Raw genomic sequence first — 144,179 nt, 5'->3', positions numbered from 1 at the left:
CCAGCTTTCGCAGCCCCGAACCGCGTACACTCGTCCACTGCAACGAGGAATGCTTGCGTCTTTTTGACCCCCTCGCCCTTCTTTTTCAGTTCAGAGAAATCGCGGTGTAGTATGTCGAAGGGCACATTCGAGTATTCTGGAGTGACCATTTTGTTTGCATGCGGTCTGAACTTGGCCTTGTAAAGTTGGCCGTTGTGGCACGTCTTTATGTAGTTAGCGACATCTGTCTTCATGCCTTTCCAAGTGAATCTTTGCGTTAGCTTTCTTTTTGTTTTAGTGAATCCATCATGGCTTCCCGACTCCGGACTGTGGTGGTAGAGTCGCAGTATGGTCGGTATCGCTATTTCGGGTACTTCTAGCTTTCCGTGTTGCATCTTCAGGTCTTGCGTTCCTTCCCACAATTTGCTCCCATTTAGTTCTTTAATGGCTAACTTCTCTTGTTACATGAAGTCTAGACAGAGCATCTGCGTACTAGTGCTTTTGCCCTGGGCGATGCGCCACCTCGAAAGTGTACTGTTGAATTTCACTCACCCATCTTGCCACTCTACCTTTTGGCTGAGTGAGTTGCAATAGGTGAGTCATATTATCTGTAAACAATTTGAAGCTTCTTCCTTCCAGATAACTTTTAAAATACTTGAGCGCCATAACTACAGCCAATGCTTCCTTTTCCGTCGTAGCATAGTTTGTTTGGGCCTGGGTAAACGTGTAAGAAAAATATGCTATCACTTGCAGCTGTTTCGCAACAGGCTTGTTCACATGTCTTTGATAAAGAACGGCTGCTGTACCATAATGAGAGGCATCAGTGTACAGTTCAAATGGCAGGTTAACGTCTGGGAGCGTCAGGGCAGTGTCTGAAGAAATAATTTCAGCAAGTTCTGCGTAACACCGCTCACAGTCTTCAGACCACACAAATGGTGCCTCTTTTTGGGTAAGGGCAGTCAGACATTTTGTCTTCATTGAATAATCCTTTATTAAGGCCCGGTACTGCCCGGCAAGCCCTAAAAATACTCGAAGGGAGTGCAGGTCAAAGGGCTTGTGAGACTCTTCATACGCTGAACACGGTCTTCTTTGGAACTTTTTGTCTTCCCATCAAATACTCTGCCAAGAAAAACAACCCTCTGGCAGGAGAATTCACTCTTTCTGACGTTGATCTTAAGGTATGCCCTGCTCAATGCACCTAGAAACATTGATAGATGACTAATGTGGTCATCTCTTGTTCTTGAATAGACGAGTATGTCATCGACATACACACTGCAAAACTTGCCAATAAATTCTTTGAGCACAGAGTTCACCATTTTCTGGAACCAGGTGCCTGAGTTTTTCCACACAAATGGCAGCCGGTTATATTCGTAGATGTCGAAAGGTGTAATAAACGCCGTGAACATCTTGGTTTCCTCCTTTAGAGGTACTTGCCAATACCTTTTTACATAGGTCTACCCTGGAAAACCATTGACACCCGCCAGTCTCGTCAATTATTTCGTCGATTCGTGGGAATGGGAACAAGTCTGTTTGCCGGTTGATAAGCTGGTAATCAGTGCACAAGCGATCGGATCCGTCGTCTTTTGGCACTATGGCAATGGGTGAGGCAAACGGAGAGGTCGAAGGTCTGATGATACCAGAATCCAACATTCCTTGTAGCTCCTGTTTAAGCCATACTTTTTTTTCGTGGCTTAACCCATAGGCTTTCTTCCTCGCAACACTTTTGTCTTTAAGATCGAAAGCCACTTCGACTGCAGTCGTTGCGGGGGGATAGGTGCCGACACCCAAAAGTTCAGGAAATTTCAAGGAAACCTCGTCGGAGCTTGTAACTTTCCTATCTTGCGCATGAATAAGGTTGAAATGCTCGGTGGTAATAATGTCTTTCCACAGAATATTTATCTTGAAAAGTTTCATGTCAGGCCGGCATAAAAGGAAATCGAACTCCACTCCTGACATGACAAGGCTCCTCACGGTGAGCTCTAGATCTCTGAATTTCGCTTTTGCATCCGTTCATTTTTCTAGCTCTCGACAGTTGCCGTCATAGCCTTGAACTTTGACAGCTCTTCCGGCAAAGATTTCGTCTTTGTCAACTCTTTTCTCATTAATCAGACTGACCAAGGCACCAGTATGAATGACCGCGAGCATCGCGATATTATTTACGAATCAAACAAAATGTTTGATTTCACAAGAAATATTGTGTCCAGTGTTTCAGACGTCCTGACATTCTTGGATTTTCCGAGTATCTTCCCAGCGGAGTCCCCATGACTAGGGTTGTGACAACCCCTCTTGGCAGAATAATCTTCTGTTCTGTTCTGTGTCCATTCCCTTTTTGATTTGTGTTGCACGTCACAAGGCCAGGACTCGAGCGACACATACTTTAAGCAGCAGAGAAGCTCCTCGAAAGTGGACGGTGCTTTAACCTGGACTTGTCTCTAGCAATCTTTTGTCATCCCCTGTATCCTTAGTGGCACGACAGAGGAACCTGGAAGGGTGGGATCCGCCAATCGCAGTAGGCGCCTCATCTTAAAGTAATAGTCCAGCAAATTGCCGTCTCTCTGCTTGTACAAAATTACTTGGTCCCACAAGTGGACTGTGTTCATTTCAAATGCCCGAATAAAACTGTTTTTCCACGTGTCCCATGATTCTTTCATATCTTCTGTGATGCGCAGATCATACCACTTTTTAGCGTTTCCACATAGGTATGGGCACATGTGAAGTATCCGATCGGAGTCACTTAACCAGTGGTTCTGCTCGCACGTGTACTGGAAAAAATGCAGCCAGAAAACGGCACCATCCGTGCTACCATCAAACATTTGCGGCTTCACTGTCGCTCGACGTATTGCACCAGCGATAAGTATATTCAAAATTGCTTGCTGTTGTTCCATTTGCTGCATTTGCGTTTGCGTTAATTGTGTCATCTCACTTAATATGTCTTGCAGAGGCGGCTGTACGTTCCTATCCGTATCGCCTTGTGCGTCCCACTTATTTGCGATTTGTTTCCTCATGGGTTCAAGCTCTGCGAGTTCCAGGTCAATTTCCGCGTTACCTCTTTCGGTGACGTCGCTGATCGGGGCCTTGGCTTTGTTGGTGGTGGTTTCGAGTAGGCCAGGTGTAGTCAGTTCTTCCGGTGCCACAACGAAGTTCTCACCTTCTAAAGCATAGCCCGTGACGAAGGGGCGGCCGTCCCGTCCAGGCGCGGATCCAGGGGGGATGTCCGGATGTCCTGACCCCCCCCCCCCCCCTCAGATTTCTGCATCGCCCCCTCGTTGACAGGGGGATGGCCCTGTCACAAAAAAATATGGCCACCAGCATTCTTCAAAAGTATTTTTCACGAGTACCAGTGGCACCAGCCATGTAGAAGTAAAGCTAGCTCGCTCACAAGCTTAGTTGTATTCCGTAGGAGTGTGGTGTCGCGAAGCTGCCGTAGTTATTTTTTCTCATGAACACCTTGGACCTCCTGGCGCCTGCCGTGCCTTACTCGTTTCGTCGGTGGCGTCGAATGAACAAGGGAATGTCCCTTTTGCCAAGCACGCCAAGGTCCGCTCGAGCGCCTTCGCGCCTGATTAACTTAGTTTCCCCTTGGGGTGTCAATGGTTGCCTCATTGGCTGTCATCGGTTCCGCGACCAACCCGCTTAATGAAAGAGATCTCTCGTTGAAGTGTTCATATACAGTATAAATAATAACAACTAACAGCTAAACTAAGAACTACGCATAGGCATCTTTTCTTTAACTGTAGCACTCATTGTGATCACAGTTACACGTCGACAATATCCAGTAGGAGCACAGTGCCGTTCGTACGCTACAAGTTTTTTATTGTAACTTCGCAGTTTTATTGTACATTAAGCATCCGTTTATCTGAGTGGGCGTTCTCGCGGAGCGGGGCGAAGCCTCGAGCCGCGGCTGCGAAGTGGGGGAGCGTGACGTCAGCGGAAAACGCCAGTGCGCGGGCCTAGGTTGGCGTCGCGTGGTTAGAGAAACGGGAGCAGATGCGCGCCTTGTGTAAAAGGATGACGTCGCGTGGGAAACAAAACATGAAGACGCTGGCTCGTGCTCTCGCCTACTACGCCACGTCGTTATTCTTGTAGGTGGCGTCGTGAGTCTTCATACGCGGTGATTCGCATATCGTAAACAACCAGCGTAGTGGTTGCTGCGTTGGAGCGGAGTGTTACGCCCGTTATTCAAGAACGTTCCTCTAGTCAACACACCACCACGACTCAAGAGAGAAGATGGCACCGCCATCCCTCCACAGAAGTGGTCACTGAGCTTCATGATCATTCACGGGAATTCTTGAGAATTCTCGCGTCTTTATCAGTCGAGAAGCGGCGCTGTGCTCAACAAGGTAGAGTGGAGTAAGAGCTTCGAGTCGAGGGCTGTTTGAGAATACGGGAGTTAGTGCTCCAAAGCAAATGAAGGTGTCTCAGCCGAACACAAAGGATCACCTTAAGTAAATCAATGTGTCCCAACAGAACTCCAAAGACGGACCCGTGCTTACGCATTTATAACGAATCTGCAAAAGATCATCCCAAATTTTATTTTAAGAAACAATACAGGCTAGATATACCGGGTGTTCAAAATTAAGCTTTATGGCTTTCTTAAAATTATGCACTGGGAGGCACATGCAGACCACCTGCGCAAATCAGTTATGTGGCCAGGCGGACACAAAGTGAGATGATAATTATCGCTGTCAGCAGCCCAAAATTGAATAATTAACTTTTTATTGACTGCTGTAAGTGTGTATGTTTGTATTCAAAAGTTAGAGGCAGTCGTGTTTCTACACAGTTTCACTTGGAAGAATTCTTCTAGCGTGTCTGTGCTCCGAGATATCCAACTCCAAATTTTAATTGTTGTTCGCATGATTACGCATGCAAGAGAGTGAGGATCGGCGCAAAGCTCCTCCCTGATGTGACGCGGCTGTTGCGTGCGGCGTTTAGGCAATGGCAAAGATAATAACTGTCCACATTCCGCTCACGGTTGGCGAAATAAAAAAAAAATCTAAGAACCCGTAACCGCTGTCGTAACACGCTACCACGCAGCCTGTAAAAATGGCGGCAGCTGCCATGCCGAGATAATGGCGCGAGCGGAGAAGCCGGAGAAGTACGCGTGCGTAATGGTGACTAGACAACCGGGCATGGTCCTTGTCTGGGCTACGCAAATAAAGTGACTGCTTAATTTCAAGTATTGTAAGTTCTATTGAAATCAAGAGCAACAACTGCACCATCAACAGCAGAAACCTTTTTAGCTATGCTAACGAATATTTCATGCTGCCGCTTTAAGTTTGGTGTTGTCATGCACAAATCTCATGACAACATTTCACCCATCAAGATGTCAATGCCCTAAAAATGTCCAAAATGCCTTCTTTCCACAGCAACGCAAAGCATAAACCGCTCTCGCGTCGACTCGATTATTCTGCGCAGTACGACAATTGAAATTTGAAGTCGGATATCTCGGAGCACGGACACGCTGGAATAATTCTTCCGACTGATACTGTGTAGAAACACGACTGCCTCTAAGTTTTCAATACAAACATACCCACTTACAGCAGTCAACCAAAAATAATTGTTCAATTTTAATTAATTGGGCTGCTCACAGCTAATAATTATCATCTCACTTTGTGCCCCCTTAGCCACATAACTTATTTGCACAGGTGGTCTTCGCGTGCCTCCCAGTGCCTAATTTTAATAAAACCATAAAGCTTAGTTTTGAACACCTTGTATTATCAGGCGCAGCCGCCAAGCACATGGTTGTATTGGGTAACGTCCTTTTCCTATAAGCTCGGAGAAACCGATACCTGGCTTCGCTACAGGTCTTCTTCCTCTTTCTGGAGTTTTACGTCCCAAAACCAATACTGATTATGAGGCACGCCGTAGTGGAAGGCTCCGGATTAATTTTGACCACCTGGGGTTCTTTAACGTGCACTACAACGCAAGAACACGGGCGTTTTTGCATTTCGCCTCCATCGAAATGCGGCCGCCGCGGCCGGGATTTGATCCCGCGATCGCGTGCTCAACGCCTGAGCTGACTGAGCCACCACGGAGGGCTACAGGTGTTGCTCTAGCCGTATAAAACGCGGGTTTATCGTGAGCAAAAACGGTAAATTTCGGTAAATAAGGAAGGCTACTATCATCATCATTGACAGAAGCTGACCCCCCCCTCAGAAAAAACCTGGATCCGCCCCTGGTCCCGTCTTGCGAGGTAGAATGTCACCCACATCTGGTTGCTGTTGTCGGCTGCGCCAAATATAACTTTCCAACACACGGTAAAAGCATTCAAGACTTTAATTATAGTAGTCAGCTGCAATTACGGTCCTCCGTGCCTTTACTCTCTTCTGCTTCTTCATCTTCGTCCTCATCGCTTTCTCTTCATCTAGGATCACTACAATACATACATACATGCATACATACATACATACATACAAACATACATACATACATACATACATACATACATACATACATACATACATACATACATACATACATACATACATACATACATACGTACGTACGTACGTACGTACATATATACATACATACACACACACATACATACATACATACATACATACATACATACATACATACATACATACATACATACATACATACATACGTACGTACGTACGTACGTACATATATACATACATACATACGTACGTACATACATACATACATACATACATACATACATACATACATACATACATACATACATACATACATACATACGTACGTACGTACGTACGTACGTACGTACGTACATATATACATACATACATACGTACGTACGTACATACATGCATACATACATACGTACATACATACATACATACGTACGTACGTACGTACATATATACATACATACATACACATACATACATACATACATACATACGTACGTACATACATACATACATACATACATACATACATACATACATACATACATACATACATACATACATACATACGTACATACGTACATACATACATACATACATACATACATACATACATACATACATACATACATACATACATACATACATACATACATACATACATACATACATACATACATACATACGCACATGCATGCATGTAAAGGCAGTGGTGCTTGCACAATAAACAAGCCGTATGAGCAAATCATGCCACTCATGAAATGTACATCTTGGTTATGAAAAGCGATCGGGGAGGACGCTTGCTGCATCACTTTTCTGCTTATTATTTATGTTTAGAAATCAGAACCAAATAAAACGGGAACTATCCAATGCCTACCATGTGCACAAAAGTTTTGCATCGTGCGTTAGACAAACGTCTAACGCCTAGTAGAACGAAGAAGTAAAATTCCTTAAAAGCATAATTTGATGATGCGCTTAGCATTTATTAGACGCACAAATTGCGTTTGCAAGCGCGCTTACATCACGTATAGTAATATGTATAGTGGTGAGACAGTGCCCGTGTTGTCTTAGTGCATTTTTTTTCTGTTGCGCTGTTTCATTTCGACGATATCTCAGACACCTTGAGCAAGCAAAAAAATGATTCTGGGATCAGTACCAACATCAGCATTGTGAGGAATCAGTGGGCCGTATAAACTGTCCAGCTTGCGTCTGCAGGCATGTGTAAGACGTTAGTCTACGTATATTACAAATCACTTGGTGCTTACAACTCCGATGCCTGCCACCAAAGCCGCTTAATATCCCGTGCCCTAGCCGCCTTTTCTCAAAATAATCATGAAAATGACGCAAGAATGATCTAATGCCGCGTGTACGCTTTCCGTAAGGCGAAATCACTAGCACAGACAGCAAAGCAACACGATAAATTCACTAAAGGATATAGAAAAGAGAAACACTTGTGAACAATTCAGAGCCTTTCCCCTACTGTGAAGATGGAAACCAGCGAAGCTGTGACTATGGTAGGTCTGCTGTAGTGAATATTGTGGGCGTTTATTACGCGTGCGTTTTTGCGTCGATTACCGGGCCCTCAATAAGATCACTCGAAAGGACGTATACCCTATGCCTCGCATTGACGACGCCCTTGATTCACTACAAGGTGCAGAATACTTTTCGAGCCTCGATCTGCGTTCTGGCTATTGGCAAATTCCCATGCACGAAGACGATAAAGAAAAAACAGCGTTTGCCACCCCTGATGGACTTTACGAATTCAACGTCATGCCTTTCGGGCTATGCAATGCACCTGCGACTTTTGAACGCATGATTGATACCGTGCTGCGTGGCCTGAAATGGAAAACTTGCCTCTGCTACCTGGATGACATTGTCGTGTTTTCATCCACGTTTCCTCAGCACCTGCAACGCTTAGATGAAGTTCTGACGTGCCTTGGCGACCCTGGTCTTCAGCTCAACACGAAGAAATGCCATTTCGCCAGCAGATCCATTACGGTCCTGGGGCATGTCGTGAGCAAGGAGGGCATACGTCCTGACCCTGACAAGATTGCTGCGGTCCTTCGCTTCCCTCGCCCAGAAAAGCCTAAAGACTTGCGAAGCTTCCTTGGCCTCGCTTCTTATTTCCGTCGCTTTATACGGAACTTTGCCTCCATCGCTGCGCCACTACACAAACTACTTGCTTCCGGTGTACCCTTTCACTGGTCTCAAGATTGTGAAGCAGCCTTTGGCATGTTAAAGGGCGCCCTCACGTCTGAACCTGTGCTTTGCCATTTTGATGAGACTGCACCGACTCTCTTGCACACAGACGCTAGCGGCCACGGCATCGGTGCCATTCTTCTGCAACGCAACAACTCTTCGCACGAGAGAGTCGTTGCATACGCCAGCCGCGTACTCACTGATGCCGAGAAGAACTATACAATAACTGAGCAGGAGTGCCTGGCGATTGTTTGGTCCGTACAGAAGTTTCGTCCCTATTTGCACGGGCGTCATTTTACAATTGTTACGGACCACCACGCATTATGCTGGCTCTCCACTCTCAAGAACTTGACTGGACGGCTGGGTCGCTGGGTTCTCCGCCTGCAAGAATATGACTTTGACATTATTCAAAAGTCAGGCAAAAAACACCAAGATGCTGACGCTCTTTCTCGTTGCCCGCTTCCTGCGCACCCACTTGACACCTCGGCAACTGCGTCGCAAAGCAGCTCTTCGGATGTCACTTCTGCGCCGTTTTCCTCTCTCGCCACCATAGACCGCCTTTCTCCGGACGACGATCAAACATTTGCATTTCGCCAAAGGGCTGACCCATATTGTCGGCGTATGATAGACCACCTCTCTGGCGCTTCTCGCCCACCTAACGCGCGGCTTCGACGCCAACTCGCACAATTCAAGCTGAACAATCACGTGCTGTATCGGCGCATTTACCACCTTGACGGTCAACGCTGGGTGCCCGTTCTACCACGCTCTCTTCGAGCCCATGTCCTCAAAGCATTCCACGATGACATGACTGCTGGCCATCTCGGCTTCCACAAAACCTATGATCGCATTCGAAGCCGTTACTATTGGCCTGGCCTTTCTACTAGTGTGGCGAGATACGTCGGTTCCTGTTCTCCGTGTCAGCGTCGCAAACTCCCAACCTCTGCTCCTGCCGGCGAATTACTGCCTATTCCGTGTCCTGACGCACCATTTGAGGTTGTTGGTATCGACCTTTACGGGCCCCTTCCTGTTACTGCAGCTGGAAATCGGTGGATAGTGACCGCCATCGACCACCTGACGCGCTACGCTGAGACAACATCAGTGATCACTGGCTCAGCTTCGGAGGTTGCCGACTTCGTCCTTCAAGCTATAATTCTGCGCCATGGTGCTCCTCGAGTACTGCTCAGCGACCGTGGAAAGGTCTTTCTCTCGCAACTTTTAAACGAAGTCCTGCGCGCCTCTGGTACCATCCACAAAACAGCGTCGAGTTACCATCCACAGACTAACGGCTTGACAGAGCGATTTCATCGCACGCTTGCCGACATGATCGCCGTATATATTCAGCCTGATCACAAGAATTGGGACAAAATTCTACCTTTCGTCACTTTCGCCTACAACACGGCCGTTCAGCGTACCACCGGCTACTCGCCATTTTACTTAGTTTACGGACGGTCGCCTACTTCCCTTCTAGACGTTTCTTTCTTCGATGCTCCTGTCAATCCATCTGCTTCGTCTAGCGAAGAATTCCTTTCACGACTCGCCCAGTGTCGCCAGCGTGCTCGCGTCAACACGGCGGCCAGGCAACACGACCGGAAGATCATTTATGACACCCTCCATCGCGTTGTGTCCTTCCGACCTGGTGACGAAATACTTCTATTGACGCCCCTTCGCACGCCTGGTTTGTGCGACGAGTTCCAGCCGCGTTTCATCGGGCCCTACATCGTCCTGGAGCAGACATCACCCGTCAATTATCGCGTGACTCCTGTTGTCGCCGCCACAGACCACCGTTGTCGCAGCACCGAGGTCGTTCATGTCTCCCGCATGAAACCGTTCACGCGGCGGTCTTCGTCGCCTTGACTTGCGGCCAGGATGGCCGCTTCCACGTGGGGGGGAAATTAGTGTGGGCGTTTATTACGCACGTCTTCTTCATCTGTATATTATCATCATCATCCTACGTTGCGCGATCCTCATCTTCAGTTATGTGTGATCATCATCATCGGGTGTGTGCTTTTGCTGGTTCGCTGCCGAGTACTCGGGCCGAATAAACGTCGTGCCAACAGAGACGCCATAATATTGCTATAGTGAATTTATTATCATTATTGACTATATGGCGGGTCTTCGGCATGTTCGTCAAAGAGCAAGGACACCGGCTTCTTGTTTTCGCCCGGCGCGATGGCCAAGAAGTGCGTTTGATGCGCCAAGTCCGATCTGGCGCGACGCCGAAGAGATCTCTCCCGCTCCTGCTCTCGGCGGCTCATACCCACATATCCAACGCGGGTATGAGCCACACGTGATTTCTTCCTTACCTTCCTTCGTTCTTTCTTTCTCTCCTTCTTTCTCTGTCTTTATTTCTTTCGTTCCTTCCTTCCTTCCTTCTTTACTTCTTTCTTTGTTTCTTTATTGACCCCGGCTCATACCCGGATATGCAATGTGGGTATGCGCCACACGTGATTTTATTATCGTTAATCGTGACGTAACTGACGAGCGTGGGATGTTATTGATGTGATGAACTGTCAGTCATGTTAGTCACACATTCTACAATTCCATGCCAATTTTGGTATATACCAAGTGAACGAGACGTCACAAAACGAGACGCCATAAAATTGTTGCCTACTTCCGGTGTACACGGACGCGATCTCCTGGAACCTAGCCCTTTACAGCTTCGCTGTAATATTAGCGTGTAAAGTGTAACTTGCAAAAGAAAAGGTATGTAGCAGCAGCAGCATCAGCGTCGCATCAGAATTACGTAGACGCTCGTGTCTACACGAGGCAGGTGCGACTGGCACCTGCCTCGTGTAGGTGCGACTGGCACGGGCTGGCGTTCCGAGACAGAGAGAGTATGTGGTTGTGAAGAGGAAAAAAGGCAAATAAAAAACTTCTGGTAGATCCCATGCCCTGTGGGAAACAATGTTATGCGAAGCCGTGTGCGGGGAGCCTACCAAATGAACGAAATGACCATGAGAGCACAAATACGTAGACCTAGATGACACGCATATCATGGCATTCATGTCATGACCTATAATTTATGTTCACCATACACTCTTATCATACCATGCCAATTTTGCTGCATACCATGTTAACGAAACCACCATTAGAGCACAAAGAAGTATGCGGCTGTTTCATGACCTGCTTGACACACATGTCATGATATTCACGTCATGACTTATAATTTATGTTCATCATACACTCTTGTCATACTATGTAAATTTTGGTACATACCAAGTTAACGAAACGACCATGAGCACACCAAGACGTAGGCAGATAGATAGATAGATAGATAGATAGATAGATAGATAGATAGATAGATAGATAGATAGATAGATAGATAGATAGATAGATAGATAGATAGATAGATAGATAGATAGATAGATAGATAGATAGATAGATAGATAGATAGATAGATAGTGGCAAATGTTCGCCAAGAAATGCTTCGCATTTTTAAAAAATGTCACAGTTTTGCCCTAAGGGCGAAGCAATGAATGCGCTAGCAACACAGCAATGTCATACGAAGTAAGGTGAGCGGCTTTGGTAGCAATAGAAATTGTAGTAAACATGAGCTTATTAAGTAAGCAGGTATGCTGCGGCGTAAGTAGACCGACATGAAGAGAGACTCGATGACCACGAGAAGGCGCGTGTGAAACGGTGGTGTTGATGAGAAGCGCTTCCCGTGGGCAGCGCGTGCGAAGGGACACACCTGTAGCGCTGCACTGCCGATCCGGGCAGCATTGCATGTGTAGCGTGCGTTGGAAAATGTGGCCCGCCTATTACTAATTGAATGAACAAGCTTGGTGTGAGCGCGCACAAACAAACATGAATAGATCACACTGAATGACTGCAGACAACGACCGTCAAAACTCTGGCAGCAAGCGGATACGCCGCAGCGGCGAAGGTACGTGCGGTACGTGCGGTCTATCGCTTCAACGGAAACTGAGCGGCGAATGCACGCGGCGCATAAAGGTCAGAGCCGTGTGGAGATAAGAGACGGTGCGAGCGAGCGACGAGCGCGGTTGTTGGCAGAGTGGAAGTGCGCCCCCCCCCCCCCCCGGTCCCTCCGGCGCTGGCTTCCCGCTTCCTTGCTTGCGCGTGGGAGATTGAGTGCGTTCGCTCCGTGAGAGCGCGCTTCCCCGCACGCTTCCGCTCGGGCATACGGCGCGCGGTGAAGTTTTTATCTATACGGAACCTCACGGCGACGGCGACGCCGACGGCAGAAATCCGGTCGAAGTGTCCATATAATTGCTATCGCAATAAAATTACACCATCTGCGCGTAGAGGAACCCTGAGTAGTATGCGAAGCCACCATGGACTCGACTCAAGGTAGTTTTATCAGCTGTATAAACTTGGACATGCAGCAGCACCAGGAACGCGCAGAACTCTTGTCGATGCCGTCGGCATTTTGCCCGCGTTCGCACCGATCGCGCGCGGCGTTGGTGACTGTTGCCGGTGCTTCTGGGGCGCCTACAGTCGCGCCTCTAACCTAAGCTGCTTCGCATTATCGCGCGCAGAGCCGCAGGTGTTGCCATTCGTTGCGCAATCCGGAGAGGAGAGGAGCGTCGGAGAGCAGAGGAGGAATGCCGAGAGGAGAGGAGGGGGAGGAGGATGCGCATGCGCAGTAGGGGTGTGGTCGCACGGCGCACGGATGGATGCATGGATGGAGGGAGGGAGTGACAGCGCCGAGCATAAGATGCTTCGCATCTAAAAAATGCTACACTAAGAGATCGATGTGTCGTTTTGTTCTCTCTCGGAAGGCCAAGACTTTACCAGTCTACGTGGTCGCTCGTTGCCACAGCTTGGTGACCCGGACCTGATTCTTCCATACGATCCTGTGATAGAGACGACCATGGACCCGACCAACGCTATAAAACGCATGATTCAGGTGTCAAGCTTACAACACGACATCGTTTTATATATGTTTTTCAAAAACCAAGCAATCATAAGGAATCCCTCTTAAGAATCGCCAACTGGTTAGGGATTATGTTGCTTTTCATGATTTATCAAGCAGGCATCTATAAACGTTTGCTAATACATTGTAAGCGATGTACTAGCGATGCAGAAACGTTAGCGTATATACAAGGGCGAGTGCGACTAGTATGCTGCGAATATTGGCCAAATGGCTCCGCCACTAACCACGACACTTACCTCCATTGCCAATACCTAGAGTCTGTTTGGCTCAGCTCCTTGTGGTAACTGCGGAGCGCTATTTCTCTTGTGTTCATTGCCCAAACGTCATAACCTCTGTGAGCAAGCATGAATCCTGCAAGGAGGAGAGAATTTCCTTCTTTTATTCTTTGTGTTCAACTCGGCTCATCAATAAAGTTTTCTCTGTGGTACGCAATGTGATAGTTAAAGCGACCTGAAAAAGCCTATGTGATTTTTGTCATTTTCAATTCTAAACTCAGACTCTAAAAACTTTCTTGGTAGAAGTTTATATAATATTAATAAACATTTTGTGTACATTGGTGAAGTTCTGGGTGCTCGGGTAATACTGTTATTAAATGAAGTACAATACCGATGAGCTAATAAGATTACGATGCACGCCAGCAGCCTTTGAAAAGTCCTAGAACTCTTTTAGTCACTTTTCTAGTCAAATGGGTTATTTCATGCACGCAGAGGGCACATTACGCAAACTCCTCCGTTATTTGTTAACAAGTTCCACTTAAGAAATTTTAGTCTTCCGACTCACTAAACTACTAAGAGATCAATATGCGGATATTTTTTATCCGCCTGGGACGTTGCTTTCCTGATGACAGTGCTTATAATTTAGGGGAGCGCTCTTAAGTTCTTGCTTTGAGATGCTGCTTTAGTTGCAGAAACAAGTTGCTCTTCGACTTCTTTCGCACTTAAAATTATTTCTTTCTACAACTGTAGGGAATTCATGTGGAGATTAGTGGTTCGAACAATTTTGATGCTGCGAGAAAAAGTAAAAAGAAATTTACGTTAGTGAACGTCTGCTTTTGACACTTGTACAGCTTGACCGCATACGCAACCACAATTCTCATAACCAAAAAACAAATAAAAAACACAGAAATGCGCTCTTTTTGTGAGAGAGCTAGCGTCGTTGGTATTGATAATACTGAGATTCAGCGCCTCAAACAGCTGCTAGCGAGAGCGATTCTGAAACGATGCAAGTTACAAAGGAGCCGTTCGTTGGACTCCAGCTTTCGCTGTGTACATACCTGCACTTTGTGATGGGTAGTTTATAAACCACGTCGCAGAATCGCAAAACATGCCCGGGACAAGCAGGACCGGGTTACCAACGGTGTTATCATTGGCTATGATTGACGATTTGTTCTCTCGCACTCGATCGACCTCGAGCACATATCCATCTTCTGTCGTAGCGGTACTCGTTTCGCATTGGTATCCCAAATCTGCGACCAACTCGCACTGCGAAAATCGGAGAAGAGAAAATACCGATTGGTACGTGCTTTCCCGTCATTGTGTTCCCTAGTTTCGGGAAGGCTGTGCTTTCTCATGCTAACACTTCAGATGTCAAATTTTACTACCTTTCGCAGTTCTGCAATATACGTTCGTATTGAAGTGAAGCTTTCTTTGCGAAGGTTCACGGACTTTCCTGTACGTGGCTCTTGCGTACTGCTATATGCTCCTGCTGTCTAGCCGAATAGGTGACACTTAAAAACGTCGCAGATTCACCCGAAAGGTGAAGCATCGATTGCGATAGCAAATTAGTATACGAAGTAAGGATATAGTAGCTTTATCAGCCGTATAAACTTGTAAACATTCGCTTACTAACTAAATTAACAAGCATGGTTCACGTGCACCCAGCCAAACATAAAGCTATCTCACTCGGTGACCACGGACACTCGCTGGCGTGAGGAAGAGCGGCAGCAGCTGCGAGCGAATTCACCTTCGTGCTGCCCCTCACTTTAACGCGAACGAAGCGGCGTGAACACAGCGCACACGAATTTATCAGCTCTCACGGGCACCCATATTCTGTACTCATCGCAGATCGCTTTCAACATAGGGCCCACGCGACCATACGCAGCCGTCGCCCATTACTCATTGGTGACTACGTTTACGTTACCTGTCACTCATCATTAAACGTTTTATTCATAATACATGCTATGTAATAGAGCGCAGCTCTTGGGCGCCCATTCCTGCGACGAGCGTCGGCGTAGGCGCAACCGAGCGGACGAGCACAGCGAAAGATGAAGCGGGAGATGCGGGAGCGGCAGATGAAAGACGCGAGCTGCAAACGGCGGAGACCAATGAGAGCGGCCCCTTCAGTGACGTGCTCGCGAGAAACTAGTGTACTGTGGACTAGAGCACTGCACGGGCCGATTTTTGCGGCCCGGGCCCGGCCCGGGCCCGTTTTTACATTGGCTGGCCCGCCCGAGCCCGATCAAAACTTTTATGGCGAGACCCGGGCCCGGCCCGGGCCCGGAAATAATCTACGTTACCCGCCCGGCCCGGCCCGCCACCCCTTTACCTTAAGCCCGTGCCCGGCCCGAGCCCGGCTCGAGCCCGGCTCGAAACCGGGCCGAACCCGGCCCGAGACTGAAAAATACATGTTTTTCAGAGTTGAGAAGCCCGAGAATAACTCGCAGAAAGCCCGAGCCCGGCCCGGGCCCGCGTCAAAAAACCCGAGCCCGGCCCGGGCCCGGGTCAAAAAGCACACGCCGTGCCCGAGCCCGGCCCGAGCCCGTGAAAAAACTGCTCTACCCGGCCCGGCCCAGCCCACGGGCCGGGCCGGGCCCGGGCTTTCGGGTAAGCCCGAGCCCGTGTAGTGCTCTACTGTGGACCCGCCCGACCGCTCGATGCGTACTCGGATCTGGTCTCAGTTTCGTACTATCGTCTGTTCACGTCAGCTCTCGCACCGGCTTGCTTGATTTGATCTTGTTAGCGCTTGTTTCGATTGACAAGGTTTGCGATTGTTTTGTAGTCGGATTGTATGCGCGACGTGAATTGTGCAGTACTGTCTGGAAGCCACGCGGCACAAGCGATTGCACTGGAACCTTGGACGAGTCATGTGTAGATGCCGACGCGCTTGACCGCAGATCCGATTTTCGACGATTTCCGACTCCGCTACATGTCTCTATCAAATCACTTGCCTCAATATATCGCAAAATAAAAAACGTTGGAGCTGCGCTCAAATTTCGCACTGGGGAGTATAGTAATTATCGCTGAATATTTATGGCGGCTTTTCAAAACTTTTTTACAATGTTTGTACATGTCTGTCATAGAATATTATTATTAATAACGTTCATTACCTGTCAGGCAAAGTGTATGAAATTGTCTTGCTCATATCTTCGACGTGTTATTTTTCTAGCAGGGACTCACCTTTCTGGCAACTCGGTTCTCCACCTTGAAGTATTGGTGAGATATTCTTTTCTTGTTTAGTCCTAAACATGCACGGTTTAATGCTGTATTCCAGGGTCACCCAGTCAAGATCAATGTGGCCAAGATCAATGTGGTCAAGATCACGGGGTCCCTAACGCTATTGCGTTAAAATGGTCCCTGTTGATAACTAACTTACTCAAAATACATATCCAAGGGATCAGACGTATAAGGTATTGTTAAGAATGAAGCGATTTTACATAAAATTCGGCACCTGAGTTTTTACTTAAGCAGTTGAAAATTACACGCAACCCTAGCCACAGTCAGCTTCGGTGTAAAATTCGGCAGAACCGATCTCACGATGACCCAGGTTAATATGATTAGCATTGAAGCAATGTAGTGACAAACTGATATTGCTGAAGACACCTTTAATTGCCATCTCTGTAGTATGAAGTAGGATAACAATGTTAATCGCACTGATTCACACCTGTTCCAGGGCGCCAGCAGCAGACCATAGCATGTAAACTTCCGGACGCTGCAAAGAAAGCATCACTGAACGTGGCCTCCAATCCGCCGCCTTATCTTTCCCACTTGCATTGTAGAGTTAAGGTTCAGCATATCTCACTTTGAATCAGCAACGACATCCTTGTATCGGTGTCTATTTACGACAACCCACCTTCCTTGAAATCACTTCAACCATCCTCAACCGGTATGCCCTCGCTCAGCCTGCTACTGCACAGCATTCATAATTCATCAGGTGAACTACAACTGATTGAAATTGTGTTTTCACTGACGGTGTCCACCGCTCCCACCCTTGTGAGAAGCACCACAGCGGTAAATACAGGACCACAAAAAAAAAAAACAGACACAATCGCCGTTATTTTGTTCTTTTTTCAATGCCCGTGCGTTGGTGCGTTGTTGCTAACCATGGAATAAGAAATAGCGCGGTCACACACTTTGCTCCGACCCTGTTCAAATAAAAATTTAGTTCAAAACATCTTCAGCAAGTAATGACGCCAGACCTTCATTCATGTAAAATCCCACAATGAAGGTCTTTGAGGTATTGACAAAGATAAATAGCCTAAATGTAAAAACAGACAAATAAATAGGTATATAAATAAATAAACAAACAAATAAATAAATAAATGTACGAATACATAATCATGTTGCTCTAAAGCATCTACTTTTTGCAACAGCAACTCTAAACACCAATCCCGCGCAAAACATTAGGCAAGATAAGTTGTAAAAATCACCAGCCCTTCCCCTGTCGAGCAAATGGGGGTAAGCGAAGCTTGTCGTTTGTGTATCTGACCTTCGGGGTGATTTTCTTTCTCTCTCTCTCTCTCTCTCTCTCTCTCTCTATTTTTCTCTCTCTGTAGGCCGTTTCACATGGCGCGATTGGGGCGAAAACAATCGTTCTGTCGCGCACGTCGCAGAGCAATTTTCAGCTCGCAGCTTTCACATGCGCCTTTAACCGCGCGATTTCTGTCGCAGCGACGCCCAAGGTTGCTCTCTGCTCGCAAAGTATCCATGCCTGCATCGTTAAATAAGAGAACATGGAAACTAGTCAAATATTACAATTTCATATTATTTTTTGAAAATAGAATAGTACACAATTTTTCAGCCTTTAAAAGCGTTGAGACTTCGCGATCGCTTAGTCCGCAGCTGCGGCGAGTGAAAACGCTGCACAAACCGCATAAGCGTGCGGTGTGGTGGGGTGTTTTGTACACACTAGATTTATTGTTGCGGTAATATATCGCAGCCACAACTCTTCTTCTGGAGGAGTGTTTGCTTCTCCAAATGAAGAAGCTACTATTGAGTGTGCAAGCGCCTGGCACAATTTGTAGCAATGAAGACGTTGCCGACGCGACCATCATGAGGGTACGTGCTGTATGTTGAAGGCGGCGTCAGCTCCCGACCTGGATAGCATACAGCTTCTCCTTTTAAATGAATTGTGCGAGCTAGTGAAAACAAAAGTTGTTCACGAAGCTCCTGAGCCACAGTCGCTGGAGGGTACGCTCTGTTAAAATACCATTGAAACTGGTGCGCGACATTGCTCCGCTGAGCTTCCAACACGCGGTAAAACAGGAAAGCGCCTATTTCGACGGAGCTTGTTGTTACGTTACGTTGCTCCGCCCACATCGCGCCGATCGCTGCGACTCGGCGACGGAAATTCCAACATGTTGGAATCCCGTCGCGGAGAGCCCGCGACGTCGCGGCGGTCGCTGAGCGACGGAATTCGCTGTGTCGCTGTGTGAAAATCGCGCCATGTGAAACGGCCTTGTTTCTTTCTCTCCCTTTCTTTCTCTTTCTCTCTTTCTTTCTCTCTTTTTCTCTCTTTTTTTGTCCCTGGTATGTGCCATTGAGCTTAGACCCTTTCTGCACTATCGCCAGGATCGGCCCACTTTTCAGCGTCACACCACCACCACCGCCGACACTTGTGTGCCTATAAAGCTTCGCTTAAAAAATGCACTCTGATTAGGTGTAGTTGATTCTTGCTATTATGTGTACGCTGAACCTCACGAACAGAAGGCACATCTCTAAGTAGGCTAATATTGATTACACTAAAATGTCTTAGGCCATCGTTCTTACCACATATTCCAACGTGCTCTCACTCATTCGCGTCGAATGTTTGCAGCAAGATGCTCAGTTCTAGGTATAGGCTCCGGCCAGTGACGAGGTGGCGCTGCGGAGCAGCGCCGTTCAGCGTCATCCACGGCGGGCGCCGTGTTACTGGGAAGGCCTCCACGCTAGCCACCCTAGACTATTAGGAGACCGCGCGTGCATGGATGTGCGTTTGGACGCTTCTTGTTTTGCTGCGTGCTATGTCACAAGTCCTGCATTGTGGCTTTAGTCCCGTTGTGGGCCAAAAGAAGTACTTTCGCCCCTTTGCATTGTCCCTTCGATACAAGTTGTGGGAAGCAAGTCATGTGGAGTCTCTCAGCGAGGTGGACGGAATCAACGTGTTCGCCAAGTGCCGTTCCCAACAAGGAAATCAATATTACAGCGTTTCTTTGCGCGTTAGTGAACAACACCAAATACGATTTCTTATATAAGCCAATAATACGGAAGTTATCGTCGCTTGAGCAATGCCAGCATTGTTCTGGAAGGAGTATTAAAATCTTGTGCTTTGCGATGCATGCTCTGTGAGGTGTCAGCTTCTGCAGCCAATTTCTGCCTTCTAATTTCTCCGGCTTGGTGTAATGTGTGTTACTTCGGCATTTGGGCAAGTGACAACACTCGTACCACGTCTTGGAAACTATTCTAGCAGCACAAGCGCACAAATTCGTTGCATCGATGCTTTAAGAGGAAGCTTTGGTTCGGGGGCACCTATCTAAATACATCGGAACGGAGCAACCAAGGCACTGCATTTAGTAAGGTTCGTTACATTTAAAAGAAACATTAATATTAGGTAACATTATGAAGCAGGCTTCTTATTTTTGTCGTCAATTGCTTAAGAACATTAGTTTAATCACAACATTTCAAAACCGAAACTAAAAAATCCACAGCCCTTTTAATCGGCAATGAATAGTAATTTCACAGTTGTGTAAACTATACCTAATATTACATCTAAAAAGGGCAAAATTATGTTTATAATAAATAGCTCCCAAATATACGACTACGTGTGAGCTCTTGTAAACATTGCAACCAATTTGCGTAAGCTATAAATTTATGCATATTTTTTTCGCTTAAGATGATCTAACTTAGGCATTTTACAGCACTGTGATAGTTGTTTATCGCGCAGTTATGGGTTTGTAAACTTCGTTCTATTTTATAGAAGCTTACCATTTTGATCATTTCATAGAAAAAAATCAGGTCCTTAATGAACATTCTGCTTGCTACAGTAACTAGGATTCATTAGTTCACAGTCAATAGTTCCCAGATGACACACACGCAAGCGAAGCAGCAAAAATTCACATGCAACCTACAAAAAGCTACACAGCATTTGCTACGAATAAGGGAGAGAGAGGGAAGAGAGGAAGGAAAGGCAGGGAGGTTAACGAGACTTTGTCCAGTTTGTCCAACCGTCCAGTTTAGGGCTATACTATTTAGTATGCTGTGCAAAAATGCTCCCACCACCATCCGTAGAAGCAAAACATGCAAATTCAGTTGCGCTACCTCAAACAGTTACAACTTAAGCAAAGTATATCGTTTATATGGTACTACTAAAACGCAATACTATATTAATTTTTACTTTACTCTTCGCACAGCAACAATCCAATTTTTTTCGTCATTCTTGCTCCCACGGCCAGCCAGGAAATCGGTACAGTTTTACACCCGGCTGACCTTCGCGGCTGTGGCAATTTTTAACGCAACAGTATCGGCACTTGTTGCTCTCCTTTCGCGGGCACTTTCAATCAACGCATTACAGTTCGTCCATTTGGAGGATGCCATTGTCAACGTTGAGAAAAACCCACCACCACCAGCGATTCCGCGCCTCCGACACCGTCCTCCTGTGCTTTGGCCGTCTCATTGTTACGGAAGCGCTGCGACAGATGGCGCGGCGATCGACGCAAACTTGACTGCGCGGAGCCTATTGACCCTTTTCGCGGCGATCCTGTGGGCGCTGCCATCTTTGATAACGTGGTGACGCGTCCATTGCTTGCCTCAACTGCCTCCGTTGCCTCCTTGTTTACAGTGGAAGTGTGTGACGCCGGCGCAGCTTTGAAAGCCTCTGTTTTCGAAGATACCGTAGACGGTGACTAGGTGGACGACACGAAGCTTTGATCACAGCTTCAGAGAACATGCAAAAGCGCTTTCGGAGTTGATTAAGCTGTGTCCAAACGTAAAGTCCCTATATTTTTAGGGACTTTATCCAAACGGCGCAAGCAGCGTATATGGTGCTTGTTTTAAAAGCGGGGCTAAATATGTATTCCAAGCTATCCAAGCTTTCCGATTTTGAATTCAGTCAGGATTAGTGTGTTTTGCTCTTTGTTCTTTATTCGTCAAATATTTTGAAGCAGTGGCTTGTCAGTTTCAGACTCAGTGAAGTTCCTGGATGCAGCCACTATCTGATTATTTTCTGCCTAATCGCTGACGGCTGTGCTCAGTTCCGATAGATTTGTTCCTGCTGTGCACGAGGCTTGAAACGTAGCTGTTTTGTACATTGGAATACCTTGTAGCAAATATATATTACAGCTAGTAACTCGCTTACTCTTGTGGACCGTCACGAAACATTCAGCTTCGACCATTCGTACGCCATAGGTGTAGTCCGTCATTTATTGTGCGTATACAGTGCGCATATGTTCAACTGTGCGCCCATTCACTTATTCTTGATACGTTGGCGATAGAGTGGGCGTAAGTTTTCCTGCCATTTGGGACAGATGTGTATAGATAACGTACGCGAAACTTATATGACAGGAAGCGGCGCTACTCCCTTTGTCATTGTTTAACGAGTGGTACTCACTCTTGCCGACGTTCTGGGGATGAAGCCCTTTCTTTGAAGGTTAGCGATACAAGGCTGGCGGATCAGCAAATTTCTGTATCCTCGAGGAATGCCGTACATCACGAAGTGCCGGTAACACGTTCGGACAATTGCAGCAGCGGTCCGCGAACTTGGCCACACAGATTCATTCTATTCCCTAACATGCCAGTCACTATTTTTGCAGCCAACTACTGCACACGTCTTCAATCCACATGATTCAATCTAGCATGATTGGAGCACAGTGTGTTAGGGAAAACTCAGTTGCATTTCCGACATCTGATCGCACAGAAGCAAGGTAGAAGCGGTAATGGTTTCGTATTCGTGCGCGGTCGCTCAGGAGAGGTATGGCGCGCCGCCGTGAGCGCCATCTCGTTTCTCTAAAACAAACTGCTCCGCGAAAAGGGTCAATAGTTTATCCACTTAGGTTTGATTCAGAAAGCGCGAAGGGTATGGTGATGGTCGAAGTATTTTGCGCTGTCCTATTAATTGGATTATCTTATTGACTCTACGCAACACTCAAGGCCTGTGCGCAACATGTCTTTGCCCAGAGAGTGGCATACTTTCTTTTTCTTTTCTTTTTTCTTAGTTAGCTGCTATTCCAGGAAATTCCGTCACGCCGTAGCAGTGTGTTCTTATGTACAGATTTCTCATATCGACTTGCAAGCGCCTACAAATTATAGGCCATGTCACTTTCTGTCATATATTCAAGTACGCGTCATCCTGCGTACTCCTGTTTCTTTTCTCTTTTTTTTCTCTCTCTATCTCGCTTTTGAGTGTACATTGCACGCTCGGCGCTCAAAACTGCATTGTAAACAAGTCGGCTCCGATGCCACATGGGGGTCTTTGTGTGTGCGTGCCTGCGCGCACTCGCATGTGTGTGTGTGTGTGTGTGTGTGTGTGTGTGTGTGTGTGTGTGTGTGTGTGTGTGTGTGTGTGTGTGTGTGTGTGTGTGTGTGTGTGTGTGTGTGTGTGTGTGTGTGTGTGTGTGTGCGCGTGCGTACGCCTGTGTACATGTATGTTTGTATGTGTGCCCATGTGTGTAGGTGCCTGCGTGAGTGCGGGCTTACACTTCTCCACAGAGGAGACTGTCGCGCCGCTCCTAACGGTATCGTATACGATATACAGTCTGCAGCGCGCTTTTCATAATTTTCATGCGATACCTCCTGCTTCAATTATTTGTGATACAATCGCGCGTGGAAGTTTATAGCAGAGGAATACTTTCGTGAACTACACGAGACAATTTGCTTACACATGATCACAACACCATTCAAAAGTGTTTAGTTTATGCCTTACTTCGATAAATGCAAGTTGGTCGTAGGGGGCGCGAGACAATAACATGAATATTGGTGACATCTTCAAATCAGACAAAATTTAAAGAGAAGACTGCAACAGATGATCTTCCCTTTAGCCGGGCTGCATAGAGAACAATGTGAGTAATTAAATGTAAGTGCTAATTTAGGTAATGTTAAAAATAACCAGAGAAATATTGAATTTTGCACCAGTGGAAAAGTTTTCGACCAGTGAGAATAACTATGCTGGCGGAGAAAGCTATTGTTGCCCTTGGTTGTTGGACGGTTGTCTGCGTCCTTTACTCCATAATTACTCAAAAACGTTCGTGGTTTATGTCTGACTACAGGCGCTCCACATACTGGACATACAACGGGGATTATAGCGTTGGTCCGTGAAACATGAGAGCCTGGGAGGTTCTGAAATGAGCTCGATTTAGCTGCTTATACCAGCGAATGCATGACAAATAGAAAATAAGCCAATCAATACTGCGAAAGAAACGTTTTCTTATTGCTAAAACACTTAAGTGCTTGCGGTAAATATATGGAGTGGACGTATATTCAAGGAAACCCTCTGCTCACTACATGGCAGAAGACACCGCGCTGTAAAAAAGTCTGTTCAATAAGCATTCCACTATTATGATACACAATCCATCCAAAGGACCTACTGTCTTCAATGGCTCAAAATCAGGCATTTCAGTAGATTCTGTGCAAAGTTCTTCGCTATTGGCTTTTCCGTCATTTGAAAACGTAAGTTAGGCGCCACCTGAGTAATGATGTCAGAGGTGGTATATGGTCAAACTTCTATCATGAAATGTTTCGTCTAAAGACCTGTTCATAATATATATCCAATGCCAGCAATTTTCTCATGCAATTTCCCATAGTTTAGGAACTCTTCCTCGTAAAGTAAAAATAATCCTTGTCAGAACTGCATATACCCAGGTTATATGTCTAGCTATATCAATAGGAAAAGACGCTTACTGTGGTCATCTTGGCTTGCCTCTCCACATCTGAGGTTGACCGTACTGCGAGTACAGCATCGGTCACGACAACAAAGAGCAAAATTAGTAGCAACGAAGCACGCATAGGACGCCGTTTTGATGCGTCCACGTTGAAAGAGATCAAAGGCGTCAAATGAAACGCGAACTGTGGAGCGCGTGGCCGAAGCATAACTGAAGCCATAGGGCGCGCCGTCCAGTCATTGCCATTGACAGGTGCGCACTTGCGTTTTGGCCGCACTGTGCGATGATGCTTCACCTATACCACGATATTTTCGTTTCCGTTGTGGCTCTTTTAATATTGCGATAGGAATTATGTGGATACTCCTGGCGCATTTGTACCGTCGCCGTCGGCATCGCCATGATGTTCCGTATAAAGTCCAAGGGCGATAATATCGGCTCCGTGCGCCGTATGCTGAAACTGCAAATGAAAGCCTGCGAGGGTGAGCTGACGGTGGCGGCTTACCCTCGCCTTCACCCTATTTCGGCAGCTGCTGCGTATGGCGCGACAGCGCGAGCCTAACCTTGAAAGCGATCTGCGACGGGGACATAGTATAGGTGTGCCGGGACTCATACCTTTGTGTGTGCTGTGTTCTCGCCACTTAGTTCGCGTTGAAGCGAGAGACAGCACGAAGGTCAATTCGCTCGCTGTTGCTGCCGCTCTCCCTCACGCAAGCGTTTTGACAGCGAGTGTCCTCGTTCATCGAGTTAGATGGGTTTATGTTTGCCTGTACGCGCGTGACACCATGCTTGTCAACTTAGTTAATGAGCGAATGTTTGCGGGTCTTTACGGCAGATAAAACTACTGCACTTACTTCGTATAGCTGTCTACCAAATTACTATTGTAATCGACGCTTCGCCTTTCTGGGGAAGCTGCGACTTTTTTGAAAGCGAAACCAGAAAAATGAAAGAAAATGTACAGTTCTGCGAAACCGGATGTGCTATCAGCATCAAAAGAAATGCGAACGACGGTACACGCAGTACAGCTTGCGTTATCGTCATTACTGCACCGTCATATTTTCTCGCTTTCAAATAAAAGAGAACCGTAACAGAAACGAACATATCGCAGTATAGGGAGCTAATGGAGCTCAGCGTAGGGTACGGTGTTGGTGTTACGACGGCCTTTGCAACCCTTCACGCACTAGAGAGCGGATCAATTCTCGTAGACAGTCACTGTTGCTTCCAATGGCGGGGAAAATGTCAGCTGCGGACTTGCCGCTCATACAGTTTCGACCGATGCAGAAGCATCTTTTCAGTTGCTCCTCACGGTTCTGAAACCACGTACGCGCGCCATCCTCCGGCTATAAGTAGACGTGTCTCAGTTTGGTCGCTTCGTCCCAGTCATTCAAGGCGGCCACACGCTCGAAGTCCACCATCCAGTCTTCGATGTCTTCGAGCAATGTGCCATGAAACGCCGTCGAGACCCGTGGGCTCTAAAGTGTGTACCGGATCGACATCGTGCTTCTACCGGTTGGGGCGGTTTGGACGGAAATCTGGTCATACCGGTTGATTTGATGGGAACCGTAGCGTCGACGACTTCCGGGGACAGTCCCCTGATCCTGTGGCTGGCTCGACGCACGGGCGTGTCGACTGGCACTGGATTCGTAAGGCGGATCTTTGGAGGGGTCTGCAACATCCGTGAGGGCGTGTACCCAGCACCTCCACCAGTTTGTCACGAGCCTTCAGAAGTACTCTTAGGTTTTAATAAACCGCAGAGGAGCTGGCTCTTGGAAAACGTGTCCGTCGGGGCTGGCTCTCGAGCAGGGAAGAAACGCGCGGTCTTCTTCATTCTTTTGGGCTCGACCCACTCTTGCCCTTGACAGACTACCTACAGGTGACAATACTGTTACGGAAGGATAGGAGGAAAGAGAAGAAGAAGATCGAGAGACACTGGCTGCTGCGTGTTGTTCCTGGTCAGCCATCTTGACCACGCTAACCCTACGTGTGTATATATTGTAAATACATCCAGTCTATACTCCCAACATCCCCGTAACATATTGGTGGAGGAATAACCCAGGTTCGATCTGGTCACCATGTCGTCGTGTCGGTCTCTCCCAGAAGCTTCTCTCTCGTAGTGGTGATTGGCTGGGGCGCTCAGTTGAACACAGTGGCCTTTGAAAGCGTAGCTTCCTTTGCCGCTTCTCTCCTTTTTCTTTACCATAACGCTTCCGGAACTCTTTCGATATCTTGTTACATTTGTTTATTTGTGTACATGAACGCCTTTCTTATGTGTATATGTGAAAAACTGTTTGTGGAAAATTGTTATTTAGAAAATAATAAATAAATATGCAAAACAATCTCTCAGGCATCATATCGGATCAGGCATCATCCGGTACACTGGGGCAGGGTACAGCGACAATACAGGTGAGTGCTTGGGGCGGCAAACGAACAAACTCGGCACAAGAGAACTGGCTCTGGACTGCGTCAGGAACGTCTGGTCAAGCGCGGAAGTCAAGTTCAACGACACCGGCCGAGCAGTCAATCCGCCTTTTTCACGGCGCTACGGCGCATGCGCCCTGCCCTGGTGGATTAGTCGCGAAACGTTTTGGAAGGGTCGCGCGCGCGGCCGTGCGGCCCCTTCTCGGGGAAACGTGCCCCGAAAAAATAATGCGCTCGCACGCGCGCTACTGCAAGTGCAAACTCGTGCTGTGTACCTCGTTGAAACTTCACTGGTAGCTCGACGTCGGTGCGGTACCGAAAACGTGCGTAGCATAAGACTGCAACTCTACTTTTTAACCGAAAGCGGCGAGGGCTTCGTCTGGACTTCACAGGGAACCACGCAGTTGCCGCCTTGCATTGGTGGCTGTAATAGCAAATTTATCGATAAACCCCTGCGTTACACTTGCACGACACTTAAAAACACGTTACTGACGAAGACTTCTTGCAGCGTTGGTCCTCGCTTGCTGGCAGTGGCAGTGTGTGCCCGACTTCACGTACTCGTTCAAGGCGCGGTCACACTGGGTCGATACGAGACCGACAAGACGCGCACGCCTACGATTGGCTGACCATTCAGCACTGTGTCGCTGAGACCATTTTATCATACCAGGCCTACAAGACGTAACCGACGAGCGTGAGTTGTCGTACTGCGACGGGCTTTTTTGTCGACGGCACCGATAAGATCAGCGTGCCGACCAACATTCGACCGAACCCCGCGCGATCGGCCGTCGAACCGATAACGCGATACCCACAACGGCTTCGTTAATATATATAAATAATCGCGCTCGAAGTGAGTCAAGACATGCCTACAAAGTTCAAATGCACAAGATTCGACCCTCTCAACTCGTGCACATAAGTTTGAGCCAATGTTGACCCTGTTCAGCGAAGGTTAATTAGGCCTGGCGCCGACGAGTTCGCGCACCCGCTACCGGCGGACCGGTACTGAAAAGTAAGCAAGTTATAACGAAGGAAACTGCTTTTATAGTCCAATTCTAGCCTTAGCGATTTGAAATAAACTACCCTTCGCTTCGGTCGCCGCGTACACAATAAGCTACAAGCGGGGACACAGCGCTGTGCCCAACGCCTGTGCCAACAACTGTACGTCCCCGTTCCCGTAGCTGCCGGTCGTATTCGCAACGTAGATGGGTGGGTCTGTACGTGTTGGCATGCTGACACATTTCTTAATTCCTGAGATGTACTCTTTATCTCTGTGTCAAACCCGAAACAAGAGACGGTACATTCGGCACAGCAGCATAAACAGCCGCTTCGCTCAGTTATATACCAACGGTGTCAGCGATGGCATCCGCGTTTTTGCAGGAGAACAACATGGTCTTTAAATGAGCGCTTATGCGAGCACAGTTTGCTCTAATAATGCTTTATGAACCCCGCAAACTAACTATCGCGAAGTTAAGGAAAGCGAGAATCAGTAATAAATTAACAGCCCAATATTTGTAACTGGATCACAGCCGCCATTGTTTAAGTGGCTCAGCCGCTCATACTGACTCGTCTCACGATGGAACAACGCGGCTCATATGAGCAGATATGTGTGTTTTATTCTACGTTTTGACATTCTTTCATATCAGCGCCTTTTCATATATGCACCTTCCCCCATTTTTTGACGCTAACAACGATCTGTGGCTGTAGATGCCGATGTAAACAAGTGCATCGCTTCGCTAAATCCGACGCGGAAGGCTGCGCACTCGAAAACATCTTACTTATGTGAAATGTCTAAAGAGTGTGTAAAAAGAATTTTTAAAAAAGCGAGGTGCAAGTGCAGGAGTTAGCGCCAACAAACTCCAAAGCAGCCGCTACGGCAGAGGGAACTCAGCGTGCCTTTATCGGCCGCACTGTAAACAAAACAGCACACTCAGGCCTGCTCACCCTACATGTATATAGTTGGTGAGTGCTACATGGCTTCCAGGAGCGACATGCTGCCCCCCAGAAGCCATTAATAATTATTCGCGATCCAGGAAACGCACAACCGATGCGCACTTAACACGGGCGCAGGTTCACAAATCAACCGGCGAAAGCCCCAGCACCCTACCAAAACGTTTCCAGCGGCGCGCGGCAGAGGGCAGCACAGGAAAATGAAAAAGGCGGATTACAGCCGAGTGGTCAGTCAAGAAATCGAGTCCAAGGATTACATTATGAGGGCAGTGGCGAAGAACATGAAACAACGCGGAAGTGTGGCGGCCAGCGAAGCTCACGCGTGCGGTGTACATTGCAAGCACGGTCGGAGTTCCGCCGTCAGCGACACGCCCAACGCGGGACTCTGGAGGTGTTACCACTTTGTGTAAGCGTTCACGGAGTTCAGAGCTCATGATACAAATATGTGCACCGGTGTCGATACGGGCAGTAACGTGTAGGCCATCCACTTCTACAGCAAGTTGGTTCTCGTGCGTGGGCAAAGTTCAAAGAGGCTTTGCAGGTCGTGGGCCCAATGCAGCGTCACCTCCGGGAGCTGCATTGCTCAGTTTTCCTGGGAAGAGCGGCCAGAGGGGTGAGGCAATAAATAACGGTGGGGCAGAGGCGACCGCGAACGACGATCGTGCGGAGAAGGTGTACGGCTGGAGCTGCGGATTGGTCCAGGAGCTTCTCGGAGCGGTGAGTTGTTACTAGCGGGAAACCGCAGGGGCCGATTGTCGTCGCGGCGAATGTCAAAAAATGAGTGAGGGGAGGAAGGTTGGCGATACCGATAGTGACGGGAAATATGTCCAACGCCGTGGCAATGAAAACATGTGGACTTATCGTCCTGGGTTCTCCACTGGGCCGGATCACGATAGCGGGGCAACGTTGCTGTATTTCTGTAAGGCGGAAGAACAGAGCTCACCCGAGGGAGAGGCAGGGATGCAACAGGCTGGAGTCCTGCGTTAGCCAGCTCTTTCCTCACGACGGCTTGGATGAAAGAGACTGTCGCTTGGGAATCGTCGGAAAGGCGTGCGAAATAGGAAGGTGGCGACGCGGCCTCAATTTCATGACGTATGATGCGGACAAGGCTATCGGTGGTCGGTTGCTGATTGGGCGGCTGAACGTCGGCGCAGGACGATGTAGCGGCTGTGTTTGGAAGGTGCATGAATTGTTCGGCGATGCGGCGACTCCTCAGTGCTTCGAAACGCCGGCATTCTTTGATAATGTCTTCAACGGTCGAGCAGTCCTTAAAGACCAGCAAGTTGAAAGCACCATCAGCAATGCCTTTCAGGACTTGACTTACTTTGTCCGCCTCGGTACTGTGCCAGGCAGTATACTGAAGTATTTTAATTCAGCTTTTTCAGGCGAGTGGCCGCACTGTGGGAACGTGTCCGCGGACACCTACCACATGGTACGGGCATGCCCCAACAACCCGGCCTACCTCCCCCACCCCCATCTTTCCCGAGAGAGCTGGGAGGCTGCCCTGCTCGGCTGCTCGACCATACAGGGCCAACGTGCCCTAGTGGACCGAGCGCGGGCTGCCGCAAAAGCCACAGGGGTCCCGGAATAGGAACCCCTCCTAGACTTTGTACGGGGCGGGCCCTTCTGGCTCGTCCCAAACTCTCTCTTTGGATATAGTGACAATCATTGTTTTTCACTCACTCACTCGGTAATGGTGGTATCAACTCGGCGGCAAAGGGCGATAACGTCAAGGATGTACGACACGTACGACTCCGTGGGAGATTGGGCGCGAGAGGAGAGAGCTTTCGAAGCAGCACGCTGGCGGCCAATTGGTTTGCCAAATAGGTCACGAAGCTTCTGCTTACATAGATCCCAGCTGGTCAACTCTGTTTCGTGAGGGTCAAACCAGACGCGCGCTATCCCACTGAGGTAGAAACCGACATTGGCGAGTGTCACTGTTGGGTCCCACCGATTGTTCATTGCGACGCGCTCCTAATTCTCAAGGCAGCCATCGACATCGACGTTGTCGGTGCCGCAAAAAGAGCCAGGGTCGCGGGGTTAGATCAAGATCACTGGCTGGGGTGCTGGTGTTGCGGTTGACGTAATATCCCCACCTGTTGACATGGTGGAACTTGCCAGGACACATCCGCTGCGGAGTTCCATCTTGAGTAGTACCCAGCACCTCCACCAAAATGCCACAAGAAACGGCATAAATGAAAATATATTTACAAACTATTTACAGCGAGCTGTATCACTGCCATGATGGCGGAAAGACAATCTTTTCAATTATCGTCTTCTTCACCCCAGTGGACAACGTCGTCTTTGTCCCATTGCGCGCAGTCTCGTGACAATATTACTTTCATACGCCCCAAATATGTGCGTTATAACAGACAGCTGTTCTCTATTTCTCCCTTTCTTAAAAAAATTAACGCAGAAATTCTTGTGGGAGTTGTCTAAGTGTGCGTAAGCATTGTGCCACTATCTCAACTCCACGCAGCCCTGTGTAATTACCAGTGTTATGAAACTTGGTCCGACCAGTATAAATGACAGTGCTGCGACAGCACGAACTGCTGCGAACGGCGGCGCAAGGTGAATTCATGACGCAAGCAAACAACTGCAGCTGGCGGCTCCAGGTGCGCTGATGATGTCCCTATCATTGTAAGCCGTTATCACGCTTTAGCGCCTTTACCCATCGGCAATCAATCTTGATGAACCGTACTGCGACAGCGGCTGCGTATGGCGCGGTCGCGCAAGGGAGGAAAGAGGGGAGGTAGCGCGCCGTTTTCCTCCATCCCGTGGAAGGCCCCGGGTGGGGGAAGGGACGGGGGGGGAGGGGTGCGTTGTACTTCGGCGACGGCTGCGAATGGCGCGGCGACGCGTGCCTTATCTTCAAAGCGATCTAACTGCGACGAGGGAAGAGTGCGGTGAATGCTGATAGCTTCGTGAACGCTGTAGTCTGGCCGCTTACTTCGTGTTGAAGCCAGAGGCAGCAGGAAGGTGAATTCGCTCGCTGCTGCGGGCCCTATCATGAAAGCGATCGTCTTACGTGATGGACGGAAGGAGGGACGGACGGACGCTTTTCCTCGTTGTGTAAGCATAGAAATGCTTACGGATTTCATCATCATCATCAGCAGCAGCCCATATTTATGTCCACTGCAGGACAAAGGCCTCTCCCTGCGATCTCCAATTACCCCTTTCTTGCGCTAGCGTATTCCAACTTGCGCCTGCGAATTTCCTAACCTCATCATCCCACCTGACTTTCTGCCGTCCTCGACGGCGCTTCCCTTCCCTTGGTATCCATTCTGTAACCCTAATGGTCCACCGGTTATCCATCCTACGCATTACATGGCCTGCCCAGCTCCATTTCTTCCGCTTAATGTCAACTAGAATATCGTCTACACCCGTTTGTTCTCTGATCCACACCGCTCTCTTCCTGTCTCTTAACGTTACTCCTAAGATTTTTCGTTCCATTGCTCTTTGTGCGGTCCTTAACTTGTTCTCGAGCTTCTTTGTTAACCTCCAAGTTTCTGCCCCGTATGTTAGCACCGGTAGAATGCAATGATTGTACACTTTTCTTTTCAACGACAGTGGTAAGCTCCCAGTCAGGATTTGGCAATGCCTGCCGTATGCACTCCAACCTAATTTTATTCTTCTGTAAATTTCTTTCTCATGATCAGGGTCCCCTGTGAGTAATTGACCTAGATAAACATATTCCTTTACAGATTCTAGAGGCTGACTGGCGATCCTGAATTCTTGTTCCCTTGCCAGGCTATTGAACATTATCTTTGTCTTCTGCATATTCATCTTCAACCCAATTCTTGCACTTTCTCGATGAAGGTCCTCAATCATTTGTTGTAATTCCTCTCCATTGTTGCTCAATAGGACAATGTCATCTGCAAACCGAAGGTTGCTGAGATATTCGCCATCGATCCTCACTCCTAATCCTTCCCAGTCTAAGAGCTTGAATACTTCTTCTAAGCATGCAGTGAATAGCATTGGGGAGATTGTGTCTCCTTGCCTGACCCCTTTCTTGATAGGTATCTTTCTACTTTTCTTGTGGAGAACCAAGGTAGCTGTGGAATCCTTGTAGATATTTGCCAAGATATTCACGTATGCCTCCTCCACTCCTTGATTACGCAATGCCTCTATGACTGCTGATATCTCTACTGAATCGAATGCCTTGTCATAATCTATGAAAGCCTTATAGAGAGGTTGATTGTACTCCGCAGATTTCTCGATTACCTGATTGATGGCATGGATATGGTCCATCGTAGAATATCCCTTCCTGAAGCCAGCCTGTTCTCTTGGTTGACTGAAGTCAAGTGTTGTCCTGATTCTATTGGAAATTATCTTGGTGAATATTTTATACAATACTGAAAGCAAGCTAATGGGTCTGTAATTGTAAGCTAATGGGTCTGTCTGTAGCTTACGGATTTAGAAAAACATTTTCTCGGCCTGATACCTTACGGGTGTAGTTTTTATAGTGGCACGAGCAGCGAGTGACACTCTTGTTTCTTAAGCAGCGACTTGCGGTCGACCACAAACTTCCGGTTTGTGCGAAATTCAAAAAAAATGTTTCTCAATTCAAAATAAATCATTCAAAATAAAAACTGTACGAAATCGGTAGTTCTACTTAATGTTGATGATAGATATGACATCAGAGCATACGTTTAGTTGCAAATTGAGTTGGTTGAGTGACACGAATGATTAGAAAAAAATCACTAATTACCCTACACTAATGTGCGTGGTGGTTTGGCTCCATGTGCGTGGCGATTTCCCGCCAGTTCCGTTCGCTGGCTCCTCCGAGTTTGGCTTCCCGCCCGTCCCGTTCGCCATGGAAGTAGACGACGAGGACGCTGGGTCAAGTGTTCAGTATACCATCGAGTTTCCTACGACGAGGACGCCGGGCCCATGGTACTGTAGTGTAGTTCACATCGTTTACATCAAGAATTCACCAGCGTTTTCTGTGTCTGTGTCGTACTTCACTTTAATCACACAAAGTTAACACAAGGAAAACACAAGGTTAACCCGAACAATACACCAGGGTTCACCAACGCCGAGGTGCGAATGCCACTAGCAGTAACCTAAGTCAAGGATTAGGGTCGTTTCTAACTTCGAATGTGTTTTCAGTCACCTTAAATTGCTGTAACGCTTTGTTTTTCTTGTTTCTCTGAAACTTCGCGGCTCCCATGTAACAAAGAAAAATATCTGCCGTGGCGTGTGTGTCACAGCGCAGCGCTCGTGATTGAAAGGTCCGAAGTTCGAATCACGTCAAGAGTCTAGGCAAAGGTCCATTTAGAAGCAGGATTCCCCAGCAAAATGTCCTTGGATTTATCTCACCCTATGGACCTTGCTGTAAAGAACCGCTTCCGCTCTTCCCCCGAGCCGCGGTCAATGTACCGAATGATGTTGGGTTGATGAGTACATGTAATCTCTGGGACGAGGTGCCTACTGGTGCCAAGTCCTCCTTCCATCTTACAACGGCACAAATAGCAGTACCGATAGAATCCTAATTGAGAACCCATAGAAAAATCTGTTAGTTTATTAAACAGCTCCCTATACAAGGCTAAAATGCTTGGTATAGGCATGCGGAAATCATGCGACAGCCGCTCCATGACGATTCGCGTGCTCGAAGAGAGCACCGTCGGGTCCCTGAAGCAGAGAGCATCCGTCTTCCCGCAGCTCCCGTTTCATTGACGCAAGAAGCCGCAGCGTCTCGTATTGCACACCTCGTACCTGCTCCTCGACGACCTATCTCGGGGACTCTCTTTTCGTTCCAAGCTTGCGCCGTGGAAGGATGTGCGCAGAGTTTCTTTAACTCTTAAACCGGTAACTCCTAAACTCTCAATTGTTAAACCGGAAAAGAAAAAAAAAAAAGCTCCACTGTCACCACGATGGAAGGTCATCGCGCAGCGCATGCCTCGGAGAGTCAGGTAGGTGAACGTGTTGCTGGAATGAGGTAGAAGCTTGGGCCGGTTAGTGTAGCATCTATAGGTCAGGTTTTTATAGGGCCAGCGCTTAGAAGAAGTGTGTGTGTGAAGAGGCTATATACATGTAGTGTACTTTAATTTCTGCTTCACGTCTAATTAAGCGCTGGCTCAACAAAAATCTGAACTGTGTTGCTGGATTACAATCAACTTTCTCTACCATAGCGCTCCGCGCGTGATGCGCGAACAAGTCGAGAGCAACAGTATTGTTGCACTTCCAGGTTCACATGAGTTTGAAACATTAGCTTAACTTATGGGCTGTAAATTGTACGTCTGGCGCTACACCATGCTTATAAACTGGTTATGGAGTGATTGCACGTCACATTCTCGTGTAACTACGCGTAATAGGTGTTCGGAGTAGTTTTAATGGGAAAACATTATGTGCCCCCTGAGGTGGAAAATCCGGCGTTGGCGTGACCACGATGGTCCAAAAAGCCCGAGTGGCCCAAGTGAGTGAAATGACCCAAGTGGCAGTTGATGACGTCAATTAAGGGAAAGTTAATTAAGGCAGAGTGAATTAAGGTGAAGGCAATTAGGCAGAGTTAATTACGGCAGGTTTAATTAAGATATACTTCATTACGGCACTCGAACGCACGACCATTGGTGGGAGTCGAATCCACGACCTTAGGTGGGAGTCAAACCCACGACATTTGGTGTTAATTAAGGAGAATTTAATTTAGACACAGTTAATTAAGGCACTCTAACCACGACATCTGGTGGGAGTCGAATCGTCGATCTTTGGTGGTCGCAGTGCTTTCGCATTCATCCACGTAGAGATAACTAAGTACCCCCTTGATTTTCCTTTTCTTGTTAGTGCTTTAATTTATGCGGGTGGCACATCGACGAACATGGAATAACGAAGAGAAGTGCTGGGCACTTTGAACCGACCGTTTCCTTAATTGTCAACAAATAAAGCAACGACCATTGAAAAAGATTAAGTCAATTAAGGCACTGACCATTGCCTTAACTGTGAACAAGGAACTGATATGGATTCCGAAACATAAATTTACATTAGTGAGTGGCCAGAAGAATGTGTGCTATGATAACAGGATGCGCGCCCAGACGTTTCACTGCACTGTTACTCTACAAGTCCTGGCGGCGCCTGAAGCTGTATTTCTCCCAAATGCGTTTACGCTATGGTGATACACGTCCATTATATCGTGTTTTATTCTAATTACATTTTTGTTTAGTTCCAACAGATTTTTTTTAATTGCCTGGAGCATATAGCGCCACTCGGCCTGTTCGAAGTATCGCCGACGACGGTGGTGCAGATGCCGTCCAGCGAACAAAAGAGCGCACTCGCGCACAGCGCGCGTAGGTGAAATCAGACCAGGCTGACAGGTAGGCAGGAACGGATTTTTCTAAACACAGAAGCTCCGTGAGGTCACGCTACATGCTTGCATGACCACCAGAGGCGCACTGCACTATACTGACCTTCGCGAACTCAATCACATGTCTGACAGCGCCAACCCTGAACGTGGGCAGCGTTCAGCAGAAGTTGCGCAGGGGACAGACCTAGCCTGAGGTCTAAACCTGTACGTGCCCAAATAATTACTCGATGACAGTTTGTTTCCGCGAACAACATTCCAGTTGAGCAAGCTGGATTTACTCTTTTAAGACGCGGTTAAATCTTTCCACTTGGCCATTGGCTTGCGGGTAGTAATTAGTAATTTCCCCTCTGTTGGAGGGGAAAGTTTCGAAGAACTGAGACTCAAGCTGAGCACTATTGTCCGTGACAATTGCATCTGGAAAACCTTCCCTACTGAAAAGGGCTGACAAAAATGCAATGACAGCTTCGGAGGTGACAACATGAGTAAAGCACACTTCAGGCCACCTAGAGTGGTAATCTGCTAATGTAATGGCTAACTTGCAGTCGTACGGAGCACGTTCAAGTGAACCACCGATGACCATTCCTAGATTTCCCCAAGGTTTATTTAGCCAGGTGACAGGCTGTAGGGGCGCAAAAACTGGTTTGGCAGACTTATCTGCTGCTTGACATACAATACAGCTAAAAACTGCATTTTCAACTCGCTTATCTAGGCCGGGCCACCAGTATCTTTCTCTAAGGCGCTGCTTAGTTCTGACGACGCCAGGATGGCTTTCATGAACCAGCAGGACGGACCGGTTACGTAGTAAAGCGGGAATGCTGACTCGATCTGGAATGCTGACTCGATCGGGTGAAGCAAGCACTTTGCATAATATGCAATTTCCTTGCTTTAGCCAGAGGAATTCCACAGCAAATAAAATGCCTAATAATTATAACAATGACACAAGGCTGCCGACAATGTTTATTCCTTCAGCGTTTTACTCAAAGTAATTTAAGAGTGAATGAATAAATGCAAGCTAGACAGTGATAGAGTGTTATTCTGAATCGGGAAAATTCGACCTCAAACCAGCTCCTCGACAATGTGACCAGAGCGCTGAAGGTACACGTTGGACAGGTGGGGCTGGGGGGGGGGGGGGGGGGGGGGGGTTACAACACCCGAACCCCCCCGTCGGTGCGCCACTGGCGCCAAAGCATGGTTGGCATGCCACTACACAGACAGCCCACAAATGGACGAAGCTGAATGTTTCGTGACGGTCCACAGGGGTAAGCGAGTTACTAGCGCTAACACATCTTTGCTACAAGCGGATTACAAAGTACAGAACAGCTACGTTCCAAGCCTTGTGTGCAGCAAGAGCAAATCTAATGCAACTGAGCACACCCGCGAGCGATTAGGCAGAAAATAATCAGGTAGTGACCGCACCGACGAACTTCACTGAGTCAGAGACGTGATGAGCCGCTGCTTCAAAGTATTTGCCTAATAAAGAACGAAGAGCAAAACACACTGATCCTGATTCAATTCATAAGCGGAAAGTTTGGATAGCTGGGAATTGATTTTTGTCTCGCTTTTAAAACAAACACCATATACGCTGCTCGCGCCATTTAGACAAAGCTTAGCGCTCCCAAAGCGCTTTTACACGTCCTATGAAGCTGTGGCGAAAGCTTCGTGTCGTCCCCCCCCCCCCCCCTTTTTTTTTTTTTCGTTCCCGGTCTCTGTGGTCAAGTGGACACGATGTACTATTCATCGTGCCCCTTTAGCTTTATTTTGTTAACAGTGCATGTGCGTGTACGAAAGCTATTATATTCAATTATTTAGGGCGATCTGATACTATAATAGAATAGCAGTATTTTTTTCTGGCGTCTAAAGGTATAGTACATATTTTTTAACGCAAGAAACAGTTAAATATATCATATCAATGAAAAAATATCATATCAGTACTCCTTTAACACGTCCCGTCATCACCACATTGTCACTATCAGGCACGAGTCTCAAGGAGGCGCCATAAATGCACCGAGGAAAGGGGGAAAATAATGGAATGATAGGCAACAAGGAATTGCCATCGGCGCCGCCTCAGCAGAGAGGAACCGGTAGGCTGATAGGTAATGGGGAAAGCCAACATCACACTGTTTATATCTCCGTCCATATTGTCACGGGGATGAATATTTACAGGATGCACTCACAGGGAGAACGTGTGCCACTGTGAGACTGCAGTCAAGTCTACCATCAGCACTAGCTTAAAAATGGTGCCGGCGTCACTTCATCGCATTCTACACCTATAACGCATTTGCATCCCCGTAATAACATTATAAAACATTATCTACAAATACATTCCTTGAAAGGCGTTCTTATTCCTTCAAGCTTGTTGCTCAGGTATATATAGGCCGTATCGCATCATGCCAAGCGGGAAAAAATCTGTCTTCATGTCTGAACAAAAAAGAAAAAAGAAGAAGTAGTGTGGGTTTTAGGGCTCCTTTAAAACAGTTGGCGCCGACGTATGATTCGCTGTGACATTTATCGGAAGTTCTTGAGTCCCTGGCAAAACTGTGAACCCCAGACGGCTGTTGGGGCGAAAAGTGCATTTGAAAATCGCGCTGCTAATCGCTTTCCGAGGGGAACGCAATTTCAGATCTTTGAGGCTAAAGAATTGTTAACTAAAATTTTGCTTTAAGAAGAAAGATTACAAAAATAAAGACATTTGGCTGGTATTTACAATGCACCTAAATTGCGTCCTTCAGTGAAAATATTTTACAATAACAGAAGGCAATCTCGGATGCGATGCTTTTGATTATCGAACGTCATTGCTGCCATCTTTATAGAATACCTGCTTTGTGGCGCCCCCACAAATGCCACAAAAGGTATTTTTTCTGAGGGCGCCACCAACCGCAGAAAAGTTAGTGCAAGATGGCGCAAGCGGCCGCAGAGCTGTAACTAGAGTTCGTCAAAGGCAACGCCGCTGGAACCGCAAACTAAGCGACGCGGGAACGCGAGTTATATGAGTGACTGAACCTGGGCTCAAATTCGGCCAAGAAGTTTATTCGTGCCAGCTCTGGTATTTGCCGTCCGTGCCGTCAAGCAGCAAGAAAAAAAAAAAAAAAAAAAAAACGATGGACGAGCGAGAGGGTGACAAAAACAAAAACAATAAAGCGAGACCCTCCCTACCCTCAAGGAACGATGAAGAAACAAAAATGTAAATAGAGCGAGCGAGAAGGAGCAAAGGCCGAAGCCCACGGCCGGAGGAGGAGCGTAGCGCGCCGTTTTTCCTGCCGTCCAAGGCGGTGCACGATCTCGCCTCGGGAATGTGGCGGCTATTACCCGCCGTCGCGTTGTCGTCGTGCCTGCAGCGCCTGGCGTGAGACAGGCCAGCCAGCAATGGTTCTGGTGAGTGTTGAATGTGGCATCGTCGCGCGGCAACCTGTTGACACGCGCTGGCCTGAAACCTTTCATCGGCCGTACTGCTCCACTTTGCATCCTCGCGGCTCTGCCTGAAATCGCAGCGATGTTGTCTCCGCGCAGCCGTGATGTTCACGGTCGCTCATGTGTGCGCTTTGCGACTGTATTTTACGAGTGTTTCAACAAACCGCGCGAACACGGGTCTTTTGGCCTCGATCGCTCGCAACGAGCGGCCTTCTCAGTGCCGCGAGCAGTGTTTGGGCAATGCCAAGGATGCATTGGTTTGAGTGATGGCGAATTCCAGCGGGCGGTCCGAGGAATCGAAAACTTGCTCCATTCCACGCACGCGAGTTTCACGTTCGTGCTGCCGAACTAGTTGAAGAAACTTCAGTTGAAGCGGGTGTTGTGCGAGGTTTTGAACTGTTTCGGTGTGGCAGAGAAGCCGATTCAACGCGTCTGTTTCCGTGACCGTAATCTCTGCGCTCCGTCGTAGTAGGCGCACGAAGGCGCGTTTGGAGCAGTGTCAAAGTTGTTATCTGTAGAGCTGGGCCTTCGATCGTCAACGCTTTGATAATGCGCCAAACGAGCGCACGCTGACTTCAACCGACACACGAAGGTGCGCTTACGTTTTCGACTTGCCCCGAGCACGGGACGGAGCCTCAGTTTGAACCAGAGAGTCAAATATAATCATTCACTGATGTTTCGCCGAAACCAGTGGGAAGATAAGCATAGTTAAACGCGCAGCACTGTCACTGTGGGACGTTCAGTTAATAAAAGTTTGCTGGCAATTGTATTGAAAATGCGTTTACAGAATTCGCGGGTGGAACTCGTACTCGCTTATCGTGCCACGCAGGTAAAGAAAAGAGCTCTGTTGTTATCGCATTTACAAGTTAATGATTTGCTTGTAGCTAGTGCACCTCTAAAACTTAATTATAGGAGTTGATGAGAAAACATAATTAATTGTTGCAGCAGTGGGCACACCTGTCATCTGCTCGCAGTCTGATCCAGTTTCAATATTGTCTCAGTTGTTTAAACTCTGAACTGGCCTGACTTAGCAAGGTAACAAGCTGTCGCTTATCATTAATTGTTGATGGGCGCTGTTAGTGAGCGGGGCTAGCACCTGTGTGGAAACTTCCAGTAGTGCTTTGCCTTTGGCTATGATGACAGTCAATTATTGCAGGAAGAAAGTCATTGGAAATGCTTTGTAAAAAGCGAACTTTTTAGAGGCCTAACAAACATGGCTCCTCTGCAGTCAGAGCTGGTCTTGACTGTGGTGCCAGCTAAACTTGACATGGCATCACACTCACAAAACCCTCTTGTCAGTCTTGATGTTGACTACCCTCACTTGACATAAATACTCTACTTCAAAGTCTGAAAGGACTGTTCTGGAATCAAGGGAATCAAGAATGCTGGGACAAATAATTGGAAATGGTTTAACTTTATAACGATTCTTAAACCAGGAAAACTGACCATTTCTTTTACTCACCTTTTAGTGCTGCTTATGAGTCAGTCCCGCAATTAGCAAGGGCTCTACCAACTATCCACTCTTCTTTCAAATGGTTAGGTGTGTGCGAATATCCGAAACTTTCTAATAACAAATCAAATGAAGTCTTAATTCACTCAGTCTTCAAATCGAATCTTTGCTATTTGTAAATAGGAACATTTTTGTTATAATTTTCAAATAAATTTGCAAATGTCAACTGTTCCCAACTGAACATAAAATTGAAGCTAAAGTACGGTAAATATCATCCCAGCAGACATAGTGCAGGCGTAAAACATAGAACAGGATATGTCACTCATGGAGCTATACTTTACCAGCTCTAAATCAATCATTCGCACTGTGTGAAGAGTTCTGTGCATTCAAAGAAAGTGCTTGTTTGTTCCTCATGCTTCATTTGTGCTTGTAATGAACGCTTCATAACATGCAATGTAATGACAAACTTACTAACGTTAGGAATACTAGGATTTGAATGCCATTTTATGGTAATGCCAAAATGGCTGTTAATTATGTGCAAACTATTTGATGAAAATTATTCGATTCACTTCTGGCACTATTAGATTTGTATTGTATTTTGTCACAAAATATGCTATATTCGCCCACCCCTACACATTGAGAAGTGGCGGTTAATGTGTCCTGCCTGTTGTGTGGCCGCTCCTTTGTCACTTTCGGGCACCTTTGTCAGTTGCCAACCTTGAAGGGTTACCTAAGATGACCAGACGTCCCAGTTTAGGCGGGACATGTTGCACATTAACCGCCGTAGTCCTGCTGTCCCATGGCTTATTGTCCTGCTTCGCCTCTCCGGACCAGAAGTTGTCCCGATGTGCCTGCCCTATGGTGCCAAATCGGCCGTTCTTTTTCTCGGGTGTGGGGGCACCACCTTCAAAAAGACTCGAGAGACAAGTGGAAAAGCGAAACACTGCCAAAATTCAGGCAGCAGCACCTGCAATTCTATTACGGTTTGCTTTCCAAACCGTTATAAGATCGCACCCTTCCTAGCACACACGACCACTTACAGTTCGTATGTTTTGTTGATCCATCTACAATGGAATTCTTGATGCACCAACTAATGAACTGTTGCCAAAGTGCCTCACCATCGCGTTTTGCCTGTCACGCATGTGGTTTTGGAAGCACGTGAAATACTGCCAAAACTTGTGCAAATTTACGTAATATTAGAAAAGAGTTTCCCTCATATAAGTACAACTTGGAATAAGTGTTGAATATTGTTTCTGACTCAGAACCCCCCCCCCCCCCCCCCATCCCTTTTGTCCTGCTTTCAAATCTGAGGCACCTGGTCACATTAGGTTATCATGAGCGCACCAAGAGAAAATAACAAAGTAAACAAGGAGCAATAGACAGGGCATTGCTATCGACACCACCTCAGCTGAAAAGAAACATGTTGAAGAGGAACGAAAAAAGTTTTCTCTTCTCATATCTTCATTATTTGTTAGGTCCATCTTAGAATTTTCCGTGGGAATATGTTCATTGAAAGGCATTGCACTCCTGTGGGTTCTGCAGTTTTGTTCAAAAGTTCTTGCAAGGCCACTCTAAGGGCACATTCGCACTGGCGATTGACAGAATTCGCACAACTGACTCCAGCTGGCGACCGAGCAACGACTCAATTGATTCTCAGTAACAATCTTCACACATCAATTGCGAGACATTCCAGTGTGGCGGCTGGCAAGCGGCACTTGCCACTCACCACAGTGGAATGTCTCGCAGCTGATGCCGTTCATGTCTGCTCACTGTGCCATCACTACATAAAGATAAGTGTCAACATGTACAAATGTCCTGCTCCTGTGTCACTGATTGAGTCAGTAGGTTTTCGACCAACGCGGCGATTTGCTTCTGGTCATAAACTCGGTTGCTCGACCTCTGCCTGTTGCCAATGTCATTGAGCCCTAAGTCAAAGTGTTTCTTTGATACCAGTGCTTGCGTATTTAGGACCATATTCCTGAAATGAATTGCTTTTTAATAGTTTCATGTTGATGTGATGTCACAGTGACCGTGCTTGGGAAGTGCCTGACTGTATTTGCCTGCATGCTGCCATGCACATCGTTGTGGTGTAATATTCAGCAGCTTCACTGTCGGCGATTTTATTAAATTAGCATGCCTTACAGGCCTCTAGGTGAGGCATTGAGTAACGGGAGGCTACAAAATGAAATAAGAGTACAGCGAACTCAATCACATAAACAAGTAACAAATGTAGGAGCAAAGGTAACATAAACAGGAAACGTCACTATACAATTCTTAATGAATACAAGCAGACAATAGCATAGAACACATGCATAATTAAAGCAGTGGCATAAATACTGAAAAAATACATGCAAACGAAAGAAACAAAACATGAACAACATTAAGGAAAATGACAATACAAGTTGATTCTGAGTACCACACCCTCGTCCTGCTGGTTTCAGCATTGTGAATCTTGATGATACTTGTCCACCTCCCTAAGCGCCATCTCTTATCACCTGGTGTAGCTTCCGCCTCCCGCGGCTGGTGACGGGCCAGCCGCTGGAGGCCTGAGTGTGGCAGAGCTGCGGGCAGTGGCACTGAGGCAGCAGCAGCAGTTGGCATGGCAACAACAGCAGCTGGTGGCCCGCGAACAGCGGTTGCGGTTCCTGCGACAGGCACCACACGAGCCGCAGGAACTCAAGCTACGTCGCCTGCGTGCCCAGCTCGACCAGCAGCAGGCCGGCAATGCCAGTCTCGGTACGTGTCCTCACTGGGCAGGGTCTTGGCCTGTTCTCTTTAACCAACAACTTGGAAAGGATGTGCATTTGATAACCAATATACTGAAAATACATATCCAAGTGATGAGATGTATAAGCTTTTGCAAAAAATGAAGCCACGTTGCATCAAATTTGGGAGCTGAGTTTTTGCACTCAGGAGATCTGTTCATGGACACAAAAATGCATAGAACCCTTGCCATAGACAGCTTCGCTGTAAAAGCCTTTTCTGCAGCCTGGGTACACAGCGTGGTATTTAGATTACTCACTTGTACTAGTATATGCTAGTGCTGGCATACGGTACTATTATTAGTGGAGTGGGGCACGCCATGTTATGTGTCAAGCAGATAACTAGTGGTCTATTAGAGTCACAGAATGAGTGCCAAGGAAAGCGAAGCATTGTCGAGGATGGCAGACATTTAGGTGGTGTGATTAAATTAAGAAGTTTGCAGGCATAACTGTAATCGACTAATGCTAGACAGGTAATTCAAGGTTGCTGGGAGAGGCTCTTGTCCTACAGTGGACATATGAAAGGCTGATGATGATGATAATGGTGATGACTTGTGTATATACAAACTACGCAGTGTCCTAATGTTTTACACGTTGTGGTCACAAACTGCTCAGAAATTTGTTTTCTCAGACCCTGCACTCTGTAAACTTTTGACACTGACTGCACAGTGCGTGAAGGCAGAAAGCCAGCTCAGCACAATGCATGTGTCAACTGTCATTCAACAACATTAAGTTTATGCTATGTAACACTTCTGCCCAGGCTAGCTCCTGTTTGGGACTCCAGGTGCCATAAAATCTAAGCACAAGCATAGACCTCAACAACACACAAGTGCAGGGGTGTAAATAACAACATGCACAAGCACAGTGAAAGAAAACAATCACTACAGTTCTTGAATTTTGTCTCTAGAATGCACTGGGCTATGAAGCTGTGTCATGTTGCAATGGGGGTGCAAAGTATGTGAGAAAAGCTTGAATATTCACCTTGGTTTCTTGCTATGGTGTCCAGTGTCTTTCTTTACTGTGTTTTGCATTTGGTCTCTGTTCTGAAACAAGCCAATCCCAGCCGCATCTTCTCTGGACATTACCCAGCAGTCAGCTCCCATGGAATCTCATTCATTCATGGGCAGTAGAATTCTGACCCTCGTCAGTTCTTGCTTGATGTTAACGTAATGTTCAAGAGAGCCGGGCAAGGGTGCCCAATGCCTCCCCACGATAGGAGGTCTTCTCTGTGACAAGGTCAGACGCTGTTGCAAATCCTCTGAGCATCAGAGCCTATTGTGTATTGTCTTTTCTGGTTGCGGTTTTTAAAGTTGTGTTTTTAAAGTTGTGTGCCACCAGATTTTGTCTCATCCTTGCCTCATGCTTTCTATTCATGATTACCTTCCCCCCTACCGTATTAACTGATTTGTGCTGCCACTGCGCATGACAATGCAGGATTTTGCTTTTGTGCAGTGCAGGCTTGCTTTCCAGCCATAGAAGCAGTGTTTGAAAGAGGGCAGAATGCAAAAATTTGTTCTATACCTATTGTACTTTTTATTCTTTAGTTTAACTGTAGCGAGCAGCAGTTCTGAGCTACAGCTCGTTGGTACGTTTTGAGGCTATTGTGACCTTGAGAACCATACGTGATTGCTGTCTTTACTATCAGACAACAAATCATCATCATCATCATCATTATTATGGTAATTGTGCCATTGTCATTCTAGCATCATTTTTGTTGTGTCATCATCGCTGCCATGCCATTGTCATTGCTGCCATGCTATGTCATCGTAATGCCATCATTCTCATACTGCAGTCATGATTAGTGTCGTGCAGTCATTGCCGTGTCATGACTGTCATGCCATTATCATGCTTTGTTAAAACAAAGTACAATGAACTGACAATTTTCCCATTTCCCAGTCTATAACTGCTGTACGCAGCAGAATTCTTGTGTACTAGCACTTTGATTTGTGATGGAGACCAAAGATCCCCTTTTGGTAAAAACTAATCTGTAGCCCTTCACTGCAGCATAATAGCCCCCGCATGTCTTTTAATAAACCTCATCGATCAATCAAGGAAACTTGCAATATTCTTGGATACGGGAGAATCCAATTAGGCAAAAATATGAAACTCCCCACATCAGGAGCTTCATGTTCTCTCTTGCTTAATCCGCCGTGGTGACTCACCAGCTTGGTACTCTGCTGCCGAAAAGAAGGTTGTGGGTTTTATTCATGACCGCGGCAAGTGCATATTTATGGACGTATGCTTGTCTACATACATTTAAATGCACGTTAAAGAACCCCAGGCGGCTAAAAATTATATCGATACCCCCAATGTAATGTTTCTCAGAGCCGATGTCTTGCTTGATTGAGGCATTAAAACCACGGGTAATTTGATTTTGATTTAGTCCCTTGCTTACTGATGGAGCGGCTCCATCACGGACCACCTACTTTTCTGTAAGAAACTGACTTGGCTTCCCGTTTATAGTGTATTTTTCTCTTTGCCAGGAACAGGACTTTGTCACATTTTTTATATTCTGTTCTAATTGTCGTTCCTATTGCTACAGTGTTTTCTTTAATGTTGCTTTACTTCAGTCTTCGTGATATCTATTTTTTCTTTTTTTTACGCTTGCTTTCGGCTCATCTTCTACTTCTGTTTCTATACCCAACGCGCGGGCAGGCATTGTGCCCCTCTCGGTGGAAGTTGCCAGCCTGTCCGCTCGATTATTTTCCTCTGAGTCCATCGTTTGTGTGTTTTCATATCAAATAATACTAATTTACTATTACTAATTTATTATTAATAATTCAGCGGCCGAGCTGGAGGCAGTGCGGGCCCTCTTCTCGGCCAAGGAGAAAGAGCTGTCAGTGGCAGCTGCCAAGGTGGAGGAACTCACCCGGCAGCTGGAGGAACTGCGGCGCAACTCCGGCTCCAATGGCAATGCCGGCGTCAATTCTGCCACAGCTGGAACAGACAGGGCACGGCACGAGATGCTTATGGTGAGCAACACCTTTGGGACACGCAGCAATGTTTTAGGCCTAGACTGCTGATCGCTCCTTTGCTGCAGCACAAGATCACCCCATTTCTCTTGGGGCTAGTTCAGCACTTGGCACCATATGAAATGTGACAAAGAAACATTTACACATTGCTTTAGTGTGGATGAATTACAGTCCTCGCTTGGTAAAATGCATTCTATAGCTAAATGTCTTAGTACTACAATGTGCGAACAATTAGGATCATATTTTATTGCAATAGCAATTATACGGACACTCAAAGCACATTTATACCATCAGTGCCACTGCCATGTTGTATGAGGATCGACGGCGTATGCACAAGTCTGTGCGCACAGACTGTGCGTACGCCGTCGATCTTCAGAAACATGAGCAACAGCTGAACAGCATACACTGGTCTGAATGGAATGGACACCAAACATCAAGCTAAAGCTATCTAATCTGTTCACTAGGCGCTCGCAAATGGCCAACACTTTTCTGCGTTTCTCATGTGAAGGTGTGACTTCTGTAATGCCGCTGGCAGCTCTCCCTGTCGGGCCAGCATTGTGAGACACGTCATAGCTGCCAGGGCGCTGTACCTGCTGCACAACAGCAGTTGCCTTGCGTGCTCCATTGCGCCAACGTATTGCCTCTGCGTAGAGCACAATGTGAAACCTTGCTATCGCTGTCAGTACTTCACCCATCTGGCAGAACTGCCAATTTATCTTTATCATCCAACAATAATCGTGAAGAAATGTTGTGCTTGGAGGACATATTTGTTGCAGATATTTAGGTAGCATTTGTTGTTTCATTGCGAAATTCTGTAAAGAACTGAGCCATTAACCAGCACATCTATAGGGGTAATATATGAGGACAACGCGTGTGTCTCAAAGAGGTATGACAATTGACATTCAGCAACGAACGCACCTCGCAAAGCAAGTTCACACATGCACTTTGTGTCGGTGCGTTTGTTCTAACCACCGACCAGCAACCTCCAACTGCCTACTATTGACCACGAAGACGGGCAAAAGAGCCAAAAAAAGCTGTTCGTTTTAAAAAGGGGCTACTCTTTCATATCGCTACATGCTACAGTAGAACCTCGTTGATACGTTCCCGTTGCATACGTTTTCTCGGTGCCAACGTTCTTAATCAAGAACACAAAAAATGATCCAATAGAGTTGCGCTCATTTTTCACCGGTTCATACATTCCTGGAAAACACGATTTTTCGGCACCAATGTTCAGTACGTCGCCAAACTGCAATCGTATGATACGTTTTTCGGTTACTAGATCCCATGTAAACAAGGAAATGTGTAAGGCACGCGCGATCGAGAACAGTATGTAGTTCCCCGCAATGGAAGCTTCACCGCAATACTCGCCCGCCCGTCTCACATGAAAACGCCGGCGCGCTCTCAGTTCTCATTTCAGTACCAGCAAATCTTCTTCGAGGTCGTTGTACGCCGCATTCACAGCTATTACATTGTGATAAGCATCTTCGTCCATCTGTTTCACAGCGTGTGATGCTGTCAGAAGCGTAGTGGACGCTTTTAATAGGCAATAACCAAAACACGCCGCCGTTCCCTGCTGCAGACTGCGATTGTATACATTTTCCGACCTCTGTATACATTTGCCGACATCTTGACCTATCTGTTTTACAGCGGGTGGTGCGTAGTGCCATTGGTAGCGTATTGCATGCGTTTAGTGGGCGATAACCTAAATGCACCGCCGTTCCCGGCTGCAGGAGGCGCGATGTGGGCATCAGGTTTCGCTTTGGCAGCATCCGACAAAGCCCACCAGCTTGATTTCGTTTCTGTTTTCCGTCGCCCTCTTAAAACACCATGCAATATGAAAATAACAAAACGTCTCTCAGGCCTCCGGAGCACCACCAGCTTGATCCGAGTCGGCGTCTCGGGCCGCAACGATCTGCGTGACGCGCTTCGCATTAAGTAGACGTGAACAATAAATGAGTCTGTCAAATTTTTTTCTTACTTTGAACCATACCTTTTTCCGATTAGTATGTTTGATCTCGCGTTTTTTTTCTAACTCGTATGAACGAGGTTCTACTGTACAGTAGCCGACGGATTTTTTGGACTCCAAAAATTCGGACTTGTTGAATATTCCGGACTTCATAGATGCACCATCAGGATTCCCATAGAGCTAATGTATTGTCGCAACCGATTTTTCGGACGAATTTAGGTGCAAATGTTCGATTTTCTGGACTAAATCGCTCGCTCCGAGCCACGCTACCCGATCTTGGGGGCCGCCATGTTGGATTTTCCGCTGGCTTGGCCGGGCTTGGCTTCCAGTGCCCCCCTGTATAGCCTTCAAGATTAGTACACGCACGCTATCCTCTCGTCTCCGAGGCCATGCCCGCTCTTCCTTGGCCGACAAAACATTACAAAAAGCGGCACTTGCTTTGTTTTTTTTTTTGTTTTTTCGGTCAGCTCAGCACTATCACCATTATCACTTAAGCGGAATCCGCTTTTTTTTTTTTTTTTTTAAGTTTAGGCTGCGCCGTACGCTGTGTGCGGGTGAAAGCTTGCGAGGGTCAGCTGGCAACCGCAATTTAATCTCGTGCACGCGAGAGAGGAAGGCGTCCGGAGGCGCGCGGACTTCGTTCACTTGCGGGGCAAGGGGAGAAGGCGACGGAGACGGTGGGGAGTTCCGTTCAGCTCTTGCGGCTGCTACCGACGGAGCTGCCGCGCAGGCACTGTATCTTGAAAGCGATCTGCGATGGGTACAAAGGGCGTGCGCCGAGTGCCAGTAGCTTCCTATGCGCTGTTTTTTTTTTTTTCGACATTCGCGTTGAAGCAAGAGAATAGACAGCGCGAAGGTCAATTTACCCGCGGTCATCGAGCGAGATGTGTTCATGCAACCTGTGCGTGCGTGACACCGTGCTTAGTTAGTAAGCGCATATTTACAACTTTATACGGCCAATAAAACTAACATCCTTACTTCGTATCGCTGTCTATTAATTTGCTATCGCAATCGATGCTCCGCCTTTTGGGCGAAACTGCGACATTTTGCCTCAATTTCTTTCTTTTGGGGGGGGGGGGGGCGAGTTTTTCGGAGTGTTCGGTTTTTCGGACTGCTCGATTTTTCGGAGTATTTTTCAGTCCCCGCGAAGTCCGGAAAATCGGTCGGCTACTGTATTCGAAGAAGATGATGTTGACACTTCAATGTAGTGGGACCTACCCATAGGCGCCCTCTGTCTGATTTGAAGACGATGACGTGCCTTGCTGGATGTTGGCTGGCTTCCATGTTGGCCAGTGCTTGCTACCCCTTGTAAATAGTTTCCCTACTGTGCTTCCACGTAACAATATGATGTCCTGAATATTAGCCTGGTCAATTAAGGCCTGGATGGTGTCCAGGACAATCTTGGCCTCGTCCAGTAGTTGCTTGGGGTGACACCGCTGGTCAAGGATGTCAGGTAGGAGTTACAAATACAAATTAAATTGCATCTTAGCTTAGCAGTGGCCACACAATCCCACAGAATGTGACCAAAATTTCTTAAATGTTGCCTATTCCATCGTGAAAGAGCCTTGTCTAATCATTTTGCATATGCGACGGGAATAGGCTGTACATTCGAGAATGTATGTGAGCGCCAACAGTAGCTTTGGAGTCATCTGTGGGGCATGTATAATTAGCGAGCCGGCTTAACCCGTGAGTTTTAGATTTGACGAACGACGGTGCTTGCCACTGTCCTTGTGAGTTGAGTGTCACTTTGTCTTTCAGGGTACAAACTTGCTCGATGAAGAGTTAGATCAAAATTAAATAAAAGTTAAAACTCACACTTTGGGTAGTTTTTGGTTCTACACTCACAATGCGGCAAGACACACTTCTTTTTTTGGTTAAGGCAAGGGGCGTAATGCCAACTTGGCAAGTGTTATCATGCTCCTATATCCCAAAGGCTTCGGATGTTTCTCAAGCCATTTGCATCTTTCCTTGGCAAGAATTATGACCGATGTAAACATCAGAACAGAGCCACATCAACTGCAACGATGGGCTGAATGACCATTCCTTCATGAGGCTACCTTGCTCTTGTGTTTCCGCATTGTCTCATTATTACGCTGCCCACATAAGCATTAAAAAGTAAATACTGTAAAACTTCGGTAAATGTAAGTTGCATTCTACACGACAATTCCCTTTGCTAAATTCGGTATTCAATATAAGCGTAGATTCATTAGACACGGATGTAGGAAAGAATAATTTTAGCTTTGCTTCCTTATATCCAATAATGCATTATATTCATGTTTGTTATATCGAGCTTCAACTTGGAACTAATCTTTCAGGTACAGGATTCTTTCTTTTTTTAGGTGGCACAAAACGGTGCTGGTGCAACAGGTTCGCATTTTTTGTTCTACATCACCTTACATGTAAGACATGTATCAGATCACATGTGAGCTGATCTGTGTGCTTTTTAGCAATGCTCATGTTTTGTTAAGCTGGAACGAAGCGAGCTGCTCACTAGCCGGAGTGTCTGTTCCACTCCAGGCACGAGCCCAACGTGCGGGGCAGCAGCGGGAACAGCTCGCGCAGCGTCAGGCGGAGATACAGGCCCTGGACCGCCGCATTGCGGAGCTGCGTCAAAGGCTGCACAAGAAGCGCTTGCACAACAGCCAGCAGCAACAGCAGATGGCACAACAACAGCAGCAGCAGCAGCAGCCACAGCAGCTGACGGTCGTGGCCAGTAATGTCCGGCCCGGAGGCGGAGGCGGAGCAGGCCCACCGCCCCCTCTCCTGCTCGCCGCCAATGTGGCTGCGGTGGAGCCCCGACCACGCTCGGACCCCAAGTACCAGACGTTGCCTTACAACACCAAGTTCCGCACGGCTCCGCCACTGCAACCTCCACCCCCTCCGCCTCCTCTTCCTCCACCAAACAGGCAGCCGGAGGTGAGTTGGACAACGTACCGCATTTACTCTACTTCAGTTCAGCTATTGTTCAGAAAATTTCAGCCTCAATTTTCAGTTCAGTTTTGGTTCGGTTCAGCACCCTGCTCTCGAGGGTGTACACTGAATAGGGAGGTAATACTGAAACAGTGAAAAGCTGTCGGCTCCACACATATACGTGAGCAGATGTGAGTGTGTAATGATGATTCGTCTGTGTTGTCAAGTTCAGCGTGATTTGACACCTGTTGAAGAATCTGAAATCTGGAGGGTCACGACAAGTTTATGCGACGCTTGCTACTTCCCCCTCCTCCTCCTCGTTCCTCCACCATCTCTCGCTTTCATTTGTGAGGCGGTTTTCTCTGTGTCATGTGGTGGCTTTCTGAGTGTCATGTGGCTGCTGCAAATAGATCTGTGTCGACTTGGCACCAAACCGTAACTTTAGTCACCAGCACCCGATGAAGAAGCGCTGATTAAGCCTAATGGCCGAGGCCGAGTGGCCGTGACGAAAATTCGCCGCTGGCTGATGTTGTAACAGGCCGCAAGCCGTTGCGGAATGCTTGACGCTAATGTGTTCGTAACGGTGCTCATCAGTGATCGGTCCCGAGATAATGCATGCAGGGAGAATAACAGCTCTCAAAGTGGAGTGAAGTTCATCAGCACGCATATTCATCAAAAGCGGCTGATCAGCCCGATCTTAGCACATGCTTTCACACTTTATGAAATATGTACTGCTTTTGTTCACGTTGCCTCTGTCTGCGTCGCATTATCATTTCGATCAGCCCGGGTGAACCTTGTACCAACAGCCGTGACCTCAGCCAATTTGGTGTCGTTTTGCGGATTACGGCGTTCGGGTGCTGTGTGTGCATCCCCGTATTGGACCAACATTGGATAGCACTCGCAGTGACGAATCAGCTACCACGTCAGCCGATGCGGCCTGTCTGCGGCATATTCGGTGCTCCTTTTGCGGCCAAAACAAAGTGAAACACTCGCTTGGGCAGTATTGAGCATGAGGGGCTTTGCAGCAGACGTGACATGGCACTGTGCGGGTCTCTACACCAAATAATATATTGAATATTTGAAAAATTGAATAGTAGATATTGGAGTAGTAAATCTAATTATTCGAATGTTCACTATTCAGTTCTATTCAGGGATGTTCGATACTTGTACACCCCTAGTTTCTGGCACTGTGCCAGACTCGCTACCTTCGCACAGTTCGAAAATTTTTTTGGCCATATAGTACCTCAAGGAGCTTGGTGCCGGTACGAGCAGAGTAAGCGAAACTACCGCCGAATATGATCACCCGAGAAGCAAGTGATCTTCTGGGTCGAGCTTGTTTGAGATGAAGTACTTCCTAAAAGAATGCACAACCATTTCATTTGGGGTAGTACCAGGCCAGTATGAGGTCCACAGAGCCCTTTCTACCAGCCTCACATTTAAAGAGGTCCCGCCATCCATGAATGGTCGACTCATTGACATCAAGCCATCTAGCCGCGGCCGAGTTTCCCAAGTCCTTGACCGTCAAAATTGCTCATCTGTCGAACAGGGCATCATACCGAACGCACTGCATTGCCATAATGTTATGAATGAACAGAGTGAAAGCTTGAAAGGCTGCAGGGTATTGCAGACAGTAGCCATAACATAAGTTAAGAGCACGGTGAAAATGGCGTCGCTTCAAACAAAAAAAAAAGTTTTGATTTTGGTCGACTTGTCTGTAAATTGGGACGAGACGTAAAGGTACAGGTTGCCAACGTAACGCTCAAAACCATGGAATTTAGAATATTTGTTTTAAAATGGTCAATTCTGCTGTTATTTGAATGGAACACTAGGGTAAAGTTCAAGCAAGGAAATTGATTAAAACAACGTGTTACAATCAAGTAAATATGTTACTTTGAAGCGATCTTGCAATACAAATGCGAGAACAACCAATATCTGGTGGAGCTACGGTCCCGTGGCTCTTGCAGCTTTCGTTGTTGGCATAGTGTCTGCCGTGATGCGAAAGCGGGCAAATGCCTTGGTGCCTGCACGCCTTGTTTGTTTACAGCAAACGCGCTGACATGTTTTCTCTGCCGTCCTCCGACTGCTCTCGCAAGTGGCTGCACATTCGACTCAGGCATGCTTTCTCTAGCTCCGGTCTAGATTGGGCTGTGCATTGTTGGAATATGAGCCAGAGCGTGGTAGGAACCAGCTGAAGGGTACCATGAGCGTTTGTAAGCTGTGTGCAGCGAAACTCTGGATAATGGCCGTTAAAGCCCTCCCTGATATGAGGAGCGATATCAGGTATCTCGAAATAGCCCTGTATAATATAGTACGGAAGAAACCCAGTGATTCTGCCATATCGCTATTGGGTCAGTTCCATGTGCATTGCGGTAGTTCCATACATTTCCACTATAACTTTTTTTTTTTTTGAAATCATGGAGATTTTCTTTTAAACCTGTATTGCCGAAGAATGCTGAGAAAAGGTCAATTTATCAAGCATGGAGGAAATTTTTTAGTAAGGTACATAAGACCAAAGAAGCTTAAGCCCTTTAAAACTTTCGTTCACTAATAAAATACAAATAGTAAATACGACATGCCAAAATATAGATCAACACCTCCTTTGCGAGTTTTTGCAGATGTGAACACCAGCCACTGAGATTCTAGAAGTCTTTGACAGCTCGGACTGGGCCAGCTTAGGGATGCCTTATGCCATTTTCTGTTGCTTCCGAAATGTGTGTGCATACATGACAACACTCTCCGAGGCTGCATCTGACCCTGCACAAACTGCCCACTGTACAACTTATCAATAGTTATAATCTGCAAAGAGGCCTCCGAGTTCCTTTCTTTTTTTTTTTATGTGGCACCTTCCACATCCCAGCTGTAATGCCTGCCATGAGTATATGTTGCCTAAGTCCATGCAATCCATTCGTTCAACAGGGTTCGCCAGCCAGTAACGAAGAAAACAGCCCTCCAGACCAGAAGAAGGCCAAGGAAGCAGACTCGGTTAGTGTCCTCTGTTTGTTCACCATGTTGGCATGTCTTTCATAATTATGTCTCTGTGCTTTTGAAGCACACGTAGCATTTGTAAGCAGTCTTACGTGAATCTCATACGTTACATCCAACATGCCTTGTACAACATGCATTTATATGAGTGATAAACTTGTCTGCGTCTCTGTCACTAGAAGTGCCATATTTGCACGAACATAACGCAACTACAAATATCTTGGAAAGTTGGCTTAGAAAGCCACCAGAAGGCACGCTGATCGCATCATATAGGTGAGTTCAGTGTTCATGCACTCAAATTCGCATAGTTTGGAGCTCTCTACTCGCATGCGGGCACACAAACATACTTTGCACGCACGCATGCAGTAGTTGCTGGCTGTTCTACCAAGGACCGAGACGCAGCTTCAATGGTGTCAGTCAAACCCGCATGCAGAATTTCGTGACCAATCACTGATGAGCCACTCAGAGGAACATATTAGCGACAAGCTTTCTGTGATTGTTTGCGGCCTGTTATCGCATGGGCAGGCAGCAAATTTTCGGTACGGCCACATTATCTAGCCCGTTGGGCCTACTGTATTTACTCGAATCTAACACGCACTTTTTTTCTGATAACACTGGTCCAAAAATTGCGTGCACGTTAAAATCGAGTACGACCCTGAATCTGCATTACCATATAGTCATCGGCATTTCAAAATGGCCGCCTCGTACGCAGTTCGATCCTAGCTGCCATAGCTTCCTCCGTGTGACATGCCAAAATCTTGCCAAAGACAGATGGTAGACTAATGCTTAGGCATTAGTCTACCATCTGTCTTCCCGTTTTCTGCGTCTGCTCTATCAGCATAAAGTGCCGAGTTCATGATGATGCCGCATTTAAAAGGAAAGTGATCATCTGCGCGGAGACGGACGGAAATGGGCCGCATCACGGTTGTTCGGAGAATCCGAAACTTGTGTGTGGGACGGGCGCAAACAGGAGGAGAGGATTTTCGCCAGCAAAGCAACGTGGAAGGGTTTCAGTGGATCGAAGCAGGACGTATTCAGCAACGATCCACTTCGGCAATAAGATCGTCTTGGCCCTCTCATGAAAGTGATCTGCGACGGGGAAAGTCTGCCGCGCCGCGCTCTGTTTTTGCCGCTTATAGTTCGCGTTGAAGTGAGAGGCGTGTCAGCAAACGGTCAATTCGCTCGCCACGCTTTGTCATCCAGCATTTTGACAGCGAGTTTCCGCGGTCAACGAGCGAGATGTGTTCATGTTTGCTTGTGCGCGCGTAACACCGTGCTTGTTAATTTAGTTAGTATGCGAATGTTTGCAAGTTTATGCGACCGATAAAACTGCTATCCTTCGTGTAGCTGTCTACTAATTTACGATTGCAATTGATGCTTCGCCTTTCGGGCGAAACTGTGACTTTTTTTAATTCATTGTAACTTAAGTGCATCGGGAGTAAGTCTTTGTTTTTCCAAATGAAAGTTGTATTTCTGTATGAATGCATCAGGTCCGTGGTACTGTAAAGGAATTTTTTTTTTCGGTCATGGAAAACGGGTGCTTGTTACAATCGAGGGCGCATTAGAATCGAGTAAATAGGGTAATCGGACACTGCATCGTTGGGTGTCAACGACTAAAGATTGTGGGAATCATCGGGTACCATGACCGAGCACGCACGGTGAACATTACGTCGGCCGCATGCACGCCAAGCAGGTTGCACGGCTGCTGCGAATAGATCTGCGTTGATTCGGCATCAGATCGTAACTTTAGTCACCAACGCCCGATAAAGTAGGGCCGATTAATTCTAACGTTAGGCATTGCGGCCAAGGTGTGTTATGTCGAAAATTCTCCATTGCCCAATGTGGTAACGGGCTGCAAGCTGCCGCAGAATGCTTGCAACTAATATGTTCATGTGGGTGGCTCATCAGGGATTGCTGCTGAGATAATGCGGGGGGGTTAGATCGACGGCTGTTGAAGCGACGTGAATTTTGGCAGCGCGTATCCAACACGATCTGCTTGCCCACTGGTGGCTGATCGGCCCGATCTTTGCACATGCTTTTGCACTCCCTGAATTACACGCTTTTGTGGCTGTTCTCTCTGTCCGCATCTCGTTATCATTTTGGTCAGACCTGTCGACCTGGCCAAACCTTGTACCGACAATTGCGGCATTCAGGTGCTGTGTGCGGACAATTTCCGCATCGGGCCTACATTGGGGAGTGCTCACAGTGACAAAATCCGTTAGTGTGTCAGCTTGTGTCAGTCTACGGCACACTTCGTGCTCCTTTCGTGTCGGAAACGAAGTGAAACACTTGCTTGGGCGGCATCGAGTGCGAGAGGCTCTCCGCGGCTTATGCAACACTGCGCGGGTCTCTGCACCGAATACAGAAGAACCTCAGTGATACGAATCTCGCGGGGTTACGTGAAATATTCGTATCACCCAAAATTTGTATCATCAAAACATACACAAAATCAAGAAAAAATTTATTTATTTTTAGCAGAAAGAATTCCTAATAGTGGAACCCTGTTGATACCTTCGTCGCTGCGGCGCTTTCCCGGCTGCTGCGCCGCGTTTTTGCGGTCTCAACCTAAATCCTACATTGACTTCCATGTATTAAGTTCCCCTTGATACGTCGCCAATCTGTAATTTTCCTGCATATTACATTGTGTTTGAATGTGGCGGTCACCGGCCACGGCGGGCGCATTTCGATTGGGGCGAAATGCGAAAACACCGGTGTACTTCGATTGAGGTGCACGTTAAAGAACCCCAAGTGGTCGAAATTATTCCGGAGTCCCCCCAATACAGCGTGCCTCATAATCAGATCGTGGTTTTGGCACGTAAAACCCCATAATTTAATGTGGCGGTCACGTAAATTTAGCGGTGCAGCCAGCTTGTACATTGCAACAAGTGACAGGTGCGTTGCAACAAGCAACCGGCACATTGCCGATATGGCGCAGCCGCCACATCACATGGCCGTATCTTGAAAGCGATCTGCGATGTGCGCAAAGTGCGAGCCCGCGCGGGCCTTATCTTCAAAACAATCTGCGATGTTGCCAAAGTGCGCCTAGTGCAGGATAGCTTAGTATGCGCTGTGCTTGCGACGTTTAGTTCGCGTTGAAGCGAGAGACAGCCACTGCTGCCGCACTTCCTTGCTCCAGCGTTGTCATCGCGCGAGATGTGTTGTGCTTACCTGTGCGCACGTGACACCGTGCTTGTTAATTTAGTTAGTATGCTTTTGCTTACAAGTTTATATGGCCGATAAAACTACTATTCTTACTTCATACAGCTGTCTACTAATTTGCTATTGCAATCGTTGCTTTGGCTTTCGAGCGAAACTGTGACTTTTTTTTTTCACAGTCCCTTGAAAAACGTATCAACGGGGTTCTACTATCCGTGTGAGTTTTCTTGTCGAAATCGTCAACAATCGCCTTCTGGAAGGCATAAACGTGCACGCATGTGATCTCACGAATGTTTTCGCACGCCGCTGAACGCCTGAGCACGTCGAGTGCAGGTAGCATTTTGGCTGTCGTGGCTGCTGCCGCAGTCGTCGTTGCTGCAGCAGTCCGCGTCGTCTTTCTCGCTGGTCAAAGCATCAGCTAGGCTGTGATGTAGTCTGGTCCGCTCGACGTGGGGACCAATGAGAGATTGCGCAGCCGAGTGACGTGGCCAGTTGCTTGGCAATTATGGATCCCGCCCAGGATGCCGCTGGGCTGGCTTGTCTGTGCTGGCTTGGCCGCTGCCGCCGCTACTGCTGTTGCTCAGGCGTTCGTATGATCCCCAGCGGCATGGCAACGCATTCGTAACAGCCGATTTTTTTCGTGTTATGAGCAATATATTTCGGCCGGGGAATGTTATGAATTTGTATCAAACCGAAGTTAGTATCAGCCGTGATTGTATCACCGGGGTTTTTGTATATTGAATATTTGGGTAATCGAATAGTAGATATTTGATTCTCAATTCGAATTATTCGAATGTTCACTATTCGATTCGGTGATATTCAAGCATTCGCACACCCCTACCATAAATTTCTCACTTCATTACTAAAATTCAGACCAGAAAGGGGTAATGCTATAAGACGTGGGTGCTTGGATGTTGCAGTGCCTCCAACAGTGCAACGTTTCTTGGCCTAGAACATTAGCCTGCATTACAAACGTCGTGCATTTGTATCAGGATTGGCCTACCGAGTCAGCACCTTTAATTACACACCGCGTCTGGGATCGGCCTATATAGTGAAATCTCGATGATACGAATCTCACGGGGTCACGGAAAATATTCGTATTAGCCGAAATTCGTATCATCGAAACACAATTAAAACTAGCTAAATTAAAGAGTCGGAGGTGAACTCACTCAGGCACGCGCACGTAAAAAGCATTTACAGTATAGATCACTTATAACGTAACTGTTTATAGCGCAGAACTGGCTACAACACGGCCTTTTCCGGCTCCCGTTTACCCTCCCATAGATCTCCATGTATACGCATACCGCTTATAGTGGAGCCGCGTGAGACAAAATACCGGTTATAATGCGGCTTCCGCTGGAAAATCTCGCCGACAAGGGCGGTAGCGAGCACGCTTCTCAACGAGGTGCGCCCACTGACGGGAGAGGAGATCAACAAAGGCGATGGGGAGGAGGAGCATGAATCCAAGGGCGATCAAATCGTCACCGCGCGCCGTATGTGCGAGTGAAAGCGCGCCTTTCGTGCGTGGGACGCGCGCCTTCACGCATGGAGAGCGAACGCACAGCGGAGAGCAAACGCGACTTCCGTCACGGCCGGGCGCGCCAGTCGAGCCCGGCCCTGCTTTCGTCGCGCGAAAGGCCGGGGGGTATGGGAGGGAGGGGGGGGGAGGCGACGCTGTGCTGCGGGGCACCAAATGCGTATCTTGCAACCGGGCTCAAGGGTAACTGGCGACGCAATCTCCCACCGAAAGGAGCAAAGCGGGAAGGCAACGCAGGAGGGAGGGAAGGAGGGAGGGGGGGCTTCTACTCTGCCAACAAATGCATTCTTGTACTTTGCGCCTGTGCCGGCTGTCGGGGTTGTCGCGCGCACCGTATCTTGAAAGCGATCTCCGCACGGCTGTGACCTTTGTATGCGCTGTGCTTACGCCGCTCAGTTTCCGTTGAAGCGATAGACCGCACGAACCTTCGCTCGCTGCGGCGGCTGCGCGCAAAAGCAAGAAAAGCGCCACTGCGTCAGCGTCAAACTCTTCGCGCCCAGTCGCGGCCTCCGCGCTGTCCGGCGCCGCATCCGCACCAAAAGAGAAATTGAGAAAGCGCGTGACTGCGCGCTGTTCTTTTTCGCTGCCGTCAGTGGGGCAGCGTTTATTCGTATCAACGCGGGTCGAAAATCGATTCGTAACAACCGTTCTCTAGCACGTTGCAAAGTAATGGGGCTCAGCCGGGACCACAGAAAAATTTGTATCATCCGGAAATTCGTATTAGCCGTGATCGTATCATCGAGATTCCACTGTACTACTCGTCCAAACAGCAAAGTTGGGGAAAGAGCAAAGGAAAGCTTTGCTTTAAAAATTTAGCAATATGCTTGGAGGAGTTTGCATTTTGGCAACTGTTGGCACTTTTGGCATGGTCACTTCACTCCTATTGGGACTTCAATCTGTTGGTGCATTCACGTGCCAGCAGTGCAATAAGAACCAGAAAGTTTCGTGAAATTTCCCTATAGCAAGGTGCGATCTGTGCAGGCTCCAGAAGCCATGGTGGAAGCAGTGTCCGACGACCCTCCGCCACTCATTTGGTAAGTTCACTTTTCTGAAAGCACATGCTTTGGTCACTACGGGCTCTGTACACTTGGTTCCGCATGCTTTTGCGTGCTCCATATAGTAACTTACCGAACTCTTGGATACAGTTAAGGCCACGGAAATGCCCTTAAACAAACAGTCTAAGGAAAACTAATTTCATTAGTAAAATAAATTTTCTTTTTCAGTTATTTGCAGAATTTGGCTGTTTGTTGCACTTGTTTAAGTGATATTTGCTTAACATTTGTGATGGTCAAGGATACAGGTGCATTTTACATTAGCCTGTTGCGCAGCCCAGTGCACATTGTGTGCCATCACTAAGGGCAGATGCCATGCATTTGACCTTGACTGTGTGACGCTATCAGTTTGGATTGTGTTGCACAGCTTCACCGTAGAGCTTTCTTGCACGTGCATGAGCTTATGCTGCTTTGTCTAGTAACTGTGCATAGAAGTGTATACAAACTTGGTAAGCGTTCGCGATAATTGTCGACTGATTGCCGATGGTAGATCCACTTCACCCGCATGTCCTACAGTCCAGGCCGTGCACGCCTTATAACCAGTCACCAATGTGGTATGCTGGTACAGTCAACTTCCCTTAATTGAATCCCGATGAGACCAACAAAATTGATCAGATTATCTGATGGGCCAAATTAAACAAGATGCTGACAAAATGTCAACACAAACCGCTAATTTATTTGGTGGTATTTGCCCGATTCTAACACGCCCATGAACCAAACGCAGTCCTGCTTCCTATATGTCCAAAGTAGGAAACTAACGTAGAGATAGCATTAAAGTTCCTAAGCAGAGTACAAACTTAATGTGCACTCGATTTTTTAGCAAGAAAAGTATGCAAGGGTCTAATATCTGTTGCACACTGGCGGATGGTTTCCTGAAGTCGGCTTCACCACACGGTTTTTTAATTAAAGTTCAGCCCCAACCACAGACATGCGTCGGCACACTTCAGCGTGCGCCGACAAGCGAACGCGTCGCTTCGCGTCGGCTGGAGGAAAAGGGCGCGCACCACAGGATACTAGCTCCGACGCGTGCCGACGCTTGCTCCTCGGCTGCGGTGCACTGTTGCTTGACCATTTTGTCTTCAACCGTCCAACTGCAACCTAAAACAGCCTTCTGTAAACTGAGCTTGAAACAATAAGTTAGTGATCTGTATGCTATTTTAGATGTAAAAAACACGTTTGATTAATGAATGTACGCCTGCCGCAATGGTTTCCTTGAAGTAACATAACTGCACAAGCTATCGACATCAGCGATTGCGTTCGCGTTGTCGTCTGCAAGATCGCTTTGCAAACACCTGCACGAGCATGGCATGTCACATCAATAGCTCTCGTATGATCTCATTTTGTTTTTTGCAGTTCGTTGCACAGCCAAGTACGTAAGAATTACGTAAGAACTACATAAGAACTACGCAAAGTATCAGTGAAAAATCTGTATTATAAATATAATTATGCTGGTTGGTGCATGAAAGAAACGCGTAAGTGGGTTCTGAGAAAAACAGCAAAAAAAAGAGAGAATTGAAACACTTGTGGCGCTCACAAAGAGACATTTAGAACAGCCAAAATTTACCATTTTCGTAGCTTGTCTCCTGATTGTTGTTTCTGTCTAATTTTTCCCATGGAACATTTAATTTTTCTTGGTTGTTTTGAAGCATCAACACCGCATCGGGAGGCCTTCACATTGAGCGGCATTGAGTGTATTGCTGAAAATGTTTTCACTGTGTTAAGGCCGTGTTCTATTGTAACTGGTTTCAACATGTGAAAAGTCTCTTTCTCGACATTAACGAAATAACATACCGTCAAATACTATAACAGAGAATCGCAGAGTTCTCATAGGTGTCTTTTGTTGCCCCTTTGGCAAGTCGTACTTTTGAAGCACTTATTCAAATGTATGGGGCAGCTCATTTGCATAATATGAAAAAAATATATGTAAACAGGTTATTTTTAAAATTTATACACTTCAAGTCACCACAAAAAAAAAAGAAATACCAGTTTGTTTATTGTTTTCAGCCTGCAATGATGTTTTGATTGAGAAAGACATTCAATTTGTTCTGTGAGGCATGTAACAATTGCTGTGCCATATTATTTTACTGCATAACACTGCACATGGCAGCCAACCATTATTAAACCCCAGAAGAAATTATAGGCACAATGCATATGATCAAGCAAACAGCGTTTTATTACACTTAATTGACGCTTTAAAAAACTGTCACACTATAATAATATTGCACAAAAGCTACTGAACTAAACTAATATACTAGTACATATTTAAAGATCAATTTCATACTACAATAACACTAACCAATCAATCGAATGTTTATTATAGGGCCCAGAAACAGCTAGAGGGCCTCTGACTGGTGCACTTAAAAAGCAATATGCGAGACAAAATGTACAGGAAAACCATTGTGAAACTCCCCTGCACAGCTTCACTGAAGGATCTCCTCATTCACATTTACAGTCGACTGATTTTTCGGACATGCCTGATAATTCAGATGCCTTCGCGGCACCGCCATGTCTCTTATAGAGCCAATGTATAAGGAGCTCTGATGTTTAAGGAGGTCTGAATCACCATCCAATTTTTTTCGTACTTTTTTACCATGAACGTAGGTCCGAAATGGCAATAATTTAGGCCACCACCGCTGCCATTTTGATTATCTCCCCGCGTGTGCTGGCACTCGTAGTACTGTATTTTCCAGTCTATAAGTCGCACCATTTATGTATAAGATGCAACCCCTCAAAACGGCAGTTTTTCTGGAAAAAACGTATATAAGTTGCACCGCTGTATAAGGTGCACCTGTTCCTTTAGTAAGCGATTTTTAAAAAAATACAGTGACGTTTCACTCCGTGAACGCGGGGCACGTGCAAGCGTATGGGTGCCATATATTTCCACTCCAGGCGCATTTCTGCCGTCGTGGTTCCCGCGATGTACCGTATAAAGTCAAAGGTCGATAACATCGTCCCCGCGCTCCTTATGCTGTGTGTGCTAGTGGAATAGTGCGACGGTGAGCCGAATCTCGCACAATGGAGGAAAGCGGGCAGGCAGCGCGTGAGGCAGGGGCGGTGGGGGGTTTGCACTCTGGTAGCAACTGGCGTGCGCTGTATCTTAACAGTGATCTGCAGATGCGACCACTTCGGGGTCGGTCGACTCGCGGGTGGCCTGCCGCCGCTTGCGTTGCTGCTTCGTCCTTCTCGCACGGCACACGGGAACTCGATCACGAGAAGAACCCGGCACCTCGATATCGCGCACAGAACCTGTAGCAATTATGTCGACCAGCGCGCTTCACGTGGCCATAACATCGAATCCGATTTTGACGGCAGTTTTTGCGAAAAAAAATGAAACGTATATAAGTCGCACCGTTCTATAAGGCGCACCGCCGAAAAATTCTGAAAAAAAACTTGTCTTATACACCCGAAAATACGGTAGTCATTTTGTGCGGTTGTTAGGCCTAGCGGCTTCGACGTTCACTGTCAAGCTTCCTGCTGATGGCATCAAAGTGCAGGAAGGACAGCAAGGGTCCAAAGCATTGCATTATGCAGATATCCGAAAGTCTATTCGCCGCTATACAGCAATGTTACGCAGTCAAGCTTATGCATTGCATTGTGGTGAAGCATACTAGGAGCAATCCAAGTGACTACGGAGCAAAAAAACTATTTCTTGTGCATTCACATAGGGTACCAGCTGAAAAATTGGCGCGTTTTGCAAACACACAGACAGCGTCGTAAGTATATGGCATCGACTATTTGGGATTGGTACTTGTTTGTGGCACCGTATCTTTTCATCTTTGACCCTTAAAGCGTTAATTATAGACACACGCACCCGCCATTTCCTGTCACAGTACGAGTACAAGGACGCCTAATGATTGTACTGGCAGACTTTTAAAGCTATTTTGAACGTGGTTGTGGCAATTCAATTAAGCCTTTGGGGCAGTAAAAGGTGCAGTCATTTTTTCGGACGTTTTCGTGGCCCCTGTGAAGTCTAAAAAATCGGATGATGACTGTAATTCATACTGTATCTGCCGCAACAGTCCAGTTCATGCTGCAGCTCAAGCTGCTGCTTCTGTTACCATTGGTATTAGTAATAATGTTGGTATTATAGAAATAAGACGTTATATCTTAATGACTGGTATGGCAGAGCTCTCGTGACGGGAATGCTACAGCACATGCCGGATCGCGAGAGAAATGTAACCCCGGGTCTTCTACAATCCTGTGCATCGTCTGCTAGAGTGCAAGATCGACGGCCCCGGGCGTGTGTTTATAAAGTGCAGTCACTGGTTTAATCTGCTTTGGAGCAATACAAAACACCATGGAACAAACACACACAACATGTGTTTGCAGCGGTGTGTCGCCGCGGAATCCTACTTTCAGACGAAGCGAAGCGCAGCGTCACCGATGCTTGCTGCAATCTTTCTTCGCCATATGACACTCAGAACTAACGCATGCAGAATAAATGGTGCATCATAAGCTCTCAATAATTTTTCCGACATGATCATCATCAGCCTATATTTATGTCCACTGCAGGACAAAGGCCTCTCCCTATGATCTTCATCACCCCACCTAGTTTTCTGCCATGCTTCCCTTCTCTTGGTATCCATTCTGTAACTCTAATGGTCCACTGGTTATCCATCCTATGCATTACATGGCCTGCCCAGCTCCATTTTTTTCTGCTTAATGTCAACTAGAATATCGCTTATCCCTGTTTGCTCTCTGATCCATACCACTCTCTTCCTGTCTCGTAACGTTACGCCTAACATTTTTCGTTCCATGGCTCTTAGTGCAGTCCTTAACTTGTTTTCAAGCTTCTTTGTTAATCTCCAAGTTTCTGCCCCATATGTTAGCACCAGTAGAATGCAATGATTGTACACTTTTCTTTTCAACAACAGTGGTAAGCTCCCAGTCAGGTTTTCGCAATGCGTGCCATATGCACTCCAACTCAATTTTATTCTTCTGCAAATTTGGTTCTCATGATCAGGGTCTCCTGTGAGTAATTGACCTAGGTAAATGTACTCCTTTATAGTCTCTAGAGGCTGGCTGGCAATCCTGAATTCTTGTTCCCTTGCCAGGCTATTGAATGTTATCTTTGTCTTCCGCATATTAATCTTCAACCCCACTCTTACACTTTCTTCGTTAAGGTCCTCAATCATTTGTTGCAATTCACCCCCAGTGTTGCTGAACCAAACGTTGTTGAGATATTTGCCGTTCACTCCTAAGCCTTCCTAGTCTAATGGCTTGAATACTTCTTCTAAGCATGCAGTCAACAGCATTGGAGAGATTGTGTCTTCTTGCCTGACCCCTTTCTTGGTAGGTAACTTTCTACTTTTCTTGTGGAGAACCAAGGTAGCTGTGGAATCTTTGTAGATATTTCTCAAAATATTCATGTATGCTTCCTGTACTCCTTGATTATGCAATGCCTCTATGGCTGCTGGTATCTCTACTGAATCAAATGCCTTTTCATAATCTATGACAGCCGTATAGAGAGCTTCATTGTACTCTGCAGATTGTACCCAACTATAGGAAGTCAGAAAAATCTAACATTGACTGTACGCTGTTTTATGCATCATCATCATCAGCCTGTATTAACAGCGGAGCTGTTTAAGCTTTTAGTTCGGTCACGGAGCGTTAGCAGAAAACTGCGCCTGGCGATGGTGCCACCGCGCGTTGCCTAGCAATGCCTCGCACAGCTGGTGTGAGGCGTCGCTAGGCGACGCACGTGACGTCATTGCTCGGCGAAGTTACCACCCTCTCAGGTTACCATCACCACAGTGCGAGGCGCGGTCGACGTATGACGCGTTCATCGGCCACACCTTGCATTGAACTATAGAGTGCTGCGCTTTCGCCAGCGTGGCATCCTCGTGCCGGGCGCGCTCGCGCGTTAGCGCTACATCGGACTATAAAATGGATTTTAGAACCCAGGTATCGTCCCGATACTCGGGGTTGGCTAAGTTTGGCTAAAAACCAGCCAAGCCAAACCAAGTTAAGCAAAGGAAAGTTACAGCTTGGGAAGGGCCACCAGCTTCGCGGTTTGCCCTGTCTTTGCACCACTTAGTGGAAGCTGCCCGTAATTTTTTTATGTCCACTGTAGGATGAAGGCCTTTCCTTGCGATCTCCAATTACCCCTGTCTTGCGCTAGCTGATTTAAACTTGCACCTAACTCAACTTGCTCCTAATTTCCTAACTCCATCACCCCACCTATTTTCTGCGGTCCCCGACTATGCTTCCCTTCTCTTGGTATCCGTTCTGTAACAATCCTGGCCTTCCCTGCTCCATTTCATTTTCCTAATGGCAATTAGAATATTGGCTATCCCCATTTGCTCTCTGATCCACACCGCTCTCTTCCTGTCTCTTACTGTTATGCCTTACATTTTTTGTTCCATCACTCTTTGTGGTTTCATGCATAGCAGGCAATGATGCGGAAGCGAGTTAAGTACTGTGACCGAATAAATCTATCACTCCGAACGTTTCTTGGGGAACTGACCCTGTGACCTGCAACATCCTCCACAGCATAGAGTTAATATAACCTACTCTAGAGGAAAAGCTCCCCTTAGCGCCCATGTATTGCAATCGGGAACCGAAAGGGCGCAGCCATGATGCTAGTCTGTGCAGATGCGCAGGCGCAGATGACGAGATGTGATTCAGACGAGACGCGTAATCAATGCGATCCCGAGCCTCCGTCGGTATGGTAGCGCCATCTAGTTAAGGCGCCTGCAAACGCAGCCTTTGAGACACCGTAAATTTTACATAAAAATTTTCTAAATAGCCATCCCATCTTTCTGAAAAATATGCGGAATTAACTTCAAACGTTGTCCGTGCCTACATGCTACGTGTAAGTTTGCTTTTGCATAATATTGAGAATATTTTTAGTGTTGTACAAAAACGAGTCGTAGCAACATGGCGGTGCCTGTGGGGTTCCCACTTTTTTCGTCCAGCTTTTCCTCTAGAGGCAGTATACGAACTCTATGCTCCGCAGAATAACTTTAATATATTCTCACTGTAACAAAGTTAGCTGTTAATGTGACCTCAAACCATGTATTGTTCGTATGCCTTGAGCTTCCTGCATGTAATGCACAAAGTCTCGGTCGCGAATGCAAGCCGTGTGCCGTGGAAGCTGTTCCATGAGCACAGTTGTACAAAGGTATAAATGTGTCACTTTGTTTGTCATTTTGTGGTTGATAGGGTCAGACCTGATGCGTCTTCTGTGGGGCAGTTTCTTCGTATATTGTAACTGTAACATGAAATAAATCTTGCGCCAAATTACGTAGTGCAATCCAATTTCTTGCTGTAATTTAGCACACACTATTTTTGGTCGAGAATGAGGATAGCGTAAAAAATCTCCAGCCTCTACAACGATGCCTGCAATGTATGAAACTGAGAATAGCTTAGTATCATTGTTATGAGAGAACATTTGATTCTTATTTAATCTGTCCATGAAACTTGTCTGCATGTTAAACTTGAAAGGTATGTTCAAATCATGTATGAGTGTGTGTAAAATTTGGTGGTTCTGATCTCATGTGTGAAAGTGTTAAGACCGATAAAAACACTGCCAGCTTGAACAAGATAATGTGTAGTGCTGTCAGCATCGTGACACGGCACGTTTGTCACACTGCCGTTTTCTTTGCAGCCGCTCGGAGCCGCGGGCCATTGCCATGGACGGTGCTCCCCCCAGCCCTCCGGAGAGCAGCGAGGGCGAGGAGGAAGATGAGGAGAGGGAGGCACCCGACAAGGACCGAGAGCAAACAAACGAGGAGCAGCAGCAGCAGACGGTTTGTGTCCCAGTTGGCCGAGAACAGATAATGTAGCTCCAAACTCATGTGACAGATACCTGAAGCAACCACAGAGGTTGCATAATGCAGCTATAGTGGGCGCCAATTTAAGATTGCAATGGCAATTACACCACTGTCGAGCTTGGAGAATTTATACAGATGTAGCAATGAAATTACATTTCCTGATTTCTGGGATGTCACAGCAGAGATGTACTTCTTTCAATATTGACGTCTCTCGAGAACTGTGTTTCTGGGCGCTGCTTCTACTCAAGTCTCAGGTGGTAGAGCGGCAAGTTGGACTAGTTGGTGGATGTTCATCTTGTGGTCGCCTAATAGAGCTTTGTGGCTTGACCTGTGCACTTCCAGATGCACCGATAGCTGTAACCCCCAATGTAAATGCAGTGGGATTTTCGCCTTCCCAAGAAGACTAGTGCAAAAGATGAAATTTCAGCATCACCACTCCTTTGAAGAAAGCACTACTAAAAAAGAAGTTTGCTGTGCTCATAAACGGTAATCACGTGTTTGTAGGGCTGAGCAAAGCCACTGTTGCAAGATGGTGTGGCCTAGTAACTAGCTTATCGGCCTTGACTGTCAGAGATGGATGGTTCAAAACCCACCGTGGTCACACCCTGGTAAATGCAGTAGAACCCCAATTTTTTTATGGAACCACAGAAAAATAACCTGAAGTACGGAAAAACATCACATCCAGTAATGCTTGCGTTAGCACTACTGACTAGGCTTGCGCGAGTATTCAATATTTTCAAATATTCACTCGAATATTGCACTATTCGATATTAACTTAAATTTTAGTATTTGAAGTTTTCAAAATGAATTAATGTACAGGTAAACCTGGATATAACGAAATTGACAAATTCCCGAAAAACTTCGTTATAAAGAGGATTTCGTTATATGCAGGTTCGGCACGAAAATTCGAAAAATAAAAGTTTACCGTATTTACTCGATTCTAACGCGCCCTCAGTTGTAACGCGCACCCGTTTTCCGTTTTCGTCGATGCACTCATCCTCGGATTTCACACCAGGTACCGGATGCGTTGACGCGTGTCGCTTCATACAAGCGCGAGGCATCGGAAAAGAAGAGCGAGCGTCACGATGGCGTCGTAGCGTCGTATAGTGTTACAGTAGAACCTCGCTGTTACGTTCCCGGGGGCTGCGTTTTCCCGGCTGTTACGTCGTTTTCGACCGGTCCCGGCACAGCTCCCATAGAACTCAATGCATTGGTAACCCCGCTGTTGCTTCGCAACTGTGGGACCGTTCCCGCATCATACGTCGCGAACTGCCCCTCCGCGCCGGCCCGAGCGGCCATTTTGACTTTTCATGTCGCTTGGCTTGGTGGCTTGACGATGGCATTGGCCGCCCAAAGTGCCGGGGGCGACAACTATGACGTATTTTCGGTTTCCGCCAGGAAAAGTATGGCCCTTGAGATCCATATTTGCTATATAAAGATGGTGTCCATGACGCGTTGTGGCCCTAAAATTGGTTTTGGCTCATAGATATTCCGTATACAGTCGACGTCCGATTTCCCGGACGCCCGAAATTCCGGACATGCCTGATTTCCCGGGCTCATCTGTGGCACCGTCAAGTTCCCCATAGAGTCAATGTATTAAAAAGTCCGAAATTCCGGACGCTTATAGCCTTCGCCATCCGATTTCCCGGACTTTTTACTGTTAACCGCCGACCGAAAGTCACCACCGACGCCGCCATTTTGGCTGTTTTCATATCCTCGAACCCACCATACTCGCATCGCAGGTGTGGCCAGCAGCACCGCCGCACCGCGCCGCGGCTGCCGTAACCTCGAAACCGCACGTGTCAATCCGTTGCCAGCCGTAGCTTAGCCAAGCCAAACCTCACTGTGTTCGTTCGCGTGTTGTTTTGTCAGCTCTGCCAGCTCTGCGGTCGTGTCTGCGGTTGATCGTTTGCTGCTGCGCGCTATCTTCAGTGATCACGTTTCCCGACCTTCAGCATCCACCGAATTCCTAGCTGTTTCGTGCTGCGCTTTTCGTCGAGCGGATTCGCCGTTTACAGCGATGGCACCGACTGCTCCTTCGTCTTCGTCCACGCCTTCGAACGAACTGCCAACCGCGAACTGCCCACCGTGGACGAACTGACGAAATGACGAACTGCCATCCGCGGACGTTGCCTTCGACGATCTGCGCGCTGCCGGCGTGTCGATTCCAGCCGGGATAACCTTTGAGGGCTTCGCCGACGCTGACAAAGACCTCGAGCTATGTGCGGAGTTGACCGATGACGAAATCATTCATCAAGTTACGGAGGATTCCGACGACTCCGACACCGAGAACGAAGAGCCAGCTCCTACACAGCCAACGAGCTCGGAGTTGACGCGAGCACTGATAACACTGTCATCGGTGTACAGCGGCAACATGACGTTGACTGAAATTGAGGCAGACATGATCGCAGGCAAGCGGACCGTGCAAAAGAAAATAAGCGACTTCTTTGCGCCCAAGTGCTGACCTATGAGGTAGCGCCGGCCACGTCGTATTTTTTTTTTTTTAACGGCTGTTTTCAGAGCCACCTAAACGATGCATTGGCTGAATAGCAATGAGAATCTTGTACTCCGGCCTCTCCGTCAGCGAAAAGTACCTACCAAAAAGGTGCGTTTTCACGTGCATTCGTTTTTCCGGACTGCCCGATTTTCCTGACGTTTTCGCGGTCCCTTGAGGGTCTGGGAAATCGGACGTCGACTGTATAAGGGTACGGCCACGCTAGCGGCAAAAAACGCGCGCGTCATGCAGCGACATGCAGCGAGCGGCAAGTTGCCGCGCGTCAGCGCCTTGCCGCGAGGCCACCGTGGCACGTGCGTCTCGCCGCGCGGCAGCGCGATAAGATCTCCCGTGCTCTCCGAACGGGCGAGCAACACCGCGAGCGCCCGTTTCATGCGAGAGACGACGATCGTCGATTGAAAACCCGGCGCGGACCGGCGGCGTTCCGGTTGTGATGGCTCCGTGACGTCACCCTCGTTGCTCATGATTGGTTCTTCATCTCGCGGCACGCGGCATTTGCCGCAGAACCCATTTCGCGCGGCACGCCGCAAGACCGCCGATTCCTGCTGCCTTTGCCGCGCGTGGCATGACGCGTTGCCGCGTGTTTTTGCTGCGTGTTTTTGCCGCTGGCGTGGCCGTACCCTAAAGTCCAAGGGCGATAGCGCAGTCGCCGGGCACCGTATGCCGTATGTGCGAGTGAAGCCCAAACCGCATTCACGCGATTTTGTGCGCGACGGCGACGAGCGACGGCTTCGAGCGACGAAACGGGCCGTCGCGCGAACAGATCGCTCGGTCTTTTCGCTCAATCGCTCGGTTATAGAAATCTAGAATTCATCGCTAGTCGCCCGGAAGTGCTATGAGCGACTAGCCAATAGCGCGAAGCCGGAACTTGTACGTGGCCGTACAAGGGCGATAACGCAGTCGCCGCGCGCCGTATGCTGTATGTGCGAGTAAAAACGTGCGAGTGGAGCCTACGACCGCGTCTCTCGCGCGCGCTAGAAAAGCAGGGAGGAAGCGCGCCTTCTTCCGTTGCGCTCGAGGCACCGGCGAGGGAGCGAGGGGGGAGGGATAGCGGGGCGGCGCGCGGTCGCCCAGGCCGTATCTTGAAAGCTATCTGCGTTGGGGCAGAGTCTAGCAGTGTAGGTGCGTCGGCGGCTCGTAGCTTTCTGCGTGCTGTGTGTTCTCGGCGCTCAGTTTGCGTTAAAGCGATACACAACAGCACGAAGGTCACTTCGCTCACTTCTCCAGCGGTGCTTCCACACGCCACCAGCGTTTGACAGCGCTTGTCCGCGCTCATCGAGTCTGATGTGCCACAGCGTGTACCAGCGTGTCGGCAACATCAGCTGGAAAAGGAGAGAGTGCCGGCTTGGCAGGCTAGGCCAGCTGCAGCAAGCGGCAGGATCAGATGTGAATGAAGGGAGGGCGAAAGGTCACGCCCGCGGCGGCAAGATCGCCGGGTCGTGGGATGCAGGGCAGCCTCGCACACGCACGCACGCACACGTGCGCTCGCTTCGCATTCCATCGCGGCGGAGAAGGTGCTTCCGGTTGCTGCTCGCGCAAAAATGACAAAATTTGGGGCAAAATCTCTAGGTGGTCGGAGGGGAAAATTCGTTATATCGAGGGGGTCTCCCGCTGCCACTTCGTTACGTAGAGGTCTCAAATACATGTGCTTCTATGGAGTAACGGCGGGGGAATAGAAAAACTTCGTTATATCCAGGAATTCGTTATATGGAGGTTCGTTATAAGCAGGTTTAACTGTATTATTATTTCATATAAAAACATACATACACACACAGAGAGGGAACTAGGGAAGGAACAGGCTGGCAACTGCCACCGAGAAGGGAGGTGAAGAAGAAAAAAACAGCACGACGACAGTTCAAAAAAGACAAAAGTAAAGCAAGGCATAGAGTGAGCAAGTAAGCAACAGAACATACACGTACGAACAGAAAAACAAGAAAAAGACATGCAGGTTGCACTGATTACAAAAGAATGTAAAAATTACAAAAACAAAGTTGGTAAAAATATTTTGTCCCTTGCAAAATATTTCACAAACGGGAAGCCGAACCCGATTATTTTAGATCAGTAAGCAGCATGCAGTGAGCCTGGTTGCGCCGAGAAGCGCAACCTCCCAGGTACAGGCAATGACTTCCATAATAAGGAATTCGCCATTCGTAGCGAGAACAGAGCTTTTCATAGGGAGAATACAGAAATTATGATAATGTAAAATCAGAGTGCCACCACCTGTTTTGGACTATGGTGCCTCTCATGTGACGTCAACACTGGCTGATTCACAGAGAGCAGCAGAGAAGGAGGTCACATGGGGATTGTGTCCACTCGTCAGCTTTTGGCACGGGCAATTCAAATTGAGGAGCAGTATTGGTAGCTTCGGTGGCAATTTTCTACACAACAAAGTCATGTATTGTTACACACAGAAAAAAATTGTAGATTTATTTGTTTTGCCATATTGGTACATTTGATAGATTTATTCATGAATAACCTATGGAACTAACTAGGCTCAATATTTAGTGTTTCTTATTAAAGAACCCCATGTGGTCAAATTTAATCCGTAGCCCTCTATTACAGCATCTCGTAACCGTAGTGTTGCTTTGAGAGGTTAAGCCCCATGAATGAAACAATGCATCAATCAGTCAATCAATCAAACTTTCATCAGCTGACATGCCAGCAAGGACAGACAAATAACTGCTCCTCTTCTCTGCAGGCATCTGGAGAAGGATCTGCAAGTGAGACGGATGGGCCGCAGACTCAGCCGCAGCCACAGCCAGAACAGCAGCGTCCAGGTTAGTTTCAATTCTGTGTTTTACTGCAGATTTTGTATGAAATATTGATCATTAGAAAATTTGCCACAGAGTTTAATGTGTACAAATTTTGTGCATGAAAACCAGGTGCTGTACATGATTGAGAGCTTACTCTCATTGCTAACAAGAATGTTGTTAGCTATCAGTAACTTTGGCACATAGGAATCTAGATGTACCGTAACTGTTATTGAAGGTGACAACAGTTTAGTATGTTAGCACGGAATACGGCTCAGTTTGTATACATTGTTGTTTGTATGCAGCCTTGTGTTGTCATTCCTTGTCCCTTCGTTTAGCACCCCTCCAAATCAGTTTCAAAAAGTACCAACAAGCTCAATTTTCAACCCTTCTGTATACAAAGATCTGGAAAATATTTTTTTATCCATGGAATATCTGTTGAATAGAATCAAGTATTTCTTTCCTCTGAGGTTAAAGAAATAGTGTAGATATGTCTTTCTGACTATCAATGAGGCTTTCAGTTATATAGTGGGCAATACTTCTGCATCATGGAATTTTAGGAAGTTCTGCCTCTTAAGTTTTTCAGCATGAAGCAGAAGTTATTTTTTCGTGTCCTACGGCAGGTATCCTCCGTTTGTTGGATCTTCATTCCTGCGTTTGCACTTTCCATGCGCATTGCTTTTGTTGGTGTACTCTTTGTCCACGTCACGTATGGGAATTGTTTCGACCACTTCTGTCGACTTGGGCGAACCTTGTGCCAACAGAGACCATGCGTCATGGAAAGGCTGCGTGCAAGGCAACGGCCAACCTCGACCGGGTGTTCCACTGAATATACCGAATACACTAGAACATGGGTTCTCAAAGTGGGTTCCGCGGAACCCTGGGGTTCCGCAGGCCCCTGCTCGGGGTTCCGCGAGCCACTGATAAATTTTCCGTGGTCCTGCGCTCGCCAATTAAGTGGCTAAAACGGCGAACAAGAGGTGTGCTCGATACACAGAACTTCCATTACCCATGCCCGAGTGTCAAAAAGCACATCACAGCGCGTAACAGCAGTGCGTGAACTGTACAATGAATCCGCAAGCAGCTTTAGCCACCCAACCTTCGAAAACGGGCAGCGCGCCTAAGCTTTCGCTCTTGAATCTCGGAGGCCGTAACTTAACAACATGCTCATTTCTCCCGTTTTTAGATTGGGTAGGTGCCGATAGCGTGCGCACTGACATATACGTCGGAGGAACAAAAAAATTAATGTGCGGAGCACCACAAATGCACGCCGCGAAAGAGCAAAAACGGCGCTAGCATCGAAAACAAAGCGGCGCAGTCCCCATCGCCATGGTCCTCAGCAGCAATCGCACGCGATACCTGACTGACAGCAATGCCTGAATGCTTTGTGCTTATTTGTGCCATTAAAGCCCTTATTGTTGCAATAATCGCCGCGCGTAACACCACGTTGGCGGCTAGCCGCGTGCTTCCATAAGTGCGTAGTCGCCATCTGTGATCGCGTCGATAGCCACCTGTGATGACAGGTTCTTTCGTCTAATATTTTCTGACGGTTCTCTGAGGCGAAGCCTCCCAGAACCCAATTGAGGACAAAGCCGTTTGTGGAACGCACACACAAAACGTTTAATGTAACTAGAACGAGAAAAAAAAAACGCATAAAATAAACACTCAAAAAGAACTCATAATACAACACACATGTGGCTAGAACGCTAATGATATCGGGCAAGTTCGGGCAGACTGCGGGTGTGAGTACGCGCGAGAGTCTCGACGCGGTGAAGCGGAGACGAGACGATGAGAGAAGTGGCGTCGATCTCACCAAAGCTCGGTGTATAGGATCGTTGACCGGCCTAACAGAGCGTAGCAGCTCTGGCGTGGAGAGAGGAGTCAGGCGGCTTGGTGGCACAGGCAGACGGCGGCGGCGTTCTGGCCGGGCAGCTGGTTGTGGAACTCTGGCCCGTAGCCCGACAGCTCACGTTCTGCCCACGGGCACAGACGCTCGCCGGCCTCGGGCAGCAGTAGACGATCGGGCAGAGTGGCGACGCCCAGGAATGGGTTGGCAGGAGGCCCCGGCCGGGTGAAGTCCTGGTGGCTCGGGTCCGGAACCCGATGGCAGTCTTCAACCCCCGGTCCGGTGGCCGACCTTCTCCTGGTGCTGCTTCTGGAACTCTTCCCCCTACTGCCAGCGCGGCTCGCTTTGCTGCCGCTCTGGCCGATTTGTCATTTGTTCATTGGCTGCTTGAAGCTCCGTGGTCTTCTGCGATTGGATGCCTTTTTGTTTTGTTTCTTGCGCCGCGTGTCCACGCCCCGGGCGGTCTTCGGCATCGTCGTTTTCCATCAGCATGGAATTCACCTTGGCGCGCGCTCTCCTTTTCGTCTGCTTCTTGTTTGAATGCACCGCCTTGTCGCACACCACAAATATCACCGTCGCGCACCACACATCACACCACCACAGTTTCGTCCACAGTGGTTGCAGCAAACAGTAACTACGTTTTGACTCGGGGCGCGCGTCGGCTGCGTGCCTTCAAAACTGCCTAGTCGTCATCCATGATCGCGTCAATAGCGACTGCGGATTCGTCCATACTTGTTCCAGCAAGTGGTAGTTTCGTTTTGACTTGGTGCATGCATCGGCCAACCGCCTTCTGAACCACAAGGTCGCTTTCCATGATCGCGTCGATAACGGCGGCAGTTTCGTCAACAGCGGTTGCAGCAAGCAGTAGTTGCGCTTTGACTCAGTGCAAAAATGTCAAAGATTAAGAGCACCGGCTACATCGCGATGGATGGACGATTTGATGGCGACCAGCTTCCTGGCGAAAAAATAACCAGATGTGCGCGCGGCAGTGAAAAGCATGTCTGCAGATGAAGACGTGCGCCGCGACCATGCTGCGAAGGATGTTGCGAGGCCTTCGCCGCTGCTAGCCCTTAATCAATCTTGAGATGACAAGAATTTCAGCTTCCTCACTGCTTTTGTGCAAAATAGAAACAAGATTTGCTGATGCATTCAGTAAATAAAAGCGTGTTGACGTAGTAAGCATTCATTTATTGTTTTCTTGATACTCTGTATAATTCGACATTACTTTAATTAGGACATTTTAATTCGGTTAATTGGGTGGGGTTCCTTGGCGCTTCATGGAGCTTAGCAGGGTTCCCCGGAACGAACATGCTTGAGAACCCCTGCACTAGAACCTTGTTCATGCTTTCACGAAAAAAGAAAATTCAAGAAAAACATACTAACCTGGAAAACGTACGATCCGAAGTCACTAAAAAGCTTCACAGACTCAACTGCAGTTAACATCTGTGTAACGCGAAGGTTGCGTGAATCATTGCAGCATCAGATGCCAACGCACGCCGAGTTGATAGATCCCGAGCAGCCCAAGACGTGCATTGTCATTTTGTCCGTGCTAACGTAAGTCGGCCTGGCTCCGCAGCTTCTTTGGGCGGGGCATTCTCACTAGATGTTTTGACGTGCCCACTCGGCAAGAATTGATACAGCACGAGACGCCAACGCGCATCGATCGTCTGGGGCCTGAGCGGCCCGAGACTCACTTTGTCGTTTTCCTATTGCATAGGGTTTTAAGATGGTGACGGGTAACCAAAACAAAACTGGGCCGGTGGGCAATGTTTGAATACAGTGTAGACCGCTTATAACGTAAGTCGCCGGAGTCACGAATATCCGCACTATAAGCGGTACCACACTATAACTAAAACAACAATTTCCAAGGCCCGCACATATACAAAACATGTTCACCGAGCCACCACGTGTATGCGACAGTCGAGGAATGCGGCTAGAACATTTGCATTCAATTTTCAGTTGAATCTCGTTAATTCGAAATAATTCACGCGGCGGCGCCTCCGACCAGCATTGCTCTGGCACCGCATAGAGTAAAAGCTTAGGAGAGACCCCTGAATGTTGCGTGTGAACAAAACAAAAAAAAAGAAAGAAAAAAAGATGCGGCGTAAATTTCACGCTCTCTCAAATGACAAGGTCGCCGATTCTGCGTTGCGCCGGAGATGCGTGTACATGCCGACGTCTCAGCCATGCGTAGAAAATGGCAGTGAACCCTTCTTTCTCCTTTATGCTTCCTCTACTTTCTAGTCACGTGTTGACCTTGCACGCTGTGGCTACGGCGCAGATGGAAGCAGCGGCGCTGTCCCAGGCCGGCCAACAAAACTGCCCACGCCGGCCAACGAAACTGCCCACGCCGGCCAACGAAACTGCCCAGGCCGGCAAACGCCCGCTTTCCAATAATGGCAGAAAACGAAACTTCTGGGAGCTGGCGCCGGGCCGGCCGGAGCTGCGGCGCCTGCACGGTTGCGGGTGCGCACGGTGACAGTCCAAAGTGAGGGAGTTACGAGGGAGGGCGAGGGGAGCCACTGAAGCAGCGGAGTTGCCGAGGCGAAATCCGCTTCCCTGCCGCCCTCCTCCCTCACATTCCACAGTCTTCGCGTGCGCCCTTCGCCGTGCCGTGCCGGTGCCGCCCGCTTCCTGAGTTTACTGCCGTTATCGTGAAGCGAGCGTTGGCCGGCGTTGGCAGTTTTGTGGCCCTCGCTCGCTATGCGCGCCCTGATATTTCATGACTCGCACTCAAAATTCTGGTTTCAGCCTCACTGGCTGTTCGTTCGCACCACGTGCCCTTCTCCTCCACTTCGTCTTTCTTTCTTCCTCGAGCACTCCTTGGGGTGCCCGTTTGAGGGGAGCGTTAGCCGTCTCCGCTGACTTCCATACTCCCAGGCAGCCGCACTGTAACCGGTACTGTGGAATCTCGATGATACGAATTTCACGGGGTCACGAAAAATATTCGTATCATCGAAACACAATTAAAACTAGCTAAATTAAGGGGTGATGCAGGGATCAGATTGCGAAAATCGCGAGAAAAATCGATTTTTGAAAACCACGCGTTTGGGTATCTGCAACGCCTAATCTACGCTGCATCAAAATGGTTTGGCTGAAAACGCACGAAAGTGCCCGAGAAAGTTTAATTCGTCAGTGCGCAGGACGAGAAAACAGCTTTAAATCGCGCAATATCACCGCAGTACACGGAGCCATATCTCGTATTTCCTGCCACCAAGCGCCGCCTTCTTGGTATCGTTCGAAAGCTCAAAGTTTCGCCGTTCCGCTTCTTAATTCGTCCGTCGTCGCCAACTTGTAACAAACGCACAAACACCAAAGAAGCGCGGGTCTGCAATAGGTCTGATAAAAGCGGGCCTCCGATTGGCTGCCGTGCTGAAAGGCGTCTCTCCATTGGTTGCTGCTGTGGCAGGGGCAAGATGGCAACCGCAGTTGTCTGCTTCGTAAACCACGCCGGCGTCTTCACTTGACACACAGAATTCGGATTACTGAGAACTCCCAGGTTAGTGATGGATCGTCGCTCGTTGGCGAATAAACTTTGGACGAAGCACGCCTTCGGAATACGGAAGTGCTCCTACGGCGAGAAAAATACGGCGATTAGCGGAAGAAGCGGAGGCGCACTCGACTGAACGAGCGCAACCTTGCACCGTGGATTACGTGCCGCGCTATCTTGCACCGTGTGACTCCAGCAGCGAAACCCACAATCGCCCTGTGCCATCATCACCGATAACGCAGCCGACGGAAGATGCGCCTCCCGTGCCTCGGCGTACGACCGCGCGAATCAGCTGAGATCATATCTCAGTAGACATAGGTCGCTGCGACTAGGCAAAATGGCGCAAAAAAGAACGCGGCCCGAAGCACGGCAGCCACTCCACCTGATGGCACGCGGAAAAGAAGGAAAAGCACAAAAGCAACAAAAGCGCCACCGCTTCGAACTCTTCGCGCCCATTCGCGGCCTCCGTGCTGTCCGGCGTCGCCTCCGCACCAAAAGAGAAAGGGAGAAAGCACGTGACTGCACGCTGTTCTCTTTCGCGGCCGTCGGTGGGGCGGCATTTATTCGTATCAACCGACGCGGGTCGAAAATCGATTCGTAACAACCGTTTTCTAGCACGTTGCAAAGTAATGGGGCTCGGCCCTGACCGCAGAAAAATTTGTATCATCCGGAAATTCGTATTAGCCGTGATCGTATCATCGAGGTTCCACTGTATTTCGTTTCCCGCAACTTCACTATAAGCGATACATGTATACATGGAGTGGTATGGGAAAATTAACGGGAGTCTGAAAAGACCGCACTATATCCGGTCCTGCACTATAAGCGGTTATGTTATAAGTGGTCAATACTGTACAATGTCACCAGAGTGAAACGTGTCGTTCACTTTGCGCCACCTGTAGCAGGAAACATGGTAGTACGTTTGGGTTATCACTAGGGATGGGCGAATCGTGAACTTGAGGTTCGAAGTGAATTTGAAACGAATAGTGATTTGGTCGAATAATTTCGAATCGAATAGTATATATCACATATTACAGTAAAACCTAGTTAATTCGAATTTCATGGGACCGAAAAAAATATGTCCGAATTAACAGAATGCCGAATTATCAGGGTATCCCGAAAACAATAAGCAAATGCTTACTACATCAGCACGATTTTATTATAGTGTAATGGATGAGCAAATCCTTTTGCTATTTTGCACAAAAGCAGTGCGGAAGCTGCAATTCGCGTCATCTCGTGACTGATTGGCTCTCGCAGCGGCGATCAAGGCCTCGCGACTTCCTTCGCAGCACGGCCGCGGCGCGCGCTATCATTTGCGACATGCTTTGCACTACCGCGCGCACATCCCGATTATTTTTTCGCCAGTAAGCTGACCGCCAACAGATAGCACGTCCATCGCGATGTAGCCGGTGCTCTTCATACTCAACAGCTTTGTACCGAGTCAAACCGAAACAACTGTTTGTCGCAACTGCGGCCGCTATCGTTGCGATTATGAACAGGGACAATGCGGTGCCTAAGGGTACGGCCACGCTAGCGGCAAAAACGCGCAAGTCATGCCGCGCGCGGCAGCAGTGGCAGGTAGCGGGGGTTTTGCGATGTGCTGCGCGAAATGGATTCGAGACCCATTTCTGCAGCAAGTGCCGCGTGCCGCAAGATGAATGACCAATCAAGAGCGACGAGGGTGGCGTCACGGAGCCATGGCAAATGGAGCACCGCGCTTCGCGCCGGGTTATTCGTCGTCTCTCGCTGTTCCATAGAGGGATTTGTGGACGCTGTCCGATTGTACCCTTTCCGCTCACGGTGATTCTGCGTTCCAAGAGCGCACGAGGTCTTATCGCGCTGCCGTGCGGCGAGACGTGATTGCAGTGATGTGATTGCTGCTCCAGTTGCTCCAAACTGCTCCAAAAAGCGAATCCTGCTACATCCCACTACATTTTCGATAATGTGCTCCAAAGCTGCTCCAAAAGGTGTCTTCTGCTACTTTAAAAAACAGACTTATCTAACAAGCGACATCATTTATGACATGCACTCATCATGTGTGCACATGGATGAAGTAAAACATGGGTGCAAGAGTCGGGCTACTACGTGCCTAGAATGTGCTGGATCCAGCCATTGCTGAAATGGTGCTTAGGAGGTGAGAGCACATAACTTTCTTAATAACGCTTTATGGAAAAGCCTTCTGCTGATACAGCAAAGCCTTTTCGCAATACGACTTTCCTGTGGTTTCATCAAGTGGCCACATAACGGCTGAAAATTTCGCTAAACAGGGGCAACTCATCGTACATGCTTCTGAGCTTGTTTCTCTTCCTTACACTGTTGCCATTTTGCTGTTTTCTGCTGGTGTAGCTTAGCAAGCGAGCATTGCACACTCCTAAAGCTCATCCATAGTCGAGTTCCCCTTATTCCCATCTCCATGTGCACTTCTACAGTTCCCGCCATTTTATCACCCAGCCTCCTGCAAACTGGAAAGCTAAAGCAGAGATTAGAGTGGTTTATGGTTGTACCATCATCATGATGCTGTAGTGGTTGTATTATCGCCATCCCAGCTTCATCATCTAATTTTCATCACGCCATCGTCTTCATACAGTTGTCATTCCATTGCCATGATGCCATTGTCATCACACCGCCGTCGTCATTACTTCGTCATCATGCATGGGATTCGCATGTTTTAGCGCCACATCTTTATGTTGAGCTAAATGATTCTTGGTAAAAATGGGCTTGTTTCCCATTAAATTGGGCTTCCTCCTTTTGTAAGCTCTCTTGCTTCTCTCAAAGGAAATAAGCATTGAGATGCTCCAAAAGCTCGCTTTTATACTCCAAAGCGCATTTTTGGTTGCTCCAAGAAGCTGTTCCGAAATGGCCTCGGCCAATCACTTCACTGCGATTGCCACGGTGGTCTTCACGGCAAGGCGCTGACGCGCAGTAACTTGCCGCTCGCGGCAAGGCGGCAGGAATCGGGGGTATTTAAGGCACGCGGCCGACGCACGCACCGAGTCAGAACGAATCTACCGTTCGCTGCAACTACTGCAGACGAAACCGCGGTTGCTATCTATGCGATCATGGATGGCCACTACACAGCTTTTTAGGCATGCGGCTGACGTGCGTATTGAGTCAAAACGAAACTACTTTCTGCCGCAACCGCTGTAGAAGAAGCCGCGGCAGCTATCGACGCGATCGTGGATGGCGACTATGAAATCCCGCGGCCAACGCGTTGTTATGCGCGACGGTAAACGCAATAAAAGCACAAATACGCACGAATCGTTCCATCGTTGCTGTCATTCACGTACGATTTCCGCTGATGACTATGACAATGCGGACTCCGGCGCTTCGTTTCGGTTGTACGCTAGCGCTGTTTCTGCTCTTTTGCGTCGCACATTTCAGGCTCTTTAATGCGAAAACATATAGTCTTCGAGATTTATGGTTGATGTATGGCAGCCATGACGTGAAGCATAGCCTCCGAGATGTGTACCGGCCGTCGGTGCTTTTGGCTGCCTATTCGGGAGCGCCGAATAATTCGAAAATATCGAATACCTGTATTCGAATCGAAGCGAATAACGAATATAGAATTATTCGATCGAATATTCGATAATACCAAATATTCGCCCATCCCTAGTTATCACCTATCAAAAAGTGCAGTCCGCTTCCAACGCCACTACGCCACCCGCGCTGTGAAACAGATAGGTGACGATGCTTATCGTGATAGAGTTGGCAACGATAGCTGTGAATGCGACGTGCAACGACCCACGAGCTGATCTGCTGAAGAAGAAACTGAGTGCGCGTCGGCATTTTCGAGTAACACAGCTGGTCGAGTATTGCGATGCAGCTGTTGTGGCAGATGCCTGGCTGCTCGCGACCACACGTGCCTCGTGCCTTTTCTTGTTTACATAGGATCTAGCGGCACAAATTACGTATGATACAATCGCAGTTTGGCGACGTACTGAACGTTGTTGTCGAAAGATTGTGTTCTCCGGGAACGTATTAATCGGCAAAAAAGCGTAACTGTATTGAGTCATTTCTTGTGTTCTCAATCACAAACGTAGGCACTGGGAAATCATACTAAATGGCATCAACAAGGTTCTACTGTATTTGCACACCTTACTTTGTTAAATTTGTTACAGTTAGTTTTAATAAGTATATTTGAAGAACTTCACACCTCTTAGTTAAAAGACAGGAGAACAGTCCCATTAGACAGCAAACGAAGGTAGCTGATATTCAGTTCGATATTAAGAGGACAAAATTTAGTTGGGCAGGCAATGAAATATTTATACCGTAGCAGATAAGCGGTGGTCTGTTGGAAGTAAAGGACTGGATTCTGAGTGAAGGGAAGTGCAGTTGAGAGCAGCAGAAGGTTAGATGATGCGATGAAATTGCGAAGTTTGTAGAGACATAAGATGTACAGTAGAGACTCGGTACGTTTCCTTGGTTAGGACATTTTTTCCTGCATTCTTTTCCAGAACATATGAACGAGGTTCTACTAGTCTGCTTATGCAAGAGGGGGTTAATAACAGGGAGATTGTTAGGTGAAGCCTTTGTCTTGCAGTGACCATATAATGGGCATATGGTGATGATTTCGCTAAAACGATACCATCAGAATGTAAACATGCCTAGTTGAAACTATTTTTGATAAACACTCAGCACTTTCAAAATTAATGTCACGGAGCGCTCATGCAAGAATTACAAGAATGTAGTATTGCCGTGTGCATTTCATTGACTTATCTTTCTTGGGCTATGATGTTTCAGTGCAAGATAATAACTTTTTTAGCATTCCAGAGGTGTAATGTACCAATCAGGCTTGGTACATGATGATGATGATTATGATGTACCAATCAGGCTAAGCTTGAAACTGCTCCTTAGAGTTTTATTTATGCCCATACACCTTCAAACTGGCATTAAAGAATTTCGGTCACATACTTCAGAGAGTCAACATTCTGAAGAAGGGAAATTTGTTGTGTGCTCTACTCAACCAAGCCCAAGCTGCCACAAGCTTTCTTTTTTTTTTCTCAAATAAAAATTACACTGTGGCTTGAGCTCAGATAGTTACAATTTCTAGCATCTGTCAAGGTAAACCTGATTGATAAAACTGTAAATAGCCACGGAGCACAAGTGTTGCAGCTAATCGTGTGATACACAACATGTGCTTCCATGAATGTACCAGATCTTCATTTTTCTGTTTGTGCCATTAGCTTTCGGTGTGGCAATGTTGTATATTTTTGTGCTCTCTTTGTAATGACCCTCTGTGTAGGGTCAGCTATATTCGTACATAAAGTTATTGCTTGATTTGATGTGATGTCAAATGTCAGCCGAGAGCAAGCAGTTTTCTCCATTGTCAATCATTCTCTCCTGTTGCACTTTGAAATACCAGAAACTAGAAATTCGGCAGAGCATGACTGTCGTGTCTGCGGATTGCATTATGATTGTTCGAATCTCACCATCAGGTAAATTTCAGATGAATGACCTTTTGCCTTCTGCTGTAATAGCAGTGGCAGATGCTCAGTTTTTTGGCAATAACTGATCACATAAAGTCACATTCTATGTGCAAAAAAAAAATATGGCCAACTGAACCGCAGTTGACGTCTACATCATAAGGTTTGATGCAATTACTAGAGGGAACTGTGACTACAGGACCAGCTAACAGGGTGGTTCAGCTGGCATGGGAATGATGGTTTGTGCATGGATTTGGCTAAAGTCTGTCCTTGTGGCTTTAGACGGCTTCGTAACTTTGCGAACTCATCATTCTGAAGAAAGTACTTTGTTATAAATAATTAAATAAACATTATTAATGCTGTCCGACGACAGGATTCGAACACAGGAACTCTAGCACAGTAGCCCGATATTGAAACTTTGATGCCACGGACACATGGACAAGCGGAACCGCTGCAATTAGCAGCGATTATGCGTGTTCGCACAATCGAATAATTATGCATGTTCCCTCACAGAGGACCCTGATCATGAGAAGGAAATTTACAGAAAAATCAAAATGGGTTGGAGTGCATACGGCATGTATTACCAAATCCTGACTGGGAGCTTACCACTGTCGTTGAAAAGAAATGTGTACAATCATTGCATTCTACCGGTGCTAACATATGGGGCAGAAACTTGGAGGTTGACAAAGAAGCACGAGAATAGGTTAAGGACCGCACAAAGCGCTATGGAACGAAAAATGTTAGGCCTATCGTTAAGAGACAGGAAAAGAGCGGTGTGGATCAGTGAGCAAACGGGGATAACCGATGTTCTAGTTGACATTAAAGGGAATAAATGGAGCTGGGCCGGCCAGGGAAACACAGTTGAGGACGGCAGAAAACTAGGCGGGATGATGAAGTTAGGAAATTTGCAGGCCCAAATTAGAATCAGCTAGCGCAAAACAGGTGTAATTGGTGATCACAGGGAAAGGCCTTTGTCCTGCAGTGTACATAAAAATAGGCTGATGATGATGATGATGCATGTTCAGTATCATTGCCTTTTGCATTTAAAAAGGGTATAGATTACTTTGAAATTTAGGCCATTGAAAGAACATCTGAAGCCACAAGCATGAAGATCAGACAATCCTGTACTAACCATCATTCGTATGGGGCTGAACGATCGCAGCGCCAGAGTTCTTTCTAGGAATTATTCTAGGAAACTCTATGGTCTATGTTACTGCGAATCATTCATGATTTGTATAGAACAGTTGTATGAGTAATGTAACTGTTGTGTAGCAAACAGTTATGCAGGGATTATACGCTGTAGTGTTTATATTTACAATAAGTAAGACAGAATGTTTCTAATTACTAGATATAAGATTTAAAGCAAACTAAAGCTCAGTGGCACGTACCCAGTCATCCCTGTGGCACATAATCTGAGACTACACGGTCAACGGCATCGGCTCACCAAAACGGCAAAACGGCCCGCCCTCTTGCAAAAAGGTGGTTGCACTCTGAGAAGAATGCTTCGCATTAAAGATGATATGGCATGTAATAAGAAACGCTAGTTGATATGGACAATTGCTGTTGAATTTAAGTAATAGTGAAAGGTTGACGTGATGTTGCTGCGTCGTCTCTGTCTCGTCGTGTCAACTTGTCCATGTGCTGCGTGCAGCAAGGGGAAACCTGCGCTCCGGGGGCAGTACGGGTGGCAGCGGGGGTCGCCGCAAAAAGGGTCCCCAGCGAGTGAGCTTTGACCCCTTGGCCCTGCTGCTGGACGCCGCCCTCGAGGGAGAGCTCGACCTGGTGCGCACGACAGCTGCTCAGGTGCGTGCATTCACTACTGCGAACTGTCTCTGAAAAAAAAAATTCTGGCAGAAGCCATCTCACGCAGAATGTCAACCTTAACCCCTTCCAAGCCTTCGATGAGCTGAGTTTGTGTAAGCGTTTCTTGCAAAACGGCCATGGAGGAGCTGTGCTCGTCGACAGGTACTTTTCATTTTCCAGCAAAGCCATGGACGAGCTAGTTTCGCCTCAGTAATTTGTCATGCTTCTGGTAGACAACAGCACACGGTCTGCGCAGCGGTGCAAGGAGGACAGAGATTGTTTTAGTGGAAGTAAAACAAGTTGGCAGCTGGAGTCTTTAAATATGGGGCCGCTGGCAGCTCAAGTTTCACTGGCTTCTTCGCAAAAAAGGAAAGGTGACTTCACTGATGAATCGAGAAGTCCTGAAGATTAAGTGTTGTGAGACGACACCCGGGACGAAGGCAGAGCTCTTCTATTGTCACACAGCGCGAGACAGCCCACGAACACCAATCCAACAAAATGATGATGAGGATGGGTATATACACATGAAGGCGATGATGAACTGCACAGTTAGCGCTCACACTCAACTTCCCCCCCTCACGAAAGCGGCCGGTAAGGCAGCAAGTCAGAAACGGGGGAGTGGGAACGCCGAAGATACGGCTTCAAGCGAGACGTGAACAATTTCAGTGCTGCAGCAACGGCGGTCAGTAACCGAGGTAACAGGAGCTACGCGATAGTTCACGGCAGATGTTCTTTCAAGCACGCTATATGGGCCGCGATACCTGTGAAGAAATTTTTCACAGAGCCCTGGCACTCGAACAGGTGTCCAGAGGAGCAGTTCGTCGCCTGGGCGGAACGAAATGACACGACGGGTCGCATCACAACGGACTTTCCTCTTGTCCTGAATGGTCGCGGTGTGGGCGCGCGCAATTTCGCTGCAGTGGGCGACGCGGGCGGCAAACTCCTCTGGTAGAGATGTGGATGGAACAGAAGGCGTAGAGAGAAAGGTGGTGTCCAAAACAAAAGACGGTGCACGGCCTTACACGAGGAAAAAGGGGCTGTAGTTTGTTGTGCATTGAATGGCAGTATTATATGAAAACGTGACGAAAGGAAGTATAGTGTCCCAGTTTGTGTGGTCGGGTTTAACATACATGGAGATCATGTCAGACAGAGTTCGATGGAAACGCTCGGTAAGACCATTGGTCTGGGGATGGTACGCAGAGGTGGTCTTATGGATGGTGTTTGAGGCTTGCAGGACTTCAGCAAGAACATGGGAAAGAAATGTCTTGCCACGGTCACTTAAAAGAACACAAGGCGCACCGTGGCGCAAGATAATGGCTTGCAGGGCAAACTCGGTGACCTCAGAGGCCACACCAGAAGGAAGAGCTGCCGTCTCAGCGTAGCGAGTGAGATGGTCCATGGCGGTGACAATCCAGCGGTGACCCGCGGGAGTAAGCGGAAGGGGTCCGTATAAGTCGATGCCCACGAATTCAAAGGGAGCGGACGGGCACGGCAATGGTTGTAAAGGGCCGGCGGGAAAAGAGGTCGAACGTTTTCGATGTAGGCATGACGCACACGAACTGATGTACTTGGCAACTCTAGTAGACAGGCCAGGCCAGAAACAGCGAGTCTTAATGCGGTCGTAGGTTTTATGAAATCCTAAGTGGCCAGCCGTTGCGTCCTCGTGAAAAGCTTGTAAAATTTGTAGTCGAAGTAAGCGAGGGACAACTAGGACCCATCGGTCACCGGTAGGGTGATAAACTTGCTGCAATAATGAGCCAGCATCAAGTTTAAACCGTGCCAGTTGTCGCCTTAAGCGGCTGTTGGGAGGATGGGATAAGCCAGTGAGCCGGTCGATAATTGTGCGGCAGTACGTATCTGCACGTTGGAGGGAGGCGAGGTCTTCATAGGACAGAATGTCGACCGAGGTCACGAACCGTACAGGGGCCATGGTTGTGGTTGGTTGGCTTGGCGGTGCCGAACGGAGGGACGGTGAGACATGGGCATTTGGCGACAGTGGGCAACGAGATAAAGCGTCAGCATCTTGATGTTGCCTGCCAGACCTATAAGTGACAGTGTAGTCGTACTCCTGCAAACGCAGAACCCAATGGCCGAGGCATTCGGACAAATTCTTCAGGCAATGTGCAGACGCATAATAGCCCAAGCTGTCGATTCCCACAATCAACTATTGTGGCTGATGCGCAATGACCCAAGTTGGACAAGAATGGGCAGGCACATATTAGCCCAAGTTGTCCATTCCCACAATCAATTATTCTGGCACAGGTGCAGTGGCCCAAGTTGGCCAAGAATGTGCAGATGAATAATAGCCCAAGTTGTCCATTCCCACAATCAACTATAGTGGCTGATGCCTAGTGGCCCAAGTTGGCCAAGAATGTGCAGATGCATAATAGCCCAAGTTGTCCATTCCCACAATCAACTATTGTGGCTGATGCGCAGTGGCCCAAGTTGGCCAAGAATGTGCAGACGCATCATAGCCCAAGTTGTCCATTCCCACAATCAATTATTGTGGCACACGCGCACTGGCCCAAGTTGGCCAAGAATGTGCATACGCATATTAGCCCAAGTTGTCCAGTCCCACAATCAATTATTGTGGCACAGGCGCAGTCACCCAAGTTGGCCAAGAATGTGCAGATGCATAATAGCCTAAGTTGTCCATTCCCACAATCAACTATTGCGGCAGGATGCGTGGTGGCCCAAGTTGGCCAAGACTGTGCAGATCCATAAAAGTCCAGGTTGTCCATTCCCACAATCAATTTTCTGGCAGATGCGCTGTGGCCCAAGTTGGCCAAGACTGTCCAGATACATAAAAGTCCAAGATTCCCACAATCAACTATTGTGGCAGATGCGCAGTGACCCAAGTTGTCTACTCGGCAAAACAAAAATGCAAGAAAGCACGAAAAAGTATTTGCTTTCCCCAACCCCCCTCAAACAGAAACTTAACAACACATCAAACTTAACAACATATGAACAAGCCCTGCGGTGGAGGACTACAGGGCGTGCCAAACAAAGGCGTTTTCGTATGCACCCTCCACATGCATACAGCCTCCAGGGCCGGGTGTTAACCCGCCACAGTGTGGTGCAGTCGCACAACGCCTCAAGCCACTTCACCACCCCGGAGGGTGGTGATCAAGGGTTTTTGGGAGCTTATATGTCTGCTGGTACAGCAAGGCAGGGGCTATTGCAGATCTCTGGGAGGGACCTCCGTCCTGCCAGTGGATATGAAAAGAGGCTGATGATGATGATGCCTGTTACGTCGAGAAAAATGGCGAATATCTGTATATTAAATATGAAGGAGGGGACTGGCAGACGCCGTAGAACACTGCAGTATAGAAGTTCGATGAACCGGGAAAATGTACCTCTGAAAGGCTGGCCAACCTTTCGATAGGTGGACTTATTTTTGTCCAAGGCAGCCTTGTAATCCTCGGCAGATTAGTTTCAAAGGGTTAGTAGGGTGACGCCACGTGCCGTCGTTGTCGACAGCCGCTGCCTGTCAAGGAAAAGACTGTAAAGAACATGAGCGTTGTCATTTTCTGTTTCAAGGCATCGTTGCGGGAAGGGGTGGAAAAAGCAGGCCACTGCAGTTGCCACAACTAGTAACGATAACAAACCATTTGTGTATAAAGGAAGTGGGTCCCTACAGTTGCTGCAAAAAGTATACTATACAGTTTTCCCTACCACGCAGTCGGTCCAGGAATAAAGCAGGCCTCTAGAGTTGCCACAAATAGTACCATACAGTCGGTGCAAGAATAAACCAGAACACAACAGTTACCACAATGATTAAGTATACCATACGGTTAGTGTACAAAGAATGTAGGTCATTACAGTTGCTACAACAAGTGTACCACACAGTTTGCCATACCCTACAGTCGGTCCAGGAAAAAAAGCAGGCCACTACAGTTGCCACAACTGGTAACTATGTCATACAGTTAGTGTAGGCAGAAAATAGGTCACTACGTTGCCACAACAAGTGTATCGTAAAGTTTGCCGTGCCACACAGTCGGTCCAGGAGAACAGCAGGTCACTACACTTGCCACAAAAAGTATACCGTACAGTCAGTGCAGGAATAAACCAGGACACATCAGTTACCACAATAAGTCACTATACCGTTCAATTAATGCAGAAGGAAAGTAGGTCAGTGCAGTTGCCACAACAGGTATACCATACTGTTGGCCATACTGCACAGTCAGTGCACAAAGAAAGCAAGCCACTTCAGTTGCCACAACAAGCGACTATACCCTACAGTCTGTGCGGATTGGAAGTAGGTCACTGCAGTTGCCACAAGAAGTTTACCATACAGCTGGCCTTACCGTACAGTCAGCGCTCTAAAAAAGTAGGCCGCTACAGTTGGCACAACAAGTGTACCATACAGTTTGTCATGCCATACAGTCGTTCTTGGAAAAACGCAGGCCACTACAGTTGCCACAACTAGTAACTACGTCATACAGTTAGTGTAGGCGGAAAGTGGGTCACTACAGTTGCCACAACAAGTATACCATACAGTCGGTGCAGGAATAAACCAGGACACAGCAGTTACCATAATAAGTCACTATACCATACAGTTAGTGTAGGAAGAAAGTAGGATTCTACAGTTACCACTACAAGTAACTACAACATACAGTTTGTGTAGAAAGGAGCTAGATCACTGCAGTTTCCACAACAAGTGCACCATACGGTTTGCCGTACCGCACAGTCGGTCCAGAAAGAAAGCAGGCCACTACAGTTGCCACGACTACTAACCATGTCATACAGTTAGCGTAAGCAGAAAGTAGGTCACTACAGTTGCCACAACAAGTGTACCATAAACTTTGCCATACCACGCAGTCAGTGCACAAAGAAAGCAGGCCACTTCAGTTGCCGCAACAAGTGACTATATCCTAGTTTGTGTGGATTGAAAGCAGGTCACTGCAGTTGCCACAAGAAGTTTACCATACACCTGGTCTTACCGTACAGTCAGCGCTCTGAGAAAGTAGGCCGCTACAGTTGCCCCAAGAAAGTATAGCATAAAATTGGTGTACAAGGGTAGTAGTTAGGAATGGTTAATGCAACAATCGCGTCATAGAGTTGCCTACTACTTATTAAGAAGTGATTATTTCACTACTTATAAGAACTGATCAGGTGTCTGCGGATTTTAAATCCGATAGCCTAAGATGGCTAATGTGTTGAAAATTTGACCTTCCGGAAAATTCAATTGCACAAAACTTTATGGTGCCACCATTGATAGCTAAAACCACGACTGTTGGTGGTAGTTGAACCCAGGACTTTTGGTTTTAAGTGAGTCCAACCTAACTAAGGCACAGCTAATTAAGAAATAGTTTATTTGGTCACTCGAACTCATGACCTTTGGCGTTACATAGGGCAAGGTAATTAAGCCACAGTAATTTAGGTAAAGGCAATTAATGCAGTCGAACCCACGACCTTTGGTGTTAGAAAACATTAGTAAGTTACAATACAAAAGAATGAGAATGTCGAATAATATAATGCATGTCTCATACGCACGCAGGCTTTCACCTTTGTCCTGTTTAGCGTATGCTGAACCGACTGTCAACTTTTTTTTTTCGGACTTGTTAAGGGAAATATGCAGCATGCTGTATTGTGGTGCAATGCCACTTATAAAATGTGGGACACTGGCCAAGACTGTGCAAATGCATAATAGCTAAAGTTGTCCATTCCCACAATATACTATTGTGACAGATGCACAGTGGCCCTAGTTGGCCGAGGAGGAGGAGGAGGAGAGAAAGAGAAGGCAGGGATGTTAACCAGAAATGCGTCTGGTTGGCTACCCTACTCTGGGGGACGGGAAAGAGGGAATAGAAAGATGAGATAGAGAGAGGAGGGGGGGAGGAAGGACACGGTGAGTTCGCCCACGTACGCGGAGGGCCTGAGCAATTCAAAGGCGTTCACATAGGCCAGTCGTCCTCAAGTAAGACAACAGTGCCTTCACAGCTTTGTGGGCTGACGAGCGATGGGGACGGTCTTCAAGGAGCACCTGCACGGACAACGGTCGATCGTCAAGTCGTCGCAATGCGTTCGATAAAGTTGTCTTTCCGACTGAAATCGAACGCAGTGACACCGCAGTGTCTTTCCGACTGAAATCGAATGCAGTGGCCGAGAATGTGCAGACGCATATTAGCCCAAGTTGTCTGTCCATTCCCACAATCAATTATTGTGACACAGGCACAGTGGCCCATGTTGGCCAACAATGTGCAGACGCATAATAGCCCGAGTTGTCCATTCCCAAAATCAACTATTGTGGCTGATGCGCAGTGGCCCACGTTGGCCAAGAATGTGCAGATGCATAATTGCCCAATTTTTCCATTCCCACAATCAACTATTGTGGCTGATGCGCAGTGACCCAAGTTGGCCAAGAATGTGCAGACGCATCATAGCCCAAGTTGTCCATTCCCACAATCAATTATTGTGGCACAGGCACAGAGGCCTAAGTTGGCCAAGCATGTGCATACGCATATTAGCCCAAGTTGTCCAGTCCCACAATCAATTATTGTGGCACAGGCACAGTCACCCAAGTTGGCCAAGAATGTGCAGATGCATAATAGCCTAAGTGGTCCATTCCCACAATCAACTATTGCGGCAGATGCGTGGTGGCCCAAGTTGGCCAAGACTGTGCAGATCCATAAAAGTCCAGGTTGTCCATTCCCACAATCAATTTTTCTGGCAGATGCGCTGTGGCCCAAGTTGGCCAAGACTGTCCAGATACATAAAAGTCCAAGATTCCCACAATCAACTATTGTGGCAGATGCGCAGTGACCCAAGTTGTCTACTCGGCAAAACAAAAATGCAAGAAAGCACGAAAAAGTATTTGCTTTCCCCAACCCCCCTCAAACAGAAACTTAACAACACATCAAACTTAACAACATATGAACAAGCCCTGCGGTGGAGGACTACAGGGCGTGCCAAACAAAGGCGTTTTCGTATGCACCCTCCACATGCATACAGCCTCCAGGGCCGGGTGTTAACCCGCCACAGTGTGGTGCAGTCGCACAACGCCTCAAGCCACTTCACCACCCCGGAGGGTGGTGATCAAGGGTTTTTGGGAGCTTATATGTCTGCTGGTACAGCAAGGCAGGGGCTATTGCAGATCTCTGGGAGGGACCTCCGTCCTGCCAGTGGATATGAAAAGAGGCTGATGATGATGATGCCTGTTACGTCGAGAAAAATGGCGAATATCTGTATATTAAAAATGAAGGAGGGGACTGGCAGACGCCGTAGAACACTGCAGTATAGAAGTTCGATGAACCGGGAAAATGTACCTCTGAAAGGCTGGCCAACCTTTCGATAGGTGGACTTATTTTTGTCCAAGGCAGCCTTGTAATCCTCGGCAGATTAGTTTCAAAGGGTTAGTAGGGTGACGCCACGTGCCGTCGTTGTCGACAGCCGCTGCCTGTCAAGGAAAAGACCGTAAAGAACATGAGCGTTGTCATTTTCTGTTTCAAGGCATCGTTGCGGGAAGGGGTGGAAAAGAGCAGGCCACTGCAGTTGCCACAACTAGTAACGATAACAAACCATTTGTGTATAAAGGAAGTGGGTCCCTACAGTTGCTGCAAAAAGTATACTATACAGTTTTCCCTACCACGCAGTCGGTCCAGGAATAAAGCAGGCCTCTAGAGTTGCCACAAATAGTACCATACAGTCGGTGCAAGAATAAACCAGAACACAACAGTTACCACAATGATTAAGTATACCATACGGTTAGTGTACAAAGAATGTAGGTCATTACAGTTGCTACAACAAGTGTACCACACAGTTTGCCATACCCTACAGTCGGTCCAGGAAAAAAAGCAGGCCACTACAGTTGCCACAACTGGTAACTATGTCATACAGTTAGTGTAGGCAGAAAGTAGGTCACTACGTTGCCACAACAAGTGTATCGTAAAGTTTGCCGTGCCACACAGTCGGTCCAGGAGAACAGCAGGTCACTACAGTTGCCACAAAAAGTATACCGTACAGTCAGTGCAGGAATAAACCAGGACACATCAGTTACCACAATAAGTCACTATACCATTCAATTAATGCAGAAGGAAAGTAGGTCAGTGCAGTTGCCACAACAGGTATACCATACTGTTGGCCATACAATGCACAAAGAAAGCAAGCCACTTTAGTTGCCACAACAAGCGACTATACCCTACAGTCTGTGCGGATTGGAAGTAGGTCACTGCAGTTGCCACAAGAAGTTTACCATACAGCTGGCCTTACCGTACAGTCAGCGCTCTAAAAAAGTAGGCCGCTACAGTTGGCACAACAAGTGTACCATACAGTTTGTCATGCCATACAGTCGTTCTTGGAAAAACGCAGGCCACTACAGTTGCCACAACTAGTAACTACGTCATACAGTTAGTGTAGGCAGAAAGTGGGTCACTACAGTTGCCACAACAAGTATACCATACAGTCGGTGCAGGAATAAACCAGGACACAGCAGTTACCATAATAAGTCACTATACCATACAGTTAGTGTAGGAAGAAAGTAGGATTCTACAGTTACCACTACAAGTAACTACAACATACAGTTTGTGTAGAAAGGAGCTAGATCACTGCAGTTTCCACAACAAGTGCACCATACGGTTTGCCGTACCGCACAGTCGGTCCAGAAAGAAAGCAGGCTACTACAGTTGCCACGACTACTAACCATGTCATACAGTTAGCGTAAGCAGAAAGTAGGTCACTACAGTTGCCACAACAAGTGTACCATAAACTTTGCCATACCACGCAGTCAGTGCACAAAGAAAGCAGGCCACTTCAGTTGCCGCAACAAGTGACTATATCCTAGTTTGTGTGGATTGAAAGCAGGTCACTGCAGTTGCCACAAGAAGTTTACCATACACCTGGTCTTACCGTACAGTCAGCGCTCTGAGAAAGTAGGCCGCTACAGTTGCCCCAAGAAAGTATAGCATAAAATTGGTGTACAAGGGTAGTAGTTAGGAATGGTTAATGCAACAATCGCGTCATAGAGTTGCCTACTACTTATTAAGAAGTGATTATTTCACTACTTATAAGAACTGATCAGGTGTCTGCGGATTTTAAATCCGATAGCCTAAGATGGCTAATGTGTCGAAAATTTGACCTTCCGGAAAATTCAATTGCACAAAACTTTATGGTGCCACCATTGATAGCTAAAACCACGACTGTTGGTGGTAGTTGAACCCAGGACTTTTGGTTTTAAGTGAGTCCAACCTAACTAAGGCACAGCTAATTAAGAAATAGTTTATTTGGTTACTCGAACTCATGACCTTTGGCGTTAGATAGGGCAAGGTAATTAAGCCACAGTAATTTAGGTAAAGGCAATTAATGCAGTCGAACCCACGACCTTTGGTGTTAGAAAACATTAGTAAGTTACAACACAAAAGAATGAGAATGTCGAATAATGTAATGCATGGCTCATAAGCACGCAGGCTTTCACCTTTGTCCTCTTTAGCGTATGCTGAACCGACTGTCAACTTTTTTTTTCGGACTTGTTAAGGGAAATATGCAGCATGCTGTATTGTGGTGCAATGCCACTTACAAAATGTGGGACACTGGCCAAGACTGTGCAAATGCATAATAGCTAAAGTTGTCCATTCCCACAATATACTATTGTGACAGATGCACAGTGGCCCTAGTTGGCCGAGGAGGAGGAGGAGAGAAAGAGAAGGCAGGGATGTTAACCAGAAATGCGTCTGGTTGGCTACCCTACTCTGGGGGACGGGAAAGAGGGAATAGAAAGATGAGATAGAGAGAGGAGGGGGGGGAGGAAGGACACGGTGAGTTCGCCCACGCACGCGGAGGGCCTGAGCAATTCAAAGGCGTTCACATAGGCCAGTCGTGCTCAAGTAAGACAACAGTGCCTTCACAGCTTTGTGAGCTGACGAGCGATGGGGACGGTCTTCAAGGAGCACCTGCACGGACAACGGTCGATCGTCAAGTCGTCGCAATGCGTTCGATAAAGTTTGTTTTTCCGACTGAAATCGAACGCAGTGACACCGCAGTGTCTTTCCGACTGAAATCGAACGCAGTGGCCGAGAATGTGCAGACGCATATTAGCCCAAGTTGTCTGTCCATTCCCACAATCAATTATTGTGACACAGGCGCAGTGGCCCATGTTGGCCAACAATGTGCAGACGCATAGTAGCCCGAGTTGTCCATTCCCCCAATCAACTATTGTGGCTGATGCGCAGTGGCCCACGTTGGCCAAGAATGTGCAGATGCATAATTGCCCAATTTTTCCATTCCCACAATCAACTATTGTGGCTGATGCGCAGTGACCCAAGTTGGCCAAGAATGTGCAGACGCATCATAGCCCAAGTTGTCCATTCCCACAATCAATTATTGTGGCACAGGCACAGAGGCCTAAGTTGGCCAAGCATGTGCATACGCATATTAGCCCAAGTTGTCCAGTCCCACAATCAATTATTGTGGCACAGGCACAGTCACCCAAGTTGGCCAAGAATGTGCAGATGCATAATAGCCTAAGTGGTCCATTCCCACAATCAACTATTGCGGCAGATGCGTGGTGGCCCAAGTTGGCCAAGACTGTGCAGATCCATAAAAGTCCAGGTTGTCCATTCCCACAATCAATTTTTCTGGCAGATGCGCTGTGGCCCAAGTTGGCCAAGACTGTCCAGATACATAAAAGTCCAAGATTCCCACAATCAACTATTGTGGCAGATGCGCAGTGACCCAAGTTGTCTACTCGGCAAAACAAAAATGCAAGAAAGCACGAAAAAGTATTTGCTTTCCCCAACCCCCCTCAAACAGAAACTTAACAACACATCAAACTTAACAACATATGAACAAGCCCTGCGGTGGAGGACTACAGGGCGTGCCAAACAAAGGCGTTTTCGTATGCACCCTCCACATGCATACAGCCTCCAGGGCCGGGTGTTAACCCGCCACAGTGTGGTGCAGTCGCACAACGCCTCAAGCCACTTCACCACCCCGGAGGGTGGTGATCAAGGGTTTTTGGGAGCTTATATGTCTGCTGGTACAGCAAGGCAGGGGCTATTGCAGATCTCTGGGAGGGACCTCCGTCCTGCCAGTGGACATGAAAAGAGGCTGATGATGATGATGCCTGTTACGTCGAGAAAAATGGCGAATATCTGTATATTAAAAATGAAGGAGGGGACTGGCAGACGCCGTAGAACACTGCAGTATAGAAGTTCGATGAACCGGGAAAATGTACCTCTGAAAGGCTGGCCAACCTTTCGATAGGTGGACTTATTTTTGTCCAAGGCAGCCTTGTAATCCTCGGCAGATTAGATTCAAAGGGTTAGTAGGGTGACGCCACGTGCTGTCGTTGTCGACAGCCGCTGCCTGTCAAGGAAAAGACCGTAAAGAACATGAGCGTTATCATTTTCTGTTTCAAGGCATCGTTGCGGGAAGGGGTGGAAAAGAGCAGGCCACTGCAGTTGCCACAACTAGTAACGATAACAAACCATTTGTGTATAAAGGAAGTGGGTCCCTACAGTTGCTGCAAAAAGTATACTATACAGTTTTCCCTACCACGCAGTCGGTCCAGGAATAAAGCAGGCCTCTAGAGTTGCCACAAATAGTACCATACAGTCGGTGCAAGAATAAACCAGAACACAACAGTTACCACAATGATTAAGTATACCATACGGTTAGTGTACAAAGAATGTAGGTCATTACAGTTGCTACAACAAGTGTACCACACAGTTTGCCATACCCTACAGTCGGTCCAGGAAAAAAAGCAGGCCACTACAGTTGCCACAACTGGTAACTATGTCATACAGTTAGTGTAGGCAGAAAGTAGGTCACTACATTGCCACAACAAGTGTATCGTAAAGTTTGCCGTGCCACACAGTCGGTCCAGGAGAACAGCAGGTCACTACAGTTGCCACAAAAAGTATACCGTACAGTCAGTGCAGGAATAAACCAGGACACATCAGTTACCACAATAAGTCACTATACCATTCAATTAATGCAGAAGGAAAGTAGGTCAGTGCAGTTGCCACAACAGGTATACCATACTGTTGGCCATACAGTGCACAAAGAAAGCAAGCCACTTCAGTTGCCACAACAAGCGACTATACCCTACAGTCTGTGCGGATTGGAAGTAGGTCACTGCAGTTGCCACAAGAAGTTTACCATACAGCTGGCCTTACCGTACAGTCAGCGCTCTAAAAAAGTAGGCCGCTACAGTTGGCACAACAAGTGTACCATACAGTTTGTCATGCCATACAGTCGTTCTTGGAAAAACGCAGGCCACTACAGTTGCCACAACTAGTAACTACGTCATACAGTTAGTGTAGGCAGAAAGTGGGTCACTACAGTTGCCACAACAAGTATACCATACAGTCGGTGCAGGAATAAACCAGGACACAGCAGTTACCATAATAAGTCACTATACCATACAGTTAGTGTAGGAAGAAAGTAGGATTCTACAGTTACCACTACAAGTAACTACAACATACAGTTTGTGTAGAAAGGAGCTAGATCACTGCAGTTTCCACAACAAGTGCACCATACGGTTTGCCGTACCGCACAGTCGGTCCAGAAAGAAAGCAGGCCACTACAGTTGCCACGACTACTAACCATGTCATACAGTTAGCGTAAGCAGAAAGTAGGTCACTACAGTTGCCACAACAAGTGTACCATAAACTTTGCCATACCACGCAGTCAGTGCACAAAGAAAGCAGGCCACTTCAGTTGCCGCAACAAGTGACTATATCCTAGTTTGTGTGGATTGAAAGCAGGTCACTGCAGTTGCCACAAGAAGTTTACCATACACCTGGTCTTACCGTACAGTCAGCGCTCTGAGAAAGTAGGCCGCTACAGTTGCCCCAAGAAAGTATAGCATAAAATTGGTGTACAAGGGTAGTAGTTAGGAATGGTTAATGCAACAATCGCGTCATAGAGTTGCCTACTACTTATTAAGAAGTGATTATTTCACTACTTATAAGAACTGATCAGGTGTCTGCGGATTTTAAATCCGATAGCCTAAGATGGCTAATGTGTTGAAAATTTGACCTTCCGGAAAATTCAATTGCACAAAACTTTATGGTGCCACCATTGATAGCTAAAACCACGACTGTTGGTGGTAGTTGAACCCAGGACTTTTGGTTTTAAGTGAGTCCAACCTAACTAAGGCACAGCTAATTAAGAAATAGTTTATTTGGTCACTCGAACTCATGACCTTTGGCGTTACATAGGGCAAGGTAATTAAGCCACAGTAATTTAGGTAAAGGCAATTAATGCAGTCGAACCCACGACCTTTGGTGTTAGAAAACATTAGTAAGTTACAACACAAAAGAATGAGAATGTCGAATAATATAATGCATGTCTCATAAGCACGCAGGCTTTCACCTTTGTCCTCTTTAGCGTATGCTGAACCGACTGTCAACTTTTTTTTTCGGACTTGTTAAGGGAAATATGCAGCATGCTGTATTGTGGTGCAATGCCACTTACAAAATGTGGGACACTGGCCAAGACTGTGCAAATGCATAATAGCTAAAGTTGTCCATTCCCACAATATACTATTGTGACAGATGCACAGTGGCCCTAGTTGGCCGAGGAGGAGAAGGAGAGAAAGAGAAGGCAGGGATGTTAACCAGAAATGCGTCTGGTTGGATACCCTACTCTGGGGGACGGGAAAGAGGGAATAGAAAGATGAGATAGAGAGAGGAGGGGGGGGTGGAAGGACACGGTGAGTTCGCCCACGCACGCGGAGGGCCTGAGCAATTCAAAGGCGTTCACATAGGCCAGTCGTCCTCAAGTAAGACAACAGTGCCTTCACAGCTTTGTGGGCTGACGAGCGATGGGGACGGTCTTCAAGGAGCACCTGCACGGACAACGGTCGATCGTCAAGTCTTCGCAATGCGTTCGATAAAGTTTGTTTTTCCGACTGAAATCGAACGCAGTGACACCGCAGTGTCTTTCCGACTGAAATCGAACGCAGTGGCCGAGAATGTGCAGACGCATATTAGCCCAAGTTGTCTGTCCATTCCCACAATCAATTATTGTGACACAGGCGCAGTGGCCCATGTTGGCCAACAATGTGCAGACGCATAGTAGCCCGAGTTGTCGATTCCCCCAATCAACTATTGTGGCTGATGCGCAGTGGCCCACGTTGGCCAAGAATGTGCAGATGCATAATTGCCCAATTTTTCCATTCCCACAATCAACTATTGTGGCTGATGCGCAGTGACCCAAGTTGGCCAAGAATGTGCAGACGCATCATAGCCCAAGTTGTCCATTCCCACAATCAATTATTTTGGCACAGGCACAGAGGCCTAAGTTGGCCAAGCATGTGCATATGCATATTAGCCCAAGTTGTCCAGTCCCACAATCAATTATTGTGGCACAGGCACAGTCACCCAAGTTGGCCAAGAATGTGCAGATGCATAATAGCCTAAGTGGTCCATTCCCACAATCAACTATTGCGGCAGATGCGTGGTGGCCCAAGTTGGCCAAGACTGTGCAGATCCATAAAAGTCCAGGTTGTCCATTCCCACAATCAATTTTTCTGGCAGATGCGCTGTGGCCCAAGTTGGCCAAGACTGTCCAGATACATAAAAGTCCAAGATTCCCACAATCAACTATTGTGGCAGATGCGCAGTGACCCAAGTTGTCTACTCGGCAAAACAAAAATGCAAGAAAGCACGAAAAAGTATTTGCTTTCCCCAACCCCCCTCAAACAGAAACTTAACAACACATCAAACTTAACAACATATGAACAAGCCCTGCGGTGGAGGACTACAGGGCGTGCCAAACAAAGGCGTTTTCGTATGCACCCTCCACATGCATACAGCCTCCAGGGCCGGGTGTTAACCCGCCACAGTGTGGTGCAGTCGCACAACGCCTCAAGCCACTTCACCACCCCGGAGGGTGGTGATCAAGGGTTTTTGGGAGCTTATATGTCTGCTGGTACAGCAAGGCAGGGGCTATTGCAGATCTCTGGGAGGGACCTCCGTCCTGCCAGTGGACATGAAAAGAGGCTGATGATGATGATACCTGTTACTTTGAGAAAAATGGCGAATATCTGTATATTAAAAATGAAGGAGGGGACTGGCAGACGCCGTAGAACACTGCAGTATAGAAGTTCGATGAACCGGGAAAATGTACCTCTGAAAGGCTGGCCAACCTTTCGATAGGTGGACTTAGTTTTGTCCAAGGCAGCCTTGTAATCCTCGGCAGATTAGTTTCAAAGGGTTAGTAGGGTGACGCCACGTGCCGTCGTTGTCGACAGCCGCTGCCTGTCAAGGAAAAGACCGTAAAGAACATGAGCGTTGTCATTTTCTGTTTCAAGGCATCGTTGCGGGAAGGGGTGGAAAAGAGCAGGCCACTGCAGTTGCCACAACTAGTAACGATAACAAACCATTTGTGTATAAAGGAAGTGGGTCCCTACAGTTGCTGCAAAAAGTATACTATACAGTTTTCCCTACCACGCAGTCGGTCCAGGAATAAAGCAGGCCTCTAGAGTTGCCACAAATAGTACCATACAGTCGGTGCAAGAATAAACCAGAACACAACAGTTACCACAATGATTAAGTATACCATACGGTTAGTGTACAAAGAATGTAGGTCATTACAGTTGCTACAACAAGTGTACCACACAGTTTGCCATACCCTACAGTCGGTCCAGGAAAAAAAGCAGGCCACTACAGTTGCCACAACTGGTAACTATGTCATACAGTTAGTGTAGGCAGAAAGTAGGTCACTACATTGCCACAACAAGTGTATCGTAAAGTTTGCCGTGCCACACAGTCGGTCCAGGAGAACAGCAGGTCACTACAGTTGCCACAAAAAGTATACCGTACAGTCAGTGCAGGAATAAACCAGGACACATCAGTTACCACAATAAGTCACTATACCATTCAATTAATGCAGAAGGAAAGTAGGTCAGTGCAGTTGCCACAACAGGTATACCATACTGTTGGCCATACAATGCACAAAGAAAGCAAGCCACTTTAGTTGCCACAACAAGCGACTATACCCTACAGTCTGTGCGGATTGGAAGTAGGTCACTGCAGTTGCCACAAGAAGTTTACCATACAGCTGGCCTTACCGTACAGTCAGCGCTCTAAAAAAGTAGGCCGCTACAGTTGGCACAACAAGTGTACCATACAGTTTGTCATGCCATACAGTCGTTCTTGGAAAAACGCAGGCCACTACAGTTGCCACAACTAGTAACTACGTCATACAGTTAGTGTAGGCAGAAAGTGGGTCACTACAGTTGCCACAACAAGTATACCATACAGTCGGTGCAGGAATAAACCAGGACACAGCAGTTACCATAATAAGTCACTATACCATACAGTTAGTGTAGGAAGAAAGTAGGATTCTACAGTTACCACTACAAGTAACTACAACATACAGTTTGTGTAGAAAGGAGCTAGATCACTGCAGTTTCCACAACAAGTGCACCATACGGTTTGCCGTACCGCACAGTCGGTCCAGAAAGAAAGCAGGCCACTACAGTTGCCACGACTACTAACCATGTCATACAGTTAGCGTAAGCAGAAAGTAGGTCACTACAGTTGCCACAACAAGTGTACCATAAACTTTGCCATACCACGCAGTCAGTGCACAAAGAAAGCAGGCCACTTCAGTTGCCGCAACAAGTGACTATATCCTAGTTTGTGTGGATTGAAAGCAGGTCACTGCAGTTGCCACAAGAAGTTTACCATACACCTGGTCTTACCGTACAGTCAGCGCTCTGAGAAAGTAGGCCGCTACAGTTGCCCCAAGAAAGTATAGCATAAAATTGGTGTACAAGGGTAGTAGTTAGGAATGGTTAATGCAACAATCGCGTCATAGAGTTGCCTACTACTTATTAAGAAGTGATTATTTCACTACTTATAAGAACTGATCAGGTGTCTGCGGATTTTAAATCCGATAGCCTAAGATGGCTAATCTCGAAAATTTGACCTTCCGGAAAATTCAATTGCACAAAACTTTATGGTGCCACCATTGATAGCTAAAACCACGACTGTTTGTGGTAGTAGAACCCAGGACTTTTGGTTTTAAGTGAGTCCAACCTAACTAAGGCACAGCTAATTAAGAAATAGTTTATTTGGTCACTCGAACTCATGACCTTTGGCGTTACATAGGGCAAGGTAATTAAGCCACAGTAATTTAGGTAAAGGCAATTAATGCAGTCGAACCCACGACCTTTGGTGTTAGAAAACATTAGTAAGTTACAACACAAAAGAATGAGAATGTCGAATAATATAATGCATGTCTCATAAGCACGCAGGCTTTCACCTTTGTCCTCTTTAGCGTATGCTGAACCGACTGTCAACTTTTTTTTTCGGACTTGTTAAGGGAAATATGCAGCATGCTGTATTGTGGTGCAATGCCACTTACAAAATGTGGGACACTGGCCAAGACTGTGCAAATGCATAATAGCTAAAGTTGTCCATTCCCACAATATACTATTGTGACAGATGCACAGTGGCCCTAGTTGGCCGAGGAGGAGGAGGAGAGAAAGGAGAAGGCAGGGATGTTAACCAGAAATACGTCTGGTTGGCTACCCTACTCTGGGGGACGGGAAAGAGGGAATAGAAAGATGAGATAGAGAGAGGAGGGGGGGGAGGAAGGACACGGTGAGTTCGCCCACGCACGCGGAGGGCCTGAGCAATTCAAAGGCGTTCACATAGGCCAGTCGTCCTCAAGTAAGACAACAGTGCCTTCACAGCTTTGTGGGCTGACGAGCGATGGGGACGGTCTTCAAGGAGCACCTGCACGGACAACGGTCGATCGTCAAGTCTTCGCAATGCGTTCGATAAAGTTTGTTTTTCCGACTGAAATCGAACGCAGTGACACCGCAGTGTCTTTCCGACTGAAATCGAACGCAGTGGCCGAGAATGTGCAGACGCATATTAGCCCAAGTTGTCTGTCCATTCCCACAATCAATTATTGTGACACAGGCGCAGTGGCCCATGTTGGCCAACAATGTGCAGACGCATAATAGCCCGAGTTGTCCATTCCCACAATCAACTATTGTGGCTGATGCGCAGTGGCCCACGTTGGCCAAGAATGTGCAGATGCATAATTGCCCAATTTGTCCATTCCCACAATCAACTATTGTGGCTGATGCGCAGTGACCCAAGTTGGCCAAGAATGTGCAGACGCATCATAGCCCAAGTTGTCCATTCCCACAATCAATTATTGTGCCACAGGCACAGAGGCCTAAGTTGGCCAAGCATGTGCATACGCATATTAGCCCAAGTTGTCCAGTCCCACAATCAATTATTGTGGCACAGGCACAGTCACCCAAGTTGGCCAAGAATGTGCAGATGCATAATAGCCTAAGTGGTCCATTCCCACAATCAACTATTGCGGCAGATGCGTGGTGGCCCAAGTTGGCCAAGACTGTGCAGATCCATAAAAGTCCAGGTTGTCCATTCCCACAATCAATTTTTCTGGCAGATGCGCTGTGGCCCAAGTTGGCCAAGACTGTCCAGATACATAAATGTCCAAGATTCCCACAATCAACTATTGTGGCAGATGCGCAGTGACCCAAGTTGTCTACTCGGCAAAACAAAAATGCAAGAAAGCACGAAAAAGTATTTGCTTTCCCCAACCCCCCTCAAACAGAAACTTAACAACACATCAAACTTAACAACATATGAACAAGCCCTGCGGTGGAGGACTACAGGGCGTGCCAAACAAAGGCGTTTTCGTATGCACCCTCCACATGCATACAGCCTCCAGGGCCGGGTGTTAACCCGCCACAGTGTGGTGCAGTCGCACAACGCCTCAAGCCACTTCACCACCCCGGAGGGTGGTGATCAAGGGTTTTTGGGAGCTTATATGTCTGCTGGTACAGCAAGGCAGGGGCTATTGCAGATCTCTGGGAGGGACCTCCGTCCTGCCAGTGGACATGAAAAGAGGCTGATGATGATGATGCCTGTTACGTCGAGAAAAATGGCGAATATCTGTATATTAAAAATGAAACAGGGGACTGGCAGACGCCGTAGAACACTGCTGTATAGAAGTTCGATGAACCGGGAAAATGTACCTCTGAAAGGCTGGCCAACCTTTCGATAGGTGGACTTATTTTTGTCCAAGGCAGCCTTGTAATCCTCGGCAGATTAGATTCAAAGGGTTAGTAGGGTGACGCCACGTGCTGTCGTTGTCGACAGCCGCTGCCTGTCAAGGAAAAGACCGTAAAGAACATGAGCGTTGTCATTTTCTGTTTCAAGGCATCGTTGCGGGAAGGGGTGGAAAAGAGCAGGCCACTGCAGTTGCCACAACTAGTAACGATAACAAACCATTTGTGTATAAAGGAAGTGGGTCCCTACAGTTGCTGCAAAAAGTATACTATACAGTTTTCCCTACCACGCAGTCGGTCCAGGAATAAAGCAGGCCTCTAGAGTTGCCACAAATAGTACCATACAGTCGGTGCAAGAATAAACCAGAACACAACAGTTACCACAATGATTAAGTATACCATACGTTTAGTGTACAAAGAATGTAGGTCATTACAGTTGCTACAACAAGTGTACCACACAGTTTGCCATACCCTACAGTCGGTCCAGGAAAAAAAGCAGGCCACTACAGTTGCCACAACTGCTAACTATGTCATACAGTTAGTGTAGGCAGAAAGTAGGTCACTACGTTGCCACAACAAGTGTATCGTAAAGTTTGCCGTGCCACACAGTCGGTCCAGGAGAACAGCAGGTCACTACAGTTGCCACAAAAAGTATACCGTACAGTCAGTGCAGGAATAAACCAGGACACATCAGTTACCACAATAAGTGACTATACCATTCAATTAATGCAGGAGTAAAGTAGGTCAGTGCAGTTGCCACAACAGGTATACCATACTGTTGGCCACACTGCACAGTCAGTGCACAAAGAAAGCAAGCCACTTCAGTTGCCACAACAAGCGACTATACCCTACAGTCTGTGCGGATTGAAAGTAGGTCACTGCAGTTGCCACAAGAAGTTTACCATACAGCTGGCCTTACCGTACAGTCAGCGCTCTAAAAAAGTAGGCCGCTACAGTTGGCACAACAAGTGTACCATACAGTTTGTCATACCATACAGTCGTTCTTGGAAAAACGCAGGCCACTACAGTTGCCACAACTAGTAACTATGTCATACAGTTAGTGTAGGCAGAAAGTGGGTCACTACAGTTGCCACAACAAGTATACCATACAGTCGGTGCAGGAATAAACCAGGACACAGCAGTTACCATAATAAGTCACTATACCATACAGTTAGTGTAGGAAGAAAGTAGGATTCTACAGTTACCACTACAAGTAACTACAACATACAGTTTGTGTAGAAAGGAGCTAGATCACTGCAGTTTCCACAACAAGTGCACCATACGGTTTGCCGTACCGCACAGTCGGTCCAGAAAGAAAGCAGGCCACTACAGTTGCCACGACTACTAACCATGTCATACAGTTAGCGTAAGCAGAAAGTAGGTCACTACAGTTGCCACAACAAGTGTACCATAAACTTTGCCATACCACGCAGTCAGTGCACAAAGAAAGCAGGCCACTTCAGTTGCCGCAACAAGTGACTATATCCTAGTTTGTGTGGATTGAAAGCAGGTCACTGCAGTTGCCACAAGAAGTTTACCATACACCTGGTCTTACCGTACAGTCAGCGCTCTGAGAAAGTAGGCCGCTACAGTTGCCCCAAGAAAGTATAGCATAAAATTGGTGTACAAGGGTAGTAGTTAGGAATGGTTAATGCAACAATCGCGTCATAGAGTTGCCTACTACTTATTAAGAAGTGATTATTTCACTACTTATAAGAACTGATCAGGTGTCTGCGGATTTTAAATCCGATAGCCTAAGATGGCTAATGTGTTGAAAATTTGACCTTCCGGAAAATTCAATTGCACAAAACTTTATGGTGCCACCATTGATAGCTAAAACCACGACTGTTGGTGGTAGTTGAACCCAGGACTTTTGGTTTTAAGTGAGTCCAACCTAACTAAGGCACAGCTAATTAAGAAATAGTTTATTTGGTCACTCGAACTCATGACCTTTGGCGTTACATAGGGCAAGGTAATTAAGCCACAGTAATTTAGGTAAAGGCAATTAATGCAGTCGAACCCACGACCTTTGGTGTTAGAAAACATTAGTAAGTTACAACACAAAAGAATGAGAATGTCGAATAATATAATGCATGTCTCATAAGCACGCAGGCTTTCACCTTTGTCCTCTTTAGCGTATGCTGAACCGACTGTCAACTTTTTTTTTCGGACTTGTTAAGGGAAATATGCAGCATGCTGTATTGTGGTGCAATGCCACTTACAAAATGTGGGACACTGGCCAAGACTGTGCAAATGCATAATAGCTAAAGTTGTCCATTCCCGCAATATACTATTGTGACAGATGCACAGTGGCCCTAGTTGGCCGAGAATGTGCAGACGCATATTAGCCCAAGTTGTCCATTCCCACAATCAACTATTGTGGCACATGCACAGTGGCCCAAGTTGGCCAAGAATGTGTGACGCATAATAGCCCAAGTTGTCTATTCCCACAATCAACTATTGTGGCACATGCGCAGTGCCCAGTTTGGCCAGCAATGGGCAGATGCATACGAGCCCAAGTTGTTTATTCCCACAATGAACTATTGTGGCACATGCGCAGTGGCCCAAGTTGTCGGTTACTACGATCATTTTGCCAGGTGCACAATGGCCCAAGTTGTCTACTCGTCAAGCCATAAAGCAAAAATTAGGAAAAAGTATTTGCCTAGGCCGCGTTGAAGCCAGAGGTAGCACAAAGGCCTGTTGCCTGGCTGCTGCCTCGCTCGCTGCTGATGCCGCTCTTCATCACGCCAGCATTCTGAAAGCAGTAGTCTCGAGTGAGACTTGAAAGCATCGAGTGAGACGTGTTTGTGTTTGCGTGTGTATGCACAACAATGTGCTTAATAATTTATATATAGTAAGTGAATGTTTTCAATAGTTTATGCAGCTGATAAAATGACTAACCTTACTTCGTATTGGTCTGTAATAATTTGCTATCATAATCAGTGCTTCCTCTGTCGGGCAAACCTGCGATTTGCTTTTTTAGATTAGATAGAAACAAAGCAATGAACCATGTTTGCTCCTGCAATTTGTATTTTATTTGAAATCTAGGCATTCGAGACAAATCGAATACGAATATTGGAAATGTAATATTTGATTATATTAGAAATGTAATATTTGATTATATTCTAAATTTTCAAATATTCGCACACTCCTAGGTAAGAGGCAGTTGTTGGCAAATCACTAGCACTCCCTGTATGAGTGCTCTTTACGTTGTGTGCCAGCAAGCCTTGGGTCGAGTCTGGGATGCATGTAAGCAGTAGTCAAGCATTTCTGAGCATAACAGGTATTTGTTTTGTGTAGCTGTGTGCTCGCCTGTGTGGATATGTAAGCAGGTGCAATGTAACCTTCAGAATAAACTCAGTCTTTTGTAATATGCCTGCATCAATACCTAAGGGTGAGGACAACAAAGTGTGAAGGTAGGATGTCTAGTGTTTTACGAACTGGTACTGCGGATGTAATAGATAGGGTAATGGTAATAAGCTTTAAAGTTAGTTTTGTCTTTAAGCGTTGGGGATTTGTGATATGAGTGGTGTATGCATTTCCACATAATGAAGCACTGAGACCAAAGTTTCAATACAGAGTTTTGTGGCTAAATGTATTGCATATGTGTGCAGGTTCCCAACCCGAGCGCTGCCAATGACGAGGGAATCACGGCACTGCACAACGCCATCTGCGCAGGCCACCTAGACATTGTCAAGTTCCTGGTTGAGTTTGGCTGTGACGTCAATGCACAGGACAGCGACGGCTGGTGGGTCTCCTTTTAAAGTGAACCTTTCGTTGGGGAGTTGAACAGGTTTTATCCTGTGAGTGGCGGTTTGGCAGTGGGGAGGGTGAATATGGAGAAGCGGTTTTATGCTGTCATCAGCTGCTGCAAAGGAAGGAACGCCTGTGCTTAATTAGCACGTAACGGACATGCCCAGCATTGCACAATACACTGTTTTAGCTTGTCCTAAGGGCATTACAATTTACGAAATACTCAGTTACCGGATTTATAGATGGCAGTAGCAACACCGGTAGTGACATCTTGTGACGCGTTGTTGAACCACAATGCATTTGAGCTCTTTTTGATACATAGGTGTTCTCATCGAAGGAAAGTGGACAGACTGCGTGTTAATGACTATATTGCTGCCGATTCTTTACACCAGCAGCCAAGTAGAATATGATTGGTCATTGCAATAACTTTTTGTCCTCTATGGTTAGACTCTGCACCACAACACGGTGCCACCAAAGTAGCTAGTTGACATCTACATAAGGCAAAGCATTGTAGCACGAGATGCCAACGCGTGCCAAGCTTGTGGGGCCTGAGTGGCACAAGACAATTCTCTCCACAATGTCGCTTCTGCGCAGCGCCCGGGTCCCTCAGGCACATAGTAGTGGGTTGCAGACAGGCACCACTAAACCCTCTGAACCCTTATCACACCAAAGAGCCTTGGGAGAAAGCCTTGGCCAGCTCCGACCTCATAGATAAGCAAGGGCTGATTGTGAGGGCCCAGGACGCGGCTCGAGCTCAAGGCATACTGGAATGGGGACGCCTCTCCAAAGCTTCATTTATCTAATAAAGATTTATTTATTTACATTTACATAATACCTGCGTCGCCTCGAAGGCATTATCGCAGGGGGGGGCAGTTAGATTGAATGAAATAAAGAATAAATGCACATTGCAAAGCAACATCAAGGTGGAACATACAATGAGTCAACATTTTCAAGCGTAATAGAAAATTTAAACAAAGTTAAGGCACTAATGCATTGTCACAAACACAGGCGCGAAAACAAATCTTGATTATCAGACACTGAAACATATTCTTCCGGCAACAAATTCCAGTCTTTCACCGTATGTGGAAAGAATGATTCAGCAAAACGGCTAGTATTGCAGCTGTATTCACGCACCTTCTTTGAGTGGTCGAGTCGTTTCGAGACATAAGTTGGCTCCGATAGGCATTTGCGGCTATCAGTGCCTGTTTGATTATAGAAGATACGGTGGAAGAACTTGAGTCTCAATTTTTTTCTTCTGGTGATTAACGTTTCCCAGCCCAGCAATGCTTTTATTTCAGTGGCACTATCAAACGGGCTGTAACTATTGGAGACGAAGCGTGCAGCCTGATTTTGAAGTTTTTCTATTACTTGAATCAAATAGTCCTGATATGGGTCCCAAATCATAGAGGCGTATTCGAGGATAGATCTTACATGCAAAAAATAAAGTGTTTCTTTAACATCTTTGGACGCTGATTTAATATTTCTACGAATAAAAAACATTTTACTTGCCTTAGATATTGAATGCTGAATGTGTACGTTCCATTTAAGTTTCGATGTGAAGTAAACGCCAAGGTACTTGCACTCTGAGACGCTTTTTATTGTTGTGTTTTCAACATTGTACTGGGTTTGAGGCTCGAATTTTTTATTTGAAAAGTGGACGTGATTACATTTATTAATATTCAGACGCATTCCCCAGCGTAGACACCAATTTCCTGTTTTATCAAGGTCCCTCTGCAAGATTGTTACATGTGAGGGTGAATTTATTTTTCTGTAAAGAACACAGTCATCTGCAAAGAGTTTCATGGGGGACTGTATGTCATCTACAATGTCATTAATATATATGAGGAATAATAGTGGCCCCAGAACGCTGCCCTGGGGCACTCCTGAGGATACGCTTATGTGTGATGAACTACATCCATTAAGAACTGCACACTGTTTACGGTCTTTAAGATAATTACAAATCCAGTTCTGGGTTTTATTATGTATGTTCAAAGACGTTAACTTAATATTTAGTGTGATGAGATACTGTGTCAAGCGCTTTTTTAAAGTCCAGGAATAGTGCATCTACATGTTCGTTCTTGTCAAGGGGGTTACCTATAAAGTGTTGGAATTCAACTAATGGTGTGTTGCATGAGTAACCGTTACGAAATCCATGCTGTGAGGCAGTAAAAAAGCTAATCGACTCAAGGTACTTAAATAATTGACTATACAATATATGCTCAAAAACTTTGCAGCATACTGAAGTTAGGGATATAGGCCTGTAATTTTCCACCAGTTTCTTGTCCCCAGATTTAAAGATAGGATTAACAGCCGCGAGTTTCCAATCCTGTGGAACCAACCCAGTCTCGTACGAGATTTTAAACAAAATACAAAGATATTGTGCAATAATGCCGTGACATTTCTTTAGAACATAGGAAGGAATTCTATTAGGACCCATAGATTTATAGGTGTCCAATTCCTGCAAAAGACAGTCGATACCATGTATATCGATGTTTATTTCAGGCATGCAATGGACAAAGGCACTGTTAGGAGGAAGTGATGTGGTCGCGTCAGTCGTTGGTGTCGACGAAAACACCGATTGAAAATAGAGATTAAACACTTCAACCTTTTCAGCGTCTGTCGTTATAGCAATGCCATTTGATTTCAGAGCGGGAACTGAAATGTCGTCTGTTCTACTTGATTTTATATATTTCCAGAAAGCTTTAGGGTTTTTTTTTTCAGATCTGTGTTTAATCGGGCAAAAAATAATTCTTTCGCTTTCTCGATTCCTAGTTTTAGCATCCGGTTTGCATCCTTTAAGTGTTGGCGGTTGAGAGAAGTGTTGTTATTACAGCATTTTTTGTACGCCCTTCTAGCTTTCCTTATCAGTCTACGCACTCCAGAATTAAACCACGGTTTATCTTTTTTCTTTTGCTGCAGGAATTTTATAGGGACATGTTTCTCTAGTAGTTCTAATAATTTGTTCCGAAGGGTGGACCATAAATGCTCTGCATCACTACTCTCTGACAGACGTCGGAAGGTTGGCAAGTATGATATTAATTCAGCCTGGATAGCGTCAAAGTTGCCTCTCTCATATAAAAATACTGGCCGTGGTAATTGCACCTGTATAGGAACCAGTGAAATGTTTAAGTTTGTAATGACCACATTGTGGTCACTAATGCCCGATTGCGTTGAGACTTTGGTCACAATGTTGGGGTCATTACAAAAGACCAGGTCTAATGTAGCTTGTTGTCTAGTAGGAACAAGTACATATTGGGTTAAATTGTTTAACATAATTATTTCACGAAAAATTGTATTGATTCACGATTTGTTAGTTATTGCGCCGTCAGTAGTCTAAGTTATGTCTGGGAGGTTAAAATCACCGCCCAGAAAAACAATATCAGAGAGCACTGATAAGATGTCAGCAAAGTTATGAATTGGGGTTTCATTACTATCGGGTGGGCGGTAGAAGGAACCAAATACTAGTTTATACCCCTTTGACAGGTGCACACGACACCATACTGATTCAGCATCATTGTCAAAATGGAGTACTTCACTGGGCAAGTCGTTTGCTATTAGAATAAAAACGCCTCCGCCGTGCCGGTGTCTATCTTTACGGTAGACAGTAAACCCGGGTGGGAATACTTCGCTGTTCCCGATACTCTTTTCTAACCAGGACTCAGTGCCTAGTACAACGTGCGGCTGCACAGTTGCAACCATAGAGGCGAAATCGTCCGCCTTATTTTTGATGCTTCTGCAGTTAACTAAGAGCTAAGAAAAGATGTTTATTCTCTCTCTCTCTGCCTGGCCCAAGACTTGCGTCATCATTTTCTTATTGTGCAGCATTTTACGATGGTGGCAGGATGTTGAAACAAGATCTTAGCAGTGTGATGCCGGAAATTTATTGTTTAGTTTAACAGTAAGATTGGGCTGTAGGTTATATTCGAATTTTAACTTGAGGTGTGGCTTCACAGCAGTTGAAATATTGCCTCGAGGTGTAATTTAATGGTACTACTACAAATCCAGCTTTAGAGGAGTGATCTCCGCCATCAGCATCGCTGACAGGTAAGGAACAGAGCAGCTGGCCGAAGATATACATGGACATTTTGCGCATCTGTGAATGGCAACTGTTCTTATAAATATTGGGGCGTTGTATGCAGTTATTTCTGCAGATTATACTTGCAGATTGTTTTGTTTTTGGGGTGTTGTAATTGGGGTTGTGGTATATACGCTGCAGAGTACGTATACCGTATTTACTCGATTCTAACGCACCCTCGATTGTAACGCGCTCCCGTTTTCCGTGACGACAGAAAAAAAATTCCTTTACAGTACTGCACATCTCGTGCTCTCAAACAGAAATACAACTTTCTGTCATTTGGAAAAACAGATTTCTTTTCGGTTTACTGAAGTTGCGATGATTGAAAAAAGTCGCAGTTTCGCCCGAAAGGTGAAGCATCGAATGCGATAGCAAATTAGTAAACACTGCTATCCTTACGAAATAAGGATAGCAGTGTTATCGGCCATATAAACTTGCAAACATTCGCTTACTAAATAAATTAACAAGCACGGTGTAACGCACGCACAAGCAAATATAACACATCTCGCTCGTTGACCGTGGAAACAAACTGGCAAAACGCTGGAGTGACAAAGCGCGGCGAGCAAATTGACCTTCGTGCTAGCATGCCTCTCGCTTCAATGCAGCAAAAACACGGCGCGCAACAGACTTTCCCCGTCACAGATTGCTTTCAAGGTAGGGCCAAGGCGATCGTATCGCTGAAGTGGATCATCACAGATTACATCCTGCTTCGGTCCACTGAAACCGTTCCACATTGCTTTGCTGGCGAAAATCCTCTCCTTCTGTTTGCGCCAGTCCCGCACGCAAGTTTTGGATTCTCCGAACGCCGTGATGCGGCCCGATTTTCGTCCCGTCTCCGCACACTTGATCACTTTCCTTTTAAATGCGGCATCATGATGAACTTGGTACTTCATGCTGATAGAGCAGACGCAGAGAATGTGAAGACAGACGGTAGACTATTGCCTAAGCACGTGTGCTACGATAACTAGAGAGTAGCTAGGCTCGACGCGCGTGCGAGGCAGCCATGTTGAAATTCCGACGGCTATGTAGTAATGCAGATTTATGGTCGCACTCGATTCTAATGCGCACGCAATTTTTGGACCTGTTTTATCGGAAAAAAAAGTGCGCGTTAGATTCGAGTAAATACAGTATTCGTTCATTTTGAATACCTCATAAACATGGAATACTGAAATTTTAGCCGAACCGAAGTCGCCCGCAACAATATCGAATAGCATAGTATTCGATCGAAGACTAGAAAATTTTGAATATTCTCACAAGCCTAGAAGATATTGTCGACACGGCATGAAACCATATCTTTGGCCTATTCTCAAGTTCAACAAAATGAAATTTTTTTTCTCGTGGAAATTTTTTTTAGATTGCCTGATAATTCAGAACATCTTATGGCCCCTTCCATGTAAGAAAAATTCATTGGTGACTGTACCTATTAATTAAGCATGAAAGGCTGAATTTCATTATATCAAAGCAAAGTGCGATTTTACCGACTTTGTTTTATCAGGGTCTAACTGTATTACCACTCCTGCTTTGGCCCGCAGTCGTTCCTACAGTATTTTCCAAGTAAGTAAATAAATAATGGTGATTGTTTCTGTCCACACAGGACGCCGCTGCACTGTGCGGCTTCGTGCAACAACCTGGCAATGGTGCGCTTCCTGGTGGAGCATGGCGCGTGCGTGTTTGCTGCCACACTGAGCGACCACGAGACGGCTGCTGACAAGTGCGAGGAGGACGAGGAAGGATTTGATAGCTGCTCTGAGTACCTCTACGGTGAGTACACACGCCAGTCTTTTGTATCTCACCTCGTACTTTATTGTGCAATTGTCATGCAGGTTTGGGTTTAGGATATGATAAACACTTACTGGGAAGATATACATCTGGAAGCATTTTTCTTTTTTCATTTGTCACGCCTTAGCCTGAACCTTGTCTGTAAAAGAGATACAGTAGAACCCCGTTGATACGTGTTTCAAGGGGCATTGTGGGAAAAAAATGTAAGAGTCGGGAAAACTTCACAGTGAGATAGGGCACAAATTGCCTTATCAGCGCTAGAAACAACTCTGAATGGTTGCCAGTACAGTTATTAGACGTCTCTGCGCTTGTACTATGACCATGAACGGCGCATGCACGCATATATAATTAGAAGACATGCACAATGTTCCGCGACAGCAGCTCTTGCCACTTTTGATATGCTTCACTGCATAACACGGTTTTATTGCGGTGAAGCTGACTAAAAAGAACCAGGTGTTGTGCAGCGCAAATAAGACACTCGAGTGCCCGAAACTAACTTTAGCACTGAGCTCAGTGGATTTGACCCAGTGTGCGTGGTTCCCAGTAGGTTTTTTCTCAATGCACCCTTTTTCAGGTGCTTTGCCAACTGTTCTGTGCATGTGTTCTCCCAATGCTTGTGCAGCACCTGGCTTGGGCAACTTAGGCACTTATTGCAAACTTTGGTCACTCGTTGCAACTAGTGTCCCTTTATATGCTCCCAAAGGGAGCAGAGGTGTGCATACTTCCGCCATTTTGTTCCAACGCTATGCGGTAAAGCCTCTCATTGGGCACGCAGGAACCGAACTTGGAACAGCGTTGAAGCGTCCAGCGAGACGATGGCGCTGCCACACGGAGCGGCACGAGAGCATCTCTCCTGAATGTTGTTGCAGTCAACACATAGCAAAGGAGTGCGCACCCTTAACAAGCAGCTTCTGAATGTCTCGCACATTGTTGGATGCTCAAACAATTATCTGAACTGTCCAGAGGGAACAAACTTTCTCGTTTCTTGATGTGACCGTGCCTCTATGACCAGCGAGAGCAGTGTATAAACAATGTGCACCGCCTGAATTGACGGTTTGTTGGCACCGTAGCACCTGCATGCATGCGCCTCTTTCATGTCCTCACAATTTGCTTAATTGCATTACAGCCCTAACAGAACTGAATGGAAGCCAACGACATGCCCAAAATTTGTAGCATGCACTTCGTCGGCAATGAGACCTTGACCAACCCTGTGTCTCCATCACATGTACCGACAATTTTTCAGCAGGCCTACTGCAAGATGAAAGCTGCGGCTGGAGACAGAAAGTCGCACAATCAACGCGCACGCCGTTTGAGCGTATGGTGCACACCAAAAGAAATTTCTGTCTCGCTTCTAATAGCCTGGGGTATCATTGTGACATCACTTGGTGCGTTTTTTGAGTGAAAAAAACAAAAACATATTCAAAGGTTAAATGTTCGGGCCATGTCTAACATTAACAGTTTACTGAGCCTGTACAAATTTTTTCGGGCAAGTCATGTCATGCACATACGTCATACATGTTATGCATGTAATGTCATGCATCCATTTCATTCTTCTCACAAGATGGCATTCATGGCACTGCATGTCATTCATGTCATGTCACGCGTGTTACAGAAACGGCGGCTTTTGATGCTTATGGCATTGAAGGTAACTAAAAGACAGCGTCGCGTCCATCAAGTTGGCTTCCCTGCAGCACAGCGGAGCATTTGACGCCATTTTAGACCACATGATGGCACTGGTTGAGTAGCGGCGAAAGGAAAAGGGGGCCACAACTCTTCTTCCTTTGCGAGCATACACAGGAACATTAGTTGCAATGCATTGGTTGCCTGTTGCAACATACCAGTCGTTGCAACATACCATTTGGGAACATTACAGAATGGCACGGTGTGAAATGGGAACATAATCCATGAGAGTCAATGGGATCTACGTCAAGACCGTAACAGCAAGGAACATATCAATGGGGTTCCACTGTATATCCAGGCAGCTGTACCTGGGATTGCACGAACAATCTTGTGGTTATGAACATGGCATTCCAACCGCTACACATTTACTGCTTTGTTCAGAAAACCACCGAAGTTTCCTGAATATTTTTATGTCTGGCTCGTTGTGAACAGCTTTCATTATTGATACATGAGTGTTTCTTTTGTTATTTTCGGTTCTCATTTACTATAGATTACTGTTAATGATATTGAGTCACATTAGGCAAGGCCGCAGAAGCAGTCTGTATGATATGCAAATTTCTTGGAGCAGAAGCCAAGCATGCTTTTGTTACCCTCTACGTGCCGCATTATTGCTGGCATGGCGGGGAAAGAAAATTGCAGTTGTGCCGGCAGCCAAGCATTTTTGTGAGCTGCGTCCATGCGAGAAAGGCCACCAGAAATTCTAAATCTTCCTCTCAATCATCAGTACTAAGTTGAAGCTGTGAACACGACTCACTAGAGCTTTCGAGGTCTTATTTTTTGTTTGAAATGAAGAAACGTCCAAATACAGCATGATTTTGGCATTGAAAAAGGCGGCCGTCAACACTGCAGCTGCCACATTTAAAACTCAAGGGAGCCAGACTTTCGCTTCTTTTTTGCCAACTGTGCCCTCAAAAATCAGTTTTCTGGGAATCTGGTGCCACTTAAAACAGCACTCGCACCAAAATTATGAAATTGCTCATGTTAGAAAAAAGTTGGGTGTGCAGTGCAGACATGGACACAAGAATAAGGAAATGGACAGTGAAATGTAAGTGAAATGACTGCCACTTACGTGCGGTGCTGGTCTTCGTCTGAAACACATAATTGGAACAGAAAGGATTAATGGGAAGTGCAGGATGACGTCGAAGAGTGGAATGAAATATGGCATTGCTAGTCGCTGACCATCTGCACCACCAAAAATGTGTGCAAAGGAATCAGAAGCACTTCTGCAAATCACAGCTTCCATAAAATTCAGGTTTCACTGTATCCTCGATCACTCGTGGTTTCAGTGGCACCTGTTTTATTAAATTGTTGCAGTGTTTGGTTATTGGAATGAACTCCTATCTTCTGGTGTATCTCCACTTTATGTGTTTCGAGAGGTGACAAATTTCGTTTTCTCGCTACACTGTGCCAGTCAGTCTTACCTCAGTTGTTGTCACACCTTGGCAATAGACTTTGCCTTGCAAAGTTTGATTCACAAAATGTTTCGTTGTTCCATTTTCTACATAGCCACTAACTTGACCATCATTCCTGGTTCCTGTGATTTGCATACCAAACTGGTATCACTCTGACATTGTCTACATGAGGAATGATGTTACATGAAATGTAAAAAAAATTCATTTACATAAATCGAATATGTTTATTATTATCACATATTTCATATTATATGCTAAACCATCTGTATACTTTCTTTATGGCATGTGTAAATGTTTGCCGTGTGTACAGAATGGACCTAGTGCACTTCAGGTTTAGAAGATTGTTTGATTGTGTACGTACACCTTACTTACCTCCTTTGTTTACATTTTTCCTTTACATTTGACATTGATTTGTTTGCCTTCCCCCTTCATTATATAATGCCCTTGTGGGCCTTTAAGGTAAATAAGGGGAAAGGTGTGTTCAAATTCGAAAGAGGGCCTAGGGGCAGCTTAAATTTCTAAAGAGCACCTTGCTGAACTAGTATAGTTACGAGCAAAACTCTACAGGCCAAGAGGGCTACGAAAAATACTGCATTCTTTTCCTTCGCAGCCTAGGACTTGGACTAAAATCAAGCGGTACAGCTTATGTGCAACTGTTTGACCACTGCAGTACATTGAAAGAATTCCAGTCAGCACAGTTGTGTTCGAAGAAACTAAAATTTGTAGCTGATGCGGTGGTCTCTAGCATTTTGCTTGTGACTGTACCTATGCGACTGTTGGGTGCATTGTATTGATTGTTCGCCCGTTGCATCTGTTGCTCAGGTGTTCAGGAGAAACTTGGCGTCATCAACGGAGGGGTGGCGTATGCCGTGTTTGACTACGAAGCTCGGCAGCCGGATGAGCTGAGCTTTGCACAGGGCGACATGGTGCAGATCCTCCGCCGCGGAGGAGCAGAGGGTGATGCAGAGCAACCATGCGGATGGTGGTGGGCACGGCTCCGTGATGGCCGCGAGGGATACCTACCGCGGAACCTGCTCGGGGTATGCGCTTAATTACTTGCAGTGCAAACTTTTTTTACTGTGGGTTTATTGCATTGCTGCATGATCATGCACACTTAAATGCAATAACCTGCAATAACCTTTGATGCTCATGTTTAATTAGAATGACTTATTTAGAAGGCCATGCAGATGGCCAGTGCATTTACATGCACCTTTGGCACTGGCCATGCGTCGGAAGAACTCTTCTCTGCATAGATGCTTGGCTATGAGTAAGTAGGGGGTTGGGCATGATCTGCTGCAGCCTTGGCAAAAAGAGGGGAGCCTACTCGTTATGAGCTATTACCATGCATATTGAAGACCTGCCCTCATTTAGTACCTGCACCGCCTCCGCTTTCAAGGTCAAAGAAAGAAATTTCACCTAATTTTGAATTTTAAGTGCATGGCATTTGGTATCAGTTCATACTTTTTCTAAAAGCATTAACCTTGCTGGAATACTTCACAATCCAGCAGCGTAGACAGCACCGAAGACAACCATCTTTAAGAGTACATCGTCGAGGTACTGTCATATCTTGATAATTCGAACTCGAAGAGGCCCGAAAATTTGTTCGAATTAAAGGAAGGACTTATTATTGCGATAGCAATTATATGGACACTCAAAAGCAGATTTCTGCCGTCGGCGTCGCCGTCGCCGTGAGGTTCCGTATGACGTCATTTGGAGATGAAATCGTCGCCACCCGCCGAACGCTGTATGTGCGAGTGAAAGGGCGCGAGGGGCGCGTCTTTCACGGGGAGTGAACGCACGGCGGAGAACAAACGCGCGTTCTGCGCCGTGCTCGCTTAAGGACTGCAGAAGTAGGCGTCTCTTTTCTCCTTTACAATCACCATATATGTAGAGCAAATGCGCCTTCTTCAGACGCGCGAGAGGCCGTGGGGGAGGGAAGGGAAGGGAGGCGACGTTTAGCTGCGGCACCAAGTGCCTATTTATATCAGAGGCTCCAGCAACAGTCACCAACGCCGCACGCATTTTGAGCTAACGCGGGCAGAACGCCGATGGCGTCGACAACAGTTCTGCGTGTTGTTGCTACCAAAGCCGCTCACCTTACTTCGTATGACATTGCTGTGTTGCTATCGCATTCATTGCTTCGCCCTTAGGGCGAAACTGTGACCTTTTTATTACGATAGCAATTATATGGACACTCCAAGCGCATTTTTGCCGTCGTCCTCGCCGTGATTTTCCGTACGAAGTCCAACGATCATAAAATCGTCGCCGTGAGTTTTGTGTGCAAGTGAAGGCGTGCAAGGGTGAGCCACCAACCGTGGCTTAATCTCGTGCACGCCACAGAGGAAGGCGGCCGGAAGCGCATGCTCTTCATTCACGCGCGAGGAACAGGGAGGAGGCGACGGGAAAGTGCGTTCTGCTTACGCGGCTGCTGCTCACGGAGCTATCTTGAAAGCGATCTGCGACGCGGCTTAAGTTTGCACCCGCGGCGGCCTCATCTTCAAAGCGATCTGCGATGGGCCAAAGGGCATTCGCCGAGTACCGGTAGCTTCGTATGCACTGCGCTTTCAACGTTTAGTTCCTCGTGCACCATAGCACGACATACGAACGGTGCGAGTCGTGAAATATCGTTGTGCGCAAGCATATAGCGAGCGAGGGCCACGGCCAAAAATGAAATGGCCGAAAACGAAACTTCAGGGGAGCAGGCAGCGACGGGCCAACTCCCTCGTCAAAGGTGAGGGAGGAGGGCGGCAGGGAAGCAGATTTGGCCTCGGCAACCCCATCGCTTCGGTGGCAGTGGCTTCAGTGGCTCCCCTCGCGCTCCCTCATAGCTCCCTCACCTTCGAATGTCTCCGTGCACGCCCACCAGCCCGTCGCCAGCTTAGCCCGCTCCCTGAAGTTTCGTTTTCTGTCATTGAAGCGAGCGTTGGCGGGCGTGGGCAGTTACGTTGGCCGGACTGTGCCTCCGCCGTTGCTTCCATTTGCGCCGCAGCCAAAGCGTTGTCTGTGAGACGTCGGCACGTACACGCGTGTTCCTGCGCAAAGCAGAAACGGCGACCGTGCCATTTGAAAGAGCGAAATTTCTGCCGCGGGATTTTTTTTTCTCTGTATTTTTTTTTCCACGCGGCGTTCCGGAAAAGCTTTTGCCTAAGTTTTTGCTCTATGGCGGTGTCGAAGCAATGCCGGTCGGAGGCGCCGCCACCTGATTTGGCGCGCTGCTGAGAGCATTTTTGGTGCGCGGTATGTTCGAATTAACCGTCGCAAATGCTTTCGCGTTCGAATTACCGGGTGTTTTCGCACATTGGAATACACATAACTTTGACGGGACCACGGCGTCAGTTCGAATAAACCAGAAGTTCGAATTAACAAGATTCGACTGTAGTAAGCTCAGGCGATGACAAGAGTAACGTTGAAAGTGGGAGCAATAAAAAACAAAGCAGAACTTTATAAGTGGTGTTGAATCTTAAATAAATGTGTGTGCAATGTTTGCATTATTCTGTGCCTCATTCGCAGTATCATCTGCGGTTTTAGTAGGTAGTCATATGCCTGACTCATGTAGGAGCTGCACCCTGCCAAGATTCCAAAATAAAAATACAGGTCTTGCTCGAGTAAATATGGTAGTTCAGCTACAACCCTTCAGTTCAGCTCATGTCCCACACAAGGGGATCAGTGGCAGTCAGTGGTGAAAAAATTGACAGTCACTTTAGCATACACCAAAGAGGGTGAAGGTGAAAGCCTGCGCACTCAAGAGACATTCATTAAATTACTTGACATTCTCATTCGAATGCGTTGTTGCTTCTGATTACTTGTTTTTCTGACCAAAGGTCGTGGGTACGGGTGCCTTAATTGATGCTACCTTAATTAACTTAGCCCTAATTAACACCAAAGGTCGAGGGTGCGACTACCATCGAAGATCGTGAGTTCAAGTGCCCTAATTAACTTATAATAATTTACTATGCCCTAAATAACTTCACCTAAATGCCAAAGGTGATGGCTTTGAGTACCACACCAGTGACTCTATCTTAATTAACCCGGTGACGACGGTTACCCACGCACCATCAGAATTGTTGTGCGAGTGTTGATTGCTTACACATAGAAGACGATGACAGCAGTGACCCACACACCATCACAGTTGCGTGAGCGTTTGCATATAGGTAGGACACGATGCCGGGTCGGTGTAGTAGGTAAATTACTACACTGAGTCATCATCGGGTATGATTTCGCGTCGATGACACGGTTATTGCTCAAGGACGTAGAAGGTTGATTGAACGACGAGACATATAAGGCTTTCGCCTTAATAAAAATGCAGCTCTTGCATGATTAAATATGGTAATTCAGCAGCAACCTTTCAATTCAGCTCATATCCCAAGCAAGGGGATCAGTGGCAGTCGGTGGTGAAACTTCGCTTGTAAAACTTTTGTAGTTTTAGTGGACCTGGTCAACATTAGTCAAGTGACCCCTATATTTAGCTGCACTACATGGATCTCATGAGATGAAGTAAAAGAGTACATTTCTTTTATGCGTTTGCATCAGGATAGTCAGATTGCAAAAAGGGTATGTGTGTGAAGTGTGGGAAGTCAGTCACGTTGGTGTATATATATTTCAATTGATGGTGGTCTGGAGCGTCGGTTGCACTTCGCTCCTCGAAGAAGCAGGACGTGTGTTAACTGACCTCCTTAGTGACACTTTGCAATGTGTTGAATGCGGTATTAATTATGGATCCGAGACCTCACAGAGGTGCGACGTTATGCTAATGCATTTCTCTCGCATTTACTGCTAAATCGCCATTGAACATTTCTCGCGTGCAGTTTTGCGGCAGTCTACCAAAGCTGACAGTTGCCAAGTTCTCAGACCCAATGTTCCCATTTCTCTTTATTCCGCGCAGCTCTACCCAAGGGTGCAACCTTGCCGACCAAGCCTGGAGGAGTGAGCAACTTGCCATTCGTTTCCACGATGAAAAGTATTTTGCCTTGAACGACAATGTGCCTTTGTCGCACCTTGTTCGGGACACAAGTGTTGGGACCCACTGAAGCAGCAGAGTGACTATTGTAGCCACTCGTAGACCAGTATACAGGGACCAGGATGCAAGCGCAATAAAGTGTGGGAACAAATTGATCTGCACATCGCATTGTGTGTTCCCGACAAGTGTAAATGAAGTTTACGCAACGGATCCTCAAAAATTACCCAGCACCTCCACCAAAATGTCACGGGTGTAAAACTATTTACAAGATGTATTTACACGAGATGTACCAACAGCAGCTGAGAATCCAGAGAGGCTGTTGCCACTTCATCTTCACTGTCGTCGATATTGTCTGCTTTTCTCACCGTAACAATATGAAAAATATCTACATTTAATATAATATGCATGGCATTCGGTACCTGAGCTACTGAAGGACCACACCAATGACAAACCCTTCCAATCTACAATGTGAAGCATAACTTGTAGTCAGATCTGGCGCAAAATTGTTTGTTATATCCAACATAAGCACATATTTGCTACACACTGGAGTATAAGCGGAAAACATTTTATATTTGCCATGTTATATCCGTATTCATGTGCTCGAGGTTTTACTAAGTTTATCAGCTGGTTGAACTTTATTTAGCTAACTTCTCACCCACAGTGATCGCTCAGTGGTTATGGTGGTGTGTTGTCGAACGCTAGGTCGCGGGTTCAATTCCTGCTCACCGCGGCCACATTTTGAGGGGGACGAAAATCAAAGGTCCATTTGCACTTAGATTTAGCTGCAAGTTTAAAAAGAAAGAGCAGGTAGTAGTAAGCTTTAACCCGGAGCCCTCCACAATGGCATCTGTCGCCTTCTTACTTGGGATCCGGAGGGTTGCACACAGGCATTACCCTCGATGGAGGAGAGATACAACTGGCAGCACAGCAAACAAGGATTTAATATGCACAAGATTGGGAAAAGCATGAGGCACACAAAACTAAAACCATAATTCAACAAAAATTTTCACCCAGGCACAATACCGTGTTGATGTAGAGACGGAGGAGCCAGCGCTCGTCCGCCTTGTTTAGGCCCGATGCCGGTGGTGGGAATCTGAGCCTGTGTGATTTGTACAGTACCGTGATTGCTTTGAAGGATGTAGCCGGATTTGGTGCTGGAACATCAGGCGATGGAGGGTGAGGCGGATCCCAGTAATTTAGTGGGCGGGCTGAGGCATCGGCAGCCTCGTTTCCACCTAGCCCTGTATGACCAGGGGTCCAGATGATTGTACACGGGTTGGGGCAATCTAGATAGTAGCATTTGGGCTGTGCGTTCAGTGATGCAACCCCGGATGAGATTTTGGCACGCACACCGCGAGTTGGTAATGATGATCCAAGATGCGGGGTCCACTGCGGCGAGTGCGATGGCAACTTCCTCCGCGTGTGTGATGTCGGGTGCTCGTAAAGTGAGCCCTTGAATAGGTGTACGTTTTGGTGAACAACAGCGGCCATGTACCACCCGCCGTGATGCGGGCTGGATGCGTCCGTGTAGAAGACCCCCGTGCGTGAGCCATAGCGTTGCTGTAGGGCGTTAGCCCGCGCTATACGCCTACCATCGTGGGTCCCCTTAGTCATGTTTTGGGGCAGAGGCGGATTGATCAAGGCACCACGCCAGTTCTCAGGTATCGTGGTCCGCTCTTCTACCGTTTAAGTGTAGGAGATGTGTCAACGGTGTAGGAGGTCTCTCCCAGACTGCGACGTGCCAAGTCGCAGGTACTGGTTGGTGAGATGAGCCTCTTTAAGTTCCCCGTATGTGTTTGTCATGCCCAGGTCAGCGACACATTGGTTAGATGTCGAGATGGGGAGGTCAAGGGCACGTTTGTAGATTTTGCGGAGTATACAGTCGAGTGTATTCTCGTCGCATTTACGCAGACGCAGGTAGGGGGTCGAATACATGATCCAGCTGGTCACGAATGTGTTGGCGAGGCGCAGAGCATCCCTGCTCCGGTGGCCTCCCCGTTTATTCGAAATCCGGCGCACCACACGGCCCACCTGATCCCCTACCGTGAAATGGCGGTGAAATTGCAAGTAAAGCGTCTGAAGTAAGAACACAGACTTATGACAATGCGCAATTCTTTGACTGACGTTGGCTTAGGGAATTCGGCGACTGCCCGAAGTTTGGCTGAATCGGAGAGTATCCCATCCTTGGATACGACGTAACCGAGTATTGTCAGCTGCAGAGCTGCAAAGTGGCACTTCTTTAGGTTTAGAGGCCAGCGTTTGAGAAGCACGTCAAAACAGACCGTAGCGGTTGAAGGTGTGTTGTGAAGTCCAGCGCAAAAACAACATCGTCAAGGCAGCACAAGCATCTGTGCCACTTCAAGCCGCGCAGAGCTGTGTCCATCATGCACTCAAAAGTTGCGGGCACTTTACAAAGTCCAAGAGGCATTATGTGAAATTCATATAAGCCGTAGGGTGTTACAAAAGCTATCTTCCGCCGATCGGCGTCTGCCATGGGTACTTGCCAATACCCTGCGCAGATCTAAAGATGAAAAGAATTCTGCGCCTTGTAGACTGTCAATGGCGTCGTCTATGCGTGGGAGAGGTTTCCATCCTTGTATGCGATGTTGTTGAGGCACCGGTAGTCGACACAGAACCGAACATAACCATCTTCTTAACGAGGACGACAGGGGATGCCCGTGGACTGTTGGAAGGTTGTATCACCTCGCGGCGAAGCTTTTCGTCGCCTTGGTCGTTGATTATGCGATGCTCTGCAGGAGATACACGATATGGGCGTTGCCGCAATGGCGGCTGCGAGCCAGTGTTGATGCAGTGTGTAACAGTTGATGTCCGGCCTACAGATTGCCCTACATTGAAAGAAGAACGAAATTCTTCTAAGAGGCACAGAAGTTGAGATCGCTGGACCGGAGTAAGGTCATTGGCAATAGAAGAACCAAACACGTCACTGTGTGGTCCCTCACAGGTAGAAATAGCAGTGAGCTCACTGGAACTAGCACAGCAATGCTCATCCAGGACGTCTATAACTTGCACGTCTTCGATCGCTTGTACAAGGCCGAGACATTCCCCTCGGAGCAGCATCACAGAGTATGTAAACGGGTTGCAAACGAAAATGGTGCTGTAGTCCTGTTTGATGCCCACTGTTGCAAAAAGTGGCAGCAGGCCTTTCCGAGTGAGGAAGCGGTGAGATGGAAACAGTAGTGCAACAGTGTCTGAGAGGCCGCTGCAGTACGGGGGCACGACCGTTGATACGTTGGGAGTAACGTGGGTGTCGTCTTGGACGAGGAGCTTCCGCGACAGAGAAGTATTGTCGGTGAGCGGCATATCTAACAGCGGCGAGAGTTCCATCTCAGCTCGTGCGCAATCGATAACGGCATTGTGGCACGAGAGGAAAACCCAGCCTAAGATAACGCATGAGAACACGAGGTGAAGATGATGAATTCTATGGCGTATAGAACGTCGTCAATAACAACACAAGCAGTGCAAGCCGCTAATGGCTGAGCACTGGCTGTGCGGAAGGACTGTCCAGAAGGGCGTCGCGACTTTCCGAAGTAGGCGGCAAAGCTTAGCGTCCATGACACATACGGCGGCTCCTGTGTCCACGAGTTCCGATGCGCGAACACCGTCAACAAACACTTCGATCCCGTTTGAAGGACTGCGTTGAGGACTTTCACGTTTCGAAGGCGCCGCAGCCGTTGCCTCTTCGACCGCGACGATTAGTTTGCCTCGTCATCGCATCGGCGACACTGAGCAACGATGTGGAGACGATGAACAGCGAACAGTTGGCGTCGGACACAATGTCGGTGACAAAGCCGAAGGGGGGTTGTAATATGGACGGTTGAACTGTCTTGTCATGGCTGAAGCGGCGCTAGGCGGCTGAAGGCGACTACAATAAGGAGCGACATGAACGGCATAGCCACACGCAAAGCATATCGGCTGGTTGTCAAAAGTATGCCACCGGTTCGCTGGGGCAGGTCCCATCCATGTAAGAGTTCGCGTTGTACGGCGCGGATGCTGGTATGACTGCATGAGGAGCTGCGGTCGGGCCTAGCCGCGATGTCGGCATAGAGGAGAGGAACACTTGGAGAGAGTGGTTGAGTCCTCGCGACGACTTCAGCGTAGCTAAGTGGTGCAGCTGTAGGGATCTGTTGGGGCGTCGCGACGACAGCAGCGTAGCTTAGTGGAGCGGCCGCAGGAAGATGATGCTGGTCTGACAAGACCTCGGCGATTTCCTGCTCGATCACGCGACGGAGCGTGGGCATAACATTCGTTGCGGGCTGTTGTACGTGCGACGCCTGAGCAAAGGTTAGCAAGGAGAGCTGGCGTGCAACTTCCTTCCGAACGAACGCTTTCATTCCTGTAAGCAGTGCTGACTGGTCTGAGATGGTGGCTAAACCAGCAATGTGTTCATCAGGCGAGGAAGGGCGACGTGTCAACAAGCGCTGCCTTCGTAGCCCCTCGTAGCTTTGGCATAGAGTGACGATGTCTGTCACGGACTGAGGATTGTTGGCAAAGTAGCGCCTTTCATGGCATTTCTTATTTTGTCGGATTCCAACATCGTCGGGCTGATTCCTTTGCACAAGTCCAGAACTTCTTCAATGTAGCAGGTAAATGATTCACCCGGCTGTTGTACACGTTCTCGCAAACGCGATTCTGCTCGCAGCTTGCGCACCGCAGGGCAACCAAGCACCGCCACTAAAGAAGTCTTGAACGAGGACCACGTCGAGAAATCGGTTTCATGGTTGCTGTACCAGAGTCTGGCTACCCCCGCGAGATAGAAGATCACATTGCTCAGCTTTGCGGGGTTGTCCTTGTTAGCTATTGCTTTAGACGTTATAGCTAAGTTTCACGTTGATCAGAAAGACGGATTATATGGGATCAAAAGAAACTGTTTAATCTGACATGTTCAAGCTCGATCATCCATCTTGATCATGGTGTCGCTCGCTATGCAGCTGTCTTGCCGTGAGCGCGGTCGATGGCGATGCTCACACGCCCCAAAGTAATTTGGATTTCCCCTCAGATCTTATAAACCTTGAGATGGCTTGGGAGTCGGCGGGTTCTAGGGGGCTGTTGGCGTTCTTCACGAAGTACTTCTGCTCCTTCATTCAGCACTTCGTGGGTGTTATCGCCGTTCACTATATCGCCACTGCCCTCCGAACCTGAATTATCTTCTAAAAGCTCGATTTCCTTGTTCTCAGGTGATTCTTCTGAATGCTGTCGTAGCTGCCTCCCAATGGACGACATCCCTAGTTCAAGGACGCTGGGATCTCTCGTAGAATACCTGCGCAGTTGTTCAACATTTACCATTCTATCCATTTTTCTGTGTCGACGGTGTTGAGTGCACGCAATGTTCACCTTGTTGCCGCCAAGGATCTCACTTACTTCGAATGGGCCTTCGTAGAATGGATCGAGCGTCGATGATCAAGATCCTACAGTGTGCAGTACACCGTGTCTCCTAACTCAAAGTTTTGTTTCCTATGCTTCCCGTCGGGTATCGACTCTTCGCGGGTCTCTGACTTTGCTCGAGATTTTCCTTAGCTTGTTCTCGCCCCCATTTGTCAAGCTCTGCAAGCCTAGATACTTCGTCTTCTTCAACATCACCCAGATGAAGTTGGCCCGGGACTCGTGGGGCATATCCATGCATTAATACGAATGGTGAGTATTTAGATGACTTCTGTCATGAAATGTTTATGGCAAAACGGCTTCTGGAAGTTTCTAGTCCCAATCGCGGTGCGGTTCGATAATCTTGCGAAGCACATTCTTCAGTATTCCTACTGCTCGCTCTACTAGAGCATTTGCTTGTGGCCAATATGGAGGTGTTGTTACATGCGTAATTCCCAAGCGTCTGTGGACCGCTGATGTCTTCTTATCGACAAATCCTTTTGCCTGGTCCGTCACTGTCAGGAGTAAGAGGCACGCAGCACGAGAGAAAAAGAAGAGGACGATGAGCACGGAGCTTTCCGAACGGCACGACACCTCGAGGTGCGTGACCCGAGGCGTAATCGAGGGTGAAGAGGCGCTGAACGGTGATTATCGACATGATTCTGCGTCAGGGAGTTCGCATCGTCAGCTCCGCACTGACAACGGGAGACTTGGAGGTTCGGTCGAGTCCGTGACGCTGGCAGTCCAGGGTGCGGCCTTTGACCTCGGCGAAGTTCGAGTGAGGCTCCTTAGACTAGCTGCAGCCTCTCACGGCAGGGCCGGACACTCCAGAAAGGATCCCCCTACATCGGCAGACCAGCGCGTTCGATGGTCCCCGGGGCGCCACATCGGCACTCGCAGAAGAAGTTGCGTCGTACCTCGGTGTTAGGCCTAATCAGGTGGGCCTAGATGACACGTCACCGACGGAGTTCGGGACATCGACATCTGAGTAGGACGAGTTGACTGACCGACATCAAGGCAGCAACGGTTAACGAGTCGGCAAGAGCACCGACATTGAAGAAGATCCGACAATTTTCCGGCCGGGAATATACATGCAACGATGAACTCAGTAAGAACGATCCTCGCTTGTAGCATCGCAGCAGTAGGCTAAGGTTGCCCGACTTTCATGTAGGAAACGCCCAGAAATAATGTAGGTGGAATTAAGGGCATGTTTAGCAGATATTGGTTTGTACATTTATTAGTAATTATTCATTCCTTCAGTGTGTTTTAGTGTGATCGAGTTTTATTTTAAGTTGTGGGTTTGAGTGTGATCAAAATCTGCTTGCTGTGTTGCCATGCGTCTCCCCACCTCACCTCTCATAACACCTGCATGCCCCCGAGATTGGTGACAAAAACACGACAGTCACGATAGTCTTAGGGACTCCAAATCGGGGTATTTCCATATGTTCATTAAGTAGTCCAGCAGTTTATTCCTATCCTTCCTATCCATTAAGTAGTCCAAATAGTAAATCGTACGTGTTGATAGCCATTTCGCTCCTCCAAAGGTCCGAAGTGATCAAGCGATGTGACTGTGTTCAGTTCCGATGGAATTTCCCTCGGCTGTAACGATCCTTCCGACGTCATGGTCCTACGGTTTACTCTGCTAATGTGTGGCAGGATTGCACATAATTCCTGATGTGTCTTGGCAAGCTGGGCCACCAGTACCTCTTCTGGATCAGATTTAGAGTGTGCTGAACATCCATGTGTCCTGTAGCTTCGTGGCAAGTCTAGTCGCGGCAAGTCGTGGCAAGTCGACTAAAGCCCCTTGATAATTTGAAAGTAGCGACACTCTCCTCCCCGCCACGCTTTCCTCCTCAATTCTCCTTGCCCGCCCGCTGTGCGCGCTGCGCAAGGCACGCTATTGTGCCTGGGCTCCTGCAGACGGGCCACAGAATTCGATGGAGGCGCATGATTTTGGGCCAGTTGCGCGCCCCAGTGGCGTAGAAAACTTTTTAAAATGGTGATAACAGCAAGGAGAATGCTGAAGGCAACGTTTATGAGGAGGTTGGTTTCATCTTAAAGCCGTATGAATGACACGCACTGATGTAAAAGAAGCTTTGAGGCGTGTTCTATACTCCAGTTATTTTTTCTGCCACATGCTACGCTGCTTTACTTTGTGCATCTCATCTAGTATTGCTTGTGGCAAATCGCTCTGTGTTTGGCCGGTCTTTCTTGCATGTGCGCGCATGTGCACCGCAGGTATTATATTCAGCGTGCCTTCTTATAATGAATTACTGGCAAGTGCATCGTCCGTCCATGTGTTTGTCTCAATGTCAAAGTAGCTCTTGCGCTGTGGTTTCTGCATTGAGTAGGATGGTTGCGCAATTTCAGTGCGATAAAGCGGTGCCGGCAACCACTCATCGCCCACAATACCAGAAGCTAAGGAAAGGTATTTACAGATTATTCGTTAGGCGTCGTTGTCAATGAAGCTTAAAAAATACTCGGTATACCTATGGGAGAAGGCATTCTATATTTTTAGGCAAAAGTAACGCCTCTGGATAAAGTATTTTGATAGTTCACACCGACATACCGTTAAATTATGTAGTAGCTAGGATAGTTGAAATTGTGATTTTGATAGCGCTATGATAGCCCTATTGCTGACGCATTGTAGAAGGGGGGCAAGCATGCCATGGCCACAGGCTCATAGTGTCGTTGGCTGCGTCGTTAAGCGACCGAGATCATTATTGCTGAAATTATTAGAGACGGGACAAGGAGCAAGCAGCAACAATCACTACTGTCAGTTCGAGGTTCTTGCCGCTGTCGAGGGGGCTTCCTGTGCTTCACGAGAGGTCGGTGGAAGAAAATAGTTGGAACTGCGTTGGGCTTCAGCTTTTTTTTTTCCAAGTTCTTGTAATATGCGCGGCTCAAGTTGGTCTTCAGTGAAATCTAGCTAGAACATTTATAGAAGAGTTAATCACTCAGGCAGGATGAATAAAACGTCCTTTATACAAGTACAAGTGGCTAATATGCTGCAGTGCTAAACATTATTGCCTACATAATATTCCCTGCATTGCTACATCACAGCCATAATCATTATTTATTGGTCAACCTTCATAATCAAAGCGCATTGATACAACGACATCGGCTCGTGTTAACATGGATGGAAAAGGTTTACCCACAGAACAAAACCGAAGAAAGGTGATTGTAACGCATTCGCTATTAAAGCGAAGATTCCCGGCCTCCGCCTAGAAGTCAACAGCAAGGGTGCGCGATCGCCTCCTGCACATTGCCTGTATCCGTGAGAAAACCAAATAATAATCGTGACCCACTCAAGCGTGCATGGCAGCCCAGTTCAAAGCAAATTCAAGAACTGAAAAAGATTACCAGGTGTCCTTAGCTACCGCCTAAGAGACGCGAATGCGAGTCTAGCAAAATCTACTGTAATTTACCTTAATCCATACTAATCCACCTTCACGCACCTTATTCGACCTTAATCCACTCTAATCCTCCTTAATACACCTTAATCTACTTAAGTGCACCCCAATCTTCCTTATTACACCTTAATCGACCTTAATCCACCCTAATTCTCTTTAACACTTTATTCGACCTTAATCCACCCTAATCCTTATTACATCTTGATCCAACTTAATCCTCCTTAATCGACCCTAGCCCTCCTTATTTAACCTTAATCCACCTTAATTGACCTTTAACCAGCTTAATCCAATCATTAATCAGTCATGAATTTACTTTGCTAATCATGAACAATCTATTATACACGGTTGGACGTGATTTGGCTCGCTTCTGGCCTTCATTAGGTCACGTTACTTTCTGTACCTCAAGTGCTAACCTTGAAACATATCAAACTAAGGGTCTCGCCTTGAAATGTGGACTAGCTGGCGCTCATCACCTCCACGGGTATACTTCCCACAAATTTTTGAGGCCCTGTAATCATTGTATTTAAGTGACTGACACACACATCGAAGCTGTAAATAGCTCCTCTACCAGCTGCTATTCCGATTTTCAGTAAAGCAGCAACGCGGATCCTAACAATCACGAAAAGTGCGATCGAGAGGCTGTATCTTCGGGTATAATTGTTCAGTGGAAAGCAGAATCTATAATGCTGCATTTCCGATTGAATAACAGTTGACGTCGTGCGAGGTGATGGAGTCCCAGCAGAATATTCAGCATTCTGAGGAGAACCCCATTTTTATGCAACGTACAAATTGCCGCAACAAAAACGCCAAAAACGCCGGAATAATTGCGAAAAAATGCAGCATTAGGGGATGCTATGAGCAATAAGAAAGGCGCCTTACCTTGTCGGGATATGGGGGGATGCCAACAGCCCTCTGCCTCGACGCACCGAGCCCCGCGGTTGGCGCATGCCTGCGCATCAACCGCGGTCCGGTACAAGCTCGAGGAAACAATAGACGACAACCACGTGTACACTCGGAAAGCATTTATTACGATTGCAACTAACACTTCGAGCAGGCCAGCTAGCTATAGTTGACATCGCTGAGGGTTTCCTCGAAGAGAATAATACACTAGGTAAAGAAGCGTTACCGACTTACCAACTAGGGAATACGGGCGGCCGCGGCGTTTGCCGCGGCAAGAACGCGGTTGACTAACCACGTGCGGGAATACGGGAGCGGCGGCGGAGACTTCCGCCATCGCCGCTTACTGGGGACCAGGGGCGTAGCCAGAATTTTTTTCGGGGGGGGGGGGGGGGGGTTCCCCGGCCCGGCCTGGGGGGGGGGGGGCAAGCTTCTGCTTTCCTCTAGGTCACGTGATCGACCCCCCCCCCTCGCGTGTGCGTGTGACGAAATTAAGTAAAACGTAAACTAAGCTCAGTAAATACAGTAAGTACGACAGGTACAGTGGGCGTTTGGAGCAACGGTCCCTCATCGCGCCACTGAATGGACCAGTCTTCGAAAATGCATCATTGAGACGACCCGTGCGATCGGAGAAGACATCATTAATTGTTAATTTCCGTTAAGCGAAGGTGGCGTCGTCCTCATCGGGGCGAAGTGCGTTTCACAAGTCAAGGACGGCTATACGCGTGAAAATGCACGTGTGACCACCAGGCTATACCAACTCCCATGGCAATAGCTTGTTCGCACAGCACAGATATGGCATGTGTACGCATTTTAAGTAGTGCGTGCAACTCATTTCTGCTTCACTTATGCCGGTGCAAACAGGAAGCGGCCTTGTACCTCACAGAATCTCGACTGATTGGTGTACTAGCGATGCAGGAATGAACTCCGGTATTGTTCAGTGCATAGTGCACATAATCAATTTCTCAGGACGCGTGAACTCCGACGAGAACTGTCAGCGCCTGCAACAAGAGTTTACTTACGCTGTACTGCGCACAGCAGTAATTCATGCTTGTCGGCTGTCTGTTTCGTGCATTATATTGCGAGTCGGTGGAATTTCACTGCTGTCATCAACCCCTTCGTGTGTACATTGCTGGTTTGGGATTCCACAACAAAACAGCAACTACCAGCCTTCCGTAATTGCTGGTTTGGGATTCAACAACACAACAGTAATTACCATCCTTCCGTAGGGGCGCAATCGCAAACAAGAGACGTTTATCGCGCAGACTAAGCCTACGTTCACACTTGGGAAGCGGCAAGCGGGCGGAAAGGCCAAAGCGGCCGGAAAATTTTTTCCGCGCCTGTCCAAGTTCAGATTTGTTTTGCTACCGCCGCGGCCGCCGCTGCCGTTTTCGTCCAGATCCATCTAGTCTGCGTACGTTTGTCGGCGTGGTGGCGCTCATTATCGCATTATTTCGAGTTGTATGTTCATTCTTTGACCCACGTACCGTCATCAAAAGTGATCATTTTACGCAACTTCGCGTACGTGTCATCTGCGACCTTTGGTAAATTCCTCGTTGGCGTTCCGTAATTCTCCACACACGGGCGCGGTAGCGCTGAGTCACAGGTTGGTGCCTAGGCGTGATATTTCTTTAATAGCTTTTATTTACAAGTTGTAATAACATTTCATTATTTCGTATTGTCGGCGCCTCCAGAACACCAAAGAGGCAAGCGGAACACCCCAGCTAAAACCCGGGCTGGCCCTTGTGTTGGGGCTCGCCAAAGCCTGCGCGTCCTACGTGAGACCTACGCTCCCAATGTATCGTCGTGACGAGAAAAGCACCCCGCGACTTCTGCAACATACCGTACACGTGCGAGGAGAATTATGGAGCGCCAACGAGGAATCTGCCTAACTGTTGTCTGCCATGGAAGTGGAAGAAGAAATGGCTTTTATACTTCTACCTACTTGTTTTCTAGAAATGGAGAATGAATAAACGGAAGACGCGGACACCTCGGAAACGGCGGTGGTGGGTTCGCCGGGCTTTGCAAAAGCGCGAGAAGTTGGGTCACGCCAAGGCTTCGTTGCCGCACCTCCGGTCGCGCGACGTTGAATACTATCGCGAGTATTGCTGACAGCACGTTTTAGTGCCACTCTTGTCGTAGAGCAAGGGCTGGTTCTTGATCGCGTCGATCAGCATTACAGCCTACACTTTTGGTGCTATGTTCAATTTTACGACCGGTTGTTTACATGCTAGTGTAGCTTCCAGTGAAGCAGAACGACTTTCCGCCGCGTTTCCGCTTCGCCATGGCGAAAAAATCGTCCCGATACCGATTTGGCTCGCAGCCTGTTTTTCTGCCTGTTTTGCCGCCTAGGCGGGCGGATTTTTGCAAGATTTTGCCGCTTCCGACAGCTTCGAGACCAAGTGTGAACGTAGCCTAAGATCCTGCGCGAGCGCGGCCTAACCGGCACCTAGCTGAAGGGAAGCGGCGGAAATGTATACCGGAGATTTCGACCACCTGGGGTCTTTAACGTGCAACCTTAATCTAAGTAAACGGGCCTCGAGCGTTTTCGCCATCATCTAAAATGCGGCTGCCGCATTTGTTGCTTCATTTGTTGCGCATTTGTTGCTTCCGAATGCGGCCGCCACATTCTCGCCCAAAACTTCACAGAGTGTCAAAGCCTTGACAAACACCGTGACAGTTTTTTCCATATGCAGACATGATTCGCTGTAAATTACCAACCCAAACGGAAGCGCCCAGGAATTAAATTGTGATAGTAGCACCGGTTTCATGAATTATGTCAGCGCGAAGCGACGAAAACAAAAAATTTCGGGGGGTTTGAACCCCCCCCCCCCCCTGGCTACGCCCCTGCTGGGGACCAAAGAGGCTCGCGCTACAGTGGCTAGGATAGGGGAAGTGTGATTACCGCCCGGCGGCTCCTATGGCAAGCGCCGTCGCCGCCTTGTGATGCATCCGCCAGGGGGCGCTCGCACTCGTTTATACGTTTATATACGTTTATACTTCACTCTCGAGTGAAGCCGAACAGGACGGTCGTGGCCGAGTGTAGCTCAGCGCAGCAGGAGCAGTGAATAAGTTCAATTTTTGTTTATTCTTATTTGGTTGATAGAAGTGTTAGGGTACCCGAGCTATCTATATATATTGTTTTTCATGCTTTTTTAGTTTCTTGGTTAGTTTGGTAGGACGTTAGTAGGTAGCGAATAGTTCAATTTGTTTAATTTTTTTTCTTTTTTTTTTGGAAGCGGGTTGTGGCGCACGTGTTGCATGGTGAAAGCAGTGTAAAGCGGCAGTTTTAAACCACGTTAGGGAAGCTAGTGGAGGTAGCCGGATAGCGAGTTTGCCGTACGGCTTACCGTGGGGCCTTGTTCAGGTATTTTATTGGGCTTTCTCGATAGGTGGACAATGGCGCAGCAGGCTAGGAAGGACACGGGTGATGACGAGCTGGTGCAGTGCGAGGAGTGCAAACGTTGGTGTTATTTGGACGAGACGCACTTCGCCAGTTTAGCCGACGCTGAGGAGGCTAGCTTCGCGTGCAGGTCGTGTGAAGGATTTAAGGGAGCTGTGCGGCGGATGGAAGGGGAATGGGCAGCCAGTGTGGAAGAGCTCAAAGGGGAGCTGAAGGTGGAGCGAGAGCGGCGAATTGAGCTCGAAACTCGGATCGGCGAGTTGCTTCACAGGGAGGGGGCCGAGGCCGTCCTGGTAAAGCGAATAGCTGGCGAGCTACAAGAAGAACGGGAAAAGCGGGCCGTGCTGGAAGAGCGGGTGGAGGCGCTAATGGTACAGGCGGCGCGTAATCCCGGGTCAGCTCAGGCGGGCGGCGGGGACAGCGCGGAGACTCAGGCAGAGGCATGCCATGAGAGCAGGGAGGGACGCCTAGGGGCCGTTGAACAGCAGGCGAGAGCCGGCGGCAACACGGCGCTTCCACAACTCTACAGCGAGGTAGTGCGGCAGGCTTCGGGTGGGAAGGGACGAACGGCAGGGAGCACATCGTCACGTGTCAGTGGCGCAGGGCGGGTGGAGAACCAGCTAGCGCGAACTGGAGGACGACAATCGCAGGCGGGAGGCAAACGTGTAGAGCGAAGGGTCCTAGTGGTAGGGGACTCCAACGTAGCTAGGGTTAAGGAGGGCGTCCTTACAACAGTGAAGGCAGACGGGCGGGTGAGGGTGGAGGCCCAGTCAGGGAAGTGCATGGTTGACGCAATGGCAAAAGCTCAGAAGGTGGTATCGGACAACCTCGAGCATGAACATCTGGTCGTTATCCATGCTGGTCTCAACGATGTGCTGAAGGGAAGGAGCCAGAACCTAAACGGACAGTTAGAGGTTGGGTTGCGTAAACTCAGAGAAACCTCTGCGAAAGTGCATGTGACCATATGCACAATCCCACATGTCCGGGGCCAGGCTAGCGTGATGGAATGGAGGGTGCTTGAGGCTAACCGGGTCATTACGGGTCTGAGCAGACCACTTGGGTACGGTGTAATGGAGGTAAACCGGGAAGTGTACGAGTCTGGCTCCCAGCCTTTTGCACAGGATGGCATTCACTACAGTGGTACCACGGGCGGGAGCGTAGGTAGTAGGATAGGGCGCCAAGCTACGGCTTTTTTGGGGGGACCCAGAGCCCTAAGACCACCAGTGTAGACGAAGACGGACCCAGAGAGGCTCCAAGATTCAAGAAACGTAGAATCGGTAGAAGAAATAGACGTAAGCACCAGGGGCAAGGTCATTCTGACATAGGTTACATTAACATGCAAGGTGGCAGGAATAGGCTGAAGTGGGAGGAGATAGACGAGCAACTAAGGCAAGAAAAGCTGATGGTATACGGGTTTGTGGAGACACATCTTAGGGACATGGAGCAACCTCCCTGTAATCCTGACTATGCATGGGAATATTGCAATAGAACAGAGGGCAGCAGAAAAGGGGGTGGAATTGGTGCATTCATTCATAAAAGTATGAACTGGCAAAGGGTCAAACAGGAATGCAAGGAGCATTTATGGCTAAAAGGGAAAGTTGCAGGAGAGCAGACACTCCTTGGCTTTGTATACCTGTGGACAGGAGCAAATGCCAAAGAGGAAAGCGAAAAAAATGCTGGAATGCATATCAAGTGACATTAATGAGCTAGGAGAAGGGTGCGAGATTATTATACTAGGAGATATGAACGCACACATAGAAGACATGGACGGGTACACAGACTCAACAGGCAACATGATGCTGGATATGTGTGAAATGCATGACTTAGTTGTATGCAACAGTACTGAGAAGTGTGAAGGGCACATAACATGGGAGGTAGGGAGCCTGCAGTCGACGATAGATTATGCACTAATGTCACATAGGATGCACGATAGGCTAAATGTAATGAGCATAGATGAATATGGCTCCAGAAGTCTAGGTAGTGATCACAAACGTATTAAGGTGAGTTTTAGAAGGGAAATGAAAGTAGGTAGGAGGCAAGATGAACAACCAGGTGGGATATTTTACTCGGAAAAGCAGCTTGAAATAGCAACCCAGCAAATTGAGGAAGTAATTTCAGAGGATACAAAAACAGAATGGACATATGCAAATTTAACAGGACTATTTGAGCTAGAGCTTACTAAGGTACGAGTCAGGACAAAAGGGAACAGAAGACGTAAACCCAAGAGCTGGTGGGATGAGGAGGTTAAGAAGGCCATAGAGAAACGCCAGAAGGCATCCAGGGAACACAGATATTCAAAGCAGAGGGGTGAACCAGAAGCTGATGTAGGCAGAAAATGGAACAACTTCTTAAACTGTAGAAGGGAAGCATCCAATTTGATCAATGAGAAGATCAGAAGAAAGGGGAGCCAATGGTTGTCAGAAGTTAACAAAAAGGATAGAAAAGCAGCGAAGAAATTTTGGAAACATCTCAACTCCTTGAGTAATAAGACTAGCCTAGAGCAGAGGTTTATAGTTACAGCTCAAGGTGTTCGACTAGAGGGAGATGAGGCAATGGAACATATAAGAACAATGATGACAGAAAAATTTAAAGAACGAAACATAGCATGTGCTCAATCAGGTGAGGATGGACTAGTCAGGGCAGTGGCTCCACTGGCACAAAGCGAGTGGGAAAGGGCACAGAAGAGGGTTCCTAGTAGCACGTCGACAGGTCCTGATGGCATCCCAATTATGTTGATAAAGACATTGGGCCAAAAATCTAAGAAAGCATTAAGAGAGGCAGTGAGCAAAATGATAATGGACGGTAAAGCCCCCGACGGATGGAGACTGAGCAGGATGAGCATGATATATAAGGGAAAGGGGGACAAAGCCGACATAAACAACTACCGTCCCATAACAGTGACGTCAGTGGTTTACAGGGTGGTGATGCAGATTATAAAGGACAGACTGCAGGCATGGGTGGAGAGCGAGGAGGTGCTGGGGGAACTACAAAATGGGTTCCGAAAACAAAGAAGGTTAGAAGATAATCTGTTCTCATTGACACAGTGTATTGAAATAGCAGAAAAGGAACACAGGCCCCTATGGCTTGCCTTTCTGGATATCAAGGGAGCCTATGACAGTGTAATCCAAAAGGATTTGTGGGACATACTGAGCACTCTAGAGGTGGAAGATGGAGTAAGAAATCTTTTAAAAGATATCTATAAAAGTAACAGGGTGCTTATAAAATGGGAAAACAAGGTATCTGGGCCTATAGAGATACAGCAGGGGCTTAGGCAGGGGTGCCCTCTGTCACCTCTGTTGTTCATGCTGTATTTACAAGGATTAGAGAAAAAATTAGAGAGGAGCGGACTTGGCTTCAACCTTTCCTATTTCATGCAGGGAGAATGGATTAAACAGTCATTACCAGGACTGATGTATGCAGATGACATTGTACTTATGGCTGACAGCAAGGAAGACTTGCAGAGATTAATGGACATCTGTGGTAAAGAGGGAGATAGCTTAGGTTTGAAGTTTAGTAAAGAAAAATCGGCAGTCATGACTTTTAATGATAATCAGGGTAGCGAGCATAGGATACAGGAGGTTACGCTGGAGGTGGTGGATAAGTACAAATATCTTGGAGTGTGGATAAACAATGGGGCTGAGTACCTAACGGAACATGAAAAATATGTGACGGCTAAAGGTAGCAGAAATGCAGCTGTGATAAAAAATAGGGCACTGTGGAATTACAATAGGTACGAAGTGGTGAGAGGGATTTGGAAAGGGGTGATGGTCCCTAGTTTGACTTTCGGCAATGCGGTCCTGTGCATGAGATCAGAGGTTCGAGCAAGGTTGGAAGTTAAGCAGCGAGGGGTAGGTAGACTGGCTCTGGGAGCACACGGAAATACACCAAATCAGGGGGTACAGGGTGACATGGGATGGACGTCATTCGAGGGCAGGGAAGCCAGCAGCAAGATAGAATTTGAGGAGCGATTGAGTGAGATGGCAGAAAAGCGGTGGGCAAGGAGAGTTTTCAGTTATTTGTACATGAGGAATGTTGATACAAAATGGAGGAAGCTGACCAGAAAACTGTCAATCAAATATTTGGACTGCAGGAGGGGTGCAAACCAGGAAACAGCGGTTAAGAAAAAGGTTAAGGAAACAGAGAGGGGTCTGTGAAAAACAGGGATGCAGACGAAATCAGCACTGGGCACATACCGAACTTTCAAGCAAGAAATTGCCAAAGAAAATATCTACGATAATTCTAGGGGAAGCTCTTTGTTGTTTGAAGCCAGGACGGGAGTATTGCGGACTAAGATGTACCGTGTCAAGTACGAAGGTATAGACACGTTGTGCTGTGCGTGTGGAGAAGAAGAGGAAACGGCTGAACACCTCATACTTTTCTGTAAGGGGCTTAACCCTACAGTGCAAGGCAACGGGGCTGATTTTTTCAAAGCATTGGGGTTTAGGGACAGTGAAGGCAAAATAGACTTTAAGCGGATAGAAATAACCAAACAGAGGTTATCTGATTGGTGGATAAAATTAAGGTAGGGGTGAAATTTCACCCACCACAAAGTACAAATTATGTTAATAGCCATGGCTAGGTGGCGTATGCCACCGCCCGATTTAAAGGGTTCAGCCTCATCCATCCATCCATCCATCCATCCACGTTTATATACGTTTATACTTCACTCTCGAGTGAAGCCGAACAGGACGGTCGTGGCCGAGTGGAGCTCAGCGCAGCTGGAGCAGTGAATAAGTTCAATTTTTGTTTATTCTTATTTGGTTGATAGAAGTGTTAGGGTACCCGAGCTATCTATATATATTGTTTTTCATGCTTTTTTAGTTTCTTGGTTAGTTTGGTAGGACGTTAGTAGGTAGTGAATAGTTCAATTTGTTTAATTTTTTTTTTGGAAGCGGGTTGTGGCGCACGTGTTGCATGGTGAAAGCAGTGTTAAGCGGCAGTTTTAAACCGCGTTAGGGAAGCTAGCGGAGGTAGCCGGATAGCGAGTTTGCCGTACGGCTTACCGCGGGGCCTTGTTCAGGTATTTTATTGGGCTTTCTCGTTAGGTGGACGGGTGGACAATGGCGTGGCAGGCTAGGAAGGCCAGGGGTGATGACGAGCTGGTGCAGTGCGAGGAGTGCAAACGTTGGTGTTATTTGGACGAGACGCACTTCGCCAGTTTAGCCGACGCTGAGGAGGCTAGCTTCGCGTGCAGGTCGTGTGAAGGATTTAAGGGACTACGGAATTATTCGACTACGGAGAAGGAGTGCCTCACGGTCGTGTGGGCGATCATCAAGTTTCGCCCCTATCTCTATGGTCGTCCCTTCAAAGTAGTGACGGACCACCATGCCCTCTGTTGGTTGGCAAGCATGCGCGACCCTTCAGGACGACTGGCACGGTGGAGCTTGCGGCTACAGGAATTTGACATCACCATCGTTTATAAGTCAGGCCGTAAGCATGAAGACGCTGACACGCTGTCCCGCGCACCCATTGATCCTGCCAGTCAGGAAACAGAGGATGATGACGGCTTCCTGGGCGCCATTAGTTCGTCGGACTTGAGCAGACGGCAGCGTGACGACGGTGAGATTCCGACCGACCGATCATCGATCATTTAGAGGGTCGTGACACAACCATACCACGCCATCTGTCCCGCTCGCTGACGTCCTTCTGTCTGCGAGATAACGTGCTGTATAAGAAGAATGCTCGTTCGACCAGCCGTGCTTACCTCCTGGTGGTTCCAAGGGACATGCGCGACGACGTCCTCTTCGATTGCCATGACGAACCGACATCTGGTCATTTAGGCTTTTCACGGACACTCGCTAGAGTAAGCGAAATGTACTATTGGCCCGGGCTTTCGGCAAGCGTCAAACAGTACGTTAAAGGCTGTCGTGAATGCCAGCGCCGCAAGACACCATCCGTTAAACCGGCTGGCTTACTTCAGCTGTGCGGCGGATGGAAGGGGAATGGGCAGCCAGTGTGGAAGAGCTCAAAGGGGAGGTGAAGGTGGAGCGAGAGCGGCGAATTGAGCTCGAAACTCGGATCGGCGAGTTGCTTCACAGGGAGGGGGCCGAGGCCGTCCTGGTAAAGCGAATAGCTGGCGAGCTACAAGAAGAACGGGAAAAGCGGGCCGTGCTGGAAGAGCGGGTGGAGCCGCTACTGGTACAGGCGGCGCGTAATCCCGGGTCAGCTCAGGCGGGCGGCGGGGACAGCGCGGAGACTCAGGCAGAGGCATGCCATGAGAGCAGGGAGGGACGCCTAGGGGCCGTTGAACAGCAGGCGAGAGCCGGCGGCAACACGGCGGTTCCACAACTCTACAGCGAGGTAGTGCGGCAGGCTTCGGGTGGGAAGGGACGAACGGCAGGGAGCACATCGTCACGTGTCAGTGGCGCAGGGCGGGTGGAGAACCAGCTAGCGCGAACTGGAGGACGTCAATCGCAGGCGGGAGGCAAACGTGTAGAGCGAAGGGTCCTAGTGGTAGGGGACTCCAACGTAGCTAGGGTTAAGGAGGGCGTCCTTACAACAGTGAAGGCAGACGGGCGGGTGAGGGTGGAGGCCCAGTCAGGGAAGTGCATGGTTGACGCAATGGCAAAAGCTCAGAAGGTGGTATCGGACAACCTTGAGCATGAACATCTGGTCGTTATCTATGCTGGTCTCAACGATGTGCTGAAGGGAAGGAGCCAGAACCTAAACGGACAGTTAGAGGCTGGGCTGCGTAAACTCAGAGAAACCTCTGCGAAAGCGCATGTGACCATATGCACAATCCCACATGTCCGGGGCCAGGCTAGCGCGATGGAATGGAGGGTGCTTGAGGCTAACCGGGTCATTAGGGGTCTGAGCAGACCACTTGGGTACGGTATAATGGAGGTAAACCGGGAAGTGTACGAGTCTGGCTCCCAGCCTTTTGCACAGGATGGCATTCACTACAGTGGTGCCACGGGCGGGAGCGTAGGTAGTAGGATAGGGCGCCAAGCTACGGCTTTTTTGGGGGGACCCAGAGCCCTAAGACCACCAGTGTAGACGAAGACGGACCCAGAGAGGCTCCAAGATTCAAGAAACGTAGAATCGGTAGAAATAGACGTAAGCACCAGGGGCAAGGTCATTCTGACATAGGTTACATTAACATGCAAGGTGGCAGGAATAGGCTGAAGTGGGAGGAGATAGACGAGCAACTAAGGCAAGAAAAGCTGATGGTATACGGGTTTGTGGAGACACATCTTAGGGACATGGAGCAACCTCCCTGTATTCCTGACTATGCATGGGAATATTGCAATAGAACAGAGGGCAGCAGAAAAGGGGGTGGAATTGGTGCATTCATTCATAAAAGTATGAACTGGCAAAGGGTCAAACAGGAATGCAAGGAGCATTTATGGCTAAAAGGGAAAGTTGCAGGAGAGCAGACACTCCTTGGCTTTGTATACCTGTGGACAGGAGCAAATGCCAAAGAGGAAAGCGAAAAAATGCTGGAATGCATATCAAGTGACATTAATGAGCTAGGAGAAGGGTGCGAGATTATTATACTAGGAGATATGAACGCACACATAGAAGACATGGACGGGTACACAGACTCAACAGGCAACATGATGCTGGATATGTGTGAAATGCATGACTTAGTTGTATGCAACAGTACTGAGAAGTGTGAAGGGCACATAACATGGGAGGTAGGGAGCCTGCAGTCGACGATAGATTATGCACTAATGTCACATAGGATGCACGATAGGCTAAATGTAATGAGCATAGATGAATATGGCTCCAGAAGTCTAGGTAGTGATCACAAACGTATTAAGGTGAGTTTTAGAAGGGAAATGAAAGTAGGTAGGAGGCAAGATGAACAACCAGGTGGGATATTTTACTCGGAAAAGCAGCTTGAAATAGCAACCCAGCAAATTGAGGAAGTAATTTCAGAGGATACAAAAACAGAATGGACATATGCAAATTTAACAGGACTATTTGAGCTAGAGCTTACTAAGGTACGAGTCAGGACAAAAGGGAACAGAAGACGTAAACCCAAGAGCTGGTGGGATGAGGAGGTTAAGAAGGCCATAGAGAAACGCCAGAAGGCATCCAGGGAACACAGATATTCAAAGCAGAGGGGTGAACCAGAAGCTGATGTAGGCAGAAAATGGAACAACTTCTTAAACTGTAGAAGGGAAGCATCCAATTTGATCAATGAGAAGATCAGAAGAAAGGGGAGCCAATGGTTGTCAGAAGTAAACAAAAAGGATAGAAAAGCAGCGAAGAAATTTTGGAAACATCTCAACTCCTTGAGTAATAAGACTAGCCTAGAGCAGAGGTTTATAGTTACAGCTCAAGGTGTTCGACTAGAGGGAGATGAGGCAATGGAACATATAAGAACAATGATGACAGAAAAATTTAAAGAACGAAACATAGCATGTGCTCAATCAGGTGAGGATGGACTAGTCAGTGCAGTGGCTCCACTGGCACAAAGCGAGTGGGA

The 144,179-nt window shown here is 47.4% G+C and overlaps 1 protein-coding gene and 1 long non-coding RNA gene across 2 annotated transcripts; one reads left to right on the top strand and one right to left on the bottom strand.

The window, feature by feature from the left end:
* Window positions 1-39,106: 39,106 nt before the first annotated feature.
* On the top strand, window positions 39,107-122,808 carry LOC119465242 (apoptosis-stimulating of p53 protein 2). The gene is made up of 13 exons (XM_037726036.2): window positions 39,107-39,569; window positions 43,560-43,791; window positions 46,602-46,789; window positions 51,273-51,671; window positions 54,582-54,647; window positions 60,322-60,374; window positions 68,002-68,143; window positions 73,381-73,459; window positions 85,840-85,991; window positions 108,612-108,745; window positions 114,420-114,586; window positions 118,519-118,736; window positions 122,579-122,808. The coding sequence occupies exons 1-13, from the start codon at window positions 39,561-39,563 to the stop codon at window positions 122,621-122,623; spliced, it is 1,884 nt and encodes a 627-aa protein (XP_037581964.1). The 5' UTR covers window positions 39,107-39,560; the 3' UTR covers window positions 122,624-122,808.
* Window positions 94,600-107,288, bottom strand: LOC125940391 (uncharacterized). Its single transcript, XR_007463609.1, has 3 exons — window positions 107,156-107,288; window positions 102,980-103,242; window positions 94,600-95,177 (listed from the first exon to the last, which is right to left on the bottom strand). It is a non-coding gene; the product is annotated as an uncharacterized LOC125940391 (long non-coding RNA).
* Window positions 122,809-144,179: the final 21,371 nt, after the last annotated feature.

This window comes from Dermacentor silvarum, chromosome 9 (genome assembly GCF_013339745.2).
Source record: "Dermacentor silvarum isolate Dsil-2018 chromosome 9, BIME_Dsil_1.4, whole genome shotgun sequence".
In the NCBI taxonomy this organism is placed as follows: domain Eukaryota; kingdom Metazoa; phylum Arthropoda; class Arachnida; order Ixodida; family Ixodidae; genus Dermacentor; species Dermacentor silvarum.
The sequence above is the reverse complement of the archived record's forward strand: the minus strand, read 5'-3'. Positions and strand labels throughout refer to the sequence as shown.

What these genes read in the sequence shown, in the direction of transcription:
- LOC119465242 (XM_037726036.2), top strand. An exon ending in CACGGCACGAGATGCTTATG is followed by an intron (nt 46,790 to 51,272) that starts GTGAGCAACACC and finishes GTTCCACTCCAG; the next exon opens with GCACGAGCCCAACGTGCGGG. An exon ending in AGGAGCAGCAGCAGCAGACG is followed by an intron (nt 68,144 to 73,380) that starts GTTTGTGTCCCA and finishes TCTTCTCTGCAG; the next exon opens with GCATCTGGAGAAGGATCTGC.